Genomic DNA, 140685 nt, shown 5'->3' with positions numbered 1-140685 from the left:
AAATAGAGTTACCATATGATCCAGCAATTCTACTCCTGGGCATGTATCCAGAAAAGGCAAAAGCTCTAATTCAAAAAGATACATGCACCCCAATGTTCATAGCAGCACTATTTGCCAAGACATGGAAACAACCTAAGTGTCCATCAACAGATGAATGCATAAAGAAGATGTGGCACATATATACAGTGGACTATTACCCAGCCCTGAAAAAGAATGAAATAATGCCATTTGCAGCAATGTGGATGGATCTAGAGATTATCATACTAAGTGAAGTCAGACAAAGATGAATATGTGATAATACTTATATGTAAAATCTAAAAAATTAATACAAATGAACTTATTTACAGAACAGAAACAGACTCACAGACATAGAAAACAAACTTATGGTTACCAAGAGGAAAGGGGCTGGGAGAGATAAATTAGGAGTATGGGATTAACAGATACACATTACAATATATAAACTAGATAAACAACAAGGATTTACTGTGTAGCACAGGAAACTATATTCAATATCTTGTAATAACTTATAATGGAAAAGAATCTGAAAATGATTATATATATATTCATATATATGTGAATCACTTTGCTATACACCAGAAAATAACACTATATTGTAAATCAACTATACTTTAATCTTTTTAAATTCAAATTAAAAAAACAAAACAAAAATGGGATGTCATCCTAACAATATGACATCTGAAATATATTATCTTCCAATCTTTGAACATAGAATACATCTTCATTTGTTCATATTTTATTGAGTTTTTCTCAATAATATTTTGTAGTTTTCAGCATAGAGGGCTTCTACGTCTTTCATTAAATTTCTTCCTAGATATTTTATGTTTCTTGATGTTATTGTGAGTGGCGTTTTAAAAATAAACTATTTTTAGAACAGTTTTAAAGAAAAATTGTGAAATAGTCCAGAGTTCCTATATGCCCCACATACTCAGTTTCCCCTGTTGTCAACAACTTACATTAGTATGGTGCATTTGTAACTATCAATCAACCCATATTAATACACTGTTATTAAGTAGAGTCCAGAGTTTATTCAGACTTCCTTAGTCTTTTTTGTATAGATTGTATCAAGAAGGTTCAATGACTTTAGTTTTTAATGTTTTACATTTATAAAATTTGGTTTTTAAGAATATTTAATTTGTTAGACATTGATACAGGTTTTGTTTGCTTTTATTAGTTTTGCCCCCCAATTTTTTAAACAAATATTTATTGTATCATTAGATAATTATATTTCTTTTATGAGGACATGTCTTTGCAATATGAAAACAAATTTTTTTTTTTTTTTTTTTTGCAGTGCAAGGGTACAAGGGTACTGCAGTACCCTTTTTTGCATGCTAATGTACATACTAATCACTCTTGATTTTACCTTCCTTGATCACCTGGCTGAGGCAGTGTTGGTCAGGCTTCTCCCCTGTAAAGTTACTTTTTCCCCGCACTCCATACTATACTCCATACATACTCTTTGGAAAGAAGTCACTGTGGTCAGCCACACTTTGGGAGTGTGGAAGTAGTATATCTACATAAATTATTTGGAATTCTTCTGCATGGGTGATCTTTCCTTCCCCATTTATTTATTTATTCAGTCATTTGTTTATAAGAGTATGGACTCACAGATATTTATTACATACTTTGGATTATAATCTAGTACTACTTTATTTATTTTGTTGAACAAATTGTTCCAGCTTTGAGCCTTTGGGAGCTCTTTCAGTTTCTTGTGTTGCTTTGACATATCCCTATCAAAGTGGTTTTTGATTTTGTTTGTTTGCAGTTACTCTTAGCACTTACTCTCTGGCACTGCAGGATGCTCCAGGTTCATCCTGTGTATTTCCTGTCCCAGTCCTAGAATCAGCCATTTCACCAAGGACCCTGCTCCTGTTCATTGGAGAATGGTTTTAGAAACAAAGATCTGGCCACTAGATGTGCTCACTGCTACCGAGGAGTTGGTGGTGTTGTTTTTATATACACCTTTTTTTTTTTTTTTTTTTTTTTTGCGGTACGCGGGCTTCTCACTGCTGTGGCCTCTCCCGTTGCGGAGCACAGACTCCGGATGCGCAGGCTCAGCAGCCATGACTCACGGGCCCAGCCGCTCCGCGGCATGTGGGATCTTCCCGGACCGGGGCACGAACCCATGTCCCCTGCATCGGCAGGCGGACTTTTAACCACTGCGCCACCAGGGAAGCCCTATATATACAATTTTTAAAGGTCACTTTCCATTTACAGTTATTACAAAATATTGGCTATATTCTCCACGTGGTACAATACATCCTTGAGCCTATTCTACACCCAGTAGTTTGTACCTCCCACTCCCCCTCACTCCCTTCACCACTGGTAACCACTAGTTTGTTCTCTGTATCTTTGAGTCTGCTTCTTTTATGTTATATTCACTAGTTTGTTGTATTTTTTAGATTCCACGTATAAGCAATATCATACAGTATTTTTCTCTGACTGAGAACTTGTTGCTTTAAAATGGCATCTTTTAAACCCTGTTTTTCAATTGTTTATCATTAGTATATAGAAATAGGAATAATTTTGAACATTGATCTTGTGCCCCATAGTACGAAGCACTTATTAGTTCTAGAAGTTTCTTTATTGATTCCTTTGCTTTTGTACATATACAATCATATCTGTGCACACAAAGTTAATATTTTTTTCCTTTGTAACTCTATTATTTCTTTTTCTTGCCTCCCTGTATTTGTTAGGGCTCCCAGAACAATTTTGAATAGAAATGGGAGAGTGGCTATCCTTACCTTTTTCCCATTTTAGAGGAAAATTGTTCAGTATCTCACCATTAATTATATTATCTGTAGGTTTTTCTTTGATATCCTTTATGAAGTTGAGGAAGTTCCCTTTCATGCCTAGTTTGTTAAGAATGTTTATCATGAATGAGTGTTTTTAATGAATTTTTCAAATACATTTTTCTGCATCTATTGAGATGATTATATGATTCTTCTTTATTCTGTTGATATGGATTTTTTATTTAGGAGGGTCAGGTTTATTGATATATATTTAGAGTATTAGTCAGGGTTCTCCAGAGAAACAGAACCAATAGTAGATAGATAGACAGATAAATAGATAGATAGATAGATAGGTAGATAGATAAAGAGGACATTTATTACAGGAATTGGCTCATTTTATTATGGGGACCAAGAAGTCCCATGATCTGCTGTCTGCGAGCTGGAGAACCAGGAAGGCTGGTGGTGTAATTCAGAGTCTGAAGGCCTGAGAACCAGGGGAGCAGATGGTGTAAGTCCAAGTCTAAAGACCTGTGAACTGGAGGACCAATGGTATAATTCCCAGTCTGAGTCCAAAAGCCCAAGAACCATAAGCAGATATCTGAGGGCAGGAGAAGATGGATGTCCCAGCTCAAGCCAAAAAAAGCAAATTCACCCTTCCTCTGCCTTCTTGTTCTATTTACACCCTCAAGAACAGACTGGATGATGCACACGTGCACCAGTGGGGGCAACTTTCTTTACTCAGTCTATCAATACAAATGTTAATCTCTTCTGGAAACTTCCTCATAAACCACTCTCTGGGCACCCCTTAGCCCAGTCAAGTTGACACATAAAATTAACCATCACATTTACCTACCTTAAGAGTCACCCTTTAAACTATACAGTTCTAGGAGATTTAGCAAAAGCAGAGTTGTGTAACCACCATGAAAATTAAAATAAATAAAACAGTTCTATCCCCCCTTTCAAATTCCATATGACTCTCTGTAGTCGATATCCCCTGCCACCCCCATCTGCTGGCAACTACTAATCTGTTTCGTGCCCTTTCCAGAATGTCACGTAAAGGGCATCTCATGTTACGTAATTTTCTGAGTCTATCTTCTTTCACTTAACAATGCATTTGAGAGTCACCCATATTATTGTGTATATCAGCAGTATTTCCTTTTATTGCTAAGTATTCTATTGTATAGACATACCACAGTTAATATCTATCCAGTTGAAAGACATTTGGGTTGTTTCCAGTTTGTAGCAATTATGAATAAAAATGCTATTATAACTATTTATGTATAGGTTTTCGTGGGAATAGTGGTTTTGGTGGGAATAAATATTCATTTATCTTAGGAATGGAATTGCCAGGTCATATTGTAAGTGAATGTTTAACATAAGAAATTTCCAAACTGTTTTCTGAAGTGGTGTAACATTTTGCATTCCTCCCAGCAATGTATGAGGGCTGAACTTGCCAGTACTGGAATCGTCATTTTTTTTTCTTTCTATGCCAACAAGTATATAATGATGTCTCACTATGGCTTTAATTTATATTTGCCCAGTGACTAATGACGTTGAACTTCTTTTCATGTGGTTATTTGCCATCTATACCTGTTCTTTGATGAAATTTCTGTTCAAATACTTTGTCCACTTAATAATTGAGTTGTTTTCTTATTCTTGATTATTTACATATATATTATATAGAGAGATATAGATATGTTTTTCACAAATATTTTCTCCCAGTCTATAACTCATCTTTTCCTCTTTTCAACAGTGTGTTTCAAAACACAGAACTTTAGCGCTTCCCATCTCAGGAACGTGTCACACTGGTCATCAGCAGGTGGGCTGCTGAGATCAACACAGGCTGCTAACACACAACAGGAGAAAGCCTGAGTTACTCCAGCCCAGGAATCATCTTGCTTACAGTTGACAGATATTTCACAGTGCTATAGATACCATAATGAAAATTCACCTGTTGGAGTCACCTTAATATTGTCACCTTTATATTGAATGTGTTATTCTAAATTTTGTGGTAGGGAAGAGAGGTATGCTTTCATTGATTACAGCCTTTTGATGTCAGCTAGGTGGCTTTTAAAAATCTTGAACGAGGTCTTCCCTGGTGGAACAGTGGTTGAGAATCTACCTGCTAATGCAGGGGACACAGGTTCGAGCTCTGGTCCGGGAAGACCCCACATGACGCAGAGCAACTGGGCCCGTGAGCCGCAATTACTGAGCCTGCGCGTCTGGAGCCTGTGCTCCGCAACAAGAGAGGCCACAATATTGAGAGGCCTGTGCACCACGATGAAGAGTGGCCCCCACTTGACACAAATAGAGAAAGTCCTCGCACAGAAATGAAGACCCAACACAGCAAAAATAAATAATAAATTAATTAATAAACTCCTACCCCCAACATCTTCTTTAAAAAAAAAAAAAAAAAACCTTTGTCAGTTGCTTCATTTGCAAAAATATTCTCCCATTCTGAGGGTTGTCTTTTGGTCTTGTTTATGGTTTCTTTTGCTGTGCAAAAGCTTTTAAGTTTCATTAGGTCCCATTTGTTTATTTTTGTTTTTATTTCCATTTCTCTAGGAGGTGGGTCAAAAAGGATCTTGCTGTGATTTATGTCATAGAGTGTTCTACCTATCTTTTCCTCTAAGAGTTTTATACTGTCTGGTCTTACATTTAGGTCTTTAATCCATTTTGAGTTCATTTTTGTGTATGGTGTTAGGGAGTGTTCTAATTTCATTCTTTTACATGTAGCTGTCCAGTTTTACCAGCACCACTTATTGAAGAGACTGTCTTTTCTCCATTGTATATCCTTGCCTCCTTTGTCATAGATCAGTTGACCATAGGTGTGTGGGTTTATCTCTGGGTTTTCTATCCTGTTCCATTGATCTATTTCTATTTTTGTGCCAGTACCATACTGTCTTGATTACTGTAGCTTTGTAGTATAGTCTGAAGTCCAGGAGCCTGATTCCTCTAGCTCCGTTTTTCTTTCTCAAGATTGCTTTTGCCATTAGGGCTCTTTTGTGTTTCCATACAAATTATGAAATTTTTTGTTCTAGTTCTGTGAAAAATGCCACTGGTAGTTTGATAGGGATTGCATTCAATCTGTAGATAGCTTTGGGTAGTATCATCATTTTCACAATGTTGATTCTTCCAATCCAAGAACATGGTATATCTCTCCATCTGTTGGTACCATCTTTAATTTCTTTCATCAGTGTCTTAAAGTTTTCTGCATACAGGTCTTTTCTCTCCTAAGGTAGGTTTATTCCTAGGTATTTTATTCTTTTTGTTGCAATGGTAAATGAGAGTGTTTCCTTAATTTCTCTTTCAGATTTGTCATCATTACTGTATAGGAATGCAAGAGATTTCTGTGCATTAATTTTGTATCTGGGTACTTTACCAAATTCATTGATTAGCTCTAGTAGTTTTCTGGTAGCATCTTTAGGATTCTTTATGTATAGTATCATGTCATCTGCAAACAGTGACAGCTTTACTCCTTCTTTTCTGATTTGGATTCCTTTTATTTCTTTTTCTTCTCTGATTGCTGTGGCTAAAACTTCCAAAATTATTTTGAATAGTAGTGGTGAGAGTGGACAGCCTTGTCTTGTTCCTGATCTTAGAGGAAATGGTTTCAGTTTTTCACCATTGAGAATGACGTTCGTTGTGGGTTTGTCATATATGGCCTTTATTATGTTGAGGTAAGTTCCCTCTATGCCTACTTTCTGCAGGGTTTTTATCATAAATGGGTGTTGAATTTTGTCAGAAGCTTTTTCTGTGTCTATTGAGATGATCATATGGTTTTTCTCCTTCAGTTTGTTAATATGGTTTATCACATTGATTGATTTGCATATATTGAAGCATCGTTGCATTCCTGAGATAAACCCCACTTTATCATGGTGTATGATCCTTTTAATGTGCTGTTGGATTCTGTTTGCTGGTATTTTATTGAGGATTTTTGCATCTATGTTCATCAGTGATATTGGCCTGTAGTTTTCTTTCTTTGTGACATCTTTGTCTGGTTTTGGTATCAGGGTGATTTTGGCTTTGTAGAATGACTTTGGGAGTGTTCCTCCCTCTGCTATATTTTGGAAGAGTGAGAAGGATAGGTGTTAGCTCTTCTCTAAATGTTTGATAGAATTCGCCTGTGAAGCCATCTGGTCCTGGGCTTTTGTTTGTTCGAAGATTTTTAATCACAGTTTCAATTTCAGTGCGTGTGATTGGTCTGTTCATATTTTCTATTTCTTCCTGGTTCAGTCTCAGAAGGTTGTGCTTTTCTAAGAATGTGTCTATTTCTTCCAGGTTGTCCATTTTATTGGCATATAGTTGCTTGTAATAATCTCTCCTGATCCTTTGTATTTCTACAGCATCACGTGTTACTTCTCCTTTTTCATTTCTAATTCTATTGATTTGAATCTTCTCCCTTTTTTCTTGATGAGTCTGGCTAATGGTGTATCAATTTTGTTTATCTTCTTAAAGAACCAGCTTTTAGTTTTATTGATCCTTGTTATCATTTCCTTCATTTCTTTTTCATTTATTTCTGATCTGGTCTTTATGATTTCTTTCCTTCTGCTAACTTTGGGGTTTTTTGTTCTTCTCTAATTGCTTTAGGTGTCAGTTTAGGTTGTTTATTTGAGATGTTTCTTGAAGTACGATTGTATTGCTATAAACTTCACTCTTAGAACTGCTTTTGCTGCTTCCCATAAGTTTTGGGTCACCATGCTTTCATTGTCATTTGTTTCTAGGTATTTTTTGATTTCCTCTTTTATTTCTCCAATGATCTCTTGGTTATTAAGTAGTGTATTGTTTAGCCTCCATGTATTTGTATTTTTTGCAGATTTTTTTCCTGTAATTGATATCTAGTCTCAGAGCGTTGTGGTCGGAAAAGATACTTGATATGATTTCAATTTTCTTAAATTTACCAAGGCTTGATTTGTGACCCAAGATATGATCTATCCTGGAGAATGTTCCATGAGCACTTGAGAAGAAAGTGCATTCTGTTGTTTTTGGATGGAATGTCCTAAAAATATCAATTTAGTCCATCGTGTTTAATGTATCATTCAAAGCTTGTGTTTCCTTATTTATTTTCATTTTGGATGATCTGTCCATTGGTGAAAGTGGGGTGTTAAAGTCCCTTACTATGATTGTGTCACTGTCGATTTCCCCTTTTATGCCTGTTAGCATTTGCCTTACGTATTGAGGTACTCCTACGTTGGGTGCATAAATATTTACAATTGTTATATCTTCTTCTTGGACTGATCCCTTGATCATTATGTAGTGTCCTTCTTTGTCTCTTGTAATAGTCATTATTTTAAAGTCTATTTTGTCTGATATGAGAATTGCTACTCCAGCTTTCTTTTCATTTCCATTTGCATGGAATACATTTTTCTGTCCCCTCACTTTCAGTATGCATGTGTCCCTAGGTCTGAAGTGGGTCTCTTGTAGACAGCATATATCCAGGTCTTGTTTTTGTATCCATTCAGCCAGTCTATGTCTTTTGGTTGGAGCATTTAATCCATTTACATTTAATGTAGTTATTGATATGTATGTTCCTATTACCATTTTCTTAATTGTTTTGGGTTTGTTATTGTAGCTCTTTTCCTCTCTTTTGTTTCCTGCCTAGAGAAGTTTCCTTAGCATTTGTTGTAAAGCTGGTTTGGTGGTGCTGAATTCTCTTAGCTTTTGCTTGTTTGTAAAGGTTTTAATTTCTCCATCGAATATGAATGAGATCCTTGCTGGGTAGAGTAACCTTTGTTTTAGGTTTTTCCCTTTCATCACTTTAAATATGTCCTGCCACTCCCTTCTGGCTTGCAGAGTTTCTGCTGAAAGATCAGCTGTTAACCTTATGGGGATTCCCTTGTATGTTATTTGTTGCTTTTCCATTGCTGCTTTGAACAGTTTTTCTTTGTATTTAATTTTTGATAGTTTGATTAATGTGTCTTGGTGTGTTTCTCCTTAGATTTATCCTGTATGGGACTCTCTGTGCTTCCTGGACTTGATTGACTATTTCCTTTCCCATATTAGGGAAGTTTTCAATTATAATTTCTTCAAATATTTTCTCAGTCCCTTTCTTTCTCTCTTCTTCTTCTGGGACCCCTATAATTCGAATGTTGGTCCATTTAATCCCAGATATCTCTAATACTGTCCTCAATTCTTTTCATTCTTTTTTCTTTATTCTGCTCTGTGGTAGTTATTTCCACTATTTTATCTTCCAGGTTACTTATCCATTCTTTTGCCTCAGTTATTCTGCTATTAATTCCTTCTAGAGAATTTTTAATTTCATTTATTGTGTTGTTCATCATTGTTTGTTGCTCTTCAGTTCTTCTAGGTCCTTGTTAAACGTTTCTTGTATTTTCTCCATTCTATTTCTAAGATTTTGGATCATCTTTCCTATCATTACTCTGAATTCTTTTTCAGGTAGACTGCCTATTTCCTCTTCATTTGTTTGGTCTGGTGGTTTTTACCTTACCTCTTCATCTGCTGTGTGTTTCTCTGTCTTCTCATTTTGCTTCACTTACTGTGTTTGGGGTCTCCTTTTCACAGGCTGCAGGTTTGTTGTTTCCATTGTTTTTGGTGTCTGTCCCCAGGGCTAAGGTTGGTTCAGTGGGTTGTGTAGGCTTCCTGGTGGAGGGGACTGGTGCCTGTGTTCTGGTGGATAAGGCTGGATCTTGTCTTTCTGATGGGCAGGACTGTGCCCAGTGGTATGTTTTGGGGTGTCTGTGACCTTATTATGATTTTAGGTAGCCTCTCTGCTAATGGGTGGGGTGTGTTCCTGTCTTGCTAATTGTTTGGCATAGGCTGTCCAGCACTGTAGCTTGCTGGTCATTGAGTGGAGTTGGGTCTTAGCGTTGAGATGGAGATCTCTGGGAGAACTTTTGCTGTTTGATATTACATGGAGCTGGGAGATCTCTGGTGAATGAGTGTCCTGAACTCGGCTCTCCCACCTCAGAGGCTCAGACCTGACACCCGGCTGGAGCACCAAGACCCTGTCAGCCACACAGTATCTAAACCATCTGGGAGAAATCGCAGCAAGGCTGGCTTCTTAGCAGTTGCAGCCATAACAGGAAGCTTATTCCTCCCTATGGATGGCGCAACAAATTGTCCTGCAGGTGCAAGGGCACCTCCTTTGTTTTAAAGAAACTAAATTCTTGTCACCCTTGCTCTGGACTAGGCATTGACATTGTCCTCCTTGAATTTTTTTATCACACATACATGATGTTTTTTTTTAAAAAGAACAAAGTCTGTCAGTAGTTTTCAAAGTGACAGAGAAGATCCAGAGAAGTACTGATTCGTAGACCTCCCATGAAGGTTGTTTTTGTAAATAGTCTTAAACACTACAATTATGTGGATTATTAAGATACAAATGCAATTACAAAATTAAACAAAAGAAAGGCAAAAAAAACACAGAACTTTATTTTGATGAAGCTCAATGTATCTTTTTTCTTAGTGAATGTTAATGGTGTTGGCTTAAGAAATCTTTGCCTAACACAAGATTATAAAGATGTTCTCCATGTTTTAGAGGCAACTGACTATTGACAGTTGATGTATTTCCATGCAATTTTTTTAAGCTAATAAAGTTTAAACTGTTTGCTGTATACCTTGCCTTTACAAAAAAAAAGGCTTTATTCTTCAAAGAAGTTTTAGGATCACAGCAAAACTGAGCAGAAAGTACAGAGTGTCCATATACCCCCTGCCCACCCTCTCCCCACATGCACAACATCCCCCACTTCAGCATTCTCCACCAGAGCAGTACATGTTTTACAATCGATGAACTTACATTGACATGTCACTATCACCCAAAGCACATAGTTCATATTAGGGTTCACTCCTGGTGTTATACATTCTATAGGGTTTGACAAATGTATAAGACATGTGTCCACCATTATAGTACCATACAGAGTAGTTTTATTGCCCTAAAAATCCTCTGTGCTCTGCCTTATTCATCCCTCCCTCTCCACTGTCCTTTGACAACTGCTGATCTTTTTATTGTCTCCATAGTTTTGCCTCTTCCAGAATGTCATAGAGTTGGAATCATACAGTATGTAGCCAGTTCAGATTGGCTTCTTTCACTTAGCAACATGCATCTAAGTTTCCTCCATGTCGTCATGGCTTGATGGCTCATTTCTGTTTAGCACTGAATAATATTCCATTGTCTGGATGTACCACTCTCCTACTCTTCTACTGAAGGACACCTTTGTTGCTTCCAAGGTTTGGTAATTATGACTAAAGCTGCAGGTTTTTGTGTGGACATTAGTTTTCAACTCCTTTGGGTAAATACCAAGAAATGTGATTGCTAAATGGTATGATAAGAGCATGTTTAATTTTATGAAAAACTAGCAGATCGTCTTCCAAAGTGTCTGTACCAGCAATGAGTGTGTTGCTCCACATCCTTGTCAGCATTTGGTGGTATCAGTGTTTTGGATTTTAGCCATTCTAATAAGTTGTTTTAATTTGCAATTCCATAATGACATGATATTAAGCTTCTTTACATATGCTTATTTGCCAGATGTATATCTTCTTTGATGAGGTGCCTTTTCCCTTTTTTTTTTTTTCTAAATTTCTTTATTCATGTCGAGAATGAAACAGCATCCATTGCCTCCTCCCTTGTGAGAGGGGATCATTGAAGCTCCTTTGCTTTCCTTGGCTACTGAACCATTTCAAAGTTTCAGCCCAGGAAATCACAGACTCAGAGCATGTCAGGCTCTCATTTTTCAAGAGGGGAAAATTGAGACCCAGAGGGGGAAAAAGACTTTATCCTTCTGAAAAGCCCCAGCTTCTGAATGGAAGAATCAGAGAGCTGGCTTGAACACAGGGCGTTTAGTGCACCTCTACCTTTAGCTCAGACAACACTCAAACAACACTTAACAGCTCCTAGACAGATGAGAAAAGACACTAGTTTTAAAGGATTAAAGAAAATGGATTTCTCAATTCATTGTAGAAATTTAAAAGCCTTCTAGGAAATCCTTCCATCTCTATAATAAAAAATTTTAGCCTACATTCTATTAACCTTTATGTCCACAATGGAAAAGCCTTTTGCTTAATAATATCCCCTCAAATATTTGAAGACTATTCTTAAGTCTCCCCATAGTCTCCTTTTCTTAAGAATAAATAATCCAAATTCCTTTAAAATTTTCTCATAAATTCTTCTTCCCATTCTTTTATTAATCTTTATAACTTTCCATGAGCTTCCTTCAATTTTTCTATCTTGCTTCTAAGTTGTGAAGCCAGGAAAGGACAAAGCCTTTTCCCATTTTAAAATTTGAGTTGTTTTCTTATTGTTGAGTTTTAAGAGCTCTTTGTACATTTAGAATAACAATCCTTTACCAGATATATATTTTGCAAATGTTTTCTTCCAGTCTGTGCCTTGTGTTCTCATTCTCTTGACAGTGTCTTTAGCAGAGCAGAAGAAGCTTATCAGGGGAATTCCCTGGCAGTCCAGTGGATAGGACTCCATGCTTCCACTGCAGGGGACACGGGTTCAATCCCTGGTCAGGGAACTAAGATTCCCCATGACACGATGCGGCTTACAAAATAAATTTTAAAAATAAAAGCTAGACTTCAAAGGGGAGGAAGTGAGGAGGAAGTTTAAAAACAAAAAACAATCCAGCTTATCAACTATTTCTTTCCTGGATCATGGCTTTGGTGTTGTATGTAAAAAGTCATCATCATACCCAAGGTCATTTAGATTTTCACCTATGTTATCTTCTAGTGAATTTGTCATTCACTTCTATCTTTGTGAGATTGTTGCCTATTTCTCCCTTGAGGGAAGCATCATTTTTTAAAAAATCTCTATATTCCCCATAGCACCTGGCATACAGTAGATGCTCAATTAAATGATGGCTGGACAGGCCAATTTTCCCACAAAGAAAAATGAAGGCTCTATAATCAGAGGCTTCACTGCATCTTTCTGGACCCAGCTCACATCTGCCCATAGTTCTCTCTGTACACATGGAGATAGAAAGATAATGACAACAAGAGACCACTACGAAATTGTGAAGTCCCAGCGTCTTCTGTATACCTACCCTTCCTTTCCTATGACCTTGTTTCCCTCAGTGGCCTCCATGGTTTCCTCATCTTTTTGCTATGGCAGCTGTCCATATCTGCATGGAGCAGTGCTTATTCACACTAATGTTTCTTATTATGTCAAGGATTTTTCTCTTGTAAAGGAAATGAGGGGCATCAATAATTAGATGAAGAAGGTCTTAAGGGGCTCTTGCTCTGATATCATGCCATGCCTGACACTAGTCTTGAGGGAATGTGGGGCAAGATGTAGGTCTGCTCTCTGAGAAATGTGGGAGGGTGTGTGTGTGCGTGTGTGTGTGTGTGTGTGTGTGTGTGAGAGAGAGAGAGAGAGAGAGAGAGAGAGGGAGGGAGAGAGACATCAGGTAAGAGAATACTATTAATAGTCAATAGACTGGAGTGTTTATACAGTGAGAAGAGAAAAACATTTAATGTGTTGCCAATATTAAAATATCAATTGCAGTTATTTAGAAGAATGGCTTGCGATTTCTAGCAAATTATCATGCAGCATGATAATAAGTACGTAAGTCATTGATTTTCAGACCCTTCTTCAAAACCACAGGTTTCTATGGCAACGCTTCCAGAGATAGGCTCCAGGCCCTACCCCCATTTCACCGGGGTCACTCCTCTTCATCTACTCATAAGATTTAATTTGAAAGAAAAAGTGTCACCAAAGATGAAGAAAAGAGAATAGGGATCCAGGGCAAAGAGAGAAAGCATTTACAAACCACTGGCATGAAAGATTAGATCTAGGCTAGATAAACTTGTGACTTTGATTAAACCTTATTCTCCAACTCTGAAAAACAAGCACAATAAGATGGAAATAGCTTGACCACATATTAAAATGCATTACAAAGCCTCAATAATTAAAACAGTGTGGTAGTGATACTTGAATTGATAGATTACCAATAGGACAGAATAGGAAGCACAGAAATAGGCCAAAATACATTCAGCAACTTGATTAACAATGAAGATGGATTATAAGATAAAAGAAAGAATTCTTCCAACGCTGGTGGCTCGCATGTAGCTCCACGAGGGTGGTGCGTTGATGGGCTAAAGGTGATGGTGCCCTCCGTGCGCTTTCGGTCTGCCTGGTGGCTGTGCAGGAAGAGACGCATCACTGTATATTGAGCCCCCTTGACTGGGAGCTGGTGATGGGTAGGGACGGAAGTTCTGGAATTTCTGTGCCTAGCAGGGAGGGAAAGGCTACTTCCGGCCGCCTGCGCCGGGAGTCTTTGTGAGGAACGTGAGGCGAGGGCAGGCGGTGAAAAGTGGATTCCTTCAGTGGTGCTACACCTTTCACTCCTGCCCAGACAAGCTTCAGTGGTAAGATTTCTGTAGTCCGTTTTGTACGTGTTTTTCCCAAAACACAGCCCCACTCTACTCCAGCTTAAGTGGTCAGTATCTAGCTACCTCCAGGAGTCTTGGTCCTTTCTTCTGGGATGTTCAGTAGGTGCTATAAATGCTGAATATTCCCTAATATATCTTGGTCTCCTCCCTCCCAAATTGCTTTCCAGGCTGGGTACCCCTTTTTGTTAATACTCTCATGAGTTTCCAGCTTGGAAACATCAGTGTCTACATTTGACACCATTTCTTTCTTTCCCTTGCTCCCGTCAGTTGCTAAGTTCTGTCGATTCTACCCTACATTAATTCTGGCATCCATCCACTCTCCATACCCACTGCCTCCACCTAGTCAAAGTTGTCATTATCACCCCCTGGACAGTGGGAATGCGATACCTTTCTCATTGATGTCCTTCCTCTAGCATCACTCTCCTACCTGCCCATCTTACACATCACTGCTGTAGGTTTACTCATCTTTAAGATGATAGAAAATCTTCACTGGCTCCCTGTTGCTTGTAGATTAAAGGCCAAATTTATTCACTTTGGATTCAAAACTCTATTTTCTGCTGTCCCTCTTTCATTCTCCTTTTGCCCATAACAAACCAGACCATGTGAAGTGCCTCATGGACGAACTAGCCATTACTTTTCTGTAGAGGCTCGTGTCTCTTTCTGCTTGGAATACTCTTCCCTCCCCATCACCTCGAGATGTTGAAATTCTATCATTAAAGCTGAATGAACAACAGCAACAAAAAAAAGATAAAAGAAAAACAGCTGCTCTGAATTATGAAATGATCCTTCACAGGAGACAGATGAAAAATCTCCCAAATTCTTGGAGGAGGTAGGTTCTGAATGGGGTTTTTATTTTTTCTCTTCTACCCATGGTTTTGGGTTCGCCTGGGCTAAAAGAAGATACAGCACTTGCTGTAATTGTGTGTTCCTTTCTAAATTCAGATTAATTTGGGGCAGCTGGCAGCAGACTGGGTTCTCGCTTCATTAAGCCTCTGTTCACCAAGAAAGTTCTTCAAAGCCCCTACTCTGGCCCTCGCGCCTCAGGCTCCACGTCCCTCCCACTGCAGGGCCCGCTGTTCTTGGGCAATGATGCAGAGCATATTCAAAGGCCAGAGGCCCTTCCCAACCCTCACCCAGGCCAAGGCCCAGATGCACATTAAAGCAGAAAGTACAGCTCTACACGTGACTACTGCTCCCACCTGGCTCCTTAGCCCCTGAAGTCTGATTGGCCTGGCGTGGAGCTTGGGCATCACAGATTTTTTTTTCACTCCCCAGGTGTTTTGAATGTTTAGCTATGGTTGAGAATGACCTCTTTAAATTTTAGAGTATCTTTCTTTCCATCAGTTTTGGTAAATCATTCTCTGATGATGCTTGATTAAATAAGAGAATATAAGTAAAAGTGCTTTTAAACTACAGTGCTACCTAAATGTTATCCGTTAGTACCATCAGAAGCTCAGGGTGGGGACAACAGGGTGAATTTGATGAGGCTCTCAAAGTCTCGGGATGCTCACGTTTTAGCTGCTGTTCAGTGGCATGTTTGTGCTGGGGAGCAGGGTGAAGCCTTTTGTTACAGACGTTGATTTTAGATTGATCCACCTCCTCCAGGTTTTTTCTAATAGCTCTACCACTGCAGATTACAGAAGCTGTCACTCATCTCTCAGGGTATTCTTAGCTGAGCAGGTTCATGAGCAGAGCAGCAGCTCTGCTGCCCAGCCTGAGTCTGAGGGTCGTAACTGCCTCTGGTCCCCTCTTCACAGTCCTCTCCCCATTGAAAGCACAGGGAGATAATCTGTGAATGGCCATCCATTCCATTTCTGTGTCTTAAAACACACTTAAAACACACTTAAAAACACTGCTTAGCTGTTTATATTGTCTTGTGAGTCATCTTTTTAAAATACTTTTTTTGTAGCCCACTTTGTTAAATGTTGTAATTTTGTACATTTTCTATTTAACTTTGTATTTATGGCTTATTTTAAAATAAAGCACTTTACATCTATTTTTATTCATTAGTTCATATATCAGTGTTTTTTCAGTTAGCTTTATCATACCAGTAGCCTTTAGTAATCATAGTTTGTTTCATTTACCCATTAAATACAAATAAACCAGTGTTCAATTACACACTGAATAAGTTTCAATCTTGCTTACTAAATAAGTTTGGTAAAAAGCTATGAATATGCTAAATGCAGTAGAAATCTAGGTTTATATTTTACAAAATTCATTCTGTTAGTAATAAAGAAGTTTCCTGATTTGTTGCTTTATCAGTTATCCCCCAATTTGCCCTCCAATCCTAAGCGAGCCTGGGTCGTAGCTAAATCTGAAGATTTGGACTCCAGGACAAGGGGCCTCAAGGAGAAAGCTTTGCAGACCTCCTTCTGTGTTTTCCCCTCCCCAAAATTAGTATGTTGAAACCTAAATCCCCAGTGTGATGGTACTGGGAGGTGATAAGGTCATGAGGGTGGAGCCCTCATGGATGGGATTAGGGCCCTTATAAGGGGATGAAGAGACCAGAGCTTTCTCTTTTCACCACTTAAGAACACAACAAGAAGTCGGCAGTCTGCAACCTGGAAGCGGGTCCTCAGAAGAACCTGACCATGTTGGCACCCTGATTTCAGACTTCCAGCCTCCAAAACTATGAGAAATAAATTTCTGTTGTTTATCAGAAGTCCCCCCTTCTGAGGGGGTATCCTAAGGGAGGGTTGGGGGATATGTTCCAAGATCCCCTGTGGATGCCTGACACTGCAGATAGTACAGAACCCTATATATACCATGATTTCTCCTATACCTACATAACTATGTAAATTTTAATTTATGAATTAGGCACAGTAAGAGATTAACAACAATAACATCACAAAATAGAACAATTATAACACATTGTAATAATAGTTATGTGAATGCGGTCTCTCTCTCAAAATACATTATACAAATTTAATGCCTTTTCCATCTTAACTGAACACTTACCATGCACTGTGGCTGTAACTTGTGCAGTTTGGGGTACAAGAGAAAAACTAGCACAAATTTCATTTCCTTTCCTCACAATTTCACAGGTAGAAGATTTGTTTTTACAGTAAATTTTAGCAACCTCAGTATATGATTTTTTTTCTTTCCTTATTATTTCAAGAACTTTTACCTTTTCACTTAAAAGAAGCACTTTACAGCTTCTCTTCGGCATATCCAAATTGCCAGCATCATGACTCTTGCATTTGGGGGCCATTACTAAGTAAAATATGGGTTACTTGAACACAAGCACCCTCTATGCATTTCCCCTTTGTTGATTTTAATCTGCACATTTTCATTGTAATAAGCCATAACCATGAGCATAACAGCTTTTCTGAAGCCTTCTAGTTTATCACTGAGCCTGAGGGTGGTCTTGGGGACTTTCAACACATTAGCTTTTAAAATTTTGAACTGTGTGATCTGTTTCTTTCTCAGTGAATATTTACTTTCATACCTAACCTTGTATTCCTAATATTGTATTTTCCTAAAGAGGAACCCCGAAATCGTATAATTTCCAAATTCTACAAAACCTGGATCAACCTTTGCTTAAATACAAGTCCTCTCACTTCTTGGGCCTTTTCCCATGGTGACATCTTCACTTGGATGAGTGGATCCACCTGAAAATATCCTTCTTCTTTCGGCTGTCTGCCAGAACTTTGCCCTCCCTCCTCCAAGACAGAGCAGTTACTCCATCCCCACTGCCCATAACACTTTACATGGAACTCTGTTCTACCACCTATCACATTATAGTACAATTACTTACATTACAGATGGTTATGTGTCTGCCTTGCTCGAACCAGGCAAGGACTGGCTCTGTCATCAACAGTTCCCTCAGGGAGGGAGGGGAGACAGAATGAGGTAAGGCGTCTGGCAGAGGCAACATGCAGAATTAGAAAGAATTTGTATTTATCACCTGACAGACCCTGGGTCCACCATTTACTAGCTGTGAGATGTTGGGCAAGTGTAGCTCCTAGTGCTTCAGTCTCCTTGATGTAAAGTGGGTGAAACATCACTGGCCTAAAGGTTTGTTTTGAGGACTGAGTGAGAAGATGTAGGTGAAGAGACATAGCCAGCAATTTGAGTAAGAGGCTGGAATGCGGCGGCCTGAATTCTAATCTCATTTTCCTCACCTAGCAGTTGTGTGAATCTGGACGAGTAATTCCCACTCACTTCCTCAACATCTCCACCCTCACAGGGTCACTGGGCTGACTACATGAGCTAACCAGTGCCTTGCACGGAGTAAGGGGTCAATAACTGTTAGCTCTTATTAGACACTCAGTGAAGGCTAATTCCTTTCTGTTTTCTGGCATGCATAGCAGGAGTGGATCTGTTCATAAACTCCGGCATTTGTGTTTATTTCCTTTAAATAAATATTATCCTGCTTGCACCTCCACGTTACCCTCACCCTCGGAGGAGGCAGGAAATTCAGCCTCAAGTATGTGGAGAGCTTCCCCCACTCGCATACTGAAGAGGCGCTGAGGTCTGAGAGGTCCCAGGTACAGATCATTGGTTCCTGGATTGTAGGTTTCTTTGACTTGAGTGGGAACAGAGTTCCTGGCACACCGCTGGCTGACCCTGGCAGTCCCACTCAACCCCTTGGGTAGCAGCAGCCATGAGGGGTACTGCGTCACCATTAGAAATCCACCATCTCCCTCCCAGGCTTGGAAGACTGTCTTAGTCTGGGTGGGGAGAACCAGACCTTCCCAAATCCTGCAGAACCTGCAGCAATACTCCGACAAAGGGCTGAAGGGCGAGTGTGGGGCAGCCAGCAAGGCCAGGTGACTTTCTAACTTAGCACAAAGGCCTGGGGGCTGGAACCCAACTGGGATGAACATCTAGTCTGGGTGTAAGGGGAAGAGGGAGTTGGGGGGTAGGGGGAGAAGGAAAAGGAACCAGAGTTTCAATATTTATTTCTCGGCTATCCCTATACTTGACAACGTCAGGGCTAGAATTCTCTCCTGTACACAGGAGCCTCTGGAACAATTAACCCTCTCCACGGGCAGGTGACTGAGCCGCAGTGCACTGCAACTTCCTACAGTCCTGCGGGTTCATTCTCATACTCATTCATTCCAGATATTTATCCTACTTCCAGGCACTATGGTTCTGCACCTTAGAATCTCCCCATCCCACTCCCCTGTCCCAGGCTTTTAAAAAATGTCCATGATGGACCCCCATTCTCCAGAAATTGACTTAACTGGTCTGTGGTGGGGCCCAGTCACAGGTTACTTTGTGAAAGCTCCCCAGGTGACTCGGACGTGCAGGCAGGGCTGGGAACCACTGGGGTAAGAGCTTGTGGATTTGGATGAAATGAGTGAATTTACAGTGTCCTTTGATGACTACCTGCCACTACCTCCCAAGCCTCATGTAAGATGGCTACTGCTCCTTCCAGAGACAGCATGCCTGATGGGAAATGTCTTGGGTTGGAAATCAATTTGGAGTCCTGTCTGACCTTTGATGAACAGTCTGTGGCTTGGTTTCCTTTGGGGAAATGAGAGAGAGAGAGAGAGAGAGATTTCTGCTGTTGAGAGATTTCTTCATTGGATTATGGGATATAGCTCTTTGGGGAAAAAAGTTACATAAAAGGCTATTTTTAAATATCCCTAATAAAGTCAGTATGTCAGTACAGGCACTGTGTTTTAATACCTTTACCTCTCTACAGAGCTCACAGCAATTTTATCTCTAAGCCTAACAGAGAACCTCAAACTGGGGGCAGGGGGTGGATTGCCAAATCAGTAAGACCAATAAAATGTAAGCTTGGCACTAGCTACAAAGTAAGAAAAGTGTAATAACCTTATTATATGCAAAATACATCCAATTAGAAAATATACCAAAACTGAGTGAAAAATATGAGTTCATGTTAGCAAATACTTTAATGCCTTTGGTTTAATAATTTTATCAGCTTTCATTGCTTCACTAATTTTTTTACTTTGGTCGCATTTGTGGTCATCCTTAGGGGGAAGAATCATATTTGGGCTTAATTAAAGGCTTGGCAAATGCGAGCCATTTATTCTGGCCTGAGATGTAATAATCGAATAATTTTTCATCACTTCCATAAATTAAAAGGGAGTAGAATAATAGTACTTAATAAGTATTAGGTATTGCTCTGATAGCTTTACATATATTTTAATTCTCAAAAAAGACAAACCCAAAAGGAAAGTACTTTTATTATCCTCATTTTACACAAGAGAAAACTGGAATATAGAGTGCTTAGGTAACTTTGCCAAGATCACACTAGTAAATGGCAGACAGGGAGGCAGAATTCGAGCCCAGGCAGTCCACACTCTTAGCCATTACGACAGGGTCCTGCCAGACTGCTCAATTCCAAGTGACAGGGAATGTCTGATTCAGTTCCCCTACTGATTCTTCTCCCTCCAGAAACCTCATCCCAAACTACAGAACGCATGCCTTTCTTTGTGCTTCTGTGAGTGTCAAAGGAGACTATCACCACCCAGCTGGTAAGTACTACTAACAGTCAGAGGCATTTCATGTATTAATTATTCAACCAATATTTACTGGATGGCTACTGAAGCATTAAGGGTAGAAGAGCAAAGGAGGCAAGGTCCTTGCCTACAAGAGCTTTATCCTCTGGTGAGAGGGACAGACAAGTAGACAGTTGTCCGTCCTGGGCTGCAAAATAATTGCTACAGAGAAGGGAAGCACAGGGTGCTAGGAGAACTCCCCAGAGAGATGTGCTCAAAGCTTGGGAGGGCACAGATTGTTGGTGAAGTTTTCTTGGAGAAGTGGCTGTATATTAGGAACACATGGAAGTTTGTCAGATTGCCAAACCAAAGCCACAGCCCAGATTAATCCAACCAGAATCTCCTGGGCATGTTTTAAAAGCCCCTAAAACAGTGGTCTCTAAAAGAAGAGCATTAACATCCCCTGGGAACTTGTTAGAAATTCCACTAAATCAGCCCTCCAGGGGATTCTGACACAAACTCAAGTTTCAGGAGTGGTTTGAACAGTGGTTCTTAAACTTAAACAGGCATCAGAATCCCCTGAAGGGCTCCTGGTTAATGTATACAGAGCATCAAGGCCCAGATTGCTGTGCCTCACCCCCAGAAAGTCTGAACCACAATTTGCATTTCTGATAAATTCCCAGAATGCACACTTAGAGAACCACTACCCTAGATGAGGGGATGGCTAAACTGGAATCTGAAGGGTTAGTTTGCAAGGGGAAGAAGGCTGTGGGGAGTGGGGTGAAAACCTATTGATCTCTCTATTGTATTCTTCTGTTGTATTTATTTCTACTCTTATTTCTTCCTTCTATTTTTTTGACTTATAATGCCAGTCTTTTTCTAACTTAATATGGATGTTCGCCTCATCAATTTTCAGCCTAGCTTTTCTAATATACATATTTGAGGCTACAAATGTCCCTCCAAGTATTACTCTAGATATATCCCAAAAGTTTATATATATTATGTTTTTACTGTCATTTAATTCTAAATACTTTCTAATCTCTACTAAAACTTTTTTTTTAATTGAAGTATAGCTGATTTACAATGCTGTGCTAGTTTTGAGTGTACAGCACAGTGATTTACTTTTTTTGCAGTTTATATTTCATTATAGGTTATTAAAAGATATTGTAATTATCTTGTAATAAATTACAAGATATTGGGTATAATTCCCTGTGCTACACAGTAAATCCTTGCTGCTTATCTATTTTATATATAATAGTTTGTATCTGTTAATCCCATATTCCTAATTTGTCCCTCCTCCCCTCCCTCTCCCTTTGGTAACAATAAGTTTGTTTTCTATGTCTGTCTGTTTCTGTTTTGTATATAGAGTCATACAATTTCTTCTTAAACCCATGAATTATTTATGCTTAATTTCTAGACATGTAATTTTTTGCACTGATTTCTAGCTTAACTGCACTGTGGTTAGAGAACATACTCCTGTATTTTAACTTTTTGAAATCTTTATGAAATGTTCCATCTATGCTTTAAAAAAGTATATTCTGCAGTTGTTTGATATAGTATTCTATATATATTCATTAAATCATGTTTGTTAATGCTTAATTCTGTACATTTCTAATTTTTTAAATGTTTGCTCTATCCCTTACAAAGACAAGTGTGTTACTATTTCCTGTAATGACTGGATTTTTTTTTTATTCTCCCTGCAGTTCTTACATTTTCTGCAATATATATTTTGGCTATGTTACTAGGTGCATATAACTTTTAAATTGTTTTATCTAATAATTTTGTGGCCATTTTGTTTGATATTAATACAACTACCTCAAAATTCCCTGGGTTAGAATTTGATTTTTTTTTTTTTTTTTTTTTTTTTTTGCCGTACGTGGGCCTCTCACTGTTGTGGCCTCTCCCGTTGCAGAGCACAGGCTCCGGACGCGCAGGCTCAGCGGCCATGGCTCACGGGCCTAGCCTCTCCGCAGCATGTGGGATCTTCCTGGACCGGGGCCCGAACCCGTGTCCCCTGCATTGGCAGGCGGACTCTCAACCACTGCGCCACCAGGGAAGCCCAGAATTTGATCTTTTTAAGTTTAGCATTTTTGCACTCTTGTGTTTCAAATGTCTTTTGTAAACAGCATATTATTTGATATCTGACCATCTTTGTAATATACCTGAAGCACTTAGTCCATTTTCACAATGTAATTTTTGAGATATATGGACTTATATCAACTAATTTTTGCTTTCCATTTATCCCACAATTTTGATGTTTCTACTTCTATCTTCCATTTCTATCATTTGAATTATGTTTTTACATCCCATTTATCCCCCTACCAGTTTGGAAGCTGTTCACTCTGTCTCCATTATTTTTTTTTTTTTTTGGCAGTTATTCCAATAATGACAACATGTAATCTAAAGCAGATTAATATCTTAGCCTCTTCTTTGCCAATAAAAAGCCTCATCACTTCCTCCCCACTCATATGCCACTCATGTTTTTTAATTTTTTAATTTTATTTTTTTATATAGCAGGTTCTTATTAGTCATCAATTTTATACACATCAATGTATACATGTCAATCCCAATAGCCCAATTCAGCACACCACCATTCCCCCGCCCCAGTGGCTTTCCCCCCTTGGTGTCCATACATTTATTCTCTACATCTGTGTCTCAACGTCTGCCCTGCAAACCAGTTCATCTGTACCATTTTTCTAGGTTCCACATACATGTGTTAATATACGATATTTGTTTTTCTCTTTCTGACTTACTTCACTCTGTATGACAGTCTCTAGATCCAACCACATCTCAACAGATGACTCAATTTTGTTCCTTTTTATGGCTGAGTAATATTCCATTGTATATATGTACCACAACTTCTTTATCCATTCATCTGTCGATGGGCATTTAGGTTCCTCCCCACTCATACGATTTTTTAAAAATATTTATTTATTTATTTATTTTGGCTACGCTAGGTCTTAGTTGCAGCACACAGGATCTTCGTTGTGGCATGTGGAATTTTCATTGTGGCATGCATACAGGATCTAGTTCCCCAACCAGGGATCGAACCCAGGCCCCCGACATTGGGAGCATGGAGTCTTACCCACTGGACCACCAGGGAAGTCCCTCTTATGATTTTAATTCTATCCTTTTTCCCTTTTTAAAATCCCACAATGAATTGTTATTTAGTCAACATCTGCTAATCAGTCACTTTCTGTGGCCTTTGTCTCACATCTGAGCTCTTCCATGTGGGATTTCTTCCTTCTATCCTATCTGATTTATATCATCTTCTAGCGAAGGTTTATTAGGGCAAATTTCTGTTCTCAAGTGAAAGTATATTTTACTCTCATACTTGAAAGATAGTTCCACTTGGTACTGAGTTCTAGATAATTTTTCTTCCAGGGTACACTGAAGTGTCCATTTTTGGCTTGCATTGTTGCCAATTAGAGATCATCTATTGGTTTAACTGTCAAACCTTTGAAGATATCTATTTTCTCTTTGATTTTAATACTTTCCTCTTTATTTTGGTGTTCTAAAGTCTTACTCTGATATGTCAAGGTGTAAATTTCTTATTTCTGTTTGGAATTTATTACTTTCCTGAATCTGTGGCATGATATCCTTCATCAGTTTTGAAAAATTCTCAGCCATGATCTCTTTGAATATTGTCTCTTTCCCATTCATTCTCTTCCTTTCTTCTGGGACTCCAACTAGAAACATATTAGACCTTCTCACTCTATCATTCATGTCTCATAACCACTTCTTTATATTTTCCATCTCATTATACTTCTGAGCTGCATTTTAGATGACTTCTGACTTATTCTGAAATTTCTTGCTATTCCTCGTTGAATCTGGAGGATCCTGCTCACCTCTGAGCTTTTTAGAAATGCAGAAATTCAAGCCCTATTTTACACCTACAGAATCATAACCTGCCTTTTAATATCATTCCCACATAATTTTCATGCACATTAAAGTTTGCAAAGCATTTATCTTGTTCATTAACTTTCAGACCTGAGTTTAATCTGTGGTTAAACCTGTACATAGATTTCAATTTTTCAATCATTTTCACTTCTACAAGTTCTATTTGGTACCTTTCAGCATTTAGTTGGATATACTTTATAATTCATTTATTGCATATATTTTTCAGTCTTGTTTTTCACTTCATTAAACATGCTAAGATGGTCATTTTATAGTCTTTGATAATTTCATTATCTGAAGTCCGTGAAGGTTTTTATTGTTTCATTGTTTCTTCCTCTTGATCATCGTAAACTGAAGATTTTTGTTTTACTTCAAGCAGCTCAGTTGCCTTGGAAGTTTTTCTGGGGTGAATGTAGGTTCTTCCAGAGTGAATTTGCATTTACATCTGCCAGGCACCATGGAGCACTACCGTTCTGGAGGGACACTAACTTCTTAGGGTGAAGTTTTTGTCAAAACATTTAATACTGTGCATTTAAGCCGCAAGACTGTGTGAAGCCTTGTGGTTCCCAATGTTTAGCAGTAATTTCTCTCCTTCGCTAAAGCTAAGATTCCTTGTGGTTCCCTCCTAGAGTGGGATTATTTCTATGTCATCTTTATACTAAGGGCACAGCCCTTTGGGCTCTGGTTCTGTGGGGACAATATCACATATTAGACATTTAGAACCTCTGAGATTTGCTTGCTGTAGTCATGCCCCAGAGCCTGTGAAAGCCAAAGTCAATTCCTCTGGTTCAACAAATAACTGCAACAGATAACTGCTGAAGCCAGCTGCAGCAGTGCTATGCTTTACTCTCTGGATCTCCCACTTTTACTCAACTCCTTCCTTGAGAATTCCTTGATTTTTTGCTAATCAATGTTTCAAGGCTTTTTTTAAAAAAAGTACTTTTTAAAATCTAGGATTCTTGGTTGTTCTAGCAGGAGCTACTAACCTGGCTAGGTTCAAATAGGTGCCTGTTTGAACCTGGCGAACTGGACAACATCCAGTGTTGTCAGGCAATGCTTATCAAACTGCTGGTTGACACAGTTTAATGTGTTAGGAAATCAATGAAGGGGGTCACAATGAGAATTTTAAAATAATAGTTAGATATCAGAATAGAATAGAAAAATAGCTATAGACTCTTTGCAAGAACTCGATGTTTCAATTTAATGTGTCAGGAAATCAGTGTAGTGAGTCACAATCAGTATTTTCAAATATATACATATAGATATTATAAATATCTACCAAAAGAGATATTAGAATAGAAAATACCTAAGTGAGCACACCTACGAACTCTGCAAGAACTAGACATATCTCAGTAAACACTACAGCCAACTGAGACAAATAGCACAGGAAAAATAGAGAAGAGCATGTGATGAATATATGAAATGGAAGGAACAGGTCTTTAATCTTTTGTAGAATGGGGTTCCATTTGATTATCTAGCTTATTAAGGTCAGTTCCTAATGGAAGGGTCATTGCCATATTATTTGAATTTTATTTTAACTCAGTTTGCACTTAATCAAGCTAAATGCATAGAAGTATAATCCACTGTTGGTAAACATGTCATTACTCTGAGCTTCAATTATGATGAGTTCGTTTTTCAGAAAGAATATTATCAAGGATAATATTTTTCAAGTCAAAAATGAGACTCAAAAGTTATTACTGTATTTCCTAACATTGTTAGCGATGTGAATGTTTTTTAATTTTTATTTATTTATTTATTTATTTATATTTGGCTGTGTTGGGTCTTCGTTTCTGTGCGAGGGCTTTCTCTAGTTGCAGTGAGCGGGGGCCACTCTTCATTGCGGTGCGCGGGCCTCTCACTGTCGTGGCCCCTCTTGTTGCAGAGTACAGGCTCCAGACGCGCAGGCTCAGCAGTTGTGGCTCATGGGCCCAGGTGCTCCGCAGCATGTGGGATCTTCCCAGACCAGGGCTCGAACCCGTGTCCTCTGCATTGGCAGGCAGATTCTCAACCACTGCCCCTGTGAATGTTTTTTATGACAATGGTTTAAATTTAAAAAAATTAGAGAAAGTGTTATATCTTATTTCTCCATCATGAACGTTTAATCATTACATTCCAGGAGAGAAATCCAAAACATAAAAATTTAGTGACTTCCCTTCCATCCAAGACGAGACTGGATTTATCCTTCTGCCTGCAACAATCAAAATATCCCCAAAATATATGAAACAAATGCTTTTAACATACTGGATATCAGGCAATCAAGGACAGTAATCCTTGAGAGAACAGAAACAAATGAGGTGAGCCCTACAATTGCCCCAGCTTACTGCCTTAAGAGTTTCCAAGCTGCAGCACAGAAGAGAAGCCAGGCAAAGTCCATCAGATCCCCCGGATTGAGGAAATGGAGCTGAGAGTCCAGAGAGACCAAGGTGGTGAGAATTTGCAGGACAGAGAACAGAGACAAGGAGCTAAACAGAGAGGGACTCCCTCAGGAATTCATCACAGAGGCTATCAATAAATGCATGTGAGGAAATTATCTGAGGTTAGGGAGAAAACATCCAAAAGAATTAGAGGGAACAATGTCAGACCCACACAGGACCAGGAATGGTGCCCATTCCCAACAGCTAGAGTGTAAAACCTCACAATTCAAGGGGAATTAGGTACAATAACCAGGAAGTTCTTGCCTTAGCAGTGGGAAATAGCTAACCTTAGAGAAATCAGTGTTCTGGAAGCTCCTAAGAAACCATAAAAGCAAGACGTGAAAGAATCAAACGTTTCCAAGTAACATAACTGCATCTCAGAACAATGCTCAATTTCCTCATAGGAGCACAAAAATATTCAGCACCTGACAAGGTAAAACTTACAATGTGTGGCATCTAAACAAAGATTACTAGGCACACAAAGAGGCAGGAAAACACGTGTCATAACCTGCTGAGCTAGAACGAGGTTTTCCTCAAGAATTAAAAGCTGGGCTTCTGTATCCCCAACACATGAATGCAACGAAGAGACAGCTAATCAGCTCTGAAAATACGTGGTTTCTCCAAATCATTATGTAAACCATCAAGAAACCAGTATTGGCTCATATTCCGCATTTTTTAAAAAAAAAAACCAAAGTCCTCTTTTCACTTAGTCTTTTAAAATAAGTAATATATTCATACAGTTCAAAATTCAAAAGATACAGAAAGGTATACATTAACAAAACAGTTTCCTCTCTTCTCCCAGCTACTCAGGATTATCTTCTACCATGTACAGGGAGTGCGTCACTCCTCATTAGTTATGTCTACTTTTTGCTAGAGGCAAGTGAATTTTGAGATGGACCTGAAGGACAAAAATGGCAGGATGGGGATAATGGTAAAGCAACTTGAAAGAGGCTTTCCTTGAGTCTGCCTTAAAGGCAGCTGCAGGGAAGGAAATGGGGAAGAGTGTACAAGCTGAAAATAGGAACAAAATTAGCTAATACAGTTGACCCTTGAACAATGTCAGGGTTAGGGGCACTGACGCTCTGCCCAGTCAAAAATCCATGTGTAACTTCACAGTTGGCCCTCCGTATCCTAGGTTCTACATCCAAAGATTCAACCATCATGTAGTACTGTAGTATGTATTTAGTTAAAAAAAAAAATTCCACATATAAGTGGGCCTGTGCAGCTCAAACCTGTGTCGTTCAATAGTCAACTGTAAAATACAATTCAGGGTTTCTTATAGCTCACTTTCCTTTCTACTTCCTGGACTACTGTGCTGCTCAGAGGTAACTCACATTGCTTTAGTGATGCAAAGGTCATCAAACATCACCTGTCCAACCTACAATACAAAGAGACTACAAGATTCAGATGAAATCATGATGTGGAAAATACAACTCTATAGCATTTTTAAGTTAGAATGCTATTACTGGCACTTCTTCCCCCACTAAAGTAAAATGCTTTCCAGGACCTAATCATACTGCTAGAGTTTTATTTCTTTAACTTAAGACATGGGTGGGGATGCTCTAAGTTGAGCTATGATCTGATGACATAAAAGAAAAAGACTGACTTGGAGGTAAGAGCATATGGGAGAAATGCCTTGTGGGCTCTTAAATCCTGGACAAGAAGAGGTAAAATCAGTGAGGAAAAGAGTTTAGAACAGGGAAGCTTGGAAAACCAAAGATAAATGTTGCCAAATTTGGTTTAGACACAGCTCCACTGGGTAGGGAAAGGGGTGCTTCCTTTAATTCTCACCTTATTCACTTAAAGTATTAGACGTGTTCAAAAAATAAAGCTGTAAGTAGAGAGTGTTTGGGAGGAACACTGGCATTAAATATTATTATTAAAAATAAAACCTGTTGCTTTGGCCTCAGGCCAAGATGGAATAACAGCAATCATATTTACTCCTCTACCTGAAATAATAAAAAAACAAAATATACAAAACAATAGTTCTCAAGACACTGGACATTTGGCAATGAAGGCAAGCAAGGCCAGAGAGATGGGAAAATCAACCAGATGATACCTATGATTGTCCCATCTTTCTTCCTCAAGAGATTTCTATGCCACAGGGCAAAAGTGGGAGTAGAGGCAAGAACAGGCCACAGGAGGTGGCCAACAGTCTCCTTCAAAAGCTGGAGAGAGTCCAGTCCTGCATGAAAGGAGCTCAGATGTTGTCACTCTACCCTAACAATAAGAAAAAAGCTGAGCAAGCTGAAACCCAACAATTCTTCTTAGATCCAGCAGAAAACTAACATCACAGTGCAAACCACTGCCCTCAAAATTGAAGAGGGACAAGCAGATACAGAGAATCACCACCTAAAAATAGTAGAAGCCCAAGAACAGAAATCTTCACAGGAATGAGTACTGGGTTCCTTCTACCCAGTAGATCATGTCTGGCTTTCAACAAGAATTACAATGCAGGGCTTCCCTGGTGGCGCAGTGGTTGAGAGTCCGCCTGCTGATGCAAAGGACACAGGTTTGTGCCCCAGGTCAGGAAGATCCCACATGTCGTGAAGTGGCTAGGCCCGTGAGCCATGGCTGTTGAGCCTGCGCATCCGGAGCCTGTGCTCTGCAACAGGAGAGACCACAACAGTGAGAGGTCCACATACCTCAAAAAAAAAAAAAATTACAATGCACACTCAACCACAGAAAGAGAAACGAGGAAAAAATACCTGGAGACTAAAAAACATGCTACTGAAAAAACCAATGGGTCAATGATGAAATCAAAGAGGAAATTAAAATATACCTCAAGACAAACAATAATGAAAACACAACCATACAAAATCTATGGGATGCAGCAAAAGCAGTTCTAAGAGGGAAGTTCATAATGATACAGGCCTTCCTCAAAAAGAAAAATCCCAACTAACCTAAGCTACCACCTAAAAGAATTAGAAAAAAACAAACAAAACCTAAAGTTAGCAGAAGGAAGGAAATAATAAAGATCAGAGAAAATAAACTAGAGATTAAAAAATAGAAAAAAATCAATAAACCAAGACCTGGTTTTTTGAAAGGCTAAACAAAATCAACAAAACTCTGGCCAGACTCTTCAAGAAGAAAAGAGGGAGGACCCAAATAAACAAAATAAGAAATGAAAAATAAGAAACAACAACTGACATTGCAGAAATACAAAATGGCATAAGAAAATATTATGAAGTTATATGCCAACAAAGTGTACAACATAGAAGAAATGGACAAGTTTCTAGAAATGTACAGCCTGCCAAAATTGAATCAGGAAGAAACAGATAATTTGAACAGACCAATCACTAGATATGAATAGAATCTGAAATAAAAAAAAAAGTGGGGGGTGGGGATAAATCAGTTGCTTGAGATTAACATACACACACTACTATATATAAGATAGATAACCAACAAGGACCTACTGTATAGCACAGGGAACTCTACCCAATATTCTGTCATAACCTATATGAGACAAGAATCTGAAAAAGAATGAATATATGTATATGTATAAATGAATCACTTTGCTGTACACCTGAAACTAACAGAACATTGTAAATCAACTATACTCCAATAAAATTTTTAAAAAAGAAAGAAAAAAACCTCCCTGCAAACAAAAATCCAGACTGGATGGCTTCACTGGTGAATTCTAGCAAACATACAAAGAAGAACTTATCCTATCCTTCTTAAACTCTTCCAAAAGATCAAAGAGCAGGGAATACTAACAAAACCAGACAAAGACACTACCAAAAAAGAAAATTACAGGCCAGTATCTTTGATGAATATAGATGCAAAAATCTGCAACAAAATATTAGCAAACTGAATCCAACAACACATAAAACAATCACACACCATGATCAAGTTGGATTCATTCCAGGGTCACAAGGATGGTTCAACATATACAAATCAATGTGAGACACCACCACAACAAAAGAAAAGACAAAATCTACATGATTGTCTCAATAAATGCAAGAAAAGCATTTGATAAAATTCAATATCCATTCGTGATAAAAACTCCTGCCAGAGTGGGTAGAGAGGGAACATATCTCTCTCTCCTCTCTCTCTCTTTTTTTGGCCACGCATCTTGCAGGATCTTAGTTCTTGGACCAGGGACTGAACCCAAGCCCCAGCAATGAAAGCGCTGAGTCCTAACCACTGGACTGCCAGGGAATTCCCAACATACCTCAACATAATAAAAGCTATTTATGACAAACCCACAGCCAGCATACCCACAGTACTCAATGGTGAAGAGCTGAAAGCCTTCCTGCTAAATTCTGGAACAAGACAAGGGTGCCCACTCTCACCACTTCTATTCAACATAATATTGGAAGTCCTACCCCCAGCAATTAGACAAGAAAAAGAAATAAAAGGTATCCAAATCAGAAGGGAAGAGGTAAAGTTGTCATTATATGCAGATGACATGATACTCTATATAGAAAACCCTAAAGTCTCCACATAAGAACTATTAGAACTGATAAATGAATTTAGCAAGGTAGCAGGATATACGATTAATATACAGAAATATTTTGCATTTCTTTACACGAACAAGAAAATATCAGAAAGTAAAAAAACCCAAAACAACAACAAAAACAATCCCATTTAAAATTGCATCAAAAAACAAAACAAACAAAAACAACCTAGGAATAAACCTAACCAACAAGGTGAAAGACTCACAAGCTGAGAACTGTAAAACAATGATAAAAGAAATCAAAGATGATTCAAGGAAATGGAAAGATATCCCATGCTCTTGGATTGGAAGAATTAATATAGTTAATATGGCTATAATATCCAAAGCAATCCAGAGAGTTAATGTGATCCCTATCAAATTACCCATAACATTTTTCACAGAACTAGAATAATCCTAAAATTCACACAGAACCACAAAAGACCCAGAATTGCCAAAGCAATCCTGAGGAAAAAGAACAAAACTGGAGGCATAACCCTCCCAGACTTCGGACAATACTACAAAGCTACAGTAATCAAAACAACGTGGTACTGGCACAAAAACAGACAGATAGATCAGCAGAACAGAATAGATAGCCCAGAAATAAACCCACCCACCTATAGTCAATTAATCTTCAACAAAGGGGGCAAGGGTATATGATGGAGAAAAGACAGTCTCTTCAGCAAGTGGTGTTGGGAAAGCTGGCAGCTGCATGTAAATCAATGAAGCTAGAACACTCTCTCACACCATACACAAAAATAAACTGAAAATAGCTTAAAGACTTAAATATAAGACATGACACCATAAAACTCCTAGAAGAGAACACAGGAAAAACATTGCCTGACATAAATTGTACCAATGTTTTCTTAGGTCAGTCTCCCAAGGCAATATAAATAAAAGCAAAAATAAACAAATGGGATCTAATCAAACCTAGAAGATTTTGCACAGCAAAGGAAACCATAAACAAAATGAAAAGACAACCTACGGACTGGAAGAAAATATTTGCAAACAATATGACCAATGAGGGCTTAATTTCCAAAATATACAACAGCTCATACAACTCAATAACAAAAAAACCAAACAATCCAAGCAATAAATGGGCAGAAGACCTAAACAGACATTTCTTCAAAGAAGACATACAGATGGCCAACAGACACATGAAAAAATGCTCAACACTGCTAATTATTAGAGAAATGAAAATCGAAACTACAATGAGGTATCACCTCACTCTGGTCAGAATGGCCATCATCAAAAAGTCTACAAATAATAAATGCTGGAGAGGGTGTGGAGAAAAGGGAACACTCCCACACTGTTGGTGGGAATGTAAATTAGTGCAGCCATTATGGAAAACAGTACGGAGTTTCCTTAAAAAACTAAAAATAGAGTTATCATACAATTCAGCAATCCCACTCCCGGGCATATATCCGGAAAAGACAAAAGATCTAATTTGAAAAGATATGTGCACCCCAATGTTCATAGCAGCACTACTTACAATAGCCAAGACATGGAAGCAACCTAAGTGTCCATCAACAGATGAATGGATAAAGGGTTATTACTCAACCATAAAAAAGAATGAAATAATGCCACTTGCAGCAACATGGATGGACACAGAAATTACCATAATAAGTGAAGTAATTCAGACAAAGACAAATACTATATGACATCACTTATATGTGGAATCTAAAAAAAATAGTACAGATGAACTTATTTATGAAACAGAAGCAGACTCACAGACAAAGAAAACAAACTTATGGTTACCAAAGGGGAAGGTGGGGGTAGGGATAAATTGGGAGTATGGGATTAACAGATGCACACTACCATATATAAAATAGATAAACAACACGGATTTACTGTATAGCACAGGGAACTATATTAAATATCTTGTAACAAACTATAATGGAAAAGAATTTTTAAAATAACAAATATACATACATATATATGTATAACCGGATTACTTTGCTATACACCTGAAAGTAACACAATATTGTAAATCAACTATACTTCAATTAAAAATTTACCAAAAAACCCCACACAATTTGAAGAGATAGAACAAGCATCAGAACCAGACCTACATATGGAAGAGATGTTGAAATTGTCAGACTGGGATTTAAAACAACTATGCTTCATACGGTAGAGGGTCTAATGAAAAAAGTAGACAACATGAAGGAACAGATAGGTAATATAAGAACAAAGATGGAAACTCTAAGAAAGAATCAAAAAGAAATGCTAGAAATAAAAAACACTATCACAGAAATGAATTATGCCTTTGTGATGGACTCATCAATAGACTGGATATGGCTGAGGAAAGAATCAGTAAACTTGAAGGAAGAAATGTCAATAAAAACCTCCAAAACTGAAGTACAAAGAGAAAAAGAAAAAAAAAAAGGATAAAACATTCAAGAACTGTGGGACAGTTACAAAAGTTATGACATACACATAATGGGAATACCAGAGGGTGAAGAAAAGGGAACACTCCCACACTGTTGGTAGGGATGTAAATTAGTGCAGCCATTATGGAAAACAGTATGGAGTCTCCTTAAAACACTAAAAACAGAGTCATCATATGATCCAGCAATCCCACTCCTGGGCATACATCCGGAAAAGATATATCTGAAATAGTAATCACAGAGAATTTCCTAAAATTAATGGCAGACACCAAACAACAGATTCAGAAATCTCTGAGAACAAGTAAGATAAATAATAAAAAAAAATCTACACCTAGTCATATCATATTCAAACTGCAGAAAGTAAAAGATGAAGAGAAATTCTTGAAAGAAACCAAAGGAAAAAGAAATCCTCCTATAGAGAAGTCAGGATAAGAACTACATTGGGTTTCTTTTCAGAAACCATGTAAGCAATAAGAGAGTGTAGTGAACTATTTAAAGTGTTAGGGAAAATCCACCACCTACAATTCAGTATCTAGCAAAATTATCCTTCAAAAATAAAGGAGAAATAAAAATTTTTCCAGACAAAAACAAAGGGAATTAGCTGACAGTACACCTACATGGTAAAAAATGTTAAAAGAAAATTTTCAGGAATATAGGTCGGGAACTCAGATCTACATGAAGAAAGGAAGAACATCAAAGGAGTAAATGAAGGTAAAATTAAATCTTTTATTTTCCTTATTCTTATTTTAACAGTTTGTTAAAAATAATAACAGCAACGAAACATTCAGTGATTATAGCTATAAATTAATTGAATGACAGCAATATCATAAGAGATGGAGGGAGGAGTTGGGAATACTCTGTTGTAAGATATTTACATTACCCGTACAGTGTTATTTGAAGGAGAACATGGATTAGTTGTAAATGTATATTGCCAACTCAAGGGCAAACACTAAAAAGAAAGAAAGAAAGAAAGAAAGAAAAATTGTAAAAATAAATTGATATGCTGACAAGAAAAAAATGGAATAATATAAAATGCTCAATTAAAACTAGAGAAGGCAGAAAAAGAGGAGAGGAAAGAAAAACAAAGAACATGGGCAACAAATAGAAAACAGGAAAAAAATATGGTATATATTAGCCCACCTACATCAATAATCACTCATTTACAATGAATGTGTATTACTTTTGTATTCAGAAAAGCTGTTCTCTCCTGCTCTCCCCACCCAGGAAATCCTTCTCTGATATCATTCACCTTCTGCCATGGCTGCCAGCAAGAAGGAGATGACAAAACCACAGGCAGGTTAACTGTTCAGAATCTGTGACCAACAAGGGATTCATTGAAATTTAAAGAACTTTGCAAAAAACAATGAAATACCATATGAACAACAGACTAACTGAATACACAGCTTATTCGGGATTAACCACTGTTAATTCTTTACCCGATAGCTTCTTAAAAACACTTCTAGCAATTTGCAGAACTCTTTCCTTAGAGATTTCTATTAGCCAACACTTGTTATATGGCCTTTTAATTGAGAAAACAAAACACCTTGATACCTTAGGGTTTTGTGTTTTCGATAATATTTTAGACATTAATCATTCCAGTCAAACACCACAGGAAAAATTTCAAGCCCCATTCCTACCAATCAGCAAAGGCCGAGTGAAAAGCCTAGACTTCTTTTCTCGCCCAGAAGTAACAAGGTACCCTTCCCCTCTGGTTGCGGGGGGTGAGGTCAGAGAAGGCTGAGTGAGATTGTCATACCTGCCAGGCGTTATCAAGCCTCATCCTAACCCCGCTGTCAGTGGAGAATATGTGGGGTACCTGGACTTCCAACCCCACCTGCTCCACCTTTGTGCTGTGTTAGTATCAGAGGAGGCCTAGTGGAGAGTCAGGACTCTGACCACTGCCTGGCAGTAAGGAGCCCAACCATCTCCCCTTGGTGTCAGTGAAGGCCATGTGGGGAACAGTAACAAGGCAAACCTATCCTTCCTAACCAGGAGGAGGGCTCCTGCTTAGCGAGGAGCCAGTACTCCTATCTCTGCCCAGCAGTAAGGAGGTTCTCCTACCCCCTGGGGTGTCAGTGGAGGCCGAGGAGGGAATCTGGACTTACACCTACATCTAGAAGTATTGAGACACTCCCCTTGTCTCACCAGTGCAAAGCCAGAAGAAGCCTGATAAAACAGAAGACTTAAATAAATTCGTCTCATAACACCCCAAATGTCCAAGATTCAATTAAAAATCAACAGATGCCATTGAGATGACATTGATGTTAAAATCAGATCTGAAAAGGATTTTAAAGCAGCTATCATAAAAATGCTTCAATAAGCAATCACAAACATTCCGAAACAATTGGAAAAATAAGTCTCAGCGAAGAAAAAGAAGAACCAAACAGAAATTTTAGGATTGAAAAATACAATAAAAAAACCCAAGAGAAAGGAAAGCATATGTCCATACATATACTTGTACACAAATGTTCATAGCAGTCTTATTCATAAGAGCCAAAATGTTGAAATGACCCAAATGTCTATCAACTGGAGAGTGTGGTACATCCATACAATGGAATATTACTTGGTCAGAAAAAGGAATGAAGTACTGATATATGCTATGTGGATGAACCCTGAAAACATTAGGCTAACTGAAATGAGCTCGTCACAAAAGGCCACATATTACATGATTCAGCTTATCTTAAATATCCAGAATAGGCAACTACATATACAGAAAGTAGATTAGTGGTTGCCTAGTGCTGAAGGGTGTGAGGATGGGGAAATTAGGGGTATGTGATTGCTAATGGGTATGGAGTTTCTTGTGGGGCATAAGGATGACGTTCTAAAATTGATTATGGTGATAGTTGCACAATTCTGTGAATATACTAGAAACCAGTGAATTGTACACTTTGAACAAGAGAACTGCATGTGTTATGGGTTGAATTGTGTACCATACCAAAAGAAATATGTTGGAGTCCTAACCCCTAGTAGCTCAGAATGTGGCCCTATTTGGAGAAAGGGTCTTTAGAGGTGATCAAGTTAAAATGAGGTCATCAAGGTGGGCCCTAATCCAATATGACTAGTATCCTTATTATAAAGGGGAAATTTGAACACAGAGACAGCCATGTATGGAGGGTGAAGATGTTCATCTACAAGCCAAAATGAGAAGCCTTGAACAGACTTCCCTCAAAGCCTGTACAAGAAGCCAACACTGCTGAACCTTGATTTCAGACTTGGTAGCCTCCAGATGGCGATAAAATACATTTCTGTTAAGTTTAAGTCATTCCCAGTTTGTGGAATTTACAGCAGCCCTAGCAAACTAAAACAGCATGTGAATTATACCTCAATCAAGTTGCTACCAAAAAATCAAAACAATATGCTGTCTACAAGAAACTCATTTCAAATATAATGACATAGGTTGAAAGTAAAAGCTATTCTAGACAATTGCAATAGTATGGTTAACAAAAGAAACAAAATCCTAGCCCTCATGGAACTTACATTCTAGCGGAGTAGATGAGTGTGCCAAACAGTGTGGGTCAGGTGGCTGGGGAAAGGCAGCTAACCAAGCAAGGTTTCATCTACATTTACATTTCCAGGGCAGAGATAAGAAAAAGAGTTCCTGAAGGAGACAGAAAAAGAATTGTGTGGTCACAAAAATCAAGGAATGGAAGGGACTGGGTCAAATGCAAATGTTGAAGTTAGTAAAAGTCAAGTTCATGGAACTTGGCAATTATGTGCACATTTTGACATCAGCAAGAATCATTTCAGGAGTGTGATGGCAACTAAGATTCCATCATGTCAGCTACTTGCCAGCATGCTCAAAATATTCTTTCTTTCTTCTGTTGCACCCACTTGACAAAAACTCAACTCTGAGTAGGCTTTACCAATGAGCAGTGTTGAAGAATAGTCCTCCAGACGGATGCCACTGTAAGTCCATGGTGTCCAACTCACTGCTGTTCTTTTCTAGTCCATTCTTTCCCATTCTCTAGGACCACCATTTCAAACCATTTCTGCTGTCTTTGTACCTACCTCCATTCTCAGCCCCCCACCCCACTTCTGGAACTTGCCACATCACTTGGTTCTCAAAGATGTGAGAGCAAAACCATTAGGTGAAAACTTTAAACCCTCTGCTACCCAAATGACACACATGCCCATGTCCATGCCCATTCCTTCATCTGCCTGTGATATGGATGCCAGCTTCCCTCCTCAGGAACCTAGGTGTACCAATGATCTTGGCCAACTCCTCCTGCACCACTGCATTTTCACCTCCCCCTCTCTCCTGATTCTACCCCACTATCCTAATTAGCATTTAAATGAGATGCAAGTTTCTCCTGCCTTCAAAAAAAAATCCCTCAACCACACGTAATTCTATTGCTACAGCCTCACCCTTCGTCACAGCCAATTTTTGAGTTATCTGCACTTGCTCACTTCATTACTCTGCAGTCCTCATCCCACTGCAACCTAGATTTACCCTCACCAATGCACTGAAAAAGGAAGATATAGATTACCGTAATTCCTAAATTCTAATATGCATATTCATCCTCCCCCACATTTTAATAGACTACCTCTTATGATCAATATGATTGAAAGCAATGGGCCACAGTTTACATTTTTCTTTGTATATGTAAAGATGCCTTAGAGTCAATCAAATATGGTGTTTCTGAAATTAAAATTTTTTTCTAAATAGGTACTTTTTATATTGTATGAGAGTTTTTGTTTTTTTTTTTTTTTTTTTGCGGTACGAGGGCCTCTCACTGTTGTGGCCTCTCCTGTTGCGGAGCACAGGCTCCGGACACGCAGGCTCAGCGGCCATGGCTCATGGGCCCAGCTGCTTCGCAGCATGTGAGATCTTCCCGGACCGGGGCGCGAACCCGTGTCCCCTGCATCGGCAGGCGGACTCTCAACCACTGCGCCACCAGGGAAGCCCATGTGAGAGCTTTTAGCTTCACTAAACACCCTGAAATACATTCTTTTGGCCTCTGTGGTAGCTCAGCTACTCCTTCTCAATCCCCTTCCTGTGTTCCTTGTCTAGTTCTCTTCTTTCCTCACTCATCAACTTCTTTGGATGAGCTCTTACACTACCATGGTTTCAGTACTACCCATATGTTATAGGACAAGCCTGTAGCTGGTCCAATGTCATGTGGGCATGACTTCAGAGACATCAAATTAACTGATTCTTGTTCCAGTTACAAAGTAGAGTCCAATAATGACTTAGGTGAAGTTGTTAGCCTTGAGAGACTAAAGATGATAAATCAGAATGTTTACACCTACAGTTGTATTGCATAACTCAGAGCAGTAGAGCTGACCCAGATGACTTGGTCCTTAGTACAAAATACAGAGGTTACATGCAGAATTTCTCCAGCCTTACATATACAGTAGGCTGAGTCTACGAGGGGTCACTTAGGCCTTCAGGTTTAATAAAACACCTACTCGCACATTATTGTCCCCACCGTGCATCGCCCTACCAATCCCCCATTCCAGGCCCTTGCCCCTGAGATTTCAGAGTCTATTAGGTCAGTTTGCTGACTTCCTCTGAAATCCCCAGCAACTTTCATCCATCTGCCTCGTTTCCCTCCCTTGTGAATGCCTGCTGCTCAGGTATCAAGTGATTTCCACAGTCAGCGTAAGTCAAATACAAAGGACGATCCACCATTTCTTCATTCACAAATATTTATTGAGCACCTACTATGTGCCACACCATGTTAGGCTCTGGGATGCAAGTGAAATAAGATATCACCCCTGCCCTCATGGAGCTTACAATCTAGCAGGGGAAACAGACAATACACAGTAAACTAATACATAAAATAAACACAGGTTGTGCTATCTGCCATATAGGATATAAACAGTGGTAAGATTAGAATAGTTAGGAAACACCTCCTTTTTAGATAGAATGGTCAAGGAAGGCCTCTCTGAGAAGGTAGTTAAAAACTGGGTATGAAGCCTGGCTCCCCGCTTACGATCTACATGACCTTAGGCAAGTCACTTACCCTCTCAGAATCTGTTTCCACATTTGTAGAATGGAGATAATCGTATCAAACTCAAGAAACGCTCATTACTGTGAATGATCATGAAAACTCAATGACTTCTTGCTATTTTACAAGGCTTTTCATATCTTACATACTTCTCTTAATATTACTTAGCAAATTTCTAGCTATCCTGAACATTCTTAGTTCTCTCTTTATCTGTGTGCTCCTATAGCACCCTGTACCTTTTACCACTGCACTGTAATCTCCCTATTCACTTATCTGTATATTCTACTGGGTCTGAGGACATGTTGAAGGCTGTGATAATGAAGGAGTCTAAGTTGGACAAGAAGTACAAAGAAAACAAAGGGTTAAACAGTGGTAGGGAGTTTCAATGGAAGAAAATGTTGAAGGTGAGGTAACCAAAAATCTCACTGGCCAGGGCGTTGGATCATCCACCAGAACACTGAAGATACTGAGAATACGAAAGAATCGGAGATGGCAAAGTGTGCTGTGAGTTAGGAAGTGAGGCCTTCAGGAAATCAAAGGAGTGATCAGTGGCAAGAGTAGAGGTAACTGATAGTATAACTTCTTGGCATAGGCTGCAAAAGGGGCAGATTTTTGTCAGAAGCTTTGGGAGAAATTATTTAGAAGTTACAATAGAGAGGAAGGGCAGCAACCACCATCTCCTGAGATACATGGAGTGTGGACACAGCCCACACTGGTGAGAGCTCCAGGCTACGGCAGGCCTTCAGGTGACAGCCGAACTGGTTATGGCAAAGCAGTCAAGAGAAAAATCAAAAGAACGACATGCAGCCAAGCATGGATTAGGGAGGAGAGAGGGAGGGTAGGCAATTGGGAGTGACTAGAGTACATATAGAAGGGAGACAAGTGAAGGTGAAAACGGAGGACAAGGGAAGCTTGCACTTAAGACTGCAGAACAGATAAGCTTCTTGGACACTCCCTTTCTGAAATCTCACCCTTCCCATCAAACTCACCACTGTCTCCCCTAAATGACTAACGTCCAGTCTAACTGCCTCCTGTCTCGTAATATCACCATTATCCTGGTTACCCAGGCTTGAGAAATGGACTCAGCCCTTACTCCTATAACCACTCAGACACTGAATCTTGAGTCTTCCTTTGAAATGGCTCCAGCACCCCCTCCTTCCTTATTCCTGTGGCCATCACCTGAAATCAGTTCTCATAATTTTATGTCTAGATTACCGTATCAGTCTCCCAAATAGCCTACCTAATTAGTGTCACTTCAGTTTAGTCAGAAGGCTTTGGAGGTACGTCTGTTTCAGGATGCCAAGTCCACTGCGAAATTTATGTTTCTTCCTTTGCAAAACAGAGAGAATACGACTTTCCTTTGAAGGACCATGGTAAGGAATGTGACATTTTTGTAAGGTTCTTAGCATGTCTGTTAGTAGGTAAGAATTCCTGAGCTTTGAAAACTTGATTATAACCCTTTTGAAGTATGGGACCAGATCTTTTATACTACTCTACCCCACATACACTTACAAAACACGCTGAATATTTGTTGAATAGTTTGATGAAGGCCAAAATAAGAGGGATATTTTACAACACAACAACACTCTTCTTCACATAAAAAGAGTTGAGCTTTGAGAACACAAAAGCAGCCTTCAAATCCATTCAAAAAGAAAAAGCAGCCTGGGAAATGTGGTGTGCCAATCAAGAAAATAATACCTTGAGCATCCGAAGATAGCAATCTGTTTTTCTTTCCCCAGAGCGGCCCTGAGAACACCAATATGGGACTGAAAACACAAAAAGACAAAGTGAAAAAGCAAAGCTTAGCTCTGCTTTTGTTGTTTCAGCCTTACCACTCTTCCAGTTTGGTTTGGACTGCCTCTGGCTCAGAAGATCCTACTGGCTTTGGGGAGCTCAGAAAGGCCAAAATGGAGCCTACAGGAAGAGGAAAAAAAAGAGAGCTGGCTACCAAGGGCTGGCCCCAGGCACAAAAGATTTAAGAAAAGGCAAGATTTTCTAACTAAAAACAGAAAATGTAGTGTAACAATGGGCTACTTCATAGTGCAAGTAAAACTATGTAAAAAATCATTTGGATATCCTTATGTAGGTGTTTCTGGAACATATCAGATACATATATTTGAAACTGAGACATTCCAGGAAAGTCTCTGCCCATTATCTCCAAATCAGTTTCCCCAGCTCACCAAGGTCAGAAGGTGGAGGGTCTTAATGCAGATGTCTGCATAGAGCTAACTAAATAGCACATATTCTTGGAAACTATGGTTAGACAGTTCGTCTCATACCAAATGGTTACAGTATAACTTAGTAAAACCACTTGGAAAAATGACAGGAATCAAAAACTACAAAGTATTTACATCCTTGACTCAGAAATTCACCTCTAGGAATTTATTCTAAGGAAATCATTTATGCACAAAGACATGAACTGTAACACTGCATCATGAGATGCAACCTAAAATGTCCAACAGGGAAAGGTAACAGGAAGCATGGCACATCCATACAGAATAGTTTTTAATGACATGGAATAATGCCTGTAGATTGAGAAAAAAATCAAGGCACAAATTATACCGAGAATGAATGAAACTATGTAAAATCGCAGACAAGTAGCTAAAAGACTGGCAAGAAATATGCAAAAACAGTAAAGTGCCCTTTTCCCCTTTTCTGTATTGTCTAGATTTCCCCCAATAAGCATGTATTACTAAACATAAACAGAAAAAAAGCATTATTGAGTCAGGCAAGCATTAAAGAATGGGCATTTATATTTAGCCTAATCTGTTTCTCCTAGGAATTGGAGCGTGGTTCTTAACAACAAAAAAGCAGGGGCTTACAAACCAGTCATTCTTAAAAAAGCAGAGGAAGTATTAAATTCTTTCCACAAGTTTCATCATATTCGTGTAGAACTGCAGCAGAAAAGATGGTGAATCAGGTTCAGACATCAATCACCAACCTAAATGACAACTCCATGCTCCCACAAGACACAGATCCACGGTCACAAAATACAATGTCAGACCCAAGTTTAAATGGCATACTGCTCTACATTTTCCAAGATGAAAAAGATTAGGAAAATAAAAGCATTTACTTGGGGGTGGGGGAGAGACTTTTTTTTTTTTTTTTACACCCATTGGGGGCTAGAGAGAAATGAAAGACAAAGCTGAGAACTAATGCTTTATAAAATTCAACTTTACTTAAAAAGACAAAATGTAACAATAAATACTTTTTTGGCAGAAGAAAAGCAGACAACTCAGTTACTAAATGACGGATGTCCAAGACTCGTCTGAAGGCAGAATGGTTCAAAGGTCAGAATCCAAAGTCAGAATAGTCTCTGTTGAATATCATTCATTTAAAATCCAACATCTTACCTTTCTTCAAATTCTTTAAGTGTCTACCCTATGGAAACTTGTTTTATACCAAGAGTTATGGATCTCCTTATTTATACTCACACTCTTTCCCCAAATCATGATTTTCATTCTAGCTTTCCTGATTCTACTGTTTTGTTTGGCCTTTATAATTATTCCATGACAGATGCAAAGAATTTATACCTTCTGGGCAGAAATGGAAACAGAATCCTAAAGCGGCTCACCTAAGGGTCAGAAAGTCAGTGAATGTAAGCAGACCTTAGGTGTGAAGCTACATTCAGCACCCATTACATTGTCACGAGTTACCAAAGCAAGGAAATCCTTTAACATTTCTATGTGAATAAAGATAAAAATACAGGTTGGCTAAGTGTTTGTAAGAGACTAATAACTGCAGTTCCTTTCCTTAAACATAGTCACTGGTTGGCTGACATCTAAGTAACAGCTATAGATGACCTCCTCTGAGACTGAATTATACTTGGTTGAGCAGATATCTGGACTAGTAAAAGAAACTGCTACAAAATCAGAGCCTCAATAAAAAATATTTAGTGACCATTCTAAAAAAAGGACAGTGGCTTAATAAGCATGTTGTTGTCACAGGGCCAAAAGCATAAAGAAAAGTACTCACCTTCAAATATACATACACAAAAGTCTCAATTTTAAGATTATAAACTTAAAAGTATATTTTAAAAAATGTTAGTCGCCTGTATGAGATAAATTAAAAATTTATGTAATTCAGTGTAAAGCACCAAAAATGAACAATAAAACTGTTCACATAAAACAGTGAAAAGGAAACAAAGCACAACTATAAAAGCACAGAGGTACCATTTACAAGAACCAAGTAAATAAACTAATTTCTATTAATTCTTTTCATTTACCTGATAAAACTGTTGGTTAAACTGGGGAGGGGAGGGTCTCTGAGCATCTAAAGGGTAACAAAATGGTAACAAATATACAGCATTTCTTTATTAACAAATTATACCACACAAATCAGGTTATTTTTTCTATCTGATCACAGAGTTAACAGAACTTGCATCCATATTTAGAGCAGCAACATAAAATTTTACTAGGAAGAAATTCTGTATCTGGACCAAAGGACTGTAACGTGGACGAAGAAGGTAAAACTGGCAACTATGATGCAACTACTGCAAGAAGATTCAGGTTCGTTTTCCATGCTTATAACTCTCCAAAAGGGATAATACATTAAGGGGATAATGCAGCCAAAGAAGGGATGATGTAGAAAATCACAAGAAATTAAATGAGTACAAAAAGAGCACAGGGGCGGGGGGGGGTGCGGGGGGGGGGGGGTGCGGCATGAGAACTTGAGAAGGTGTGAAAAACCAAGCAGTGACCAGTCAGCTCCCTGGAGTTGCACCAACCCAGATTGTTCCCTATCCGAACTGAAATTGGTGGACTCTTCATCTGGGCACTTCAGCTTCAGAAATCAGTTAGATTAATCATTTTTAACACAGGTTTATTTTTAAAGTAGATACAGCTTAAGAAGAGAAAGCTAAATATTAGGGAAGTAGTAAGTCCTTCAGAACTTAAAATTCTGCAGCCAAATGAAAGCAAAGTATAAAATTTGGATAAAAATGTTTCTCTAAGGGTAAAACAGTTTTCTGAGAGATTTTAAAACCAAACACACAGTAAGAGAGTGGTTTTCAAAGTGGGTTTCAGGCCCATCCTCTCCTCTTCAAACCTTTCTTATATTCAAACATTTCTAATTCTGTTTTGTCTTTTGTGGCTTCAGGAAAGATTTCCTTTTAAAAAAAGGAAAGGGAAATCTGATGCCATCCCCATCCCCTTGCTACTGTTTGTTCTTTAAGTTTGAAAATCACTGCTATGAGAAAAATGAGATCTAAAACATATTTTCTTTGTCAGTGTTACTAAACTGAAAAGTTTCAACACAGATCTGTACATTATCCTGTAAAATAAACGAGCAAAAGAAGTTCTTAGGAAGAAATTAAACTTTGCTATTCCCACCGCCCCTAAATCTGTTCTTCCACTGCCTCCAACCTCTCAATATTTCTAGACAGTGTGAACAAAATTCTAACAAACATTCCAGCCCACACCTTAATCTAAAAACATTTCATTTGATGGCTGCAGGGAATTTTTTTTGAGAAGGTAAGCCCCCAATTTATAGAAACCTCTAGAATAAGACTGTATGATTACCAAAATAACACACATTACATCAGGGAAGACTCTGCATAGGGTTTCTTCAACATAATCACTAATAATAAAGAAAAGCCAAATCCCAGAACTTCACTCTGTATTCATCAGCACACAATACCAAAGTGTAAACAACAACCAGGGGAAAATGCTTAACACAAAGGCCATTTTTCTTTGATGGAATCGGGGAGAAAAGTGGAACTGCAGGAAGAAAAGTGGAACCCAAGCTTTGGCCACTTATCAAGACTTCATTACTTCAACGAAATAAAACAAATCTCCACGGAAAGGGCTCATTCGGCAAACGTAACTTCTTTCCATATATTTTTCCTTCACATCAGATTAAACAAAACTTGTCATTTCAGAATCACTGATTACATCTTTTTTTAATTAGAAAAAAGTTTACTTGAATATTTACATAACTTTATTGCTGTTTATTACAACAAAAAAAATTTTAACTGATTTGTAGAATCCAACCAGTATCATATGAAATTGAAATCCATCTCTCAAGAAGATGCAGTTACAGCTGAATGTATCTGATGCTCAGAGTACAGCATGAATAAGAAAAATCCTTGCATGTCATGTGGTTCTTGCTGCAGTCATCTGTGTTCATCTCTCAGAAGGCAAAAGAATCCATTTGACACTTCAATAAATATCAAAGTAATCGTTACCAAAAAAATAGCTTCCACGGACCAGAGATCCAAGAAACAGCAGTTTTAATGAATGATTCCTAGAATCGAGTGAGTCCTCCTTTAGTCCAATGAGATGATGTCAGGAATGTTACTTCCACTGCTGGTTATGACCCCTGTATCACTCCTGCTGCTGGATGAACTAACATGAGTACTGCTTTCATGGGGGCTGGTGGTGGTGACAGACGTACTGCTTGCTGTTAAGGGTGAGGTGAGACTATCCAAAAACATAGGAGGACAGTACTGCTTGAAACAAACAATGATGTCGATGAGGAAGAGGCTACATTGATTTTAAATATAGAGACTAGAAATTGTTAGATATGCACAAGTGATAGCCACATATTTAAATCTCAGTGGGACTTAAAAACTTCTCAAAACTTCACATCTTTGTATGGAAGGTGGCATGAATTTTAACATTTTACATTATTTTGTGAGTGCAGCATATTCCTGATTGTCTCAAAACTCACAGAATTTGTGACCAAATATGTAGTAGTACAAAAATGTCAACAATAACTAAAGTTATTTAATACTAAATATTGGCCCCAAAATTATGACTCATACTTAATCTCAAAAAGAATTTGCTCACTAAATGTATTTATACCAGATTTAAAACACACTGTAAAAGGCTAATAAACTTATTTTTAATGGTGTTAAGAAAAATGCTAATGCAAAATTCAGTAATTCTCTCAAAATTTAGTATTAATCAGACCCTTAAGGAATAATGTTAAGACTGATCAGCGGGAAGGCAGCATCTGACTCCTTTGTACATACACGTAACAGAACCTGTGTAATTAGAAGATAGCATACATTCTAACATAGAGACTACATGGTAGCTAACTACCACGGGATGCTCAGAAAGAGAGGTATCTCAGGTATTCACAAAATTTTGGAATAAATCTTAAAGGAAATCTAATCTAATCTAATTTCCTTTGAGATGCTTGCTTGACACCCCCTTCCAACTGTTCAAATTTCTGGTTTCTTTAACATCTTAGTTGCTGATTCCCAAACTAATTCCGACCTGAGTTTAGTACTCTAATATTGACCTGGAGGAACAGAGGGAGACAAGAGCTAAAAGCTTTATATCACCATAGAATATTTTATGTGAGAGACAACTGCACTGACTTGATTGAGATAAGTGAGGTCCAGTATACAAGAGAGGTCCTAAGTCTGTGTTTAGATTGACTGTATGAAAGAAGATCAGTAAGGATATCCGATCAATATTATCAATTCTATATATTATTCAGCCTATCATCAGAGATATTAAAAACAGAAATTTAAAACTGAAGTTGTATAGACTACATGATCTTCTAAAAGACCATAAAATGGGAACAACGGCCCCAGGTTTAAGGCTGCCAGTCAGTGGAAGGGCAACAACTAAACTTCAGGGTGCCTTTTAAAAAAGTTAACTTAATGTTTAGGATGGACAATTGTCTTGGTTCATCAACAAAACGAATGCCAGGCACAAAGACATTCAAGGGGAGTTCTTAAAGAGCTTCTAAGAACCTCTAAAGAGAGTTGTATTGTCAGGTATTAAACTTCTTTAAAATCAATTTCTAATTTTCCACTAAAATTGAGCCAAGAATCTGGAAAAAGCCCAGAAAGTTAACATTTTATTTCTACTACCTCTGAGGGAGTTTTTGACCACCTAGGAGTAAAAAGGTACCCTTCTTCATTTGTATAATGAATGCTAGATACTACAGTCCTGCTATCAATAGCCTCTACATCTTGAAATCTTACAATACTCAGGTTGCAGCCAATCTAACTCTGTAGCCTTTATGTGTAATTTGAACACATCTGCATAAGGATAACAGGGATTAAGGGGGCAATGTGGAGGTAAAGTAGAACAAATCTAAGGATTCAAGGAAAACTGAAAGCACAACCTTACCCTTCATTTGGCTTAGCAACAAGTTAGCCTGACACCAAGCATGCTAAATAGCCCTATAAAATCAAAATCCTCTAGGTTAAAAGATCATTTTTTTAAAAAAGGATGTTTCACATTAAAAACAGTAATACTTTAAGCCTGAAGAATCTATTTCCTTAAAAAACAGATAAGATATTTTGCTATAGAATCTACTGCTGTAACAAAGTCAACTCAGGGTGAGAAGAAGAAACTCCTCATTCTGTGCCTGTTACCTTGGGCCCAAATTTCCAGTGCTGTTTATGTGATCAAATACAGAGTACTGAACCAGGAAGCTGATACAAGACCTGTGGTTAGCTGATTCTGAGCAGCCTACAAAGCAGTGGTGCATGGCTCGTCCTCTATCCCTCCCTACTCTCAACACTTCTCTCAAAGTCTCTTTCTCTGTTTTGCTCTTCCCTTCAGCTTTTCCCATGCCTTTTCCTCCTCTGCTCTGCCTCTGCTATAAGCCTTATCAGTGGAGTCCACACTCATTGCAAGGTCTTCATGTTGGGACGCTGGGATACTAGAGTTTCTTATCTCTGACAAAGAAAACAGGAATGACTGGTTTATAGCAATTTTAGATTAGGGCATCTCCAAAGTCTGAATCTGACTGCCTTTAAAAACAAGGAAGAATCAAGCTAATGATTCAGTCTGTTTAATCAGCATCAGCTATTTTCTATGTATAGAGCAAGTGTTTCACAACTTGTCTCTATAAGGTTTTAACTTCCAGTCATTGAGCACTGCTTCCCCTCATTTTAATCACTCAAATGCTCGTAAGAAATGCCAACTGATTATATTAAACTAAATAAAATATAATTTAAACTTCCAGTATTAAAGGCCAAAATATAATAAACTGAGAACTAGCAACTTCATCCCTCCAAGTAAAATTGTGAAATATTTATATAGTATTTCCTTTCCATCAATTTAAGTAACTGAGAGTTGACTGTCCTGATTTTATGCAACTGGTCATTTTTAGTTAGTATGACACAACCAACAATCAAATACAAATTAGTTGCTTAAATTCAGGATACATACCTGGGGATCAACTGGAATAAGGGAAAGAAAATCCAAACCTAAAACAAAAATGTTCTGTTAATAGTTGTCTCATATGTTGGAGACAAGAATTATTTCCCTAAATCATTTTTTATTTATCTTAAGTCATAAAACATTTGGGTTAAGGTCTTACCATTCTGCCATAGGGAAGGTCTATACCACCATCAGGATATTTATGTGGATAAAACCCAAAAATGAACATATTTCCTAACAAAACAACTAGAAAAACCGCCTCCCAGAGACTTAAAGGGGGCAGTCCAAAATTTTTCAGATAAATAGGACTAGTCAAAGCAAACTCTCCCCCTTTATCACTTAGCAGAATGAGAAGCAATAAAATGAAAAGATGACGATCTGGATTCGGACCATTAACAAAACATACTTAAGACTCTTAAGGTACTTCACATTTATTTTTTAGAAATACACCACACTGAGCTTCATCTAAAATATCACTTCTTAGGCAGATAAATGTCTATTTCATGGACAGCTCTGTTCCCCGGTTCCCACAACAAGAGTAGCAGTACACAGTTCAACGTGCTGCACAAAGCAAGCACCTGCTAAATTCTGCTCACTAACAAGCTAAATCTTACCAAGGTTTGCTGGGTTATAAGCTAATGCAGTTTTCTAAACCAAAGCTTTGGGATTCTCCAGTTATGCTTTTGAAATAGAACTGTGGTAAAACGTTGCCCAGTAATACCATTTTGAAATATTAAAGTTATAACAATAAATAATAAAATATTTCAGGTCTGAAAAATCTAGCAATAAACTTCAAGGTCAGTCCCCATAGACCTCTGTTTGACTAAATTTCAAAACATTAAAAAAAAATAAAAAATCACATATTAGGTGTACGTTACTAAGACGGGCCAATTTCTATCCATTCTGTGAATTTTTATATGCTGGTATTCAATGTCACCTCAAGTATAATAATCATACAGAGTGTACTCTAATACTAGACTGTTACTCTAAAGAGAGAATATTAGTGGGAAATATTTAAAATACTTAATAACCAGTATGAAAAATTTATAAATCAAAATGTTAAAGTATATTTATTCCCTGATAATCTCTAAATAAGGAAGGGTATGATAAAAATACTTATCAAGTAATACAAGCTGTAGCACCAATCATTTGAAAGAAGTCATTTAATTTCTAAAGCATTTTTGAAAACTGCTGGTATTTTTCATTTCATATGCCTATCACTAGCTATATGATACAGCAAGGTTTGAGCCAACACTGGAATCACAACAAACTTTTCCAAGGAGCTCCCCATTAAATTGATACTAAGTAGGTAACATATCTCAATAAGCAAAGAGTTTCTCTTCACACTAATGATACTGTCCAGTAAATCCTCTCTCTGCTTCAGCTGAACAGTAATTCACAATTTGTCTAGCCCTTATAACACCTTCTGAGAGTTTTATACATTCAACATTTCTATTATGGACTACGTCACAAAAAGAGTTTATTTGCATATCATTTTATTGGTTTAATTGTATTAATTTTGTTTTGCTTCAAATGGTATATAACATTATTTATATAATAACTTCTGCTTTTAAAAGCTTATTTAATTTCAAATATTCAATCACTTTTAATGTTTGTTGAATAACTCAGTCCATTTGAATAACAAAATTTCTTTATAAAGCTACAGAAAGTATTGCTATTTCTGTTGGCATATTGTGTATTGAAGCCAAATCACTCAAAATGCTCATTTTCTAAAGTTTATTCCCATTTTGTAACTTCAGTTTAAATAAATACACAGGCTTGATATAATTTTCAAGCTGCTTTTGTAGTTCTAGCACTGGAGACTGCCCATCGAGGAGGTGCCAAGTGTCTCCACATTTTCATTATTTCAATTCCCATCTCTTCAGATGTACTGCAATTCTCTTTGATGATTATTTCATGTGTGCTAGTAGATATATAGTCTACTGATAAAACATTTTAAGAGATTTGTTTGATCTATATCTTTTGACACCTCATCCAGGGATAACTGAATATGGTAACTTATACAATGCCATAATAAAATGTCTAGAAACTTTTCTGAAATTTTGGTTGAAACCCATTGTCTCCCTAGCATTACACAGATGCTGTATACACAAAATTCAATAATGTTTTTAATGTAAATATTTCTCACTGAAACCATTTTTCTCAAACAGTAACAATGAAGTTCGATATAGTATTTCAGATGTTATTCCTATTAAAAAAAGATTACAAACAATGTCTTGCAATTCTACTTTGTAAGTACAGACTATTAAAACCCTTACATGAAATAGATGACGTTTCATGAACAGTGATCAAATGTTATTGCCTTATTTTCTAAGTTTAGTAAAATGCTGTTTTCTTATTTCACCGTAAGTTTGAACTGCAATGATATGTTGTACTGACGTATTTTTAGGCCCTCCTAAGTATTCCACAGTTGAAAATGCTCATCTTTAACTAAAAAGCAGGCAGTGCTAAAAATTCTGATGGTACATTCTAAATGCTTTTGTCAATACTGATAAAATTGTCGTTTTAGATTTTAAATGCTTCTTCATGTGAAACTGACTCTGTATATCTTATTAATAACAACACATTCTCCTTACTTGAGCCATGAACTTTAACAAAACATAACTCCTACATGATTAAATATGTAAATGTTTAGCACTTTCAAATTTTAATGATACAACTTTTGAGCACTATTCCCACCTGACAAATATGGCACTAGCAATAATAAGGCAGTCATATTTTTTCATGAAATAATCAAGCTGTTTTCCATTCCATAAATACAAATTATGTTTTATTTTGCATTCACTGTTGCACAGTATCAGAAGATGTTCCAAGCTGCAGTTCATTATTAATATCATTTCTTCTTTGTTCTCCTGCAGATTCAGAAGATTCATGTTTATGATGTTTAAAAGGAATGTTAAGAAATGTATTAAAAGTCTGTCATCTCTCCATTCTTGGTGTTCTATTGAATATTTTATTATAAATTATTAAACTTATAAATATCAAAACTCTGTACAGTATGACTAATTACATAAAAATTATGCACAAAAAATCCCCAAAGTAATTACTAAAGAGCATATTAACAGCAAAACCAAAGTAAAAACTAAACTACTTAGATGTAGTAACTGCTACATAATTCATAGATGACGGTAAACTGGTAACTCTTCTAAAGTACAACAGTTCCTATTCTATTCTGTTTATCAACTGATAAGAAAGCCTTTCAACATTTTAATAATTAGTATCACTATATTGGCTTATATTGGCTAAATATCAGCCCTGGATATTAGTCTTAGTTCCTTAATGTCAGCTTCAAATGCACTTTATGAAATACACAGTTAACATATTTTACTGTTTTTCTCAAATCTGTACATTTTATAAAGTAAATAGGCTGACTTTATGCCCAAATTTTGAAATAATATAAATTCCCTGAAATTAAAAATTCATCCAAACTCACATAACTCAAAAACTAACAGGGCAAGTGATTTGTACATTGTACCTATTCTATCGCTAAATGGCCAGAGTCACTTAGTAAAAACAGAGAACGTTCATTATCTTTTTTCAGGATTTTTAATTCAAGATCTTTAGGAAACAAATCCTTCTGGAATGCTTGTTTGTAAGATGACATGTGGACACTCTTCAACTTCATTTGAAACTAGCCACAGTTAAAGCAAAACATGGCAGTAAGGAATTAAGACTCTCTGACTTTCCATCTTTCTTAGGACCATGAAACCTCACCTGTAACTCAGCATCAAGCTTTGTATCAACAAATACTCTATAATTGGTGCTAGCTGGGTTTACAAACAATTTTTTAAAATACCAATTCCCAAAGTACATGTGGAGTAAACACATTTAAGAAGCAAAAGGTACCTAACATTTTTTTTGATGGATACTATTTTTAGTCTACTCTTTTCCATTAAATTTTATTCAAACTGAATAAATGCTGAACAAATTTCAAGTGACAAAATTACACTGGGGCAGAGTACACAACTATCAACTTTTTCAACAACACAAACTCTGCCCAACAGAATATACACTGTGCTTAAAAATAAAGACCTTACTAAGAGGGGCAAGAAGAATAAATCATAGGTCAAAATTAATTTCCTAAATCCAGAAAATTAACAGGAGGAGGTGACTGTATTCCACTAAAAGGGCCCTTCAAAGAGAAGGGAAGTCATGAATTTAAGAGTCACTGGTACTAACTTGCTCAAATTTGATCAACCAAAAAATGTCTGCAAAAACAATGGCTATGTAGGGAGAGAAAAAGAGGGAGGGAGGAAAAAGCTTTAATTTTATAGTAGGGCTGCATACGTCTTGGTACTAAGGTTATTCAAGCAGCCTTGAAGCTTTTAACTGTTGAGTTAACATACATATAAAAGATATCCCTCGATATTAGGCAGAGCTCTAGGGAAACAGCAGGTAGATCCTATTTTTACAGGGTAAAGCTGGTAGGCAACACTGACCTCACAGTACACCAGTATATTCTGAAGTTGTGATGGGATACCAAGAAGTGATGGGCTACTAAAAAAAGTATGAGAAAACAGTCTCCCTAACCTGTGAAGCTTCCATGATAAACAAAGAAAGAGTCTCCCAGTATAAATTCTCTATGAGGAAGAATAAATTCTGTAAAATTTTCCTACTGTATTTCCTCTCATCAAAATCTACAGATTGCTCTATAGTTTAAATGATAGGAACTGAATGTGATATATTTAAAACAGATACTACCTTTACAGGAAGCCTTTCCTTAGCAATTTCCTTAGCATTTCTATTTAAGATATTTAAATTATATTTGCTCCACAGATTAAGATAAAAAGAAATGGTAAAACTTGATAAAAAAACAAAACACCTCTTCACATACCTGGCAAATCTGATGACATGCTTGATATTGGCGTGTGGTGGAATGGTACTGAGTAGTCTGTTAATGAAGGCGGAATAGCAGCAGGATCAACCGAAGTCACACTGGGCACCCTTACAGAAGATGGCTGATACATGAGAACCCTGTTTTAAATAGCACGGGAAATTACAAACAATCTGGCTGTTAGTTCACAGGAGAGAAGGGCTGTACCACTGGGCATTGTCAGTCGTTAAGTTCACTAAGTTTCCAAACAACTATACGGCAGCTACTCACTACACAGTACTCCACTCACTCTCCTCTTTCATAACAGTCTTCACTTTAACATGAACACATGTTGGCTCTCAACAGCAGCTGTGACATAAGAGCACAGGTGGGGCTTCCCTGGTAGCGCAGTGGTTGAGAGTCCGCCTGCCGATGCGGGGGACACGGGTTCGTGCCCCGGTCCGGGAAGATCCCACATGCCGCGAAGCGGCTGGGCCCGTGAGCCATGGTCGCTGAGCCTGCGCGTCCGGAGCCTGTGCTCCGCAACGGGAGAGGCCACAGCAGTGAGAGGCATACCGCAAAAAAAAAAAAAAAAAAAAAAAGAGCAAGGTGGCGTTAAAACATAATGGACAGTGCTGGAGCAATACATAAAACTTTGATCCACAAACAGGAATATACTCTACATAATAATTTTATTAATGTATATGTAACATGTATGTGAATATTAGTAATTTTATATATAAAGAAATTTAGAAATAAAATAGAAGACTCCTAAGATTCGATTAAAATCAGAGTACCTTTATGAGTGAAGCTACTTACTATAGCTTAAGCATGATTTCTTCCATTCTAATGTGAACTGTATTAATTATTAGCGATCTTATCTGGGAATCACCCAAGCAAAGATAGCCAGTCCTAAAGCCAGCCAGCCTGATAACAACAGGCAGCAATCAGAAATTAGAATAAGACAACTACTCAGGATTTCAGACATAATATCCAGAAATAAAAACACTGGCTACCATGATACCATCTACTCTTCTAAGAGGGCTTACGACTTTGAAATTCGCTGTTCATGCTATGAAAAACACAAATTAAATACACTTAAGATATACTTTATTACTGGTATTTATACATGTACGTATACACACTATATATATAATAATAATAACTTTATAATTTTAAGAAGCAGTATAGTTAAACATATTTTTGAAAAAGTTCAGGAAAAAAGAGAGATGATTTTGCATTCTTCCTACTTAACCTTCATTTTATCTTAGTCCAGGGTAAACAATTAGAAGTTCTCAAGAAAACATCTTGAACATATACAAGAAACTAAGCCATGTTACCGACCCTCTGGCTGATGGTGGCCACCTTTTTGTCCAGCATCTTAGTGAGGCTGCAGTGGTAGCACCTGCTCTCCGAGCTCTGCAATGCCACACAAGGATGACAAGAAAAAGATAGATGCTGGAAAGTCAGCCAAGAAAGACAAAGACCAAAGGCAAAAAATGTGGGACAAGCTCAATAACCTAGTCTTGTTTGACAAAGCCACATAAGACAAACTCTGTAAGAAAGTTCCTGACTATAAGCTTAAAACCCCAGTTGTTGTCTCTGAGAGACTGAAGATTCACAGTTCCCTGGCCAGGGCAGCCCTTCAGGAGCTGCTTAGTAAAGGACCCATTAAACCAGTTTCAAAGCACAGAGTTCAAATAATTTATACCAGAAACACCAAAGGTGGAGATGCCCCAGCTGCCAGTAAAGATGCATAAACAGGTCCCACCACTGTACATTTTGAAAAGTAAAACTTTACTAAACTGAAAAAAAAAAAAAGGAGGGTGGGGGACGGGGACACAGGGACATTAGGTCATTAGGACATTACGGTCAGCATTCCAAAGCGCTGCCAGTAAACTACCGTGAGCTTATTAAGAGAGGCACAGAGCTCTGTAGATGGAAGGGACCACTACAAAGATGAAGCACAACTGACAGAAACAGTACAACCATCAAAGTTAGACTGAGATGACAAGTAGGACCTCTAGGTGTCCTTTCCCTTGGTTGAAACTTCCTGTTATTGCTCAGATTATTAAATACTAGTAATAAGAAATGATGACATATTTGGATGACATTCTTCATACTCTAAACAACTGACAAAACTATTTCATAACCTCAATTAAAAATCTCAAACCACTTAAATAATCACCACCTATTTAAACACTGGAGTCCCTCTAAAACCAGTTTCCATTATAACATGAGGCTCTTGTCTAGCTGTTATTCTGTACTATTTGTCAAAAATACAGATGTTGTTGGAAAGGAGGAAAATGAAGTCATCTTGAGAGGACACACATGGCTGTGCTGGCAACTGCTAGTCTCAGAAAAGCAAATAAATAACATAGGTCAGAGTTCAGGAATCTTAAACTGATCCATTTGGGAGGCAAAGGAAATATAACATGCTTGAGACGGTAACATAAGCCTCATATTTCAAAACACATTTTCCAGATGTAGATGAAGATGGACAAAAAGAGCAACCTGCCTCGGTTAGAATCAGAAGGTTTCTTGGCCTCCAGTGTTACCTGTCAACCTAAAACCACAAAGGTAGACTCCAGAGGGGGAAAGAGAAAACCTGAGATGAGCTCAAGTACGTATGTTATATTAAAGCATATCTTTTTCTGGAGGTTTGAAGACACTGGTCCTCTACAAGGATGAAAGTAGACCAAAAAATCACCAAAAGTGTTTTCAAATTACAAATGATCCTACCTCCCACACAGGAATGTGTATCAGAAATTGGGGGGGGGGGCTTCCCTGGTGGCGCAGTGGTTGAGAGTCCGCCTGCCGATGCAGGGGACACGGGTTCGTGCCCCGGTCTGGGAAGATCCCACATGCCACGGAGCTGCTAGGCCCGTGAGCCATAGCCACTGAGCCTGCGCGTCTGGAGCCTGTGCTCAGAAACGGGAGAGACCATAACAGTGAGAGGCCCGCATACCGCAAAAAAAAAAAAAAAAAAAAAAAAGAAATTGGGGGATGGGAGATGGGGATAAGAAGGAAAATGACAGGGACTTCCCTGGTGGCACAGTGGTTAAGAATCCGCCTGCCAATGCAGAGGACACGGGTTCAAGCCCTGGTCCGGGAAGATCCCACATGCCGCGGAGCAACTAAGCTAATGCACCACAACTACTGAGCCTGCGCTCTAGAGCCCGTGAGCCACAACTACCGAAGCCCGCGTGCCTAGAGCCCATGCTCCGCAACAAAAGAAGCCATCACAAGGAGAAGCCCTCGCACCATAACAAAGAATAGCCCCCGCTCACCGCAACTAAAGAAAGCCTGCGTGCAGCAATCAACACCCAACACAGCCATAAATGAATGAATGAATGAATGAATGAATGAAGACACTGGTATATGTTAGTACTAAGGAGGGGGTTTAAAAAGTGGCTCTGGTTATTATGGTTGTTTCACAGTATTAATATCTTAATCATATATATATTTTTTAAGATGCAAGCTTTTGAAGAAGACCTATATATGTGTGTGTGTGTGTTTGTATACATATATATGTATGTGTGTGCATATATATACACACATACAATATACACACATACATATGATTTCATTTATTTTAAAAAGTTCCTACTTAAAGGTACATTTAATCTATCACTTTTTCTCTGACATTGAAAGAAATGAAAAGAAAAATTTCAAGTTTACAAGAAAAAGACAATGACTGCCTTCCTCTTGCTCCCTCTTCTCGTCCTTTGATGTCTCACACTGGAGACTGTCTTTTGTCTTGATCCTGAACTGACCTTTCAACCTGGATCAGATTTATAGAAAACAACAATAAAACTCATTTTCCTACCCTGGCCCCTTTATTTCCATCTGTAGAGGAGTAAGGTCAATGTCCCAATGGACATGTCACCACAGTAACTCTTTTTTTTTTTAGTTCTTTTTTTAACCACAGTAACTCTTAACCACTGCATATCTTCTGTTCTCATAACATGAAACTTTGAGTGATTAAACAACTATTCCTTGTTTCTCCAATACAAAATGCTGTCACAACACATGAAAATGTCACAATCCACTGACAGTACAAATTATTAAATCAGTATCTAAAATCTCAGCGAACATCACACTATTTAGTGTAGGTTAATTCCTATTACCTGAACTTTGTAACCATTAATACAAATTCAACTTTATATAGAATGGGTGAAATTCGTCATTTGTTAGGATTATCAAATTACCTACTGGTAGAAAGATTTTTGTTGTAATCAGAATCTTCACAAAGACCACATTCAGAAAGGTAAATGATTCTGATGCCTATGCAAAAAAAGATGTATTTATAGATACGGAATAACAGGAACCATGGAGAAATGTAAATGGCTATGTCTGGTGGAATTGTGGGCATGTGATGCTATAAAATAATAAAAACATTTTTTAAAACTTTTAATATTTGTTACTCCCTCCTCACAGGATTGGCAAATACACACACAGGCTTTATGTGTACAATAAGTATGTGTACATATATACACATACATATATAAATGTACCACAGCACAAAGGTAAACTGCTGGCATGCTGCTAGATAGCAAACATTAGTATTCCAGACTGTGTACTAGATCACTGAATTCATCATACTTGGCCCCAACTTACATGTCTGAAAATTCAGTAACTTGAATTTTTATCCATAAACCTGAAATTCACTGGGTGCTCCCACTTTATGATCATAAAAATATTTTAAAAGATTCAATTTTGCTAATGATTCTTAATCTATTTCTAATCTTTGTTTCCTGTCTTTAGAATACCTCCTCATTAATGACAAAGCAGTCATTCAATTTCCCAGGCATGGGGTAGGGACATAATATTTAAAATTATCTTTTAATTTAGAAAAATAGCAGAGGTTTCCTAAAAGTCTTAGATTAAGGTGCCAATTTCTTCTGACAGGCTATGCAGGGAAAGAGCCTAGAAGAATTACCATCAAAGTGGTAACAGAATGCTTTTTATTTCTTGATGCTTTGAAAAATTGTTTATAAGAATAATTTTTTTCAAAAACAATACCTCTTAAAAAATAACTGCTCACCTGAATTTTAGACTGTAACTTAAAGTAAGTTTTCCTGTTTTTCCTCTATTTCCCATTTGCTTACTATCATTGACCAAGAAGTCCTATGATAAACTTACACCTCAGAAAAAATTTCTAGATGCTGACACAAAAGAGAGGATACGAACAGAATGACCAGGAACAAAAACCAGGAGATAAAAATGTAAGAGTTGGAAGGGATTACAGAAATGATATAACCATAGCCTGAGTCTCCACTGTGACACCTGGACAGGTGGCATCCACTCTTTCTTAACACAGAAAATGTGATTTTAGCACAAAACATCAACTTTCTTAGTGTTCAGAAAACTCCAACGGAAAGTTTTTCCATGTATCTTTCATCCATTGGACTTAGATCTGCCAAATGTTATAACAAAGAATAAACTTAACCCAGTTCATCAATGACTCCCATTCAAGAACTACAAGATAACTATAACATATTCTTTTCTCCTGGCTTAACAGCTTCAATCCTTAGACTCATTCATCCGTCAGGCTATGTTTCCACTATTCACCATCCTGTTTCCCTCCTCTGGCTGCTCTCATTAATACCCTTCTTGATGACAGCCCTGACTAAAATCGTCTAAGTGAAAGTTTTCTAGCCTAAAATGGAACAAAACTGGCATGCGCATGTATCCTGGACACTGCTTCGTTTATTAATGCAGTCTAAGAACAAATCAGCTCAAGTAGTGAACCCTTCAAACCATTAAGTGAATTCTGACACTTCAAAGAGTTTCTATCAGGAATGGCCATTAATTTATGGAATGTCACCATCTATTAAAATGACTATATACAGTCATCCCTTGGTATCTACAGGGGATTGGTTCCAAGGACTCTCCCACCCCCCACAGATACCAAAACTCATGGATGCTCAAATCCCTTATATAAAATGGTGTAGTACTTGCATATCCCCCATATACTTTAAATCATCTCTAGATTACCTTATAGTACTTAAAACAATGTAAATGCTATGTAAATAGTTGCTGGCAGCAAAGAGCAAATTTTGCTTTTTGGAACTTAAAAAAAAATTTTCCCCAAGTATTTATGATGATCCATGGTTACCTGAATCCATGGATATAGAGGGCTGACTTCTTGTCCTATGACAAGATCCATTTTATCAATGTATTTCCTAACAATAAAGCATTCTTAGATAAACCCTACTTGGTGGTAATGAATGTCATTTTAATGTATTATTAAATAATTTACTAAGACTGAATTCAGAATTTTCACTGAACTTCCTAACTTCCTGTTTCATAATGGTTCTTCTCTTTTGGCTGTTAATGCGTAAGTCTAGTTTGGGTATTAAGAGTTATGTCAACTTTGTGGAATGAGCTGGGAAGCTGCAATTTACAGACATTTTAAACCAAAATTTTCATGTGTTGCTGGTTTAGTCAAAAGTTTCTACCTTATACTCACAATGTTAGTTTTTATTTTCTTTTTAACCTCGATGAGGAGACTTACATCTATCTCTACGGTAGCTGACCGCAGGTGTGAACTGTCCTGATTCCTCTGCATGTTGAAGTCATTTCAAGATTGTCACCCAATGTACGTGCCACTCCTCCAGTTCTAAGTCCTCATCAAGTATTGGTAAAAATGTGCGAAAGGAACATAGAGGGTAGACCCTTATGGCGAGCCACCAGAGACACCCTCTATGATTACAGTAACTCATGAGTCCATATCACTACGCACAACCCTTCAACCTGGCAGGAAACCATCTAACTATAATACTGTGCAACCTATGTTTTTCCAGCATATTCTAAAGAGTTTCATTCATTAGAGAGTAAAATCTGGAAATACCACATCTAAGTATTCATTCCCATGATTCTCCACTTTAGTAAACATTTCAAAATTACATTTTCATTTTTTATTATTTAAATGCTAGAAGTGCCAAACAAATTGTCTGAAAGGAACAATAAATGATCAGCATACCCCCCAAAAATCCCACTTGAAATACTTATTCCATTTTCAGTTCCACTAAAAAAACAAACAAACAAACAAAAAATACCCTTACTGTGATACATAAATCACATCTGGAAATATAAGCATTTTAACAGTGAAGAAGGCAGCACAAAATGTTTAATTCTCCTGGTTTCAAAAGTAACTATAAAAAAAGAATGTTTCAAAAGTGCACCGAGAATGTAACTCCACTTGTATAAAATGTCTAGAAAAGGCAAATTTATAGAGATAAAAAGAAGATCAATGGTTGCCTAGATTTGGGGTGTGCATCAGGATTAAGTGCAAATGAACATGAGAGATGTTTACTGGCTGTTCAGAATATTCTACAACTGAATTGTGATGATGACTATACAACCCTATGAATTTACTAAAATCACTGAACTGTGCAATTGAATACTTAAGATGGGAGAATTTTATGGTATATAAATTATACCCCAATAAAGCCATTAGAGAAAAGAAGTGCTATGAGAAGCCAAAAGGTAAGGCTGGCATACTCAAGTTTGAAACAATATGTTCATGGATGTCAAGAGAACCTGCTGCTACTTTCCTGCAGGTTCCAAAATCTCTAAGAAGCACCTATTGCTAAATACTCAAACCTGTCACTCACTATATGTCAGCAACAGCTTCTGCCAGATGACTCATAAATAAACGCTAGACTGCATTTACTAGCCCATATTTTGCCCTGGAGAGGGTGAGAAGGGAAGGCAATCAATTTTTTACTGAGACAATGACCATGTGGTTGACACTGAGGCTGAGCTCTTTCATTATCTTATTGAAACCTGAATTTAATCTTATGAGGTAGGCATTATTTAACCCCATTGTACAGAACAGGAAAAGGAGGCTCAAACAAGTTAAATATTTCAACCAAGATCACAGAATGAGTAAGCAATGGTGTCAAAATTGGAATCTACACTTGTCAGATTCCCAATTCCACACACTCGGCTTCCTCATGTTGGTCTGTGATGCCAAATTTACTCCTTCCAAATAGATTCAAGAAAATAACAAAAAGTATCAAATTTGAAATAAATATTTAGACATGAGAAGATTTCAACTCTCACTTCCCAAAGATGGAAATATATTCTTCATCAAAATTTGCTTTCCTATAAACAACATGCTCACTTGAAAATATTTCAACTGAACAAAAGGCAAATTAAAATAGCCCTATATGGTTATGCAACTCTCAAAGAGACATTTACAAACTTATCCCAAGAATAGTTAGTTCCAAGTGTAATAAACAATAGTGAACTATAAATTAACAAACCCTTTGGTTGGGCTGCTTTGTGTTTCTGACATAAAGATGCATTTCCTTTTGGCAGGAGGGTCTTCCTCTTCATCAGAAGAGCTTTCTATTGTTAGGTCAATGACATCCACTTTCTTCTTGCTTGCCTCATTGGCTACAGTCACTGAACAAGGCTTACTGAGGACACCTGCAGCTGCAAGTAGGGAACAGAGGGGCAAAAAAGTCAAAGGTGTAACACGAGCTCTAACCATAAGAGTTTTAACTGTGTAGCACATCCTGGAGAATACACAGCCAATAAAGCCCATACTCTGTCCCACGGACAGAGACCAACTCTCTAACTCCAGTCATCTGTCTATAAAATGACTGCTTACCTAGAGAGACAGGGTGAGCGCTATGCCTTGTGAGAAGCGAAAGCCTCTTTCAGATGGCACACTCCGCGTTATCTCCCCAGTACTGCGACAGATTTGCACAGATCCTGCACCTCACGCTGTCTCCCTAGGTGAGGACTCATGTTATACACAGACATCCGGAGTTAAGGGGCTGGTCTCTGGCCATGGACAAGAGTATGTAGCTTTACTGGCTGTGTATTCTCACAGACATGCGGTAGGGTTAAGTCAGAATCATACTTCCTATCTAGCAAAGCAGTGGTGCTCACATCAAAGAATATATAAGCTCTACACCATAAGCAAGAACTTGATAAAATTTTCACCTTGATAAGTGGAAAAAACCCCAAACATCTCACTTAAGTTACTCAGACATTTAAAGTTTTTCTTACCAGCTATCTACTTAGGTTCTCCTTTCTGCCCACTACAATAGTCTCACATGATATGTTAACTCACCATTTCAAAGAGTGGTGAGTTGACTCACCATTCTACTACAATCTATTTAGTAGAAAATGCATGCTACTTGATAATGGAAAAGCAGCAGCAACTAATTAACTAAATCACTACTTTTCTCAAGGATGAGGAAAACCCTGATCATTCCACCCATAGGTTCAGTAACAATCACAGGAGAATGATTAATATTGACATAAATCCTTTACTTTTTCCTCTCTTCTTACTCTGAATGCCTATTATTCATTACATTATTAGAATGTTAAATATAGTCAGCACAAAACTCAAATGCAGTGACTGGACTATGCCAGATAAAAAGAAACTAAGTTCACCTATCAGTTTCAATTTCTCAAACAGCCTTTATTTTCCCCACTCAGGGTAGACAGCACAGGGAGTTGAAGGTTGAGTATAATTCCTAGGTAACCAAGGCAAGAGTCAAATTTCTTCCCACAAGGCAACGGAAACAATTAGTTCACTTCTTTACCAACTAACCTATGACCATCTTCCCCCACCCTCCATTAATGGATGATACAGCCTCTCTAACCACACCTCCACCTGGGGTTCCTCCAACAGGTGCTCTAAAAATAATTCTGAGGGACCTCCTTGGCAGTCCAGTGGTTAAGACTCCGTGCTCCCAATGTAGGGGACATGGGTTCGATCCCTGGTCAGGGAACTAAGATCCCGCATGCTGCACAGTGTGCAAAATAAATAAATAATTTTTTATAATTTTTAAAATGAAAAGTTCCAAATAAGTGTCCATAGAAATGTCATTTATAATTTTTCATGTTGTAACAAGCACCATATATTAAAATGATTTTAAAGAACACAAGTAACAAATGTTGGAGAGGATGTGGAAAAAACGGAACTCTTGTGCACTGTTGGTAGGAATGTAAACTGGTGCAGCCACAGTGGAAAACAATATGGCAGTTTCTTAAAACATTAAAAATATAACTACCATATATGACCCAGCAATTCCACTCCTGGGTATATATCCAAAGAAAACCAAAAACACTAATTCGAAAAGATACATGCACCCCCAATGTTCATAGCAGCATTATTTACAAATGCCAAGATATGGAAGCAACCTAAGTGTCAACAGATGAATGGATAAAGACAGTGTGGTATATATATGTATTAATATATACAATGGAATATTACTCAGCCATAAAAAAGAACAAAATTTTGCCAGTTGCAGGAACATGAATGGACTTGGAGAGCATTATGCTAAGTGAAATAAGTCAGACAGAGAAGACAAATACTGTATGATATGACTTATATGTGGAATCTTAAAAATATAACAAACTAATGAATATAACAAAAAAGAAGCAGACTCACAGAGACAGAGAACAAACTAGTGGTGACAAGTGGGGAGAGTGAAGAGGGGAGGGGCATTATTACAGGGGTGGCGAAGCAGGAGATACAAACTATTAGCTATAGGATAAGCTACAGGATGTGTTGTATGACACAGGAAATATAGCCAATATCTTACAATAACTATAAATGGCGTATAACCTTTAAAAATTGTGAGTCACTACACTGTACACCTATAACTTCCATAATATTGTAGAGCAACTATACTTCAATAAAAAATAATAAAATGATTTAGGTGATTGTTTTATTTACTTTATATATGAAAAATATACTATGAAAAAACTGATTATAATGTGGTATAAACTTTAGCACACTTAAGAATAAAAACCATTTGGGAGAAATTACATATGTAATAGATGATCAAAAGATAAAGTGAGCAAACTGAGCTCCAAATGGTAGCTCTAATGGCCAAAGTTAACGCTAACGATAACATCACACAAGTCTCATCGTTTTGCTCTCTGCTGCCATTCTGCACATACTTTCTATTTTTGTACATGGTTGGCTGGATACTTTCATAGCTTCTTTCTTCGGTCTCATTGGGCACCAAGAACCATCTTCTTGGAATTTGATCTCATCCACATCAGAACAGTCATTGAGAATTTCCATAAAAAGCCTATAAACCAAGTAAGAAGTACAGAAATGGAATCAAATGGCTCTGTTCAAAGGTGAAATAAAGTAACACATTTTACCTTGGAGACAAAAGTAATGCTTTTTGTTTGTTTTGGCCCTAGGCTTTAGCTGTTTAACGGGCAACAGAAGAGTTAAGTGACTTACTGAATATCATCTTAAAAATCAGTGATTAAACAGAAATAGACACCTGGAACCTTCTTGCAGGGATTGGCAGTAAAGAAACCACCCTCAGGGACTTCCCTGGTGGTCCAGTGCTGGTAAGTCCGCCTTCCGATACAGGGGACACGGGTTCCATCCCTGGTTGGGGAGCTAAGAGCCACATGCTGCGGGCAACTAGGCCTGTGCACCACAACTACTGAGATTGCACACCTCAACAAGAGAGCCCACGTGCCACCAACTACAGAGTCCATGTACCCTGGAGCCCACACACCACAACTAGAGACAGAAAACGTGCACTCCACAACTAGAGAGAAGCCCATGCACCGCAAAAAAAAAAAAAAAAAAAAAAAAGATCCCACATGCCACAACAAAGACCCAACACAGCCAAAAAAAAAAAAAAACACAACCCTCAACATAACACATAAACCAAACATAAAAATTATTGGGTTCACGGCTTCCGGGAAGATAGAGGAAGAGTAAGACGCAGAGATCACCTTCCTCCCCGCAGATACACCAGAAATACATCTACACGTGGAGCAACTCCTACAGAACACCTACTGAACGCTGGCAGAAGACCTCAGACCTCCCAAAAGGCAAGAAACCCCACCACCACCACCACGTACCTGGGTAGGGAAAAAGAAAAAAGAATAAACAGAGACAAAAGGATAGGGACGGGACCTGCACCAGTGGGAGGGAGCTGTGAAGGAGGAAAGGTTTCCACACACTAGGAAGTCCCTTTGCGGGCGGAGACTGCGGGTGGCAGAGGGGGAAAGCTTCGGAGCCGTGGAGGAGAGCGCAGCCACAGGGGTGCGGAGGGCAAAGCAGAGAGATTCCTGCACAGATGATCGGTGCCGACGGGCACTCACCAGCCCAACCGGCACTCACCAGCCCAAGAGGCTTGTCTGCTCACCTGCCGGGGCAGGCGGGGCTGGGGGCTGAGGCTCCGGCTTCGGTCTGAGCTCTGGGAGAGGACTGGGGTTGGCGGCGTGAACACAGCCTGAAGGGGTTAGTGCACCATGGCTAGCCGGGAGGGAGTCCGGGAAAAGTCTGGAGCTGCCAAAGAGGCAAGAGACTTTTTCTTCCCTCTTTGTTTCCTGGTGCTCCAGATGAGGGGATTAAGAGCGCTGCTTAAAGGAGCTCCAGAGACAGGCGCAAGCCGCGGCTATCAGCGCAGACCCCAGAAACGGGCATGAGACACTAAGGCTGCTACTGCTGCCACCAAGAAGCCTGTGTGCGAGCACAGGTCACTATCCACGCCCCCCTTCCTGGGAGCCTGTGCGGCCCGCCACTGCCAGGGTCCCGTGATCTAGGGACAAATCCCCCGGGAGGACGCATAGTGCGCCACAGGCTGATGCAACGTCACGCCGGCCTCTGCCGCCACAGGCTCGCCACACACTCCGTGCCCCTCCCTCCCCCCGGCCTGAGTGAGCCAGAGCCCCTGAATCGGCTCCTTTAACCGAGTCCTGTCTGAGCGAAGAAAAGACGCCTCCAGCGACCTACATGCAGAGGCGGGGCCAAATCCAAAGCTGAACCCTGGGAGCTGTGAGAACAAAGAGAAAGGGAAATCTCTCCCAGCAGCCTCAGAAGGGCGTATTAAAGCTCCACAATCAACTAGATGTACCCTGCATCTGTGGAATACATGAATAGACAACAAATCATCCCAAATTGAGAAGGTGGACTTTGAGAGCAAGATTTATGATTTTTTCCCCTTTTCCTCTTTTTGTGAGTGTGTATGTGTATGCTTCTGTGTGATATTTTGTCTGTAGAGCTTTGCTTCCACCATTTGTCCAAGGGTTCTATCCATCCGTTTGTTTTTAATTTTTTTCTTAATACTTTTTATTTTAATAACTTTATTTTATTTTACTTTATCTTCGTTCTTTCTTTCCTTCCTTCCCTCCTTTAGACAACGAATCATCCCAAATTGAGGTGGACTTTGAGAGCAAGATTTATGATTTTTTCCGCTTTTCCTATTTTTGTGAGTATGTATGTGTATGCTTCTGTATGAGATTTTGTCTGTATACTTTTGCTTCCACCATTTGTCCTAGGGTTCTATCCGTCCCTTTTTTTTCCTCTTAATAATTATTTTTTTATTTTAATAACTTTATTATATTTTATCTTATTTTATTTTACTTTATCTTCTTTCTTTTTTTCCTTCCTTCCTTCCCTCCCTCCTTTCTCTCTCTCTCTCTCTCTCTTTCTCTTCCTTTCTTTCTTTCTACTTTTTCTCCCTTTTATTCTGAGCCATGTGGATGAAAGGCTCTTGGTGCTGCAGCCAGGAGTCAGTGCTGTGCCTCTGAGGTGGGAGAGCCAACTTCAGGACACTGGTCCACAAGAGACCTCCCAGCTCCACATAGTATCAAACAGCGAAAACCTCCCAGAGATATCCATCTCAACACCAGCACCCAGCTTCACTCAACGACCAGCAAGCTACAGTGCTGGTCATCCTATGCCAAACAACTAGCAAGACAAGAACACAACCCCATCCATTAGCAGAGGGGCTGCCTAAAATCATAATAAGTCCACAGACACCCCAAAACACACCACCAGACGTGGACCTGCCCACCAGAAAGACAAGATCCAGCCTCATCAACCAGAACACAGGCACTAGTCCCCTCCACCAGGAAGCCTACACAACCCACTGAACCAACCTTAGCCACTGGGGACAGACACCAAAAACAACAGGAACTACGAACCTGCAGCCTGCAAAAAGGAGACCCCAAATACAGTAAGATAAGCAAAATGAGAAGACAGAAAAACACACAGCAGATGAAGGAGCAAGAAAAAACCCCACCAGACCTAACAAATGAAGAGGAAATAGGCAGTCTACCTGAAAAAGAATTCAGAATAATGATAGTAAAGATGATCCAAAATCGTGGAAATACAATAGACAAAATGCAAGAAACACTTAACAAGGACCTAGAAGAACTAAAGGTGAAACAAACAACAGTGACCAACACAATAAATGAAATGAAAAATACTCTAGATGGGATCAATAGCAGAATAACTGAGGCAGAAGAACGGATAAGTGACCTGGAAGATAAAATAGTGGAAATAACTACTGCAGAGCAGAATAAAGAAAAAAGAATCAAAAGAACTGAGGACAGTCTCAGAGACCTCTGGGACATTAAACGCACCAACATTCGAATTATAGGGGTTCCAGAGGAAGAGAAAAAGAAAGGGGCTGAGAAAATATTTGAAGAGATTATAGTTGAAAACTTCCCTTATATGGGAAAGAAAAGAGTTAATCAAGTCCAGGAAGCACAGAGAGTCCCATACAGGATAAATCCAAGGAGAAATACGCCAAGACACATATTAATCAAACTGTCAAAAATTAAATACAAAGAAAACATATTAAAAGCAGCAAGGGAAAAATAACACACAAGGGAATCCCCATAAGGTTAACAGCTGATCTGTAGCAGAAACTCTGCAAGCCAGAAGGGACTGGCAGGACATATTTAAAGTGATGAAGGAGAAAAACCTACAACCAAGATTACTCTACCCAGCAAGGATCTCATTCAGATTTGATGGAGAAATTAAAACCTTTACAGACAAGCAAAAGCTGAGAGAGTTCAGCACCACCAAACCAGCTCTACAACAACTGCTAAAGGAACTTCTCTAGGCAAGAAACACAAGAGAAGGAAAAGACGTACAATAATGAACCCAAAACAATTAAGAAAATGGGAATAGGAACATACATATCGATAATTACCTTAAATGTAAATGGACTAAATGCTCCCACCAAAAGACACAGATTGGCTGAATGGATACAAAAACAAGACCCATATATTTGCTGTCTAAAAGAGACCCACTTCAGACCTAGAGACACATACAGACTGAAAGTAAGGGGATGGAAAAAGATATTTCATGCAAATGGAGATCAAAAGAAAGCTGGAGTAGCAATTCTCATATCAGACAAAATAGACTTTAAAATAAAGACTATTAGAAGAAACAAAGAAAGACACTACATAATGATCAAGGGATCAATCCAAGAAGAAGATATAACAATTGTAAATATTTATGCACCCAACATAGGAGCACCTCAATACATAAGGCAAATACTAACAACCATAAAAGCAGAAATCAACAGTAACACATTCATAGTAGGGGACTTTAACACCCCACTTTCACCCATGGACAGATCATCCAAAATGAAAATAAATAAGGAAACACAAGCTTTAAATGACACATTAAACAAGATGGACTTAACTTGATATTTATAGGCCACTCCATCCAAAAACAACAGAATACACATTTTTCTCAAGTGCTCATGGAACATTCTCCAGGAGAGATCATATCTTGGGTCACAAATCAAGCCTTGGTAAATTTAAGAAAACTGAAATTGTATCAAGTATCTTTTCCAACCACAACGCCATGAGACTAGATATCAATTACAGGAAAAGATCTGTAAAATATAAAAACACATGGAGGCTAAACAATACACTACTTAATAATGAAGTGATCACTGAAGAAATCAAAGAGGAAATAAAAAAATACCTAGAAACAAATGACAATGGAGACACAATGACCCAAAATCTATGGGATGCAGCAAAAGCAGTTCTAAGGGGGAAGTTTATAGCAATACAAGCCCACCTTAAGAAGCAGGAAACATCTCGAATAAACAATCTAACCTTGCACCTCAAGCAATTAGAGAAAGAAGAACATAAAAACCCCAAAGCTAGCAGAAGGAAAGAAATCATAAAAATCAGATCAGAAATAAATGAAAAAGAAATGAAGGAAACAATAGCAAAGATCAATAAAACTGAAAGCTGGTTCTTTGAGAAGATAAACAAAATAGATAAACCACTAGCCAGACTCATCAAGAAAAAAAGGGAGAAGACTCAAATCAATAGAATTAGAAATGAAAAAGTGGAAGTAACAACTGACACTGCAGAAATAAAAAAGATCATGAGAGATTACTACAAGCAACTCTATGCCAATAAAATGGACAATCTGGAAGAAATGGACAAATTCTTAGAAATGCACAGCCTGCCAAGACTGAATCAGGAAGAAATAGAAAATATGAACAGACCAATCACAAGCACTGAAATTGAAACTGTGATTAAAAATCTTCCAACAAACAAAAGCCCAGGACCAGATGGCTTCACAGGCGAATTTTATCAAACATTTAGAGAAGAGCTAACACCTATCCTTCTCAAACTCTTCCAAAATATAGCAGAGGGAGGAACACTCCCAAATTCCTTCTACGAGGCCACCATCACCTTGATACCAAAACCAGACAAGGGTGTCACAAAGAAAGAAAACTACAGGCCAATATCACTGATGAACATAGATGCAAAAATCCTCAACAAAATAGTAGCAAACAGAATCCAACAGCACATTAAAAGGATCATACACCATGATCAAGTGGGGTTTATTCCAGGAATGCAAGGATTCTTCAATATACGCAAATCTATCAATGTGATACACCATATTAACAAATTGAAGGAGAAAAACCATATGATCATCTCAATAGATGCAGAAAAAGCTTTTGACAAAATTCAACACCCATTTATGATAAAAACCCTGCAGAAAGTAGGCATAGAGGGAACTTTCCTCAACATAATAAAGGCCATACATGACAAGCCCACAGCCAACATCGTCCTCAATGGTGAAAAACTGAAAGCATTTCCACTAAGATCAGGAACAAGACAAGGTTGCCTACCCTCACCACTCTTATTCAACACAGTTTTGGAGTTTTAGCCACAGCAATCAGAGAAGAAAAGGAAATAAAAGGAATCCAAATCAGAAAAGAAGTAAAGCTGTCACTGTTTGCTGATGACATGATACTATACATAGAGAATCCTAAAGATGCTACCAGAAAACTACTAGAGCTAATCAATGAATTTGGTAAAGTAGCAGGATATAAAATTAATGCACAGAAATCTCTGGCATTCCTATATACCAATGATGAAAAATCTGAAAGTGAAATCAAGAAAACACTCCCATTTACCACTGCAACAAAAAGAATTAAATATCTAGGAATAAACCTACCTAAGGAGACAAAAGACCTGTATGCAGAAAATTATAAGACACTGATGAAAGAAATTAAAGATGAAACACATGGAGAGATATACCATATTCTTGGATTGGAAGAATCAACATTGTGAAAATGACTCTACTACCCAAAGCAATCTACAGATTCAATGCAATCCCTATCAAATTACCACTGGCATTTTTCACAGAACTAGAACAAAAAATTTCACAATTTGTATGGAAACACAAAAGACCCTGAATAGCCAGAGCAATCTTGAGAACGAAAAACGGAGCTGGAGGAATCAGGCTCCCTGACTTCAGACTATACTACAAAGCTACAGTAATCAAGACAGTATGGTACTGGCACAAAAACAGAAAGATCAGTGGAACAGGATAGAAAGTCCAGAGATAAACCCACGCATATATGGACACCTTATCTTTGATAAAGGAGGCTTGCCACAACTAGAGAGAGCCCTCGCACAGAAACAAAGACCCAACCCAGCCAAAAATAAATATAAATAAATAAATAAATTTTGGGGAAAAAAAAGACATTTGTAAAAACTTTACCACAAAGAAAATTCTAGGCCCAAATGTCTTCACTAGGAAATGCTACCAAATATTTGAGGATTCATGGTACCACTACTTCCCGCTCCCTATATAAGGCCAGCATTACTCTGATACTAAAAACAGACAAAGACAAAACAAGAAAACAACAGACCACTATCTCTCATGAACTTTAGCAAAACAAACCCAACAATAAATATAAAAGATAACAAATCATGACCAAGTGGGATCCATCTCCAGAATGAAAGGTTGTTTAATATTTGAAAGTCAATCAATGCAAATCATCATGTCAACAGACTAGTCAGTTCAAGACAGCAGGACAAAGATATAAAAGGCATCCAGATTAAAAAGGACAAAGTAAGACTGTCTTTATTCCTAAAATATTACTGCCTGTACAGAATATCCTATGTTCTATAACAATGCTATTCGAACTACAAGACGCATTTAGTAAGGTTTCAAGATAGAACATACAAAAATCAACTATATTTCTATATAATACAACTAAAAATATAAAAAACAATACCACATGAAAAATATGAAACAATGGGATAAATCTGACATAAAGCATACAAGACCTATATACTGAAAACCACCAAACATACTGAAACCTAATTAACTAAATAGATATATATCATGTTCATGGATCAGAAGACTAAATATTGTGAACTCACCCTTAACTTATCTATAGATTCAACATTATACAAATCAAAAACCCAGATTTGTTTTCTAATTGACAAGCTGATTCTAAAATATGCAATGAAATGCAAAATATGTACAATTGTCAAAATAATTTTGAAAAAGAATGAAGTTAGAAGTCCCACATTACCCTGATTTCCAGACAGTGCAGTACTGACATAAATATAGACAAATCAATGGAACAAAGTTCAGAGATAAATCCACATATATATGGCCGACTGATTTTTGAAAAGAAGGTGTAAAGGCAATTCAATGAGGAAAATACAATCTTTTCACCAATGTGGCAGAACAACTCCATGACTGTTTGCCAAAAACAAAAATGAAGCTAAAACCCTGCTTCTTATCTCACACCATATACAAAAATTAACTTGAAGTAGATAACAGATCTAAGTATAAAATTAAACTACAGAACTTCTAAAGCAAGCAAGGAGAAAATTTTTCTGACCTTAGGTTAGGAAAAAATGTCTTAATATGATATCAAAAGCACAGTACATAAAAGAAAGCCTTGATAAACTGGCCTTAATCCAAGAACTTTTTCTCTTTGAAAGACACTATTAAGAGACTGAAAAGAGGAAATGGCAGAAAACATTAGCAAACTACAGATCTGATAACGGACTTACATTCATAATATATAAAGAACTATCAAAACTCAGTAATATGAAAAACAAACAACCCAGCTGAAAAATGGGCAAAAGTTTAAGCAGTCACTTCACCAAAGATGACACACAGATGGCAAATAAACACACAAGAAGATGCTCAATACAGTCATAACGGAAATGCAAATCAAATCCACAATGGGGTACCACCATATACCAGTAGAATGTCTAAAATTTAAAAAACTAACCACACCAAACGTTGATGAGAACGTGGAGCAACTGGAACTCTCATATACTGCTAGTGGGAATATAAAAGAGTACAACCACTTTGGAAAACAGTTTGGTAATTTATTAAAAAATTAAGCATACACCTAGTATGTGACCAGGGATTCCACTCGTAAGTACTTACCCCAGGTAAATTAAAACATCAGTCCACACAGAGACCTGGACATGAATGTTCTTAGCAGCTTTATTTGCAAGAACCCCAAACCAGAAGGAACGCATAAACAAGTGAATTGATAAACTGTGGGATATCTGTACAATGGAATGCTATTCAGGAATAAAAATGAAAAAACTATTGGTACATGCAGCAACGTGGACAAATCTCAAAGCAAGCATACTGAATAAAAATAAGCTAGACAAAGGAAGCAGACACTTTATGATTCTATTCATACAAAATTCTAGAAAATCCAAAACAATCTGTAGCAGCAGAAAGCATACCAGTGTTTGACTGAGGATACAGTGAAAGAAAGAGATTAGGAAGATACATGAGAAAACTTTAGGTAGGACAGATATATTCATTATCTTATTATAATGATATTACAGGTGTATACTGGGTCAAAATGTACCAAACTGTACACTTTAAATATGGGCAGTTCTTATATCTCGATAAAACTGATAAAAACAAATAAGGAAAAATGCTACCTTCATTAGAATATGTAATACTTTAAATATGTATATTCCCTAATTATATGAAAAACATAATTCCAATCAAAATCCAAACAGGATTTCTTTGTGTAATTTAAGGATGCTTTTATTCAAGTGAATATGGCAAACTGTAATAAGTCAAGAAAATTCTGAAACATAGGCCTAAGAGATATTAATGAATAACAGAAATCCAATAATTAAAATAGTTTTGTACTGGCCAATACTTTGATCAATGGCACAAATACCAGTTCAGAAATGACACTTGAGTACAAAAAATGTTTTAAATGATGGAGGCAGTGTCTTAAGCCCATGGGAGAGATTACTCATTAAGTGTTGGTGAGATTACTGACCAACCTTCAGGTGGAAGGGTGGAGTAATGGGATCACCTATTCGCTACCCTAAAGTTTCTCCCCTATCCCCAATTTTTTCACATAGTTCCATTCTTTACCTTCATAGCGCTTAACACAATATGCAGTTCTTTACTGTCTCCCACTCTGGAAGTGCTCTGTTTACCATTTTAGATCTAGTATCTGACACACAGCCAGTATTTAATAAGTATTATATTGAATGACTTCGTGAAGGAATGCATGATGGAATAAAGAACTGCATGAATGGAAGGGGAAAAAAAAATGAAATCTTAAAAGTACCTGACAAAAAAACAAGTGAATGCTCATATAAAATCTCTGGGACTTTCTAAAACACATTAAAGACAGAAAACCAAAATGAAGAGACAGACTTGATGGAATAAAAATTTAAAGTTTCTGAATGAGAAAAATGTCACAATACAATCAGAAGGCAAACTGGGAAAATATATTTAGCACATGTAAACAGAGAAATTAATATCCTCAGTATATAATGAGCATTTATAAGTCAGTAAGAAAAAGATGAACCACAAAGGAAAAAAAACATTAAGCGACAATTCATAAAAAGTATTATAACAACCAATATAAGGATGAAGATAATAATTGATAATTATTGATAACTGATAATTCTTACAATAAATAAAAATCAAAACAATAAGATATCTTTTCAACTAGAAAACTAGTAAAGGCATTTTAAAAATAAGATTTAATATGATAAGCTTGGTAAGAAGACTGAGAAGTGGGCTTCCAATACACTACTGGCAGGAGAGTGAAATGACAACTAGGAGCGTAAAATCGTTTACTCCTCCTGGGAGGCATCTTGGTAATAAATAGTAAAAGTCTTAAAATTATATATTCTCTTTTATTCAGCATTTCAATTTCTAAGAGCTTAAGGGAAAAAACCCTGTCTAAACGAGCAAACAAAAGCTTCAAAAATGTTCATATCACAAGGTAAAACAGAAAGAGTGGCAACCATGTAGGCTATAATATTGGGTTGGCCAAAAAGTTCGTTTGGGTTTTTCCGTAAGATCTTATGGAACTTTTTGGCCAACCCAAGAGGAAAGAAAACAAACAAGCAAACAAACCAAAAAAACCGCTTAAATGATTAGTAATGTACCCACAATGGAACATCAAGTATCTAGGAAACATACCCTAAAATATTAATGGGCAAAGGGACATGACATATGCAACTTAATTCTCAAATGGTTCAAAAGGTTTCTGAAAATAGTAATCTCTTTCTCTCTATATACACACATGCACACACCAAAAATACCTACACATTAAAAGGGAATGTGACAAAACAAATATGGCAGAATGTTAACAACTAACACATTGTGCTACTGTGCAACTTCTTGCTAAGTTTGAAATTATTTCAAAGTAAGTTAAAAAGTAAAAGTTTACAGAGAAAAAAGTCCCATCACTCTTCATTGTCTCATTCCTCTCTACAGTAATACTCTTTTCAAACTGAAAAAAATGCTGAAGTATCTTTAAAGATCTAGGATATTTTTCACTCTACAGAGTGAAAATCATGATGTATATACACATCATTATGCAAAGAGTGATTTCAATCTTTTTAATACATCAATAACAAAATCATCACCATAGGGTGGGATGCTGATGATTTTATTTTAATCTTTTCATTAACTGTATTTCCTAAATGTTAATAGGGGTGCATGGATGATATATGCAATTTTTTTAAACAGTGTTACAGGAAAAAAAGGGTACCTCATTTACTAATAATTAGTTTATATCATTTTCCTTAATTCTGACATATGCAATATGACATGAGAGATAATGCTTAAGAGTTTGGGCTCCAGAGTCAGAAAAACCTGGAAGCGAATTCTAGTTTTAAACTTAACAGCTGCATAACACAACTCTATCTACCCTACCACTTGCTCTGCGGTTTTACACAGACCTGGTTGCTCTTCAAGAAGTTCTAGGTAAGCAAAATGACATCACTAAGTGGATTTTACCCTTTCCTATGGACAATGAAATATCATGAAAAGCAAAAATAAAAGGAAACTACTCACCCTCTTGTCCCCAACACAAAGAATATTATAAAGATAAAAGGGCCACTAACTACAGTTTAGAAATAAGATTAAGTATAATTATTATGTTGGGATACACTTACCCATCTAAAATTAGACTTTCATAGGCAGCTTTTTTGTCACACACAGGACAAATCCAGGTGGGCTTCTTCTCATTCATTTGCAGATAAAGGGCAGCATCAAAGCACTGTAGATGTGTACAAGTCACTGCACGGCATGGGATTGTCAGCCTCATTTTTCCTAACTATAGGACAGGGAAGACAACATGGGAAATCATTTCAGAAAAGAGAACAAAGCCTCAAGTCATAAAAATGTGAAGAAGTCATACGAGACTAACAAAATGAAAAAGAAACGAAACTAAAACCAGTATTTATTTCCATCAAGATTGCTATATATTTTATTTGTATTCACTGAAGGACGTATAATTTTTAAAAGACCATCTCACTTTCTGAAAGTAGGTAAAACTTGTAAATTCACAGGTAGGAAAAGATATATATACAATGAAAACATGTCTCTTTCTCATCTCTTCCCCTATTTAGAGAGAACCACTATTATCCATCTCTTGCATGTCCTTTCACAGATGTTCTATGCATAATCAAATGTGTATTTTAAAAAACATATCCCTAGATACGGTGGTGTGCAATTCACACAATTCTGTACTTACATTTAAACTGTCTCCAATCTCATCACAACAAATAATACTGCAATAAATAGCTATGGGATAAATTCCTAAAAGTAAACTTTTTGAGTCAAAGAAAAAGTGTATGATTTTTGTCACAATGACAAACTATCTTCCACAGAGGTTACCTACTGATTTACACATATACATGTATTAATGTGCTTGGTTCCCCTCGACCTTGTCAATATAGCGCTATTGAATCCTTTGACCGCTGCCAATCTGATAGGTGAAAAGTACCCCATTGTAGTTTTGGAATACACTTCTCTTATTATAAGTGAAGTTGAACTGCTGCTGCTGCTTTTTTTTCCTTTTTTTTTTTTTTTTACTTCTAAGGGTCATTTGTGTTTCCAAGAACTGTCTATTAATAACCTTTTCTCATTTTCCACTTGGTTATTTATCTTTGGTTACCTATATTAATCAGCCTCATGTATGTGATATGAATTGCAAATACATTTTTATATACTTTTTTTCACTTTTGTATAAGCGCATATGTTGATGTTTCAATATACTCTTATAACCTAGTACTCTGTTCAATTCTTATTCCAGTTGGTAGAGGAATACCAACATCAAGACATATACAGCATCCAGATTAGATCAGATCAAGTTTTTCTGTAGAGCCTTTTGAATCTCCCTGTATACTCCCTTTATAGAAAAGATCTCAGTTTATAACCAGCTCTCTTGTTCTGATAGAAAATCTGTTTCTCCGACTACACTCTAAGCCCCACAAGGTCTATGTCACTGTTCACCAGTGTAATCCAAGTGTCACAACACAGTACCAAGCACGCAGCCTATGCTCAGTATTTGTCAGCCAGATGGTAGAATGAATGGAGAAAGTGGGTAAGGGTCAAAGAGAAAGAAAAGGAAGAAGGAAAGACTTCTTTATTTGCACTATAAAGTCTAGAAGAAGTCACAGCTAAACTATAACACTGTTAACTCTGCCTGAGGGGTAGGATTTTTAGAATTTTCCTTTTTTTTTTTTCTTTTGGTTTATCTGTAATTTCTTTCTGCTAAAATGAACATTTGGTTATTTTATAATTTAAAAAGAAAATAATTATCCAACTCATCATTATAGCAGTAACTAATGCTTATATAGTTGTACCTACATGTTAAGGTATCATGTTGAATACTTTACATTAATCTTCGTGACACTTTACATTTTAACCTAACAACTACACTATACAGTTGATATATATTATCATCCCCATTTTATAACGAGGAAATAGGCAAAAAGAAGCTAACTAAATTGACTAACATTACAAAGTTAGAAAGTGGCAGAGTCAATATTTGAATACAGATGCTCTAACTCCAGAGTCCATACTACCTCTAAGTGTCTAGGATTCTAAAAGAGATTTTGGAAGTTACAGTGATTCATGCAAGTATGCAGCACAATTTAACTATTTAAGATGGAAAAAAAGTGAGAAAAGAATGTGAGGCAATTTCTCTTCTATGATATTTCCCTCTATATTTTCCCTTCCTTTAATAACAAATTATCCCTTAAGTAATGTAGAACCTTACAGCATGCTAAAGACGTTTATGTAAATTTCATACAATTCTCATAACAACCCCATGACTCCAAAAGGACTAGTATCTATATATCTACTTCTGAAATGAAGATGCTGAGGCTACAAGAGGCTAAAAACAATACAATCACTAAGATGCAGTTGCTAGAGCTATAACACAAATCCAAATATTTTTCAATTTCATAAAGACGTTCCTAGTTTTACATTATACATGGTGGTAGTTTTTGGTTTTACTTATCTACCATTTCCTACTTTGCTAAGAGTTTTTGTTCTATAGGAATGGATGTTGACTAAATATCTATTTAGCACCTAATGAGATGATCAGAGAATTTTTTTCTTCAATTATTATTATAGATAATTTCAACAGATTTTCTGATATAAAACTATACTTGCATTCCTAAGAGGCATCCCTTTGTTATCACATATTATCCTTGAAAAAGAGTACTGGATTCTACTGGCTAGTGTTTTATTTAGGAATTTTCCATCATTGTTTTTTTACATAATCCATGTTTGTAAACAACCCAAATAATCACTAAAAACAGGTGAAAAAAATAAGCTGTACCATACCAATTCAACAAAATACCTAGAGTGGTTAAAATTAGATCTAGACATATTAATATATTTAAGATATACCATTAATTTAAAGACAGTAAACCACTGAACAGTATATATAGCACAATACAGTTTTTTCCAATAAACATACATATGATTATAAAGAGTTAAATCTAGAAAGAAAGATATCATATTATTTAAAATGTTACTTCTGAATAGGTTTTAGTAATTTAAAATTTTCTCTTTTGTTTATTTGAACAACTGTATAATAAAGTAGGCATTATTTGTCAATTTTTTGGATTTGTTTCTTTAAAATAATGTTCTATCTAACTCAACCTACTACGGTTTTTTTAGGCAACCAGATCTCAAACTTTTGGCTTTAGAATCCCTTTACACTCTTCAAAATTGAGAACCTCCAAGAGCTTATATGTATGTAAGTTGTATTTACCAATATTTATTGTATTAGAAATGAAGAGACATTTTTAAAACACAAGAATACACAAGTACACATTCCATCAGCCATCAGAGTAATGACATCAGCCCCTGTCAGGTAACCCCTATCAAATATCACTGTCTACTCATGACAGAATGAGAGCAAGAAAGGGACAAACTGTGTCCTAGTATTATTATAAATAGTTTTGACTTTCTGGACCTCTTCAAAGAGTCTCAGGGATCCCCAGGTACCCTTGGGCCACAATTTGCAATCTGCTGCTTTTTTCTTTTTCTTCCTCTTCTATGCCATTCTCATCTCTCCTGTAACTGCTTTAGAATTTCCACAGCATAAAGAAACAAAAACATTCAGGACTACAAAAGTTGCTGATCCTAAATTTAATGCTACTCTAGTGTCTTACAAGAGCTAATGAACATTTCCCAAGTTAAAAAAGCATTTATTACTAACTGGCAAAATCTGACCGATTTCCTAATACTGATTATGTAATGTTAATAAAAAAAGATTTGAATGTGCTGAATTCTATTTAGTCAGATGATGGCACTGTTTTGAAAAGTATTGATTTTATGAATAAAATGGTATCTAACACCGTAATGCAGCTTTTTTATTAATCAAATATTAAGCAGGTAGTATCCAAATTGATTTTTACTTCATTATAGACTAATTAGTATCTGTCTAAAGAAAGAGTAGGTATAAGCAAAAATGGCTCAAATCAGTGGTTCCAAACTATTTGTAGAAGCGGTACCTTTTTTTAAAAAATCTTGAGTCAGAATCAAACAAGACATAAAATCAAACCTGTTTTTCTTTTCTATCCTGGGGCACCCACCTAGCCTACCTCTGCAGGACAGTCCAAAATTCACTAGCTAATATCACTAAGATGGAACTCCTATGTAAAATTCAGATACTGTGTTCAAAAATTTAATTATACACACTCAATCAGATCCCTCTTTAACAGCTGTTGTAAAATTACCTTCCTTAGGTCCTAAGGACAGAGGTTTTGAACTGTGCTCTCACTATCCAGATTCACGTCTACTTCAAATCACTTTACAAACCATACTGTGAAATAGAACATTTCTTCCACAACCTTAAGCTATCATTTTCTCTCATTTTTGCCTAATTAACCCATGGTTCACCACTTATCCTTCCAAACGCCTATGATCCTTTTTTTCTTCACCGTTTCCCATCACCACCCCAGATCCTGTGTTATTTCCACAGTCAGCTGGATACACTCCCTCCATTCTGCTATCTTCAACTGATACTAGTATTATCTCTGCCTCTAAAACTACTTTCATCATCTAACTTCTGTCATCTCTGTTAAATTTGATCAAAACACCTGTTTGGTTTTCTGATAACATAGATCACATCCTATAGTTAGCAACCCAATGTTAGGTTAACACTAGTATGGTCTGAAGAGTACCATTCACTCTTTTCTTAGAAAGTGCTCTGAAAAAATCAGGTAGGATGAATACTGAGGAAAGCTCAAAAGATAAGTCTCAGAAACAGATCTGTTTTCACTTGTAAGCAGAGAAAGAAAACATTTAATGAACTTAAAACAGAATTTTGTTACTTCATTTCTTCAAATCATTGAAATGTTAGTTTTCTTAAAACTGTCAGTTTTATTAAAATTGACACATGTGAAAGGAACTATTCCCTATTCTTATATAGAAGAAATCCTGACGATGCCAATATACCACTTTCACTATTTTGAATGTCCAAGAATCCAATAGTTTGGTTATTGTTTTGTTTTGGTTGTTGTCATGTAGAACAGCACAGTGTTTGAAGGAAAAAATGGAAAAAAAAATTAAAAACCAGTTCCAAGACAGTAAGACTTACAGAAAATGGAACTGTGCAAACTGTACAACTCCTTAGGTAAATTGTGTAGAAGCGCTTTCTTCCTGATAGAATAGTCTGACATACTAAAACAAAAAGGTGACGTGAGTTCCCTTCCCAAATAGTGGTTGTGCTTAGAATATAGCCGGCAATGAACATTTGCTGAATATACTAGAGTTAAATCATAAGAAACTTCCAATATCCAAATTGTTTTTGATGAACAAAATGGCAATTTCATGTGTTCCAATTTAATATCAATCTTAACATGAGAAGGAGGAAAAGGTACTGTGAAGAAATGAACTCAAATGAACTCATGCCCAGCTTGTGAGTAGAGGAGGTCCCAAGCCCCTCTAGGGCCCCTGCCACCACCTCAGGGCATTAATGTCCTCCTGCAGACCTTCTCTGTGTTTCATAAACACACGTTTCCGATTTCGAAGCAATCCCAATTTCATGTTAAGTCTATCCCTTTCCAATAAAGGTAAGTTAAAGTTAATGATAATAGATAATAAATCTTTAGAAAGAAAGATATCTGCTTTCCCAAATAGAGAGGTAGACTTATAATCAGGATATTTATATTTTTGGTCCAATGTGGCAATATGGTACACTGTCTTATAAGAGAACTGGAATAATGTCAGAAGACCAAAATTTAAATCCTTGTTCTACTACAAACTAACTGTGTGATTTGGGTTAGCCAACCCCTTTCAGTCTCAGGTTCCTCATCTGAAAATGGGAACAATTCCATACAGGCTTGCTAATTAGACAATATAAGGAGCACATAATAGGAACTTAACAAATTATTCCCTTCTCTGACACAATTCTCTTTCCATTTAAAAAACTGTATGTTTCTCACAATGGTAGCTGGTCACCAAATGCCTCCCCCCGGCAACTATATTATAAATTCCTAATTCCATACTTTTCTCATAAAGTTCCTCTCATCTGCAAAGGGTCCCCTCCAAGAGTAGTGATTTTAAAGAAGCCTTCATCCACTATTCCTGACCTCGCCTATCAATTAGCATTTATTAGGTCCTAATAACTTTACTGTTATTTTTCAATACCGTTTATATTGATAAAAGGAGCCAACTCTCTAGATATGTTCAGTATTAGCTGTGGATTATCGATAATTAACTGTGACAGATTATTCTGAACCTAAAACTCTCTTTCCTCTTTGATGCAATATCCCTTTACATCTCTTCTTGCTTAGTCATTGCCTGAAGAATGTTTGCATTCTTTGGAATTATAATGCTTAACCATGAAGATCCCCGAATGGGAAAACGAAAAAAGTTCAAAATTCCATAATATACCATTCATTCACATACTTACTTTTATAGGAAAATTAGTAATTTATAAAAAGTAAGATGCCCCAGAATGTTTTGTTGCTTTACTTACAGGGCACATCAAGGACACCCGAAGGCTAGTGGTAGCAATTTCACTATCAGGATCCGCAGTAAGTTTTTCTTTAACTTTAGGAGGGAAAATCAATAATAAAAACACAGTTTAAAAAATTAATTGTGACATATGAATAGAATTATAGAAATATATATATCATCTTATATAAAGTTTGCCAAACACTTCAAACAGATCAAGAAACTACAAAAACAAAACAAAACAAACAAAATGTTAAGTATTAATGTACTAAAAACACAACCATACTTCCAGTATTAGGTTAAAGAATTACAAACTCTAGATGACATGTTTAATTAAATTTTTAAATTTTCTTTTTAAAAGTAAAATTGCAGGTGAGGAAGAGTTTCAAAGCAGAAAGCTGTTTAAGACTTAAGAACAATACAACAATTAGGAAAGGAACTTGGAAGGCAGCTATCCTCTGAGCTTCAACGCTTTTCTAAAACACATTCGTGACTGTTTTAATTTGGGAGTACTGGTAATTTCCAACAATTGTTAAATTTGTAAACAGAAAAGGTAAAATATTCTTATACTTCCTTTAACTATTGAAAACTACTATGGATGTGGGAATGTCTGTGATCTTAATCATCATGTAATGTATACAAGTTACTGTCTATCTATACAAGCTAATGAAGACATACACCACCTTCAGATGCCTAATTCTCAACACCACAATAGCGAGAACAGGACTGTAAGTAGAGACAGTGGAACCTGAGTGGGGTAAAAAAAAACTATGGAAGAGCTTCCATGGCTTTCAGCTCTAGGCAGGAAGATCAATACTGTACTGTCTGAAATGAGAAATGGCTTGAGTATAAGAAACAAAATACCATTTCAACAGCCCTACTTGGTTCCCTTTTCAACCTATAGATCCTCTTCTCCTTTCTGGTTCATTCAGTGATATGAACTGGGAGAAAAATATTCTCTTTCTCCCCAAAAAAATGTCCTGTTCAATTAACTTCAATTACTGAACTGAATTATTTACAGTTTGGGTTAAGACTTTTTTTTCTCTACCTATTATTATACAGTATGAAAGCAAAGTACAAAATAAAACATCTCAGAAGGCAAATATTATTGTTGATGGATATCAACATTTCTTTTGCAAAAAGACCTTTTTTAGTTAGAAGTTTTTAAATGTACATCACACTACACACCGCAGGTTTTGAAGACTTGCATTCCTAATCTCAAGTCAACGTAGGCATCAAAACTGCCATCAACCTGACATTTACCTAAATAACTTATGAAAAGGTGAAAAATCAGATTAGCTGAGATTTAAAATTAATCCTCTTGGGAGTGGTTTCTGAGAGAAGGGCTTTTCAATTCATAGGGCTCCATTCTTAGAGTATTTTTAATTCACAATTCATTTTAGGTTTCTAATAATTGTTCCCAAATTGTTCCTGTATGGAGATATATGTGAAGCTTTTTAAATTTCCATTTAAAGCATCTCATATGCTCAGTCTTACAAACATTACTTACTTAGTGCTCTGGAATGATCAGGGTTTCTAATACCTTTCATTTTTAATCTCTGTAATAACATGGCTGATGTGAGCTGTCGTACAAGATATACAGACATGGAGTAATTCTACAAAGAAAGATAATCTGTATTAAAGATGAGAGATAATAGTCTACTTACATAAAACACTTGTCTAAGAAGCTCTGGTTTCTAAAAATAACATTCAAAATAACTTCCACAGGACAGTCAATGACTGGGAAGGGAACAAAATCAACTCAGCTACTTTAGGGAAGATGAACGCTTCATCATCTCAGTGACTGAGATATTTCTCAATCACTTATAACTTTAAAACATCTATGTGAAAGATAAAATGGCTCAGATCAGTGGTTTTCAAACTGTGTTTCTAACTTAGCAAAACTGGTGCTTTAGGGGCCACCATGGTATAAATGAAAATGCACTCTCCCATGCCCACTTCTAACTAGAATTTTCTGTTTTTATGTAATGGGGCTCTCATAATATATTCATTGAAAAATGAGATCCACTGCAGAAACAAAGTTCAAACACCTGTGGTCTAAATTAACACTTCACATACAGAGTTCCACAGTTCTAATTCTGGCAGACACTTGCTACATGGCCTTAGGCAAATCACTCGTATGAACCCAAAATCAGCTTTTGAGAAAAAAATTTGACAATTAATTCCTGTTCCCAAACGGGCATTTTACTAGGGAAGGGGAAGCTACTACAGTATATAAGACACATGAAGAAACTATAAAAATCAAAAAGACAAGGCCAGAAAATAATAGCATCCAATCCCATATTCTCTTAGATCTGGCACAAAGGAACTTTCATTAGCTATTTATAAAACTACGAAGAGATGATATACAATTTTACCTAAATGCTAAAAACCTACTTTATCATTTCATTACATTCATTCATTCAATCAATTCTACAATAAACAAAATACTTTTAATAGTTGCCAAACCAAATACTTTAAATATCACTTTTAATGTCCTGTAACAGTCCTTGCAAATATCTGAATACCCACTATAGTGTGCAAATTTAAGTCAATTAATCATTATAATTACAAGGAAAGAATATTATTCCCATTATATGACCAAAAAAACCCCACACCTGTCAGGCCTTCAATGTCTGCAATCTTTTACTCAAAAAATCTGTAAGTTCATAATCATTTCAAAAAGATATACTACTCTTCTGTTCAAATTCCTCTCACTAAGCTTTAAAGCATTAATACTTGCTCAGTTAACAATGTCCCTTATATTTGCATATAACACCCATTCTCGACATTTTATTTATTCTTTATAATAAGCAGGCCTCAGGGAATTAATCAATTTGGCCAAAATCAAACAATTTGCCAACTTGGGACTAAACCAAGATTTCCCAAATCCTTATCCAGTGCTTTACCACTGTACATTCAGTTCACACAAATAAAAAATATTAGGGATCAGTGTCTTATGATAAAAAAGTTAGAGTAAAAATTCAGAAATGAGAGCTCAAGAGAACAATCATTAAAGAGATCCTAATGTCTGTACAGTCAATACAAAAATATTCTTTATATCCAGCTCTGCAATTACCTTGGTGGTAAAACCAAATGATTCTGGCTACAAACATGACTCAACTTCTCCATCCACAAATAGGAATACTATCCTTTATTTCTATGAAACAGCAACATTAAAGCTGATGTTCAGAAGTTAACTGAAATCTCTTGCTATTCTATTATTTCAGTTATATAAACAAGCAGTTCTAAAATGGAAATCCCTTGTTGTATTAATCAGTATCTCATAATTGACAAAATGCATTTTGAGACTAAGCATCAGCAGAAACCCAGGTTCATCAACCTAAAAATACAGAGGAAATAATATAAATCTAAGTAAATATTTTCATATGGATGCCCACATGTTATTTGAAGTATCAGCTATTCATATAAAGGCTGGAACAGATTATTTCTAATCACAACATGAGTACATTTAACCAAATGTTAATCTTCTCCAAAGCCTGAGAAAGCTTTCTTTGTTCCTCTTCAAAAATTACCCCAAATTCCCAGTTTCTTAAAATACTACTTAAACACAATTGTGATTAACCATTAACTTAAGAAATACTGTAATGATACTTACTTCCTTTCTAAGAAAATAAAGAGATGATACTCAGGAAACCTTAAAGTTTTAACCTTGAAAATCTCTACATCTCTACCCTGAACTGAAAATTACTGCTTTTTGGGGTTACAAACAGAAAACTGAATGAGCTGGAGCTAGTAGCCTAAGAAAAAAACAAAGTAAATCAACACCTAGTGGGAACACTTTCATGCTACCCAGAGAAAAGAATCTTTACCTTTCCAATTTCTGACGCCCAAGAAATGGAAATCTGGTTTGGCACAGCTGAGGATAATCTAACTAAAGATGTAATATTCAAAGGGCGTCCAGGGCGCTTCTGCTCAATCCCATTTTTAGGTGGTGGTGCATAGCCCTATAACCAAGAAAGAAAAATAATTTTAAATTCTCCGTAGAGGAGCAAACATTTTCTCCAAGACGAGTACAGTATCTTGCCTAATTTCAGTCACACTTAATTACTTTTATTTTATCCTGGAAATCACATAGTCCTCACCCTAAAGTCACCAATCCAAAAGAGGAAAATGACCTTTTAAAAATGTTACAAAATATTTCACAAATCCAGAAAAATACAACAAAAAATCCATGTTCCATTAAAATTAAAGATGCTGAGATCTTGCCATATTGACTATGAATTTTTTTCCTTTTTTTAAACAATAAAGTTGCACGTCTTTACACGGATTCATCTTAGGAGCTCTAATTCATTCAAATACTAGGGGCGAGAGAGGGAAAACGAACTCTGGAAATTAAAAAAAAAAGCAAATCAGTGAATTTCAAAGGAATTATTAAAATCTTCTGAGTGATAAAAAAGCTCTCCACTGTCTTCTCTCCGAGTAGAACAGAGATTGCCATCTTTAAAACCAGGTCACGTTAACAAAGAAGAATAACCAATATTTCAATTGGCACTGAATTAGCTTGACAGCTATAATAAAATCGCTACTTATATATTTTTCTATTTTTTCTCGTAATTAAGCATTTGTTTTAAATAGTAAACAGTCTCACTTTTGATTTCACAGTACATCCAATTCTCAATTACCACAGGTTTTCAGTTTCTGATTTTCAAAACCAATACAGTTTTTAGAAAATTAAAATTTCTTAGCTGCGAAAACATCTACATATTGAAAAGCACACACCATATTTCATTGAATCTAAGATGCCAATGATGCAATTTATGTACCACTGAGAAGGAAAAAACAGTAAGTTAATGATACAACCTAATGTACTTTTTTTTCCTGCATACATATCAAGAAAACATAAGCAAAATGAACTGGCTAACATTCCTTTAGGATATACAGAAGAATCTCTTGAATCGTTTTCTCACTGTCATCAATGCATGTTTTCCACATGATACTCTCCTATATGCCACCAAGAGCTCAAGATAAAAATAATTCTTAAGGGCTTCCCTGGTGGCGCAGTGGTTGAGAGTCCGCCTGCCGGTGCAGGGGACACGGGTTCGTGCCCTGGTCCGGGAAGATCCCACATGCCGCGGAGCGGCTGGGCCCGTGAGCCATGGCCACTGAGCCTGCGCGTCCGGAGCCTGTGCTCCGCAACGGGAGAGACCACAGCAGTGAGAGGCCCGCGTACCGCAAAAAAAAAAAAAAAAACTTCTTAAAATTATATTCTACTCCACAAATATCTCTCAGATTTCCTTGCAAGTCACTGACACCCTTAGACTAACTACAAGTGTTAATGCTGACACACCCTGGATATTAAGAGAACAAAAATTTCAAATAACAGCCAGGATTCACGAACCTTCCTCAAAATGTTCCCAAGTCATTTGTTGACTGAAAAACCGATAAAGGGCAGTTAACCAGTCATGCCATGGGAATAATAACATCAGGGTTGTACAAGTGCAGGCAACAACAATATATTACAGCTGCCACCTGATCATCAGAAACTGTTAAGACACCTCTAGATTTTAAAGATGTCAAAAATATGCACCTTGGTAACAATGAGATACAGTTTTGGTGGCATCACACGGCAGAGCCCAGGTAAACAGTCTTTCACACTAGGGAACACCTTTCGCTGCCTTGTAGGAGGTAGGATAGTAATTTTTTTTTTTTTTTTTTGCGGTACGCGGGCCTCTCACCGTTGTGGCCTCTCCTGTTGCGGAGCACAGGCTCTGGACGCGCAGGCTCAGCAGCCATGGCTCACGGGCCCAGTCGCTCCGCGGCACATGGGATCTTCCCAGACCGGGGCACGAACCCGTGTCCCATGCATCGGCAGGCAGACTCTCAACCACTGCGCCACCAGGGAAGCCCGGATAGTAACTATTAAGTGTGAATTCCCATGATAACGTGTAATCTACAATGTGCAACAAGACTTTGAAAATCATTGAGAACTGTCTGAGCAGAGGAATAGAAGACAAAGAGAAGAACGTAAATAACTTTCGTTACACTATGGAAAAGGGAAATTGTGTGTGTGCGTGTGTAAAGGAGGATTATGCCCATCTAAAGTTGTTCAAGTGAAATAAAACAAAGAAGCAAACTCATAAGAAAGTCCTCTTATAAAGACTAGGAAATTGGTTCAATGAGCAACACACACAAGAAATATCAACACCAATATCTGGGTAATTGTGAATGAAACCTTTGTTTGGCCTGTTTGGGGCCTGAAAGACTAGTCTGTCTTCTGGTATGTCCACTAGTATGTTAACCAAATAAAAATAATGGCACAGGGTGTGCCAAAATGATAAAAACTCATGAACTAGTTAGACAGTAAACTCTGTAAATTGGAATTTGAGAAACCCAGCAACAACGTTGTTAGTTAATTTGACAGAAGAGAGCAATAGAAGGGAAGAGAATAAACGAGCATATAAGAATGAGGTGTTAGTAAATGCAAAACCAAATATGGTACTAGTATTATTCACCGAAACATTTTAAATCTATTCTCTACCCCCACATGACTAGTTTAATTTCATTGGTAATTCTGAGTTATCTGTGTACTTATATTCTCCCTCTGACCAACAGTATCACCTCCAGTCAACCATCAGTTACCTGATTATTGAGAACAGGATATACAGTTGACCCTTAAACAACTCGGGGGCTCGGGCACTCACCCACCACACAGTTGAAAATCCAAGTATAACTTACAGTCAGCCCTCCGAATATTCAGTTCCTCTGTACCTGAGGCACATACAATACTTTAGTACTCACTACTGAAAATAACGCAATATTTGGACCCGAGCAGTTCAAACCCATGTTGTTCAAGGGTCAACCGTAAAAGCTGAGCCTTCACATATTTCTAACAATTTTCCATATCTAAAGCAAAAATAAAATTAAGTTCATCTGACAGGAGACCTTTGGAGTAAATCTAAAGCGTTCTAAATAAAGGCTGCTGGAGAGCCACTGAAAGATTTTTTCATCAGTCTCAACCTAACACTTCAATAAAAGATATACCTAAAGAACCTTTTCTGTTCCATGCTCTGACAACATCTCATCTACTTGTAATTCTGACAAAAGATGACAGTGTTGCTCCTTTAACATTTTCCCCCTAATTTTCTAATTACCATTACTACTTTAATACTACCAACATATTTACTATTTTACTTTGTATTATAAAAATTTTCAAACATACACAAGAGTAGAAAGAACAGTAAAGTACCCACCAAACCACTTCAATAACCAACATGTTGCCAAACTTGTTTCATTTGCCTCTGGCCCAACCCGAGCCCACCCCAAAATACATACCCCCCTCCCAAAATACATACCCCACACATACACACATTTATTTTTGCCCAAGTATTTAAATGCAAGTTCTAGACATGCCATTTGACCCATACTTTTATATGCATTTTTAAAAGACCTTAAAAAAACACAAAACAGTATCACGATCTTAATTTAACCATAACTTAAAAAAATTATCTAATATCTACTTTATATTCCAATTTCTCAACCGCCTCAGAGATGTCTTTTATCTTTTTATTACTGAAACTTTCAAACCTATAGAAAAATAGGGAAAAAAGTATAACAAATTCCCATATACCTATCATCCAATTCAATAATTTACTTATAAGCAGTCTTTACCCCCATCTCAGATTATTATATAAGGTATCCCAGACACATTACTTTATCCATACATAGTTTGGTATATATGATGTCGTTTTACAGTTTGAATCGGAATCCAAACTTGACCCTCACAGTGTGCTCAGTTGTTTCTGAAGTCTCCTTTATTCTATATTAAAGAATAATTTTTATTCTCTCCCACCCCCTGCCTCCAAGTCTACTCCTTTTCCAATGCTGTCGTTGGAGACCCCAGGGCTTCTGACCTGAAGAATGACCTCCTCTTCTGTATTAGACAGACTGCTTCCTCACAGTATGAAAGTATGATACTCCCATGTTTTAAGCTGGTAATTAGTTGTACAGGCTTGACCAAACTCAGGTTCAAATTTTCAGGCACAAAAACTACATAAGGAATGTTATGTTCTTCCTATTGTACCACATCATGAGGCACAGAATGTCTGTTTGCCCCATTTTCAGTGATGTAAAGGTTGATCAGTTCACCTGATGTAGGCCTGATCCTTCCACTATAAAGTTCCGCATCCAGCTTTGACCTAATGGTTTTAGTATCCATTGACGATGGTTACCAAGATCCATTATATGATTACGGATTACAAAAAAAGTTTTTAAATCCATTCTTCCTTTTGCTTATATTCATTGAAATCTTTCCATAAAGAACTTGATCACAGAAACATTTGTTACTCTGAAATCAATGATTCTCTCCCTTAACCAGTTTTTAGAGTAGTGAGTTGATGTAACCTCCAAAGGTTTATTTTAGCATAATTATAAACTCATTTATATATTTGATAATTTTGAGTCCACTTAAATATTATTTTTTTAGATGCCAATATTATCCCATCTTAGGCCAAGGGAATCTCTTCAAATTGGTGTGTGTGCGTGTTTCAAAAGAAGAATATATTGACTTTACTTCAGGCCAGATTTACTGTGAGGCAGACGGTCGGTGTAACTAATATATGCAGGAAAAAAATAATATATCAGCAAAAAGAAATCCACAAACTCAGAGAATACACTGAGATAATGGCACTAGTACTAATAAGTCTCCTGCTACACCGAGAGGAAATACTTAGGAGATCTTTTTCAGCTGAACTGTAAGCACACATTCTCTCCACTCTTTGGAATCTTTCCAAGAAATACTACCCCATGTCAACCCACCTCCACACCCCAATCTTACAGCTCCACAGGTTTACATAAATTTCTCAAAATCTGTTTAAAAGGAAAAATAATTCAGCCTCTCAAAATAACTCTCCAAGCAAAGAATTTTTCTCTCTTCTACCCTTAAAAGCATGTAATTTTCTCATTTGGCTGTCAGTGTGTATGCTTGCAGTGCTTGAGTAAAAGGTGAAGGTGTGGGGAAGATTATCAGAGGCAGTTTCACTTGTGTCTGTCCACTCTGCACTTATCGTTCTACAAGTCCTGCTATGAACTGCTTACTGTCATCTCTGTATCAAGGGACTGGAAAAATCAAGGGATAAAGATGTCTTTTAAAACTCAGCATCTTGATGTGGGTAAAACAGCACATAAACTGCTTTCATCACTATTTGACCCTTAAGAATCCAGGGACACATTGCTGTTATCAAGGTAACACCATTTCCCATTCAGTTTACTCTTTGTTCATCATGGATCCATAATGACTGCATACTACAATAAGGTCATACACGTAGACACTTGTTCCCAGACACAAATTCGAATTTATTCAGAGCTCTAATGGGAAATCCCATGACTTACTCCTCCAGGATCTGTTTTATGATAAACCAGGATCATGGGCAAGGACCACATGTCGAATTTCTTTGTGGCCTGTTGATGCTTCTTACAATTGGAACAAAGTCCCTGAAGATCTCCATGGTGGTGAAGAGCACACTTCTTCTTCTCAGGCAGCAGTACACTCACATGATTCTCATAAATCTGCTTCATGCTAGTAAAGGCTCCATATTACATTATCCCAAACAACAGCAATTGTGGATCAAGGGGAGGTCTCAGCAGTTTTTCATCAGTTGCATGTAAATTTATGTCAACTGTTCCACAGGAGTTCACAGGGCTGAAGACGAAAAACCTGGGAAAGACTGGCATCTGGTCTTTGGGATGGTCCTATTAGGGTCAGGCAAGCTCACCCTTGCCCCCATCATCACCCCATTGCCTTCTGTTTGTGAAATCTGTTTTGAAATCCTTTGTCCTAATGCTCACCTTTCTTCACCTCCCTCACAAGTGCTCCTGGAGCCACTGCAGGACTCTGGCTCCAGAGGTGAGTGCAAGACTCATCAGACAAAGGGTGTTTCACGTAGTAGCTGATGTGTTCACAAACAGCCTAGTATAAGTACTCAACGGTTAGGTAGTGCTTTTGGTAAGAAAGCAGCAGTGACTGAGTAACAATGTCCCAGAGGAAGTGCTCAACTGCCTAATTTCTTCTCTCTCAAAAGTCCTGGAAGAATGACAAATTCAGAGCTATCCATAGTGGTGCTGCAGATCTCATAGATGAAAATATTATAGCAAAAATACTGGTCCACCTGGAAGATTGTGTGGAACGTGTGTATACACATCTGTCACTGTCATATTTTCTGAAGCAATGCCAGAGTTTAGGTAGAGCCTCACACATTTCAGACACGACCCCCCAGCACTGGCACATATAATACTGGATAGATCTTCAAGGTGGGTCTATAGACAGCAAGAAGATCATCATAATTAGATATTTCTAAGGAGAATGAGAGAGTTAAATAGCAATAAAAGTCAAAGGTCAAAAGAAATCTTAGCCCATCATCGACAAAGAAAATTGGATATGAAAAGCAATGGAAAATGTGCTATCATTCCAAAACCCCAGGTTCCCTTTGCTACACATCTGGCCACCCAGTGGCATCCTTCAGCTCCAAGTAAGGCTGCTTCTTCCCTTGGTTTAGATCGTTATATGATCCATCCAGATAAAAGACAGCTCCTGAGATCTGTTGTTGCTTATGGCCAGAAACCCAAGAGACAAAATGTCCCACTGGGGTTTGAACATGCACAAGGCCATGTAAGCATTCCTCCCCACCATAACTGCTCAGCCTCTGAAATTTCCCCTTTCATCCCCAGAAAACTCTCTTTCATGATTTCAGCCTCACAGACATCTTTCAGAAAGAGTAGGCAGTCGTGCAGTATTGCTCAAGCCCTATAAAATGCATGAAACACGTTATTTCTCAGGTCTCTAAACCCACAGGCTACGCATGAGAGAAATGAGACTCGTGACAACCAAGAAGTCACATCTTTGACTGGCAGGGTCAGCCTTGGCCATTGACCATCTTCACTTTGGGCTTCAACTACAACCACTTGGCCCTGGTACAGCCTGCTCACAGCTGTTGCGCATATACTTATTCCAGAGACAAGTCTTGTGCCCAGCAGGGATGCTAAACAGCTGCCCCATCTCTATCTCAACAGTCACATGGTATCTGCTTTACTGAAATGGCAGCTTAACATAATGGTGGAATCACTGTTCTCACAACACTTCTTCAGTTAAGATACATATCCACTCTGTAGGGCTTGAAAAACAGGCCATGCTCTACTACTATTGTGATTAAGGCTTTACTTCCACACAGCTGTACCAAATTAGTAACTTAGTCCAAACCTCAGTGGAGACAGATACATAGTGCTGTTCAACAATTAATTGTTATATTAAGATTTGACTAACAGGATTTGAAGAGTCTGGAGCTATCTAACAGGTCAGAAGCAGGCTATACACACTGAGAGAGAGAGTGTGTGTGTGTATCTCCCAGGTGCTGAAGCCCATATACTACTTCACTGCTTAAACAATAGGTTGTCAATCAAATATCACTGCATCCATCCCCCAAGTGTGCACCATCAAGGCTCAAGCTCAGAATCCTTAATCTCCATGTCCAGTCGCTCTCAGCAGCCTCTAACTTTCATCATCTCATCCATGGCTGAGGCCCAGCTCATTCAGACATCCACTACAACATGCTGCCCTACATATGCAGGTCCTGCCCTGCTACTATGCCATTTGATATGATCTGAAGAGTCTTTCACAGCTTCCTCGCTACCGGGCACAAGATGCTTCAAGCTCATCTTTTCCATCTCCCCCAAACCTGGAATCAGCCACTTCCCCAAGGAGCCATGAATCTCTCTAGTGGAAAACAGTATTTAATGCTGGGACTGTTCATTGGTACTAAGTGATCACTATTTCTAGGCCTTGTTAGTATTTATAATAAACTTACATACAAAAGCCTGTGAATAAAAAGCAACTTACAGGCAAAGGAAACAGCTTCCCATTTACTTTTATACAGAGACTATTGGGATAGTTATCTTCTTGAGGGCAACTCGTCTCTGCCAGGCAAAGTCTGCATTAAAGAAAAAAAAGAAATACTCTTAAATAGTGTACTCAAACATGCTTATGTATTTACAAATTCAGGACTATATACATATAGTTACAAGTATAAAATTAAAGTAACAAGAAAATTTCAAACTCACCTCAACTGAACTTGGACTGTATAATCTCTCCTACCACCTGGCAAAAAATCCCTGTTGGAAAGAGAAAAAAATTGGGTTAAGAAAACACAACTAGAATTCACAGAAACATTCTCAACAGAAAAAAGCATTATTGGTATTTTTACTCTTAGTCCTTAAAAAATGAACACTACCTTACCAATAGCACAAGGCTTAATTAAAACTGTAGTTATGAAAGCCCTCATTTGCTTAACATTTAGTCTTGTCTTTATGGCAATTTTAAAGTATTTTCAATTCATGGGAACTTTCGCAATACAATTTTTATTTCAACAGACAACAGACTTGGTTACAGGAAAAGGAGCATGGTTCTAAAAGCGTTTAATAAATTAATTGTTTACTTACAGTGGTTCTGAAGCCTTGGCCGAGCATTCTAATCACTTGCAAATTTTGTTTGAATACACAGGCCCACTCATCAGATATTCTTATTGCTTCTGAAGCACAGTCTGAGCATTAGTAGTTTTTACAACTCCTCAGGTGATTCTAATAAAGAACTAGGCTAGAGAACTGGTGTCTAGAGCCTCAGAACCTCTATACCACAGCAACTTCATAACTATGTACCCGAATAAGGAAACAGAATCTCTTAAAATTTCTAGATGAGAACCTAACAGAGTCCCATGTGAAATATCTCTGGGGATGGAACCTCCTAAACACTTGCCACTCAAAATGGAGTCCACAATGAAGCAGCATTGTAACTGCTTGGGAGCTTCTTAGTTAGAAACGCAGAATCTCAGGCTCCACTCCAAAACTACAGAATTAGAATCTGAATTTTAGTAAGATTCCCAAAGTGACATGTATTCACTTTACAGTTTAAGAAATCTTCTCCTTAGCCATTATCATAAATCCTGGACTGCGTCAGAGAGAAGATCATTAGAGATTAGTCCTGTCTTGAGAGTACATATAGCCCTCCATCTTGTTCCAACTTGCTTCTTACTGCTTCCAATTCTCTATGTTCACTGGAAGGCAGTAAAGCACAGTAGTGATCAGCCTGAGTTCCATAGTCCCAAACTGTATGACCCTGGGCAAATTACCTAACCTTTCTGTGCCTCAGTTACATCTGTTAAAGATGGAAAATTACTACATCTACTTCATGAAGTTGTTGTGACAAACGTGTTAATACTACATGTGAAGTGCCTGGATATAAGAAGTGCTCAACAAGTGTGAGCAGCTGGCTGCTATTATTGTTAACTGTTTCTCTTGCCAGTAGTAGCTTCCACATTTCTCAAATGCCTATTCAAAATATCCTAGACAACACTGACCTCTTGAGAGTAACTCATATCATTCTGCTCATTAAAATCAAGAAACACTGCAAAGTCTGGGTGCTGGAGCATCAAAGACAAATAAGACATAATATTTGCTCTCAAAGGTCTCATATGCTAGTAAGTAACAAATATATACAACTAAAATAATATGTGGTAAGTGTTACAGTACATTATGAAAAATAAGTGTTACAGAAAAGAGGGAAATTCAATTTTGTCTTGAAAGTTCAAGGCAGTTACCCCAATCAGTCCAAACAAATTAGAAAACAGGGTTTGTACAGCAGTGGTTCTATTTCCACGTAGAGAGACACACTTCCATCAGTAACAGTGTCTTCACTAGTAGGGTGATTCTCAACAGAAGGAAAGGTGAGTATCAACCAGAGATACATGGCAGAAACTTGTTAGGTTGGGAACATAATTTTCAAAAAGAGAAAAGACAAAAGATGAACCTAGAAAGATAAATGGGAGAATGTTATAAAGGGTTTTGAATGGTTCACTAAGGATTTATACTTTATTCCAGTAAGGGAAATTAACATAAACTGGGAAATGCAATGTGTTACAGATCTTCACAAATGTGACGAGTAATGACTAAGCATCTTCTGACATTCATTTTCTGCCAGTCACTGCTCTAGGAACTTGCACATGTTGAACTCATTTATCAGCTATAAAGGCATTTACTATATGCCAGGCACTGTGACAGGCTCTGAGAATATAAAAATGAGTAAGAGATGTTGAATTTACAAACTTCTTAGTGAAACCAAGTAGTCAAATAAATGCTTTAATAGAAAATAAGTACATAGGAGTAGTACAGAGAGAGACAAATGATGAATTTGGGGAAATGTGAAAAGGCATCACAGAAGAGGGAAGACTTGAACTGGCCCTTAAAACATGACTCAGGTTTGCCAAACAGAGTAAGGAGGAAGAGTATATGCAAAGATGCACAGCTATGAAAGTCTAGCTAGAGTACAGGCTGCTAAAGAAGAGTGACAGGAGATGAGATGATTAAAAAAAGTTTAGTAGATCCTACAGAGGCCACTTCTGCAAAGTCGAGAAACAAAACTAACCTACCACATACATAAAAATACAAAGAGCAACTTAGACAAAATGAGATGGCAGAGGAACATTTTCCAGATGAAGGAACGAGATAAAACTCCAGAAGAAAAACTACGTGAAGCAGAGATAGGCAATCTACCCAAGAAAGAGTAATGATTGCAAGATGATCGAAGAATTTGGGAGAAGAATGGATGCACAGGGTGAGAAGTTAGAAGTTTTTAACAGAGTTAGAAAATATAGTGAACAACCAGAGATGAAGAATATAATAACTGAAATGAAAAATATACTAGAAGGAATCAACAACAGACTAAATGATACAGAGGAATGGATCAGTGGGCTGGAAGACAGTAGCAGAAATCACTGCCACTGAACAGAAAAAAGAAAAAAGAATGAAGAGAAATGAGGATAGTTTAAGAAACCTCTGGGACATCAAAAATCACTAATAATTCACATTATAGGGGCCCCCAAAAGGAGAAGAGAAAGAGAAAGGGCCTGAGAACATATTTGAAGACATAACAGCTGAAAACTTCCTTAAGGTGGAAAAGGAAGGAAAAATAAACAAATGGGACCTAATCAAATATAAAAGCTTTTACAAAGCAAAGTAAACCATCCACAAAACAAAAAGACAATGTACGGAATGGCAGAAAATATTTGCAGATGATATGACTGATAAGGAATCAATATCCAACATTTATAAACAGCTCATACAACTCAACATAAAAAAAAACCCGATTAAAAAATGAACAGAACCGAACAGACTTTTTTCCAAAAAGGAAATGCAGATGGCCAACAACATTGTTAATCATCAGAGAAATGTAAGTCAAAACTACAATGAGGTATCACCTCACATGAGTCAGAAGGGCTATCATCAAAAAGTCTACAAATAATAAATGCTGGAGAAGGTGTGGAGGAAAAGGAACCCTGCTACACTGTTGGTGGGAATGCAAATTGGTGCAGCCACTATGGAGTACAGTGTGGAGGTTCCCTTAAAAACTAGTTACCATATGATCCAGCAATCCCACTCCCAGGCATATATCCAGGAGACAAACACTCTTAATTCAAAAAGATACATGCACCCCAACGTTCACAGCAGCACTACAATAGTCAAGACATGGAAGCAACCTAAGTGTCCATCAACAGATGAATGGATAAAGAAGATACAGATACACACAGACACACACACACACACACACAAACACAATGGAGTATTACTCAGCCATAAAAAGAATAAAATATTGTCATTTTTAGCAACATGGGTGGACCAAGAGATTATCATACTAAGTGAAGTAAGTCAGACAGAGAAAGACAAATATTATATACCACTTATATGTGGAATCTAAAAAAAATAACACAAATGAACTTATTTACAAAACAGAAAACAAACTCACAGACACAGAAAACAGACTTACGGTTTTCAAAAGGGAAAGAGGGCTAGGGGTAGGGATAAATTAAGAGTATGGGATTAAAAGATACCACCATATATATAAAATAGATAATAAGGATTTACAGTACAGCACATGGAACTATATTCAATATCTTGTAACAACCTATAATGGAAAAGAATCTATAAAAGATACATATAGGGCTTCCCTGGTGGCGCAGTGGTTGAGAGTCCGTCTGCCGATGCAGGGGACACGGGTTCGTGCCCCGGTCTGGGAAGATCCCATGTGCCGCGGAGCGGCTGGGCCCGTGAGCCATGGCCGCTGAGCCTGTGCGTCCGGAGCCTGTGCTCCGCAAAGGGAGAGGCCACAACAGTGAGAGGCCCGCGTACCGCAAAAAAAAAAAAAAAAAAAAAGATACATATATATCTGAATAACTTAGCTGCACCTCCCCCTGAAATTGATGCAATACTGTAAATCAACTATACTTCAATTTAAAAAATTAAATTTTAAAAAAAGAAGATGAGTAGAGTAGGATGTTGAAGAGAATTGTCAAGCAATGGAGTATGGACTTCATAAGGTTTTTAAGCACAAGAAAGAAAAAACTGAATGGGCTTTAGAAAGATCACTTGGTCAGCTGGGAGAGTTAGGAGGTCATTACAATTGTATAGGCAAAAGATGAGGGCTTGAAAGTTATTTAAACATAAATATCACTGAATGATATTTAGGGATAATAACTGATAGGACTCAGTGACTGACTAGATACAGGTAGGATAAGGGGACCTAGGATGGTACCCAGGTTTCGGAATGGGGCAACTGGATAGATGGTGATGCTACTCACCAGGATAAGCAGAGGTAGAGCCAGTAATGGCATTCAACCCCCAACCATTGAGTGAGGTGGTGATTATTTTTCCAATTTTACACACTGGGTAAATAAGATTCAATAGGCTTTAGGAACTTACCTAGGGGCTGACAGACTTAAATGATTGAGCCAGAATTCACATTCCAATTGATACTACTCTAAAGACCATGCTAACTCCCTCAAAGGTAGAGTTAATTCAAGTTTGAAATCTTGAAAGAGACATAAAAGAAGGATCAACAGAGTGTAGCAAACTGAGGGGATGTGGTAGATGAAGTATGGGATAATACAAAGAGGCCTGTCCAGGCAGATCCCATGCCATTAATGAAATAGGCAATAAACTGAAATATATACTAAGCAAAAATCTCTTTGAAGCCAGTTAATAAAAAAAAAAAAAAAAGCACATCCACGGATACTATCACAGAGCAGTGAGAAGAGAATCACACGCTGATTTCGGGAACATGCAAGAGATGTCAGTGTAAGAAACTGAGAGAGCATGATTACAGAGGCAATGGTACCCAATGGAAGGAGTGGTGCTATAGCCAAGAACAGAGCTGAACTCACTATTCAATAGTTATAAGATGTAATAGAAAAAAAACCAACCCAAACCTGAATGTATTCACGCCTCTGGTTTACACCTTATCACCATTACAGGCAAAGGGGAGGAGCTGGATGCACAGCAGTTCTCAAATTTGCACACTGGAAACACCTGGGGAGCTTTAAAAACTACTGCTGTTTGGGTTCCACCCTCAGAGATTCTAATTTAATTGGTATGAATGAAATCTGGGTATTTGGAGTCTTAAAGGCTCCCCAGTTGATTCTAATATGCAGCAAAATTTGAGAACCATAGGGATAGAAGTCAAATGATACCACAAGGTGCACAATTATCCAAATCCAGAATGTGTAATATGCTAACAGAGTCAAATGAACCACTTTTTTCCAAAGAAAGTGGTAGGAAGTACTGTAAGAGCAGAACCAGAGCTCCTTGGAGAGGTTATCTTTCCAGAACTGGGGCAGAGAAAATAAAAGATGAGCCTGGAGCAGTAAAGTAGTCCTCAGAAATGCGTGGAGACATATCAAAAGGGCATAGGAGCCAACCTGAAAGAATGGCCAATAGCCAAAGGTAGAACAGTTTGAGCAACAATATGAATTATATAGCACTGGATTATAACCCAGAGTACTCCAGGGCCCACACAGATACAAGCAAGTAACTGAATAAATAAATGTGGGGCAAGGGACGGCCCTTCCTTACAAAAGAATAACTGCAATGTGGAAAAGAATAATAACAACAGAAAAATCACATCATTGGAACACAAGAGTGTTTATGATGAAGTAAGTACTGAAGGCAAGATCCATGAGTGAATGCTAAATTGGTGGGAAAAATTTGAAGATAAACAGAATATGTGCCTAGTCTCAAAATATCTCCCCCAAGATATTTATTAATAACAAAGGAAAAAAACAGCAACTTTACAGTGCAGAAGTCTGGTGAACAGTACCTTACCCAAGTGATCAAAATTAACATCACCAAATATAAGATGTATCAATATTATGGAGCACTGTTATGATACACTGAGAAGGGCATATGACTTGAGGTACTCTTGCTAAAAATGCATAATCTCAATCTAATCATGACAAAACATCAGACAAACCCAAACTGAGGAACGTTCTACAAAATACCTGATCAGTACTCCACAAAAATATCGAAAGTTAAGAAAGAGAAGAAAACACTAAGAAACCATCACAGACTGAAAGAGACTAATGACACAACCATTAAATGTGATTTGGGATCTTGGATTGGATCCAGGAACAGAAATTAATTAGCAGAAATACTGATGAGGGCTTCCCTGGTGGCGCAGTGGCTGAGAGTCCGCCTGCCGATGCAAGGCACATGGGTTCGTGCCCCGGTCCGGGAAGATCCCACATGCCGCAGAGCGGCTGGGCCCGTGAGCCATGGCCGCTGAGCCTGCGCGTCTGGAGCCCGTGCTCCGCGACGGGAGAGGCCACAACAGTGAGAGGCCCGCGTACCACAAAACAAAAAACAAAACACAAAAACTGATGAAACCTGAATAAAGACTGTAGTTTAGTTAATAGTATTACACCAAGGTTAATTTCTTGGTTTTGATAACTGCACTTACAATTATGCAACATGGTAATATTAAAGGAACTGGCTGAAGAGTATTATCTACTACTTTCACATCTTTTCTATAAACCTAAGATTACTTCAAAGTAAAAAGTTTTTTTTTAAATCTTGGGAGACATAAAAGTCAAAATAATACATGTCTGAATACTGAAGAACAACTGAGAAAATTTCAATATAGGGTAGACACTTTTATATTAAAGAATTATTAATTTTTTAGTGTGATTACATTAAAAATTAGAGATGTATCTTGAGGTATTTCTGGGTGAGACTACACGATGTCTGCAATTTCCTTTAAAATATTTCAGGAAAAAAGTTGAGGAGTGGTCACATACAGATTCCAAAATGTTGATAATTATTAAACCTAGGTAATGGGTACCAAACTGTTACTTCTGCTTCTTAGGAAGGAGATTTTTTACTATTTGATTACCCAACTCTGAAAAGGTTGGAGTTTGCATGCACATGTGTATGTGTGTTTTGTCTTCTTTGCCGGTAGGATCACAAATAGCCTTACTTTTATGGTTAATTTTTTTTTAATTTTTATTGTGGTTAAATATTCATAGGATAAAATTTATCATGTTAACCATCTTAAAGTGTATAGTTCTATGGCTTTAAGTACATTCACAGTATACCATCACCACCATCCATCTGCAGAACATGATTAAAATTTTTAATTGAAAATAATTATTTAAATTTTAGTCATTCATTTTTTTTGACTAGTTAATACATTCACATAGTTCAAACTTCAAAAAGATACAAAAAAGGATATAAAGTGAAGAGACTCCCCCAATTCCGACCCCGGCCACCTGATTCCCTCCTCCAGAGGCAGCTTATCATATTTGTCCAGACATATTTTATGCACTTAAGCAAATTACACACACACACCTTTTTAAGGCAAACGGTACATATTATTCACAATTCCATGCTGAGTAAATAATCTCCTTCCTTCAAAGGCCCACCCAACACCCTAAAGAAGCTTTCCCAGACCACCAACGTTAATAGTAATCTTCTCCTATAAATCAGCTCTTATTTGTCATTACTGAATTGGCTCTTTTCATGCTGGCTCTTGCAATGCCAACAATCATTTTAGGTATATGAGCTAGTTCACTAGCGAGACTGCAAGCAACTTGTAGAAAAGAGGCATGTCATACAATACAGTGTTTTGTACCTAATAAACACTTAGTAAATGTTCTCAAGCAAGGAATCATCAATGAATAACAAACAAAACTTAATAATAATGATATGGCTTGGATATAAAATATAATTTTTCATTTATCCTATTAATTTTTTAGTTGGTTTATTACTATCCCCAAGATTGAAAGTACTTCCAATTTATAAAAACTGCCTGCAATGTCTTGCCCCTGGTGGACATGAACTCCATCAAGCTACATTCATTTTACTTCTTTGATAATTTCCTCCTCTAAATTTTCTCTACTTTTCCTAAAACCTCTATTATTTGGATATTGGGTCTTTTGGACTAATCCTTAGTACTGTCTCTTTTTTTTTCTTTTAATCGTATTTTTCAACACTTTGTCTTTTTCCCTTTTGTGGGAGAGCCAGACTATCTAAGCACTACTTTTTGGGAGCTCAAATTTTACCAGGTCAAGTTATAAAATCATTCTGAGACTTTGTTGAGAGCAGTGATGTGATTAACGAAAGAATCTAAAGCTGTGTGTGTCCCATACTCTTCCACATAACAACAGTGCATCTTCAAGATATCAGGATGTTTAATAGAGAGAGAGGCCCATAAATTTGGATCCACCACCCTGGGAGATTGACAATACACATTAACATATTAAAGACTGAAAAGTCTGGCTTTAAGAACTTATGTACCTACGTTGAATACAGAATTTCCAAAACTTAACTGCTGAATCTTTACTTTTTAAAAACTCCTATTAACATCTCAGAGAAGGTGAGTGTTCTAATGAAGAGCTGAAAGGATGCAAAAAACCTCTAATTTGCTCAACTCTTTGTTCCAACTTTTAACTCTACAATCCCAGAAAATCATGTGACCTCCGGGAGTCTCAGTTTTCTTATGCTAAATTTTTCTAAAGTCTTATAAATAATATATTATTAACACCAAGGATGACTATATTTTTAACTGGGAAAGTATATACTACAGATTTCCTTTTCTTTCCTCCTATCTCTTAGTTCATTTGCTCTTTATAAATGTGTTTAAGTTTACCCTATTTTTTGAAATGGAAAAGCTAAGAGTATTTTTCATAATTGTTTTCATATTTCTGCTAATTTTTTGGTCTAGGTGAGCATATAGCTCAGAATGGTCCCAGTTTATGTTCTTATCCCAGAAAAAATTATTAATAATATCCATTTTCACTCTAAAAATGCCTATGTTTGGATGATGAAGTTTATGGTCACTCTATCTTTATTCTGTTACCACAAATTCTTTATGTTGCTATATTTAGAATAAAAGTTTCATTAAAAAAAGTTACTGCCAAAAGTAATTCAAAGGGGTTTTATTCAAAAGTTAAAATTTTTTTCTAACAGAGTATTTATTAAATATTTGGCTAACCTTAGTCAAAATATACTATGCTTACTTAAGAAGAAATGGCCCAACTGTTATGGACTGAACTGTGTTCCCCCAAAATTCATATGCTGAAGCCCTAACCCCCAGTGTGACTGTCTGTGGAGTTGGGGACTTTAAAGAGGTCATTAAGATTGAATGAGGTCATAAGGGTGGGGCCTTAATCCACTAGGACTGGTGTCCTTATAAGAAGAAGAAGAGACACCAGGAATACACAGGCACACAGAGGAAAGGCCATGTGAGTACACACAGCAAGAAGGCAGCCATCTGCAAGCCAAGGAGGGAGGGCTCAGAAGAAACCAAATCTGTCAACACCTTAGTCTTGGACTTCAAGCCTCCTGAAATGTGAGAAGACAAATTTCTGTTGTTTAAGCCACCCAGTCTGTGGTACTCTGTTATGGCAGGCCTAGCAGACTAATACACCAACATCCTGGAGAATATATTCCAAACTCCTCTTACCTGGATATGCATATCTCTCTAACTTGTTGAGGTGTCAGAGCAAAAATAAAAAACTTCTCTTGAAACCGTTGAATACTGCTTTGAACTGGGGAAGAAAAAAAAAGAAAGATAATATTCCAATAACAAATCCAATAACAGATGAACCTGCAATAACCAGGCACTTCTGATAAAGAGTCTGCCGAATTCTGAAACTTTTATGGTTAAAATACACCAATATAAAGTACTAAGCTACATTCATCTTGGACTCATGAAAGTAAAGTCACTCTAAAGCAGGTTCAATGTTAAACATTTGTCATTCTTTATTCTAACATACTAATTTTAATCAAAATATAACACAACCTTCGGGCTTCCCTGGTGGCACAGTGGTTGAGAGTCTGCCTGCGATGCAGGGGACACGGGTTCGTGCCCCAGTCCGGGAAGATCCCACATGCCGCAGAGCGGCTAGGCCCGTGAGCCGTGGCCGCTGAGCCTGCGCGTCCGGAGCCTGCGCTCCACAATGGGAGAGGCCACAACAGTGAGAGGCCCGCGTACCGCAAAAAAAAAAAAAAAAAAAAATATATATATATATATATATATATATATACACACACACATATATATGTATATATACATATAGATATATAAAAATATAAAAAACACAACCTTCAAAATTATATTTCATCCTTGACTACGGTATCATCTAATGAAAAGTCTGAGGAAGTCAAAAACACCCCCCAGGAGAATTCTATCCAAGATTCAGGTCTCTTTTGTTCTTGTTTGTTTTGTTTCTTTTGTTGTTGTGTTTTATTTTCAATACTTTATATTCAATTACACAGAGCATTCATATAAGATTAAATTTTAAAACTTCTAGGTTGGGAGACTTATTAAGACACAAAATAATTATCGGCATACAGATGATTAGCTAGTTTAAAAAGATTATCTAATGAAGTCATCCTTCAGAAGTGTATTATTAAAAACTGAAGTGTATTTTCTTCTCAAAGAACTTTAACAGATTCAATGATGTTCTAGTACTCATTAAAACAATGAATGCTTTCAATGAACACTTGACTGAATATGCATCTACACAGCAAAATTTTTCTAATTTTATGAGATTTAAACAGAATATAGAAAACTTGAATCACCTGGAAGAATTTTATCTATACAGAAACAATCACTGTATTAATAATCATCAGTGATGTTTAATACTAAAATACTTTTCTCCCTATACAACAGCTGCAAAGATCATTTGGGGAGGGCAGAGTACTGAGGTTTCACTCTTCTTGTAAAACAGTGGCTTTAATTCAGAATTATGAAAAAAGGAGAATTGTTACCAATTGTTCAATCACAGAAATCATTCATTTCCTTTATCTCAGTTCTCCGTCTTCATCCCCTATATCCAGTTAGTCATTAAGTCCTGTTTTGTTTTGTTTTTTAATTTTCTTATTGGCTGCCCCCTATTTTCACTACCACCATCCTACTCAAAACCTATTATTACTTTGTACAAATGAAGGAGCAACCCTGCCTCTCTGCCAGTCCCTCATGAGAACACAAGTGCAGAACTGGTAATCCTCAGCACCACTTTTTCATCACCATTCCTCTGCTGAAAAATGCTAAGCAGAACTTATCTGTGAATGAACCATGTCTAAACTCCTTTATCTATGAGAACCTCCATAACAATGGCCTCAACTCTTTCTTAACAAATCTACATTTCCAGTGTCTCCCCAAGTCCTGCTCTATTCACTGTCAGGTCTCACAACTGTGTCATTTTTATTTCTACTCCTGTGACTACTCACAGTTCTCACCTTTCCTGATGCCCACTCTCCGACACACTCCATCAATTCAAAGCAGGCACATTCATCCTTCAAAGCTCCCTCAAGTGTCCCTCCTACTCCAAAAAGTCTTGATTAACTTCTTCATTCATTAGGCCAATACAGTATTTGAGCTTTAGGTTCACAAGTTATAGGGCTTCGTCATACAAGCATATAACTGCTTGCTACTTTTCTCTCATGTTAATATTCTCTCTCCAACTAAACAGCAAAATTCCTAAAGCCCACTCCATACTTCTGACTTCTCCACAATTAGGCTACATGACCATATCCAAATTAAATCCTCATTATATACTTGTTAACTGAGTTAACAGAAATGAATTTATCCAAATTCTTTAGAAGTGAGATTGTGAAGTGATTTAATGGCTTTACATTAATGTGCATATCACTTTAAACCTGTTTAACTACACCCAGAGGCTTAATGAGTATTTCCTAATATTCAGAAATTTAAGAATAAGAAAAGATGCTGACGCTCATTAATTTGTCACCTATCAGATTACAAAGATGAAAAGACCAACAACACAATGCTGATGAGGTGTAGGGAAAATAATACATTCATACATTATTGGGAGTATAAATTGCTATGATGCTTCTGAAGCAACCAAAATTTCTCTACAAAAGTTGAATATCAAAATATTAAATAATCATACTCCTTGACCCAAAATAGTCATATCTAGGCATTTACATTTCATGAATATGCAACGCAAGTATTCAGAAACACATATGCAAAAATGCTCACAGCAGCAATGTTTCTAAGACTGCAAGAATAGTGCCCAAGATATGTTATACACTAAAATACTTCTGAATAAATAATAAAAACTGAAAACAACTGAAAATGTACATCAACAGAATACTGGTTCAGTTATGGTACATCTACAAGATAACAGACTTACTATAATCTACAGATGTACAATATATTTCTAAGAAATACAGTTAAGAAAGATTGTCAAGGCGCAGAACTCCAGAGGGCACTTTTCACAGTGGTACAAGTAGAATAATGCCTACTACCTCCACCAGAAAAGTGGCACAGTGGTTCTGTGGTTAGAAGAGCCTTGTTTAATGAAGGGGAAGAGAAAAAAGATGACATAATACGCAGAGAAACAGTTAATTATTGATATGACTCAAGCTGAGTAATAAATGAGGTTATGAGGGACTTTCCCTTTTTGTTATACTTCTATGTTTGAATTTTCAATTACTAGCATAAATTACTTTTGTAATCTGAAAAGCACAATGAAAAAATTTTAAGGAATCAAAGACTCATAATACTTTGAAGGTATTTCACAAAATACCAAACAGCTAGACATATCGACATGTAGATGTTTGTAAACAGAGTGAACAAAAAGTGCTAGTCACAGAAGAACATATACACAGTATACCATCATATAAATTTCAAAAGCAATCCAATTAAACATTACATTTTTTTATACACATATGGTAAAACAAGCAAAAGAGAGAAACACAAAATCCAGAATAGTGATTTAACTCAAAAAGGAAAAGGCAAGGAAATGGCTTCAAAGATACTGGCAATGTTCCTTTCTTAAAAACTGTGCAGTGGTTTCACAGGTGTTCATTCATGGATATTCTTTATAACAATGTTTTTTATGTATTCTTTTGTACAGACTGAATACAGACAAACTTTTTAAAGAGAAAGGATTTCATCACCACAAGAAATTATCTTAAAAAAAGAAGAGAAGAAAGAAAACAGAAAATTGAAAAAAAAGACAAAAATACTGCCTGTGAGAGCAAATTAGAATAGCTATTTAAGGGAAGAGAAGAGAGATTTTGTTAGCCTGTTTTCAGATTAGGGGATTATGCATCTGTTACAGTAAAACCTCAGCTATAGAGAACCTCACTTAGTATTACTGTGTACACTCATGCTTTCTAGATGCCACAGATTGTCATTTTAAATGCTAAAATAATTTTATTTAAACAATTTTAATAAAGCCAAACTGCAAAACTATGTAATAATGTATCTTCTTAAATAGAATATACTCGTCGTGGTTGTTTGGGGGTTTTATTTGGCATCAATACATGCATCTTGCTGTAACAGCGATTCCCTCAATACTAAAGGACTATTGGTTTCAATATTCCCAAGAGGTTTTGGAACGACATTTTTTGACTTTTTGTTTGTTTTTTTTCTACCAGGGCTCTTTCAATCTTTCCCATGTTGTTAATTAATTCCTGCTCAACAGTATGTTGATGGCTTAGAAATCATCTAATCAACTACATATTAAATCGTGGGCCACTGACTGGCCCACGGATGTAAAGAATATGTGCTTTGAAATACGGATTTGTTCTCTCTTTCAATTCCTGAGGCTAATTTAATTCTCAGTTCCCAAATGTAAATAGGTTTCTCCATAACAGTGTTCCAGATAAATGGATTTACCCCAAATTTTAATTTTTACAAGTATTTTCAACATTATATAACCAAATCATTAAAACTTAAGGCAATTTCTAAATGTCACTGCATTGCTTTAGACATCATGACACTAAATATTTTCATATGAAGGTTGTTACTGGAAATGATTAAATTTTTCCACTTTTATTTGGCAGACTATATGGTATTACGCCGATTTTTTAACTTTCTACTTCAAAGTCTAAAACAGCCTTTTTTAGATCACTGTTTTATCAATCTGAAATAATAAGACTATATACATTAAGAAAATTCTTTTTTTTTTCTTTTTGGGGAAGGCAGGATAAGGAAATGTTTAAGCCTTGTTATAAACAAAATCTGTTTATAAAGTTTATAAAAGCAATGATAGGCAGAACTCCTGAAAAATACATGAGTCAACAATTTTTTAGCTCAGGAGCAAAAAGTTATTTTATAAGCTCTGAGGTTTTATGGATTTCTTACATTCCAACGTAAGCTATGAGCAAAAGGCAGGTTTTCTTCTTACCCACTCTTCAACAAAAATGCCTCTGGCGTTATTTTATCTAAGCCACATGAGATACAAAAATTTTATTTTAGTAAATTTATAAAAAGCCTATTACCTTCCTTTAATTGAGGTTAATGAAAGAGAAACTCTATGAAGAATACAGAAAAGTAAGAAAATTCCTATTTCTGTTTCTGAACAAAGGAAAGTATGGAAAGCAAGGCACAAAGCCTCTTAAGAGCTCACTGCTTGGCACACCGCTGACACTAGGGGCAGAGAAGACATGCTGCTGCATCTTCTCTCCATCTCCAGTCATCTTCCTTCCAGGCATTCGATCCGGTTCTGAAACACCTTCCCCTGTAACCAGAACCCCACATGGCCTCTTATGCTCAGTCCTGCCTTAGCCATATTCCTGAGGAGTTCCATGAGGTAGGGTCACCTAAGCACATTACTCGTCTGACTCTTTCTCTAAACACGAAGAAATAAATTTGCAATAACTCCTAAGGAACATGTGAATGAGCCATGACACAGTATGTACATTGGTATGAACCAAAAACCATGAAAAAAGGAGGAACAAAAAAATAAATTATGGAAACATTTTAAGCAGATAAATGAACCTGGTTAAAAAAAAAGTTAAAAATGAAAGTAAAATCATAAAAGAAACACAGCTGGGTAATAAACATTTTAAATGTTTGTTCCTGTTATTAATTTTAAAAATGAAAAATCTAAACAAGATACAAGTTTCCATCTACCGAAATTGCAAAGATCAATAAAGGCAGGAAGTAAAAAGTGCAACGAGAGACATTCTCGCACTTTGTGGAATTTAAACTGGCACAGCTATTCTGGAAACTAATTTAGTGATATGTTATCAAGAGTCCTTACTCTTTGATGCAATAATTCTACTCAAAGGACTTTGCACAAATGCGAACAAACACAGAATCCTTATTTCAGAATGAATGTAATGAAGGAATAAAATGCATTACTCTACCTCCCTGGCTCAGTTTTGTTAAACAAAAACAAAGCAAGGAGAAAGGGCCTGGGAAAAGCACAGCCACCTTGGCCTGCCACCATCAGGCCATACTGACCCCATTAACCAGCCCTGCCCCTCAAAATTCCCTTCTAGTTCAACCAAGATGTACAAGTATAGTCCTATACAAAACTAAAAAAGCACATTGATATATTTAAGAGAGTTTTCAAATGACTTGAGACAAAAAGGGTTCTTCCTAGGATGGAAAGGAAAATGACCTCCCGGACTAACTATGAAATGCTAATTTCCCAAACAATTTATTTTATCAATAAATTCAAATACCTCTGTAAATAATTTCATTAGCCAGTAAGAAAATATGCCATTACAGCACAGAAGTCATAAACCTAGGTATAAATTTGTTAAAGTCACGTGTATCAACGTTTAATAATATAAAATTTGCTACATTTTCTAAGCAGTCAACGGTTATTAAACAAAAAGCTAAAAAACGTGTGTCAAACTCTGCCATGTTAGGAAAAAATTAAGTATAAAAGATTTATTCCTTAGGAAAAGTTTAAAAAGCTATGTTAAACAGAAACTAAGTCTCTTTGTAAAAGCATCAAAAGGTGGAACCACAGCAATAAATAAGATTTGTGTCTTTTCATACACACACAGAAGCAATTTGAGTTCTAAGCTATAAGAAGAAAGTTTGACGAATGAAGAGTTTTATATTAGATTTCTGTCATGGTTGCCAATATTTCTTTTTATTTGTACATTTAAACATTTGGTATTTTAATGCCTCAGTTTTATAATACTAACAGCCAATCATTAATTAACAGTTGAAGGCCTCTGGCTTTACTTACTCTCTTGTCCAGAAGAAACAGATTTCTCTAACACTTACCTAAACTCGTGGGCTTGATGAGAACATCAAGGACATCATAAAAGGGTAAGTTTTTTAACTGCACATCAGGATGAACAGGAGGGATTGGGGGAGATGGCTGCTGCATCTCAAACGTGGGTTTAGTATCTTGAAGCAGCACAGAACCAACAGGAGAGGACGGCGAGTGAGGTGTAACTGAAGTGGAAGGCAACGAGTGGATTCCAGCCACAGCCAAGTCAGGTTCTACAGGTGAGGAGCTACCATCCAAACTGAAAACCGATGATTTGATTGTGGATAAATCAGAAAGGCCTTCAAGAGTCCGTGGGTATCGGCGTCTATACAATTCTCTGATTTTAATCTGAACCGCAGGGCTGCAGCCGCTCTTCAATAAATGCAACGCCCTCATCAGGAGGTCATGCTTGCGTCCACTTTTATTCCTTCCGGCAAAGCCTAGTAACACTTGTAGTTCAGAAACCCTAAAACTAGAAACCATATTCTAAAAGGAAAGAAAAAAAAGGGATATAAGCCAATAGTCAGCCTCAAGCATATAAAAATCCTATCTAAAATCTACTGTAAAATCTGATTTTTCTAGCATTCTATCAACTGGCATGTGCTAGTAACCAGCATTTTCACATATCACTTAGAATTGTTATTGTTTCTATAGCCACCACCCCTCCCCCACCAATTACAGTCAAGTTATAGTGTTAATTATGCTTTGCTGTACTCAATTTTGGTAATCTATGGTCTATTGGTTTCTGCTAACCACTTCATTATCTGATTATGCCCAAGTGTAAACCCATATTTGCTTTACCACTATGAAATCTAAACCAATGAAAATGTTCCTCTTCAAAACTAAGCCCTACCAATACACAATGTAATGTCTGTTACAGTATTATCACCAATTAACCAAAAAAATTTAGGTTTCTGCAACAACGTACCTGTAAAACTTCTGAGGTTAAGCAAGAAATCTACAAAATCAAGACAGAACTGTAATACAAAATCCAATGAATTTTTTCACCCCAGCTCAAATATTAAGGAACACACAACATAAGAAAATAATATTTTTAAATATTAAAGCTAAAAACCACATACATCTTATTTAGCAGTCAAACTTCTAAAATGATGGAAGTTCTCAGCTAAGTATCCAATGTGAAAAATAGCTTTGAAGAGTAAGGATATGAGTGGTCATAAATCTTAAAAGGCAAGATACCCTCCTTGCCACTCTACCAACTTGTTCTTGGGTGTAAAATGAAGATTATAAGTAGTTCCTGTTTCACAGGAACCATCTATTTAATTCAACAAAACCTAGTAAATTCTAAGCACTTACTGCCTCATAAACCCACCTACTTAAGTCATTTTCAGCCAATTCTGAACTCAGAGGTAAACCACACTTGGGTCAGATTTATCTGTACCACACATGCACCATCTGGCCAGAAAGAGGAGTAAGACCTGGAGCTGAGCAAAAGCCCTTTCAGAAACCAACCTTAAGGAAACTTTCCCCAGCCCTCCTCCTCAGTGCTGCACACTCTACAGCTGCCTGGGATTCCTTCTCAACCTGGTGAGTATGCAGTGGCCACACCTACAGTTGGCAGTGATTCATAATTCCTCCGTTCTGCACTTTTAAGTCTCATTGACAGCCCAGGAACAACTGCTATAACTCTGGTTTTAATTGTTGGCAATACTTGATAGTTTTCCAAAATGCAAACAAATTTAAATATATCAAAGTAATCTGCATGTACATGCTGTATCATAATTCTACTTCATATATTGTCTCCAAATTTCATATTGTACAAGTCAGAGAATACTAAGTTGTAATCCTAGCAACCATTTTATACTCTTGATCAGTGCTGTCCAATAGAAATAGGAACCACATATATAATTCTAAATTTTCTAGTAGCCACATTAAAATAAATTTTAAATTAATTTTGATAATATGCTTTATTTAACCCAATACATCAAAAAGTATTATTTCAAGATGAAAACAGTTTTTGTGGTTTAAAAATAGTCATTTTTTGGGCTTCCCTTGGTGGCGCAGTGGTTGAGAATCCGCCTGCCGATGCAGGGGACACAGGTTCGTGCCCCGGTCGGGAGGATCCCACATGCCGTGGAGCGGCTAGGCCCGTGAGCCATGGCCGTTGAGCCTGCGCGTCCGGAGCCTGTGCTCCGCAACGGGAGAGGCCACAGCAGTGAGAGGCCCGCGTACCGCAAAAAAAAAAAAAAGTCATTTTTTAAGTGTCAATGAGATCTTTTTCATACTAGGTCTTCAATATCCAGTGTGTATTTCACACTTGGAGCACATCTCAATTCGGACTAACACCAGTTCAAGTGCTTAGGGAGCCACATGTGGCTAGTAGCTACCACACTGGACAGTACGGCTCTAAATCATACTCTAATAGCAACATATATCACAAATACCATGATCGTTATACTTTAACTCGCGTCATTTCCCCCATGTGTAAAAGGAAGACTTTATTTATCTTACCCCTTATGCTATGAACAACAAAGATGGAAAACAAGAAAAATTTTGGCCTATCTCATGGCACACCAGTAACAGTCAAGGTTTCATGCATAATAAGGACTACGATAGCTTTTGGAAGTTTCCTCCCAAGCAAGAAATGCAATGCATCTTTCCCAAAGTCCTCAATCCTAAAAAAATACTTCAATTGAAATCTGCTTATATTACGGTAGCATAAATAACATTAAATCATGGAGAACGCTAACAACGCTAGTGACAATCACGTTATCTGTGATTCTTTCTAAAGAAATCAAACTAACTCAGAATACACTGCTTCTCTCCTTGTACTTATTTTCAGGTATTCTTCACTTTAAGGAAACTTGTTTTACAGAAATGACAAAATAGAGTACAAGGCACCCTAAAGCTTGACTCTCAAAAAGGAATTTCTGGGAGGTCTCATAATACTTATTTCCAATGGTAACTTTATTTGGCAAAGAATGCTGAAGTAATTGGTCTAATAGCTATTGTAAACATACAAATGAAAAGGAAGAAAGAGAAAGGCTTCCAACTATGAATGCAGAATCACAGCATTCTGAAGCAAACAGAAATCCCCCAGTTTAGGGAAGGGCAAAGGAAACAACAGGAGACAGGACAGTCTTTGCACTGCAAAATGTTGCCAAAATAAAGTATTGCCAGGCACTTGCTCAAAGATGATGGTGTTGAGAGTCAATGGTACCCTGTGGAAAGCTTCACACCAGCAATCACTAGTTGAAGGTCAAGTCCTGGCATCAAGACTTAGGACTTTGGCCAAGTCACATTATCTTTCTGGTCATCCATTTCTATTTTAAAACAACAACAACAAAAAACCTCTCCTTTATTTAGCATTCACTACTAAGATATTCTCTAAGGAGATTACTAAATCAAATTCTATGAATATGTTTTTCTTGGCAAACTTTGCTGGATCCCACTTCTTAAAGTGATGCCTTTTTTTTTTAACTCTGTCTTCAACCAATTTCAGCAGCCACCAGCTGAGGTGAGCCTGCTATGAATACTACCAAGAATGGATTTCAACTGTTACTTTCCACCAATCTCTGATGTCTACATTTCTAGTCTAATTTTTTTCAAGTGGATTTTACCAGTTCATCCTACTGCCTCCCAAAGTCTGCCCTCTAATACTTCAGTTACAATTGCTATGTGCTCTATACAGAGAAATTTCTCAATAAATGTTTGCTGACTAACTTTAAGGAAATTCAAGAACTACAGAGAACTATGTTGGCATAACTGATTTTTAAAAAGATACATAAGCAATCTGATTTCTAAAGAAAAGCTAAATAAATTAAGACTAGAAATTTAAATCAATCTTTTTCTTTGTCAAATTTAAGTAACACAAAATTATTAAAAAATTTTAAAGCTGGGACTTTATATAACTGAAACATTACATATAGGAGTGAAGGCCACTTGAAGGTGCTATAAAATTGTCAAAAATAGCACAGAATTTGGGGAAGCTCTAGTGGGTCAGCTAATGCATATATATGGAATCTTAAAAAGAAAAAGGTACTGATGAACCTAGTTGCAGGGCAGGAAGAAAGATGTAGACAGAGAATGGACTTGAAGACACAGGGTGGGAGGGGGAAGCTGGGGCGAAGTGAGAGTAGCATCGACATATATACACTACTGAATGCAAAGTAATTAGCTAGTGGGAAGCAGCAGCATAGCACAGGGAGATCAGCTTGATGCTTTGTGATAACCTAGAGGGGTGGGATAGGGAGGGTGGGAGGGAGGCTCAAGAGGGAGGGGATATGGAGACATATGTATGCATGTGGCTGATTCACTTTGGTGTACAACAGAAAGTAACACAGTATTTATACTGTGAAGCAATTATACTCCAATAAAGATCTATCAAAAAAAAAGTCATGGTAAAGAACAATACAGCTTTGTAAATCCTCCATCTGCTATGATGTATAATATGGGGAAGGGAGAGGAGCTGCTGACGGAAACTGACAAATCACATTATTAATATCGCCCATCCCAACTATAATATTAAAACAATCTACACCTTCACTTATAAATAAGAATGGATTAAAAAAAAATCAGGTACATAATCAATACATCAAAGGCATGTTTGAGCTGATGCCATAAGAAAAACTATGTGGCCAGTTAGAAAGATACTGCAATTCCAGAAGTCACAGGAGGCCCCAGTTCCTGGCTCTGTACTCCTGTGAAATCATGTAGTCCCTATAATTAAATCCCTTTTTACTTGAGATACTTGATGTGGATCTCTTCCTCACAACGCACTGATAAAAATAACAACTCAGCTAAAAAAAATCAAAACTGGAAATCATCTATTAAAAGAAACAATAAAAAAGACACATTTTAAAAACCTATAAAATTAGCCAAAGCTTGGGAGACCATCTCCCTAAATGCTTCCATTTTATACAAGATTTAAAATAAATTGAGTAGTCAATTCGAGAAGCAAAAAAGTAACAACAGGGCTTCCCTGGTGGCGCAGTGGTTGAGAGTCCGCCTGCCGATGCAGGGGACACGGGTTCGTGCCCCGTTCCGGGAGGATCCCACATGCCGCGGAGCGGTTGGGCCCGTGAGCCATGGCCGCTGAGCCTACGCGTCCGGAGCCTGTGGTCCGCAACGGGAGAGGCCACAACAGTGAGAGGCCCACATATCGCGAAACAAAACAAAACAAAAAAAACCGCCTATGAAAAAAGTAACAACAAACACACACCCTCAAAAAGAGTGAAGAATTAAAGGATAAAAGCAAGAAAACATGACTTAGAAAGCAAAATGCAAGAAGCCTGTAAAGTCAGGCCAAAAAAGGGAAAGAAAATGAATATGGTCCTGAGAATGAGAAAAGAAACATAAAGACCACAAATACTAAGCAAATTTCTTTAAACAAAGAGAACAGCACATGCTGTTATATTCTAATAACTTAAAGATATAGACGTAAGTTATTTCCTAGAAAAATATAAATTACTCAATCTGATTCAAGAAGAAGTATATTATCTTTGTCCCCCTCCACTTCCAAAAGTATCTGTCCAGACAAGATAGCTTAGTAAATAAATTCTACTAACTCTTCAAGGAAAAGATGGAATTCTGTTCCTTAAACTGTTCAAAAGCATAAGAGTCAGAAAATCAAATACAAGATAGAAGACAAACATGGAAAAAATGGTTGAACACAAAACACAAGTTTTTAAAATATGCAAATTATTGTTTTTTCAAACTTCAGCAGGAGAATCCACTCATCCAACCATAAGTTTAGGCAAACGCCTGACAAAACACCTAGTATACCACCTATTCTTTCTCATTTCCCAAGATAGATGATAATGAGTCTTTTTGTAACACATCAATGTTTCCTATGAGTACAGACACAAAAGCTCTCAAAGTACCCAAATAAAGTTTAATCTACGAAAATAAAAATGGTTTAACATAAATTTAGTAAATTACTTGGTTAAGATGATTTCGGTCCTTATATTCACATACTGAAATACTTATGAATAAAACTTATATAAAATTTATGGAATTTCCTCTAAAATCATTTGTGGGGAGTGAGGACATACATGAAAAAAGACCAGAGGTGATAACTGCTGGGTATTGGGTACACGGGGAATTCTCTACCTTTGTAAGTTAGAATGCTTCCATAGTAAAAAGTTTGCTTGAATGGGAAACTGGTTGTGGGGTATATGGCACTGTACTATCTTCCCAACTTTACTATTAATCTGAAAGTATTTTAGATTTAATTAAACAAAATTTGTCAGTTTGTTTAAAGCTAGGATAAAAAGATTGTGGTCTAAATACCATTTCCCACAAAAAGAACCCAGGTTCCTTGAGAAACTGGCAAGTCTGGGGTAGAAAAGGCACAAGATAAGCCTACAACATCCTATCCAGAAAGCAAAGAAATTATCAAAAACTACTGGAATCTTGTCAGAAGGACACAGAAAACAACCCAGTAGCCCAAGACAAGCCAATGTGAGCAGCAAAAAGACTAATAACTGCATCAGAGTCAAACACATCAAATATATTAAATATCATTTGCACATGATACTTAAAAAAACAACTCACTGATCTCCTTTAGAAAATATTGGGAAACCAACTCATTAGTATTCTGAAAATTGATAAAGAATGAAAACAATACAAAAAGATTTACTGGTTCACGAAAAAGCCATATGATTATGTGGATAAATGCTAGAAAAGCATTTGATAATATCCATTCCTGACAAAGCCTCTCAATGAACAGGAACAGAAAGAAACTCTTAATATGATAAAGGATACCTATCAGAAATCAATAACAAATATACTTAAAGATGAAACACTGGATCATAAAGACCTATGAAATACACATTATATTGTGTCATTTAAAAGAATTCCAAAGAACCTAGACAGTAAAAATCTTAAAAGTAACATTAACAATTTACAAATGATAGAACTTTTTATATTGGAAATAAAAGAAAATCCACTGAAAAATCAGACCCAATAATAATCAGTCAACAAAACTTTTTGAATTTTCTGTACATCAAATATGTTTTCAAATGACTTATCAGGGAAAACAGTATTTTTTAAAATGAATCTAGGTAACATAAGGATATGAAATGCAAAGGTATAAATTTAAAAATTTTTCAAGACCTACATTAAAAAAAACTGATAGTACATTTTTTAAAAAACCTTGAATAAATTAAGGAATATATTATGTTACTAGGCAAAAGTAGTAAATGCTGAAAAGATGTCAATTCTCCCCAACTTAAGTTATAAATATAATAAAATTCCAGTGAATTTTGACAGATCAAACTTACAACAAAGAATTAAATAAAATACATAATATGACATGTGGTGATGAACACAATGGACAAAAATAAAGATGGAAAAAGAAATGAAGTGAAGACGTAGAGGATTTGCAATTTTAAAGAAAGTAGAGCTCCCTGAGAAGGTAACTGAGTAAGTAACTGAAAAAGTAATAAAGCATCCAAATGGATATCAGAGAAAAAGCATTCCAAGGCACAGGACACAGCAGGTGCAAAAATCCTGAAGAGGAAAGCACACCTAACACATTGAAGGGAAAGTAAAAGCCCATCACTGTTGAACCAGAGTAATCTAAAGGAATGAGTATTCAGATAGCAGAATGACGAGCAAAGAAAATGACAAACCTGGGGAGGGAGATAATTAACTGGATAAAATTATAATATCAAATTTGTGAGGCTAAGAAAAGATAGAACAAAAGTGCTGGGCAAAATGGCATGCATGAAGAGTGGTAAGCAGTTTAAAGTGTTCTACAGGCAAGGAAGGAAAAGAAAGTAATTTTAGATATACATACATATATTAAAGTTTCAAGAGAAAATTCAAGAAAACTTCAAGAGTCTGTGAGAAGGCAAAAAAAAAGTACTAATTTCACAACTAGTAAAATGGGGAAAACATGAAAAAGAGGGAAGGAAAATGAACAGCCCAAAAGACAGCAAGAAAACAGATAGGGAGACAAAACCCAGCAAAAGCAAGATGCTCAAAATGAAGGGGTAGAAATAAATGCAAATATGTCAATAATTCCAACCAAAAAAATGAAATAAACTTCCCAATTAAAATAGCAAGATTAGGGGATATCATTACAGAAACCACAGCATCAAAAAGATAATATGGGAATACTAAGAACAACTCTCCACACATGAATTTGGCAACTTGGTTGAAATGGATCGATTCCTTGAAAAACACAAACCACCAAAACTTACTCAATATGAAACTGATAATTTGAATACCCATCTCTAGCTATTCAGGAAATTTAATTCTTAATCTTAAAACTCCAAACAAAAAGAAATTACCACACACCCAGATCATTTTATTGGAGAATTCTACCCAACATTTAAATAAGAATTAACACCAATTCTAAATAATTTCTTCTGGAAAATAGAATATGAGAGAAGACTTCCAAATTCATTTTATGACGCTAGTATTATCCTGATACCAAAACCAAACAAAGACAGTTCAAAAAATAAAACTACAAACCAACATCCTTCACGAATACAGATGCTAAAATATTTAAAGTATTAGCAAATAGAATTCAGCAATATATAAAAAGAATTAACACCAAGACCAAACGAAGCGTCTATTCCAGGGATACAAGGTTGGGTCAATGTTTGAAATCAATGAAGTACACTATATTAACAACTAAAAAAGAAAATCACATGATTATATATACATAATCTTTTATATATACAGCAATGAAGAAAAAAGCATTTGACAAATTCAATGCCCACTCATGATAAAAATTCTCAGAAAAATAGGAATAGAGGAGAACCTCCTGAACTTGACAGAAAGCACCTACAAAAAAATCTAGAGTTAACATACTTAATGGTGAAAGAATGAATACTTCCCCCTAAGATTGGGAATGAGGCAAGGATGTGCTGGAAGTTCTAGCTAGTGGAATAAGACAACAAAAAGAAAAGACATAGGGGTTGAAAAGAAAAAAATAAAACCGCCTGTATTAGCAGATCCCAAGGAATCTGCAAAACAACTACCAGAAGGAATAACTGAGTTCAGCAAGGTGGCAGGATACAAAACCAACACACAAGTACCAATCACATCTCTATATACTAAAAAGAACATGTGAAAACAAGTTAAAAACACAATACTATTTATAATCACTCCTAGGAAAATGAAAATACATATGTTTAAAAATATAACAAAACATATACAGGGCTTGTTTGCTGAAAACTACAAACACGAAAGCAGCCTAAAAAGATCTAAATAAATGGATTCTTTGTGGATTGGAAGACTCAACAAAGTAACAATATCAGTTTTCCCTACATTGATACAGATTTAACACAATTCCTACCCAAATCTCACCAAGACTTTTTATGGATATAGATGAGATTATTCTAAAATTTACATGGAAAGGTAAAGGAACTAGAAGAGTTAAAACAATTCTGAAAAAGCATAGAGAGAGAGGAATCTGTCTATCCTATTTCACAACTTAGCTCAGTAATTAAGACTGTATGTAGTATTAGTAGAGAGATAGACATAAAGGTCAGTGGAACACAACCGAGAACCCAGAAATAGACCTACACAAATACACCCAAATAGTTTTTGGTGAAGGTGCAAAAGTAACTTAATGAAGGAAAGACAGCCTTTCAACAAATGGTGCTGGAGCAACTGCGCATCCATAGACCAAAAAACGAATTTCCACCTAAGTCTCACATTTTATATAAAAAATAACTCCAAATGGATCACACGCTTAAATGTTAGAATAAAGCTGTAAAACTTAGGGGAAAAAACACAGAAGAAAATATTCAAGATCTACGGCTAAGCATAGAGTTTGTATACTTGACACTCAGAGCAAGATTCACAAAAGGCATAATAATAATACACTGAACTTCACCAAAATTAAAAACTTGTGCCCTTGCAAGACCCTGCTAAAAGGATGAAAAGACAATCCAACAAAGGACTAGTATCTAGAATATATTTAGAACTCTCAAAACTCAACAGGAAAAAAACAATCCAATTAGAAAAAAGGACAAAAGACATGAAGCGACATTTCATCAATGGGGATACACAGATGAAAAATAAGCAAAGGAAAATATGTTCAGTATCATTAGCCATTAGGGGAGTGATAGTAGGGAGCCTTAGTAGGGAGCCTTACTAAGTTATCACTAGGTACATACCAGAATGGCTAAAATCAAAAACAGTGGTAACACCAAATGCTGGCAAGGATGCAGAAAAACTGGATCACTCCATACATTGCTGGTAGGGATGTAAAATGGTACAGCCACTCTGGAAAACAGTTTGGCAAGTTCTTAAAAAACTATATGCACAATAATCATACAACCCAGCAACTGCACTCCTGGCATTTATCCCAGAGAAATGAAAACTTATGTCAAAAAAAAAAAACCCTATGCACAAATCTTCATAGCACTTTTATTCATAATAGCCAAAAACTGTAAACAACTCAGATGTCTTTCAACAGGTATATGGTTAAACAAATCCATACCATGGACTACTACTCACAGTAAAAAAGGATGACCTACCAATACATTTAACAACATGGATGAATTTCTAGAGAATTATGCTGAGTGAAAAAAACTGAACCCAAAAGGTGACAAACTGTATGAGCCCATTTATATAACATTCTTAAAATGACAAAATCATAGAAATGAAGAACAAATGAGTGGGTCCCAGAGATTAAGGGGATGGAAAGGAAATGGGTGTGGCTATAAAAATAATATGAGGGGTCCTTGTGGTGATGGAAATGGTCTGTATATTGTGTCAGTATCAATACCCTGGTTGTGATATTGTACTACAGTTTTGCAAGACATCACCAATGGGGGAAACTGCGTAAAGAGTACACAGATGTCTCTGTATTACTTCTTAAAACTGTCAGTGAATTGACAATTATTTTAATAAAAAGTTTAATTTAAAATTACAAAGACCAACACTATTACAGCAGATTAATTTTTTAATTCAATAGCATGACATTCACAAGAGATTAAAATAAAAGAACACAAAAATGTAGGGGAAGGGGGAATTTTAAAAATCAGGCAAAACTAGCTGACCAAAAATAATAATAATAATAATAGGTATGTTAATATCAAACAGTAATATGTAATACAAAAAGCATTACTAGACATAAGGAGTCACTACACAGAGTAAAAGTTTCAATTCAACAGCAATATATGATAAATTTTCATGTACTAATAATAATTTTAAAATGTATTTTAAAAATTGAAAGAAACTACAAGGAAACTGAAAAAATAATTCTAGTAAAAGACTAACATACACCTGCTCTCTAAAAAAACAAAGATATAAGATGTGAACAACAGAATTAACAAGCCTAACTACTGGACATATATAAAACTTTGCACCAACAAATAGAAAATACACATTCTCTTCAAATACAAAAACTGACCACAGTCACAACAGATTTCAAAGGACTGTATCATACAGATCATGCTGCCTAACCACAACACAATTACAAATCAATAACCAAATTAACTAAAGGATCACCCATATGTTTGGAAACAAAACTTTTAAGTAACTCATAAATTAAAGAATTCATCCCTTGTGTGATGCAGGGAAAGCAAATACATAGAAATTCATGATCATTTAAGCCTGTCAAAGTGTTAAAAGTTAATAAGCAAGGTGTCCAACTTAAGAAATTAAAAAAGGAACAGAAATAAACCCAAAGTAAGTATAAAAGAAAGAAAGAAAGCAGACATTAAGTAGGGGGAGGATACATTAAAGAGCATAAAAAGGACAAAAATTTGATTCTTTGAAAAGCTTTTTAAAATTGGCACTTTTAGCTTTTAAAACTCATCAAGAAAAGGGGAGCATTTAAAAAAAAAGATAAGGACAGTAACTACAAAATAAGAGACTAACAATTTAATGCCATAAATTCAAAAACGTGAATGAAATGGACAACTTTCTATAAAAGTATAACCTACCAAAACCAGTTTGAAAATTGAAAATATGAGCAATCATATAACCAAAGCAATTGAATCAGTGATTAAGATGTGTCCCACAAAGAAAACAGTAACAATTCTACAAGTGAGTTCTACCACTCAAGAAACAAATTATTCTAATCTTACATAAACTCTTCCAGAAGAAAGAGGAAAAGTATATATATCTTTTAAATTATAGGTCAATATTACTCATTATTAGAAACAAAAATCCTACATTAACTATATTCAAACTGAGTCCAATAATGGAAAAAAGGGACAAACCAAGGCTGACTTTATACTTCGAACACAAGGTTGGTTTAAATATTAGAAAATCGATCAATGTATTTCATCATGTTAACAGGTTACAGAAGAAAAACATATGATCCTTTCAAAAGATGCAGAAAAAGCTTTTGATAAACTTCAACATCCATTCTTTTTCTTTTTAATTAAAAAGCTAATAATAGAAAGGAACACCCTTAACCTGAAAAGATTATCTACAATAAACCTACAGCAAGCAGCATACTTAACTGTGAAACTCTGATAGCATTCCCTTTAAAATCAGGAACAAGATCAGGATGCCCCCATCACCGCTTCTATTCAACATTGTACTGGAGATCCTAGCCAGCACATTAAGACAAGAAAAAGAAAGAAAAAAAAAGCATAAGAATTGGAAAGGAGGAAACAAAGAGGTCATTATTCACAGATAGATCTGTCCACACAGAAAATCCTAAAGAATTCTACACACAATTTATCACAATTAGAAGGATAGCAAGGTTGTTATACGAAGTCAAATTGTACTTCTATACACCAGCAAGGTAGAAAATATAATTTTAAAAGATACCATTAATGATTTGATACAAAAATAAGGTACCTAGAAATAAATCTAACAAAATACTTGCAAAAGTTTATCTGAAGAAAATTATAAAACTTTATTGAAAGAGACTGTAAAGACCTAGATAAATGGATACTACAATGTTCATGGTTAAGAAACTTAATAACAAAATGCTAGTAGTTCCCTTCAAACTGGTTTACAAATTCAATGCATTTCCCATCAAAATCCCAACAGGTTGCATGTGTGTATCTATATAACTTTAAAAAACGATACTAAAATTTTATGGAGGAGCAAACCAGCAAGAAATTCCTTGAAGAAGTACAAGGCAGGAGGACCTGGCCTACTTCTGTGTCCCTCAATGACTGACTAGACGGTTTCACACCAACCCTCCCTATGAAAACTTTAAAAACTGAACATAATATAAAAAACATCTGTTTGAAGACAAGAAGCACTACAAAAGGCAGCAAGAACCTGGGAGGCCAAGACCATGGAAAGAAGGGAAGCCTAGAAAATGGAGTCTAATATTTGATGCCTCTTTTCCCCTGGAGATAACTGCCAATGGAAAAAGGGCAATTGATAAGTTAAGAAATCCAGCAGAACTTTGAATAGACTTACAGGGCTGGGAAAACCAGAAGATATTTGCAAAATATAACCTGCAAGTCCTGGTATCTGGGATATATAATAAACTCCTACAAATCAGTATGAAAAAGACCAAATATAAAAATGGACAAAAGACTTGGCAAACCACCTCACAAAAGACATCCAAATGGCCAGGAAGTATATTAAAAGGGGCTTAACATCATTTCTCATTAGGGGAATTCAAATTAAGACCACTAAACATCCACCAAAATGTCTAAAATTAAAAGGGTGGACGAGAAAGGACAAGGAAAAACTAGAACTCTATTATTTTGCTATTGGAAGGGAATGAACAAAAAACTACAATTACATACAACAATAAGGATGAATCTCGCAAACAAAATTGAGAGGAAGAGGTGAGACACAAAAAATATGCACGTAATATAGTTCCATTTACATAAGGTTCAAAAAATAGGCAAAACTAGTCTAAGATGTTAAAGTCTGGCCAGTAGGTATCTTTAAGAAGGAAGAGGTTAGTCACTGGGAGAGGACTCAAGGGAACTCTCTAGGGTGCCAGTAATGTTCTATTTCCTGACCTGCATATGGTTATATTGAGAAAATTCATTTAGCTGTACTCTCATGATCTGTGTACTTTCTTTCTATACATATGTATGCCCTATAACAATAGAAGTTTGTTTTTACAGAAGCTGTACAAAGTTACAGTAATTAAAACAATGTGATGGTGCAGTTACACTAAGAGACTAGAGTCCAGAAAGTATAGATAGATCCAATTGTATAACAAAATCAGTAAGAAATAAATTTTTTTTTTAAAAAACCTAGTACAAACATGGGCAAAAGAACTGAATAGAATCCTAGAAGGGGTAAGAACAGGTTAATCAGCACAGTAAAAGATGCTCAAACTCATTAGTAAAAGGAAAAAATTGAAAACTAAAAGGTGATATTTCATACTCACTGGCAAAAACTTTTAAAGCCTGATAAAAGTAAGTATTAGCAAGAAAGCTAAGGAAACCTCTGTATTCCTGGAGGGAGCAAATACTGATACAATCCTCTTTGGAAAATAATCTGGCATTATCCAGTACTGTTGAAGATGCGAATATCCTTAAGTCCCAGCAATGCAATGCTACTCCTAGAGTTTCTACAGTGAAACATACTGTATTAAATATTCACATTAAATGAGATCAATAAAGACTACAAATAACACCATATCAATGCAGATTAAGTTTGTTCACAAAGTTTATTTTGCATTTCAGAGCCTTTTGGATTTCAGAAGTATAGATAAGGAAAAAAAAGGAAACTACACAAATTTCCAATGAGAATGGATAAATTGGTATTTATACAATGGAAACTCAAAAACAATGATAAACCAAAACACCCTAAATACATACAGCTTTTATTCAATTTGTATAAAATTTAAAAACACACAAAAACAAAAAATTTGTATATATAAAATGTGTGATTTATATATATATAATTTTATATATCTATGTAAGGTGGATGTGATCAGGGAAGGGCACCCTGCTGACCTAATGAAGTATTTCTTAACTTGGGTGGTGAGCACATGCATGTTTATTTACCTACATCTTAGCTGTTATAAACAACCTTTTGTACCTATTAAATAATTTAAATATTTAAAATTTTCAAATTAGCATGATATACCCAAATACATAAACCACTATTAACCATTACGAATTCTGAGAAATGACTCAAGAGAACTTTTTTTTTTTTCAAGAGAACTTTTTGAAGGAATTAGTATCCTAAGAGAGTTCAAGGACAGGTTGCTATTTTTTAAAAAAGGGAAGAAATAAAGAAAAGAGGATAAAACTCTTATAAATCAAAAACATAATTACTAAAATAAATTCTATGGAAGAGTTCTAAGTCAAGGAAACATTCCAGAATGTAAACAAATAAAATGTAAATCTTGGAAATCCGATATTCACCTGTCAAGAGTCTCAGAGAAAATAGGAAAAAAATTAACAAAAAAATAGAAGATAATTTCCCAGACCTGAAGAGGCTTACATCCGAAAAGGTCCCACCAGAAGGAATGAAAAAGGCCCACAACTAGACACATTTCACAACACCAAAGATAAGATCACCATAAAGACTGTAAACAAGGTTACCACAAAAGATAACAATCAGATTTACAATGGATCTCTATCAGCAATATTGAGTGTTTTAAATTCCCAAAGCAAAGCTTTCAACATTCAAAAGGAAAAACTGTATTACCAATTTATAATTCTGTATCTAAACTTTCAATCAGGAACAAATGCAAGCCATTTTCAAACATTCAAGAAATTAGAAAGTCTATCACCAGCATATCCTTTCTAAAACAACTACTCAAGAGGGGTGTAGGGGGAGGAAAAGACTGGGAGTTTGGGATTAGCAACTAGTATATATAGGATGGATAAACAAGGTCCTACTGCATAACTCAGGGAACTATACTCAATATCCTGTGACAAACCAGAATGGAAAAGAACATGAAAAAGAATATATACGTGTAACTGAGTCACTTTGCTGTATAGCAGAAGTTAACACAACCTTGTAAATCAACTATACTTCAATAAAATTAAAAAAAAAAACTACTCAAGATTACATTCCAGTAAAATCAAAAAGAAGTCTAAAAAAGAGAAAGACATGAGATCCAAATAACACACCTAACCCAGGAGTGCAATGTAATCTCAGGATGACAGATGTATAGCAAGATCCAGAAAGCAAGCTGCCCGAATTACAAAAAAAGGTTGAGAGCTCCAGAAAGCCCATCTTCAAGAAAAGTTCAATGGCTACAAGATGAAAACACATTGTACTGGGTTGCCAAAAACTGCCTTCAGGTTTTAAGTAAAAATAAAAGACACATTTTTCATTTTCACCAGCACTTTATTTTTTTTTAAATAAATTATTTATTTATTTTTGCCTGCGTTGGGTCTTCGTTGCCACACGCCGGCTTCCTCCAGTTGCAGCAGGGGCGGGGTGGGGGGGGCTACTCTTAGTTGCAGTGCGTGGGCTCTAGGCACGCGGGCTTCAGTAGATGTGGCACCAGGGCTCAGCAGTTGTGGCTCACAGGCTCTAGAGCTCAGGCTCAGCAGTTGTGGCGCACGGGGCTTAGCTGTTCTGTGGCATGTGGGATCATCCCAGACCAGGGCTCGAACCCATGTCCCCTGCCTTGGCAGGCGGATTCTTAACCACTGTGTTACCAGGGAAGTCTCACCAAGCACTTTATTAAACAACGTATTCACCCTTTTGTTCCACTACCTTCTGCCATTCTTCAGGCAACTTCATAATTCCATCTTCCCAAAACTTTTTATCTTTTTAAGCAAAGAACTGTTCCAGATGCCTTTTACAGTCTTCCAGGGAATTGAAATTTTTTCCGTTAAGAGAATTTTGTAAAGACCTAAATAAATGGAAATCCGAAGGTGCAATGTCTGGTGAATACGGCGGATGAATCAGAACTTCCCAGCCATGCTGTTAACAGTTTTTTTGCCTGGTCATCAAAGAAACACGCCGTCTTGCGTTATCCTGATGGAAGATTACCCGTTTTCTGTGGACTGATTCTGGATGCTTTTGGTGGAGTGCTGCTTTCAGTTGGTCTAACTGGGAGCAGTACTTGTTGGAATTAATCATTTAGTTTTCCAGAAGGAGCTCATAATAGAGGACTCCCTTCCAATCTCACCGTATACACATCACCTTCTCTGGATGAAGACCGGCCTTCGGTGTGGTTGGTGGTGGTTCATCTCCCTTGCCCCACAATCTCTTCCATTCCACATTATTGTACAGTATCCACTTTTCATCGCCCGTCACAATTTGTTTTAAAAACGGAACGTTTTCATTACGTTTAAGTGGAGAACTGCATGCAGAAATACGGTCAAGAAGGTTTTTGTCACTTAACTTATGTGGAACACAAACATCCAAGTGATTAACATAATCAAGCTGGTGCAAATGATTTTCAGTGCTTGATTTGGATATTTTAAGTATGTCGGTTATCTCTCGCATGGTATAATATTGACTGTTCTCTATTAATGTCCCGATTTGATCTCTATCAACTTCAACTGGTCTACCCGACCGTGAAGCATTGTCCAGTGAGAAATCTCCAGCATGAAACTTCGCAAACCACTTTTGACATGTTCGATCAGTCACAGCACCTCCTCCGTACACTGCACAAATCTTTGTTTCAGTTGCGTTTTTACCTTGAAATAATAAAGCATAATATGGCGAAAATGTTGCTTTTTTCCTTCCATCTTCAATATTAAAATGGCTACACAAAAATTCACCAATTTTGATAAGTCTTTTTTTAAATGCACGCTGATATGACAGCTGTCATATACAAGCTAACAAAATTGTTTCTAATGAAGTTAAAGATAACTAAGTGCTACCAGAGCCATCTTATGGAAAAAAAGGAAAGAACCTTTTGGTGAACCCAATAATATTAAAGTTTAAAAGTGATTTCCATGAGCTCTCCACAATCATGCAGGGCTTTATTATATTTCTCCTTTAAGGAGCCGAGGTTTAACAACACAGAAGTTCCTCAACAGCTCCACACTACTTGGGCTCTATAGTAACTAATACTTGTATCAGCACACATATTACAAAGGCTGGTTATTAGTATTCAATTTCTAGAATCTTCCTGTAGAAGCACAGAGAAGTTTAGAAGAGTTATAAACCACAATATAAATGCTATAAATCTTGACAACGTAGTATCAATAGAAAATTAAGGCTAGAATGGGGAAGAAAGGTGGAGGCTGGGAGAAACAAAGGGAAAAAGATGGGTGCTAAATCCTCTTTAAGACTGGGAACTAAAGAGATAGTGTCTAAAACTGATAGGTCAAGAAAGAGAAATTTAACTGTTACAAAAAGATTAAAATAATCAACAGCAGAATTAGGAACAAAAATGTAACTGGTAGAAATCAAAGTGCTAGGGCAGGTGGAAAATGAAATGACCTAAATTTCTTATCTACTAGGGAGTCAAGCAACAGATACTGTTTATAGAGTTGAAAGAAAAATCAATATATAGAAAGACATGCTTTATTTTTGAGTTTTGGAATTAACCTAAAAAAAAAAAGAAAAAAGAAAAACTAAGGGAAAAAATCCCCACTAAAGGCAGTTATATAAAGATTTAAGAAAGAACTTTTACTTTTCTTTCTGGATTTTTCTGCATTTTCATTCAAAGAAAAAAAGAATGAAAGAAAGAAAAAGATGAAGAAAAGAATAAGAAATTTTAAATATATTATTAAAGCCATTCCCAGATTGGGGGAAAAAGGTCAAATAATTTGTCTAAGGTCATACAGTTGAAAACCATGCATCTCCAATGCTAATATCAAAAAAAAACCCAAAGAACAAACAAAAAAACATACCTTCTGTGGCATAATCTAGATCTGCTTTTTTACTGACTTGTATGAATAACCAAATGGAGAACTCCGAATGTCTATGTTGTTTATATTGTTCTCTGCAAAGTCACAAAAACAAAGTCTTATTCGTTTCACACCATTTTTCCAAAAAGTCTAGGGAAATGACCATGTTACTAGTGGGTTCAAAATGAAGTCAGAGGATAGTTTGGACTATGATACCAATTGATTCCACATCACTTTTACTTCAACTTCAATTCAACTGTGAATTTCTTAAATTCAGATTCCTGAATAAAAACAGACTAGCTGTCAAGACAAGTCAATGGGGAAAGAACTGTCTTTTCAACAAATAGTTCTGTGAAAACTGGATATCCACATGCAAAGGAAGCTGTATCTCTACTTCACACCATAAACAAAAATTACCTCAAAATGGATAAACAATCTAAATATAAAAGTTAAAACTATAAATATAAGCTCTTAGATGAAAACACGAATAAATCTTTGACACTGGATAAGGCAATGGTTTCTTAGATTTGACATCAAAGGCATAAGCAACAAGAGAAAAAACAGAATTAAAAACATTTGTGCTTCTAAGTACACGATCAAAAAAGTGAAAAGATAGTCCATAAAAAGAAAGAAAATATTTGAAACCATATATCTAAGAACTTGTAACTGGAATATATAAAGAACATAAACAGTAATAAAAAAGCAAACAACCCAATTTAAAAAATGGGCAAAAGGTCTGAATAGATATTTCTCCAAAGAAGATATACAAATGGCCAATAAGCACATGAAAAGATGCCCAACATCGTTAGTCATCAGGAAAATACACACCAAAACCGCAGTGAGATACCACTTCACATCCACGTGGACAAGGATGTGGAGAAAGCAGAACCCTTATACACTACTGGTGGGAATGAAAAATGGTGTAGCAGTTGGAAAAGAGTTGGGCAGTTCCTCAAAGACTTAAACAGAGTTACCACATGACCCAGCAATTCCACTCCTAGTTATATATCCAAGATAATCGAAAACATATGTCCACACAATACTTATACACTTGTAGATAAATGTTCACACCAGTCAAAAAGTGGAAATCACCCAAATGTACATAAATTCATAAATGGATAAACAAAATGTGGTATATTCCATACAATGGAATATTATTCGGCCATAAAAAAGAATGGAGTACTGATACATCTACAAGAATTAACCTGAAAAGATTATGTTAAATGAGAGAAACCAGACACAAAAGGCCACATGTAAGATATTATTTCTATGAAATGTCCAGAATAGGCAAATCCATAGAGACAAAGTAGCAGATGCTGAGAGCTGGGGGAAAGAGGGCATAGGGAGTGACTGCTAATGAGCATGGGTTTCTTTTGGGGTGATGAAAATGTTCTGAAATTCAATAGTGGTGATGGTTGTATAACTTTGTGAATAGACCAAAACCACTGAATTGCACACTTTAAAAAGCTGAATTTTATGGTATGAGAATTATATCTCAAAAAAAAAATTTTTTTAAATAGACTAGCTAAGATCCAATCCAGAAAAACAAAGGCAAAAATGCTGAGAAAAGAGAAACATTTGGAGAATTTGTTAGAAAAATGCCACCTTTATCACAAAAGATATTCACGTTTACCAGAGGGAGGGTGCAGACCTAAGGAGCAAACAAACACAAAAATGTCTACCACAGCTAAGAATATCTTGGTTTACTGACTATAAAAAATTATCTATTTCATTTTAAATTAAATATTTGGTTTTGAATGTGCTTTCATAGACATGATCTTAAATGAAGTCCTCCTGGAAATTTAGTTGTATCCACTAATAACAGCTTTGAATTACATGGTGAATTCTGTTAACATCTATCATATGTATTAGTCTATTTCTTTGCCCAATAGTTGGCAGCTTGGAGGGATGAGGACCTCTAACCTCAACACTCCCCTTCCCCATTAACTTCCCATTCTCCCTGTGTATCCCAACAGCACCCGAAGATGGCAAGTAAGGAACCAAACCCTCAAGCCTTCTAGGCAGAAAATCTTCTGTTATAGAATTATTTAACCCTCTTATTAGATCTTCCGTGTCTGGCTTACCAGTATCTATTAAGAAAGTTACTATCACTGGCTCTTCCACTAGATTCCTGCACACATTGACTCTCATTCTCTGACACGCACAGAGATAATAAACTCTCAATGCACAAGAGAAAGAGGATGAGGAGTACAGGAGAGAGAGCCTTAAAAAAAAAAGTTAGTACAGTAGATCCCCCCTCCACTCCCACACTGGAGAGAAGAAGGAAGAGTGGATTAACCAGGTTAAATTGTAGCAGGGACCTTTTTAAGGACTGCACCAGAAGGAGTATTGAAATTATGCAACTGGAGGAGACAAGGGTAGAAAGCTGCTCTGGTTGAAGAAGATGTGAGGGACTTCAGACTCCAACTACTCTGCCTCTCTTCCACCACTGTGCTTGGCACTGCTGGAGAATATTTTGGAGGAAGAAAGCAGGGCAACAGTGACAGAGGCCTAGGCCACCAGACTGCATGAGCTTGTCCCAGGTTAATTCAATAATTAGTTAATTCACAAACTCCTAACAACATAAATGTTTTAAACAAGCCACCACTGAACTGAATAATTTCTTCTCTAGCACCTTGAAAGCTTCTAATACCCGATGCACTATTATACTCATCTTTGACTATACACAGCCCATAATTGCCCTTCACAGAGAACTTACCCCTTCCTTTCCCTCAACCCATCAGGATGATCTTGTGAGTCAGGTTTGTATGATGTGACTCTAATCTTCTGGCTATAGATAATCAGGACAGAAGTGGACCCTCACCGATCCTCTCTCCCAGAAGAAATGAAGAGAGGTGTGCTGGTATTCTACTGGTCACTTGAACTGAAAGCAGCAAAGTGTAGGGATGCCATATTCTGCTGTGACTGGACAAGATCTCTGGTACTGGCCCACAGGGAAGTCTCAAAACACTGAAATTGTCAGGCAACTCCTCTGTCAGGAGTTGCCTCGTCAAATAACTCCCCTCCCCCGAGCAAAGCAAAGGCACAGGAGTCACTGAAGCACAGTGAAGATGACCTTTCCCAAAATTCCAGACCTCCAGTACAGGAGACGCCGGCACTAGCCAGCAGTGACCTGCTCTGGTTATACGGGCTCCTAGGAAGTGGCCCTGAATGATAACGGACAAAGATAAAGGAAATCCTCTCAGCGGCATTATCAGCAGCCAAACCTGGCATTCAGGTCGGCTGGCCATTTCTTCTACTGCCAAGAAGTTAGCCAACAAACCAATGCCCGTGATTTTTCCTGGTCCTTCAATTTATTTCAGAATATATTCTGTAGCAGAGACCATTTAGAAAACCCTCAATGTTTCTTCCCCTTTTCCTCCTTTCTAATTAGATTTTTCTTCAGTTGTCCAGTTTTCCCTACAGTATTATATATCATATAAGCAGGGTATTGTTTATCATTCAATTTAGTTCATAAAGTGCAGGATGGTAGCTAGGAGCACCACGTGGACCCAAAGGAAACTGAACAGAGCAGTAGAGCTTAGACCCTAAGGAGCATTCACTCTAAAGCTAGACCTCCGAGGTTAAAAATCCCAGGTCTTCCAGTATTAGCTGTGTGATCTAGGTCAGGTTATTCAACCTCTCTGTGCCTCAATTTTTCACAGAATTGTTGTGAGAACTAAATAAGTATGTATCTAAAGTGCTTAAACCAGGGCCGGGAATATAATAAGCACTTTCTTATAATGGGTATCTGCCATCATCATCATCGTCACGATTTGCAATGGGGAGTGGGGAGAGCTACAGCACATCTTTAAGTGTAGAGGATGCTACTGAGCAGGTAAGGCAAAAACTGGGGTGGATAACTCTTTCAGCATTTGCACAGCCCATACCCTTCCCTCCTCTGAAAACTCTCCCCAGTTAAGTCTCCTAACGTGAACTATGGCAGAGGAGCTATCTTCCAGCAAGTGCAGGGAGAAGAAAAGACAGCTGATTTACAGAAAAAGATGATGAAGCTGACCCACAAAACAAAATGGGAGGGAAGAGAGAGGGGTATGGGATGGAGACAGAGGATGGAGGGAGTGGGGAGGGAAGCGGGAAGAAGGGGAGACAAAGAGAAAATCTTGGTTTCCAACCACTTTCCAGTTCCTGATTCCACTCCAACCTAAGCACTGACTGCCCTTTCTGCCCTATACCAATAAATAAATTCTTCACTTTTTATTAAGCTTTGACAAACGACAGAAAAGTCTAACACAAGCCCTGGAAAACTTTTCATCAACAAAAAAAAAAATCTTAGAAGAGATAAAGTTATATAATCCGTTACTACACAAAACCCAAGACAATACTGCAGATATAAATAACTACAAACTTCAGTATTCTCAACCCATCCTAAACCTAATGCATGAATTTACACAGGTGAGGCTCAGGCCTGGTTGTTTCAAAAGCTCTACAGGTGTTATAACCCCTACAGCTGAGGCTCTGACACTAACACCCTTACACTTACCAATATGAACACCCTTTACCTACTATCACGGTTCTCTGTGTAAAGTAGCGTAGGGCATAAAATGCATGAATATACTTTTCTCTTTACCGGGAATTAAATAATTTTTGAAACAGCAAGAGAGAAAATGGCAGGCATTATTCGAACTGAAGCAATTTACCTATAGATCAGAACAATGAATACGTTCTTTTGCTGATGTTCACCAAACCAGCCAGGTAACCAGACAACATGCTTCCCCCGCATCCCATCCCTCTCCAAAAAACAATAACAAACATACAAACTGAATCTTTTACCAGATTTCTTTTCCTTCTTATTCGGAAACAGTAATGCTAACAACACGTCCATGGTTGTGCAAACTGATTGCAGTTAACTTAATTTCAAGTTCCTCTTCATCCCTTTTTTGAAAGACTTTTTTTTTAAAATCAGGGTTTCCGATCTTAAGTATCCCATTTATGCCGCCAGTAATTCAGCGATCCATAAAAAAATCTGGCTCGTTTATCACAATTATGTCTCAGTTGAGGGCTTTGAAGGTTATCACCCACGGGAAAAATCTCTTTTCCGTCTAACCCCAACACAGCGCATTTCAAACCTCTACTATACAAAGGTAAACAAAAATAAAGTTGTGATCTTGTTCGAAAGGCTAGGGAGAAAAAATTTTCAAGTGCAAAACGAGTTCACAAACCTCATGACAACACGGACTTTGCGGAGTTCTTACCATGGCACTAAGAAAATACCAAGGTTTAAGGCCGATCATTGAAGGCAGGGTTCCCAAAAGACCACGCTTCTGCCCAAGATGTTGAGGAAGCACTGGTGGGAGGAAGGGGCCTTTCTCGAGACAGATCTGACTAAGAGGTAGCATCACCCACAGAAGAGAGAGAATTCCTAAAAGCAACTTCACGTTTCAGAAGACAGCTTCCCACCAAGTGAGTAGCCCGTAGACTTAGGAATCGCCAGACACGTACACCCCTCGCGAAGGTGGAAAAGCAAATCCTGCTTCCCACCTCACCTCTTAAAATAAACGGGGAAGTTGGGTCCCCACGAGCCCCTCCCGAGAGCGGCCCCGGCGCCCCGCGCCAGGTGTGCGGACCCACCGACCGGCTCACCTGGTCCCCAGGCCCGCCACCACCGGGTGGCACGGGCTTCCTCCGCCGCCTCGCTCCCCTCCCCCGCCCGCCCGGGCGCCCGTTGGGACGCGGGCCGGGGCTCGGAGCTCCGCCAACCGGTCCCCGCGAAACAAGAAGGTGGCGGCCGGCGACGCTGCGGCTTCCCCGCCTCGCCTCCCCTCCCCTCCCCTCCCCCGCGGCCTCCGCTCTCCACTCCCACGCCCCCGCTTACCCTCAACTCCTCGAAATCCGCCATTTTATACCACCCGCGGGCGCCGCCGCCGCTGCCGCCACAGCACCCCCTCCCGCTGCCGCCAACGACACCGCCGCCACCACGGCCGCCGCCGCCGCCTCCAGCACCATCCTGCACTGGGAGCCGCTAAAGACGCCGCGGCCGCCGCCGCCGCCGCTGCCTCCGGGCCCGTCACGTGACCGCCGCCGGAGCTCCGCCCCCGGCGAGCGCGGCCCCGCCCTCCAGGCGCCCCGCCCTCTCGGCCAGCCGCTTTCCGCCGGCGTCTTCCGCCAGCCCCCCAGGCCTGCGGCTCTGGCCTCGCCTGAGTCCCCGCCCCCTCCCGCTGCCTGCCCACCTCCCGCACGCCTTCCGGCACTCGGCCTTGTCGCCGTGCAGCCCTCAGGCTGCGGGTGCCTCCTCGCCCCGGCGCGGAGGCCCAGCCCCAGTCCCTGAAGCGCCCTCGCGACTGCAGCGTTACCCGCGGGACTGGAGGAGGGCCTGGGCTGTGGGAGGGACGGAGAGGAAGAAGAGATGGCCGGGACTCGTGACGGGAACATTTACAGTGCCCTTCCCCACGGTGGCTGTGGACGGAGGGAGCACCCACAAATAAAGGCATCCCCCGGAGTAGTTGTGGCGAAACAACCTAAATATGGGTGTTGGATAAGCTGTTGTTCTGATCTAATGGGGCAAGGTTGGTGAGACCTTTTTGGGTTGATAATATCCTCAGTACTAACCTGGCTGGTTCTTTCTGACTTTGAAGGGCGACTGAATGTCAAGGATTGCAGAGTTGAAAGGGTTGGGGGAGGGAAGTTGGAGAAGTGAAATAGGAGAGCGCCCAGAAGGACCCTGATAGAAAGTCGAGGGATCAGGGAAATAAGATAGCTGGGAAAAATGAAATGTCAGAGGAAGAGAAGATGGAAGGAAGTTTCACGGCACTCCTGACTTGCTGACAAAGGATGAGAAGATGCTGAGTTAAGCTGGTCAAAAAATTCTCTGGACCAAATCCAGGGTTCAAATTTCCTTGAAGAGGTGGATGGAATCCATTTAAGACACCTAATGTTGATCCCTGGGCCAAGAATAGTTACCACTACACCTCTTCGCCTAATTCCTGTTCATCCTTCAGCTCTCAGTTTAAGTATCACTTCCTCAGAAAGACCTTCCCTAAACCCACATGCCCCCATTTTAATTCAGATCCCTCTCTGACTGCTCATAGGATCCGAATATTTCCTTCCTGATATTTTTCCATGGTAATTACGTAGGTCTTTGTGTGATTATTATATAAATAATAATCGTTTAACTTTTTTTCTTAAAAGTGTTTTTAAACCCGCTAGACTATAATGACTGACAAATGGTTGGAAAACTGTGGGCCTCTCATTGGTTTAATGAGTAAAAGAATGAACAGTATCTAGAGTAGGTTCTAATTCTGGCTTTCCACCATTAACTTTAGCTTGGCTTTTTCTTGATCTTGGCTTATTCTCCTTAGACCTTGATTTCCACCTCAGTAGAGTTTAACATTGTTCAACAGACATTAAGTGAAGGCCAATGTGAGCTAGGATCTTCCAGGGAATAAAGATTTATAGAATACAGTACAGCCCTTCCACCAAGGAGCTTACAACCCATAAGAAGCACCATGCATGAAATACTGAGTTTAGTTTCTAAGCACCTGTCCTGTTAATCCTTTCTCTGCCTGTCTCTGAACCCATCAATCCTCTTGATCTCAACATCTCTCTTTTCCTTTCCACTGATTTCTTCCTCTTTCCCTATATCCGTGTTCAAGTCTCCTAGATAGTTTCAAGCCACCTTTCTTCTTTTGCCAAGAACACATCTATTTTAATCACATTTCTTTGCTCCTTTACACTTTACCTTAACCTTTACTGAAACTATACAGTATCAAAGAAAATGAACAATGAATTTATCTTTTATATAACCAAATTTTTAGTCTGGAATTTTTAAACACAAACAAAAGTTGAAAGCATAACAATGAATATCTGTATACATTCCAACTAGATTCAACAGTTATTAGTATTTGAACAATTTTTATTAAGGCATAAATAACATATAGGTAAATCCTCCTATCTTAAGTAAACTCTTCAATTAGTTTTGAAAAATGCTTATCAAGATACAGAACATTTTCATCACTCCAGAAAATTCCCTCCTGCCCCTTCCCAGTCAAACCTCCCAGCAGAAATAACCAATGATCTGATTTCTAATACTGTAGAGAGAATTTTAAAATGAGGGAAACATTTTAAAATGCTATTATAGCCTCAATGCCAAAACCAAACAAAAATTAATTTTCCTATCTAACTTATAAGCAGATTTTATGCCAGTAATGCAAGGATGGTTTCACGCTAGCATATATGTTAAAGAAATTGGTAATTTGATACAACTCAGCAACTAAGAACAACCAAAAAATCTGGATATAGAAAATCAGAAGCAAGTGCCAAATGTAAGGAGTTAACCAGTCAAAATCTTAGAAGGCAGTGTTCTAGGCAGTTAAACTGAACATTTATCCTGAGACATTTGACAGTCCAAAAGTAAAATCTATAAACTGAGCTATGACTTTTGCAGGATTGCTGGGCAAGAGAGACATAAATCTAAATCTAGTGCCACAGAAGAACAAAGTCCAATAAACACCCCCCATATTTAATACAAGATCCCGTAGGGTAAAGATAAACCAGAAATAAATCAGCACTTCCACAAATTGCGTTCAGGTTTTATAGCAATCAGGAAATCTCACTCCTTGAATACTGAATAAACAGATCCTAGAGTGGTACTCCACAGACACTGGGCAGAATCAAACAAAAATTCTCTCCAGATGAAGATATCATTAGCCCAAACCTCAAATTAACCTACATAAAATTTTACAAATTAAATGACCAAACATAATCAAAAATCAGAAAAAGACTGCAATAAAAGCAAGCTTACACAAATAAGTAAATAAACAACCTTGAAAAAATAATCTAATAGAAACTCTAGAATTGAGATGTTTAAGAACCCAATGGATAAGTTTATAGGTATATATGTATATTACACATGGTTTAAGAGAGAATTAATAACAGGAACATGTTAGAAGACTATTTAGAATGAAGCTCAGGGAAACAAAAAGATGGAAAATGCATAAGAAAATACTAGAGACATAGATTTGAGACAGAAGATAATGCCAGAAAAGTCTAACAAATGTTTAATTGGAGTCCTCAAAGAACAAAAAAACAAAATGAGGCAGTAGCAATATGTGATGAGATAAAGTCTGAGATTTTTCAGACTGATAAAAAAAATCACTATAGGTAAAGGGTTAACAAAACCTTTTCCTGTCTACATAAGAACTTAACCTTCAGCTAATTTTCTAGCTCTGTTCACCAGGAAACATGATAGAGGTTTATGATAAAAATGACCTCTGATCAGTAAATTGCCTCTGGACCAGGAGGAACTATAAATGGTCTACATTTATAGACCTGATGGGGATACCATACTTGGGACTTTTCTGAGTGAGTTAAGTTCACCAGTAAAATATAGCAATTTTAAATCTGTATGCACCTAATGACATGCACTTAATGTAGCTTACAGAACTACAGTGAGAAAATCCACAAGTATAGTGAAGCATTTTACCATACCTATCTCAGTAATTGATACAAAAAGCAAACAGAAAATCATTAAAGATATAGATTTTTGGAACAGCATAATTAACAAATTTGACCCAATGATTACAAATAATGTGCAGAAAATGCATTATTTTAAGTACATATGGAATATTTACCAAAATTGAGCATAATAGAGTAAGCCTCAACAATTTTAAAAATTGTGATAAAATATACACAATATAAAGTTTACCAACTTAACCACTTTTAAGTGTACGATACAGTGCCATTAAGTATAGTCACATTACTGTACAGCCATCACCACCATCCAGCTCCTGAATTCTTTTCATCTGCAAAACTGAAACTCCATACTCATTAAACAATAACTCCCTATTCTTTTCTTCCCCCTGGACCCTGGCAATCACCATTCTGCTTTCTTCATGACTTTACTCTAGGTACCTGATATAAATGGAATTATACAGTATGTGTCTTTTTGTGACTGGCTTATTTCCCTTAGCATGATGTCTTCAAAGTTCATCCATGATGTAACATATGACAAAAAATTTTGTTCCTTTTTAAGGCTGAATAATATTCCATTGTATGTGTACACCGTATTTTGTTTATCCATTTATCTGTCCATGGACAGTTAAGTTGTGTCTTAATCAGGCTCGGGTACTAAAACAAAATACCACAGAATGTGTGACTTAAATAGCTAACATTTCTCACAGTTCTGGAGGCTCAGAAATCTAAGATCAAGGTGCCAGCCTTTAGTGTCTGATGAGGATCCACTTCCGGGTTTACAGATGACCACCTTCTTAACATATCCTTACATTATGGGGACAGAGAGCTCTGGTTTCTTGATCTTATAAGGGCATTAAGCCAATCCTAGGACCTCCACCCTCATGACCTAAGCTAAATCTAATTACTGCCCAGAGGCCCCACCTCCAAATATCATCGCATTGGGGATTGAAGCATCAACATATGGGTTTTTGAGGGACACAGACATTCAGTCAACAGCAGGTTGCTTCCACCTTTTGATTATTGTGACTAATGTGAACAAATATCTCTCCTAGATCCTGCTTTCTATTCTTTTGGGTATATACCCAGAAGCGGAATTATTGGATCATATGGTAATTCTATTTTTATTTTTTGAGGAACTGCCATACTGTTTTCCAAAGCAGCTGTGCCATTTTACATTCCCACCAGCAGTGTGCAAGGGTTCCAGCTTCTCCACACCCTCATCAACAGTTGTTATTTTCTGGTTTTTAGTAGTAGCCATCATAATAGGCAGCAGATGATATCTCCTTGTGGTTTTGATTTGCATTTCCCTAATGGTTAGTGATGTTGAACATCTTTTCATGTGCTTATTGGCCTTCAGAATAACTTCTTTGGAGAAATGCCTATTCAGTCCTTTACTCATTTTTACATTCCGTCGTTTGTTTGTTTTTTTGTTTTCGAATTTCAACAAATTTTAAAGGATTGGAAGCTGCTACAAGTCTATTTTCATTTGCTCTCTATGACAAAGATTGTCTTGGAACAGTGTTTTATCATCTCTCAGGTTCTGATGAGATATAATAAGCCATGATGATAGTATGTACCCTTGATATGATGTGATGAGAATGGCACTTTATCTCTGTGATCTTTCTCTCAAAAAACACACAACCCCAGTTGAATCATGGGAAAAAGTATCAGAGAAATCCCAATCAAGGAGCATTCTACAAACCACCTGACCACTATTCCTTAAAAGTGTCAAGGTCATTAAAAACAAAGAAAGTCAGAGAAATCATCACAGCAAAGAGAGCCTGAGGAGACACAACAACTAAATATGATATGGTATCCTGACTAGATTCTGGTATAAAAAAGGACACGAGGCAAAAACTAAGGAAATCTGAATAAAATATGAATTTTAGTTAGTAATAATGTCTCAATATTCGTTCATTAGTTGTGAC

General features: G+C 37.3%; 1 protein-coding gene across 14 annotated transcripts; it reads right to left on the bottom strand.

Moving 5' to 3' along the window:
* Positions 1–42752: 42752 nt before the first annotated feature.
* PIAS2 (protein inhibitor of activated STAT 2) lies at positions 42753–135802 on the bottom strand. 14 transcript variants are annotated; one of them, XM_049697873.1, is made up of 16 exons: positions 135162–135800; positions 123089–123177; positions 120788–120896; positions 110702–111176; positions 104159–104243; positions 94438–94488; positions 94217–94307; positions 86199–86333; positions 83876–83981; positions 82388–82461; positions 76056–76216; positions 64497–64630; positions 61835–62006; positions 53580–53719; positions 48734–48771; positions 42753–46044 (listed from the first exon to the last, which is right to left on the bottom strand). In XM_049697873.1, exons 4-16 carry the CDS (start codon positions 111171–111173, stop codon positions 45862–45864), a joined length of 1842 nt encoding a protein of 613 aa, XP_049553830.1. In that variant the 5' UTR covers positions 111174–111176; positions 120788–120896; positions 123089–123177; positions 135162–135800; the 3' UTR covers positions 42753–45861. The 14 variants fall into 14 exon arrangements, with proteins under 14 accessions (XP_049553830.1, XP_033277240.1, XP_049553831.1 ...); XM_033421349.2 differs by lacking the exon at positions 120788–120896; XM_049697874.1 differs by lacking the exon at positions 123089–123177.
* Between the last annotated feature and the right edge of the window lie 4883 nt (positions 135803–140685).

The sequence above is a fragment of the Orcinus orca genome, chromosome 15, assembly GCF_937001465.1.
Source record: "Orcinus orca chromosome 15, mOrcOrc1.1, whole genome shotgun sequence".
NCBI classification, from domain to species: domain Eukaryota; kingdom Metazoa; phylum Chordata; class Mammalia; order Artiodactyla; family Delphinidae; genus Orcinus; species Orcinus orca.
This window is presented reverse-complemented; position numbering and strand designations above follow the sequence as displayed.

Bases quoted from the DNA above. Each gene is read 5' to 3' on its own strand.
- PIAS2 (XM_033421346.2), bottom strand. From the start codon at position 135,185: ATGGCGGATTTCGAGGAGTTGAGG. The intron at 94,489-104,158 runs GTAAGAGGAGTT...TCTTTCCAACAG, and splicing joins AGAGAGATATGCATATCCAG to GGATTTTTTGCCAGGTGGTA. The intron at 62,007-64,496 runs GTATGTGCAGAA...CCCTACTTGCAG, and splicing joins ACCATGTACAAAAATAGAAA to CTGCAGGTGTCCTCAGTAAG.